Source organism: Eulemur rufifrons, chromosome 20, assembly GCF_041146395.1.
Source record: "Eulemur rufifrons isolate Redbay chromosome 20, OSU_ERuf_1, whole genome shotgun sequence".
NCBI classification, from domain to species: Eukaryota; Metazoa; Chordata; class Mammalia; order Primates; family Lemuridae; genus Eulemur; species Eulemur rufifrons.
Window position 1 is genome coordinate 35734391 of NC_091002.1, and position 144179 is coordinate 35878569.

The following is a 144179-nucleotide window of genomic DNA, read 5'->3' on the forward strand; positions in this document are numbered from 1 at the left end:
GTGATACAGTTTCCATTGCCTTTGGAACTCAGCCACTATGCTCCCAGCTGACAGCCTGTACTAACCTGCAGCCCATGTGGAGGAGGCATCTTGGAAGTACATCCTCCAGCCATCTTAAAGCTCTTCAATCCAGATGCAAAAAAAAATAAATAAAATAAAATAATGATGATGTCTGGATCCTACTGCTACAGATATGATTTAATAAGTGGGGGTACAGCCTGGCCACTGGAATTTCTAAGACACACCAAGTGATTCTAATGAACAGAAAAGGCAAATTTGGTACCTAATATTGGCCTACTTTGTAATGAATATGGAATGAGTGCAATCTTTACCGTTCTGCTCCTGTCTCTAATGTATCTCCTTCAGAGTAAGCAGCGTAGTGTATATCAAGCTGATCCTCAAGACTTTTGATGAGACTAAGAAATCAGAGCTTCATTGGTACTGAGAGTCACTTACAACCCTTTCCAGATGCTACAGTGTTGACCTACTCTCCTTGGTCCCAACAATAAAAAAATCCAAATAAATGTGACCTTAAAAGTCACAAAACTACCCTCATTTTTTTTTGCTGAAATTTGACGGTGGCCATTTTTTATCCTGAATTTCACTACCAGCAATAATCTGAGAACCCTATAGCTCTTAGTGTAGAGTATTTATTTAACACCATGTAGTACCCAATAATGCTGTTTTTTTTCCTACCTAAAAAACATCAACGCTGAGAAAAGCAGCCAGGGCTGTACATAACTTGTGTATTCTACTTTTTTTATGTGCTTGGCTAGTAACATTAGATTTTATAATTAAACACAGTGACTTAAAAACAAAAAAACAAACCAAATGGCCTAGGTTCACAGGAACCTTAAAATCAAACTCTGAGTAATCCCCACACCTATGATTAAACAGTTTAAAGAGAACAAAACTTTTTCCTTGCATACAATGAAATAGGAAACATAATAGAACTGTTTATAAACTCTACTCATAGTAAGAAACATATTAAGATTCATGACCTTTCAGTTCACAGATGTATTGATAAGAACACTGTTTTATTTGGCCAAATAACCCAACAAAGTCAGTGTTTTATGATAAAAACCACAATTCCCTGTTCAGATACTCTGCATTTTTCTCACTGTTATAATGAGCAAAATAAATACCCTCTTTTTCTCTTCCCCTTTCATAGATGGTTTATACTCCTTTATTATTTTGATATCACTTTGAGTTTTACATCCTTTTACTCTTTAATAAAAAAGATGCTACACTGGTAAGTTTGAATTTTTATAGCCAAAATTTCAAGTTTAGTTATTAACCACAAACCTGGCTTAACTCCTACTGCCTTTCAGAAGGTACCATATTTATAATTTGTTCCAAGTGAACATTTTGGTTTTATTTCCATTTACTTATATAGCACATCTAATTGTCCTGTCCAGGTGGTCAGTTAACAGTTTATAATATCTAGACCAGATGAAATTCAAGTGTGAAGGCCTTGAAGATGTGTTTTAATTTTAAAAAGAATTAAGATTTCCATAAACTTTACAGCAGCATATCCACTCTTCTAGAGCATTCCAAAAATGTGAAGGACAGACAGAAGAATTTTCTGTTGCTACCAATATTAAAGAAAAACCACTGAAGAGCTTATGAACATTTTAAATGCAATTATACAAGCAATGCAAACCTAGAACTGCCTTTTCATGAAACTGTCATCTGAAAGACTTACAAGTCAGTTTTTCAGATATTTTTCCAGAGAGTAGTTTGAGATACATAAAATGAAATAAATCAGTGCTATACAAAATAAAAAAAATATTTTGCACCTTTATTTACAAGTTAACTCATAAACCATATTAAACATGACCAGACTACAAAGAAAGTCCTTAGCTTCGATCCTTTGTGGCTAGAAAAATAAATTATTTTAATAGCTATCTAAATCTGCCTCCTGCTTCCAGAGAAATTAATGTATTCCATATACATATTTTCAAATTGTCCCTAACCTTTACAAAGACTTCAGAGTAGATACTGCTCTATTTTAACACAGAATTGTAAACAGTCTTTTAAAAAGCTAGAGTAACTTTCTACTAGTTGGAACTGAACTTCTTAAAACATAAAAATTTTATAAATCCTTCAATCCAGGAAATTTGATTTAATTACAATTAATCTGTGGGAATATACAATACACATCTGTCAGTCATCTACAATTAGGCACAACAATTATTTCTGGAAAAAAGTTTTACTGTAGTCAGAATAAGATTTTATTCATATTCTTAAAAGCTAACTTTGTTCCCAATAACTATTCCCTCTACTATTTCTGTATACTTTAGAAGAACATATTCTCAGTCCAAAAAGAAACAATATCAAGTTATTTGACTTTTTGTTTTTTTCTTGCTTGAAACTGCTCTGTTTTGTTTTTTACAGATTTAATTAGCATTGACAAGGCTGGATCAATGGACTTCTTTTGTGATTCCTTTTGAACCTCACTCTCTTTTTCCTTTATTGCTTGAGTAAATTCTTGTTCTTTTTGTTCTCTTTGCCGGGCTTTCTCCTCAAGGATTTTTTCCATAGCTTTTGTTTTCTTGAAATTAGGATCTGAGGGATCCAAGTTGAACAAGTGGGAAGTATACATTGCCTGAAACCGTGCATCGCTAACGTTTACCTGCAAATGCAAAAGGATTAATAATCAGTAAGTTAATTAAATAAAATTAGTAAGCCAAAAGGCCCAGAAATGGGGCCAAATATACAAAGTTGGTGAGTTGTTGATTATATAAAATGCAAACCTCAGTATGTGGATTGATTCAGTACAAAACTGTTTTTCCACAGATCTTCAGTAGAGTTTTAAGGCTCAGCCGTGGACCACAATGTGCGACACACTGTTCTCACCATGCAGTGACAATCTATTTGAAAGGAATTACAGTGGTCCATATATAACATGGCCTGTAACTACAATGACCACTCAGACTGACTGACTGTACGAGTGATTCCCACAGTAGAGCTTCCCCATACTAACAGCATGAACTCAATTTCTGGCCACCATAAACAAGCCAATCTGGACATCTCCTGCTGGAGTTTTATACAAAGTCTCTGCATTCTGAGTATGTTTTAAGAAATTTTAACATTGGTGGCAAAAATAAGTAGCTACTGAGGATGACTCACAGATCAAGAGATTTAAAGACCACTAACGGGAATGTATGCATCCCTGACCAAGGTCTGGTCAGACACAAGCCCTAAATTCATCTTCTATCTTTCTATAAAAATGTTGTGGCTCTACATTTAAGAGTGTACCCTTAACTCCAGCCAGCCTTTCTGAGTGTTGCCGGGCAAGAAGGGGAAACGTGGGAAGCATGGAGCCCACCTGAAGATGGATTGTAGCTTTACTTAGTTACAGTGAGGCCAACAGACGTGACACCAAGAACAACAACAAAAACACCCCAAAAAACTTATGAAAAACATTTCTGTATAGGATTATTAATGCATGAAGGCAGATCTTATAATAGAAGATATGACTACAAATCATCCTTTGCTTTTCATAAGGAAACCAGCTCACCAAAAACTTCAGTGGAACAGAAGCATATGTGAAACTGATTTATACAAACTAGAGCTACAGAGTGGCCTCAAAGTCCCTCTACATGCTCCTTAGAAGTTATCTGTACACTACCTTCCATTCTTTGAACAAATTCCAAATTTCCCCCATAGTCTTTGGGGTTTGTTCTTCCATGTTTATGGTTGAAAGTCATTAAGTAGTTCCTAATAACTGTAGGTCTTCTGTAGAGGGCTCAAACTCATGCATAGGGACTCTACAGCCATTAAGAATATATACTACGTACTCAACAAAAAGGAAAAAGAAGGAGTGATGGAAGTAAGAAACACAGCAATTAAAAAGCATGGTCTACTGTGCTAGCCACTGTAAGCAGTGAGGGTGTGACCCAATGTGACATGAACCTACTATTATTCATCAGTAGAGCTTAATTAGGCATACCTTTCCCATGTGAGGATCATACTACATGTAATTCTAACATTAAAAACTACAGATTTTTGGTGTAACATGGCTACCAAAATACAAGTCAACTACTTCACCTGCTGTTCAACAAAAGACACAGTGATTTAATCCACCCTGGGATGAACTGATTGCGCTGGACTAAAATATAGTAGCTTTGGTTCCACCACGGGCCCTTCCTAAGACATTTTCAAGGATAACTTTGACTATGCTCAATTCCTATCTGCAGAGCTTGACTTTAGATCAAACTCAGCTTTAAAAGGCTAATGACTTATGTCTCTGGTTACCTCAAAGTCATCCTCTAATAATTCCTTCTTTTTCATGAGCTGTTTTTTCTTCTTTTTGCTCAGATTCTGGTGCTCAACAATCTTGTTGTAATTGAAGTGTTTCTTGCTGTCCTCCTCCTCATCCATCACCAGCAAAGCCATTTCAGCCTGTGGAGAGAAAAAAACAAGTGTGAATGTACAACAGTGTTTTCTCCCTCCCAAAGAGGAGTGTGGGGCACAGATATCCCCTACAGGAAAGGAGAACTCAATCACTAATGCTCCAGGAGATAACATCTCTCATGTATAAACTGACTACGGATTACCAAAAACTCAAAGAAACCTAGAGATCTCTTTATAGCAATAAGGTAGAATCTCTGGAAGCAACATCACTAAGAGCAGGAGACAGGTGAAAGCCTGTATTTAAAAACCAGACCACATCTCACTTAGTGTAACTGCTAGTAGGCTGCAAGAACAAGAGTCCTCAAAAGTCCCTTCCAATAAAAATGTCTCATTCTCACTTGGCTCTTTCTAAGCAATGACACTAAATCTAGTGAACACTTACTTTGTGACACAAATTATACTTTTCAAATGTGTACTTTTGTTTCTTAAGTAGAATTTTCTAGTATTACGAATGTGTACTTCTAACAAGGAGATATTCTTTCTTCCTTTTGCTGTCTTTTGCCTTTACTTTTTCAATACTGACACATTTCTATGAAGGTAGGCTCTTAATATTTGCTTCTGAAATCTAGTATAATGTCCATTTCCATTAAATAGGTATTTTCTATAGACCATGGGATTAAATGGGAACCCTCAAGAATTAAGTAAACAACCGTGTATACTAGTGAAAATAGAAAGTATGCTCCCAGACCTTTGTGAATCTTCCTATGTTACCACTTTAGACTGCCTTAATTTCTTTTTACTTCTGTCACTGGCACTTGCAGTTGGCTTTCTTTTTAGAGCTGATTTCCATGAAAAAAGATTTTCTTTCTTGCTCTTTAAATAACTTTAGGAGCATTACTGTCTATGCAATGAAAGGAGAGCAGAGATTGCATTAAGATGCAGAGTTTAGCTGTCCCCTCAGGCTCACTCCTGGATAGCGATGTGAACATCAGCCATACGGGTGTTGTTGCCTCCAGTTCCTGCCTCGGCAAAAATACATATGACTCTGAACCTATGGGGTGACTGAAGCATAAGGTTGACTGTATTTCCAAGAAAGACTGTAATTCTGTATATTAAATTTATGTTATTCACAATAAAAAGGGAAGTGAAATTAGCATTTGACAAGCCATAATAGCAAAGTCTGTATTATAGGACAGATTCAGACAGAACTAAAACTTATGGCAATATTACTTTGAAATTTTAATAGCATTTTCTACTCATTTATAGTACATGTTTTTAATAATGTGATATTTTCCTCTTAACCATAAAGGAAATACTGCTGGGTTTGAGATAAATTTTAATTTTGTTATTAATTGGAGAAATGTTTTGTAAATAATATTTAAAAATCATGCTGCTAAAATATTTAATTATGTCTCTTATAATTTATTTATAAATTCCATTGCTAAAATAAGTTTTCTTTTTTTAAAATTAGAAATACATGTGGACTTCATTTAAACTGTACATCTCAATTATCCACTAAGCATGTAACAATGATCATGTTTTACCTTTTGTCTTTCTATCTCAGTTTCTTCTTCTGGAGATACGCCATCTTTTGCAGATTTTATTGATTTTTTCTTTGTACCTGGTGCACCAAACCAACATCAGAGGGTTAATATTGTCAGTAAAGTAAAATTTAAATTTGTTGCTGAGACAACAAAGCCCTGCAGGGGCAGTTCCTCCTATGTTTCTAGCCCGTCCTCATACCAACTCCCTCTATGACCATGCTCCAGCCACACTGGTGTCTTTCAATTCTTCCAACATGACACAGCAAGTTCTTTCTCACCTCAGGGTCTTCCTACTCACTTTTTCCTCACCTGCAATGCTCTTCCCCCAGCTCTTTATGCCTGATTCCTTCTCATTCTATAGGTCTCAGCTCAAATGTCTCCATCTCAGAGAAGCCTTTTTGCCTACCCTATGTAAACTGAATTCCCTATTCCCTGCTTCCTCCTAGTTATATCCTCTATATTGCACCTTATTTCTTTCCTTTGAAATATTTACCATACTTTCATAATACTCTCATTTGTTTATCTGTCTAGCATGTCTTCCTAAAACTAGATTCTTTGCTGGATGCAATGCTGCTTTGTATTATTGCTGCTGTAACTCTAGCCTAGGAGAATGTCCAGTAGGCAATCAAAATATTTACTGATAGAATGAATAAGCAAGCATGGGAAGACATCATTATTGTGGTCCTAAATTCTCAGCCTTTTTCTTTTTCCTTAAACAAACAAACACCTTAAGCCTAGAGAGAAACAATTACTCTCCTAGGGAGCATTCTGAAATAAAAAGTAAATTCAAAGCAAGCAAATTTTATGTAAACCTTTTTCCTTGGAACTTCTGATGCTAACTCTAGAGAAAGCTTACTCACAATTTAAATGTGCTGATTCCAAGAAACTGGCTACCCCAAGCCATCAAACCATTTAAGTTACTCTTTGAATCCTACCCTAAGTTCTGCAATCCGACCTGACTTTACATGCCAAATGAAGCACTTTGGATAGAGAACAAGGAAACTATAATGCTCCACATTTCTCCATTATAAATTTGGTTTCCTGAAACCAGAGGATAAGGCTAAAATCCATCATCTTCTAGAAATGACCGCTCAGGTATGATAAAAAGCAGAATATGCTAAGTTTCCATTTCTCTGTCCAATTCCCAAGAATCTCACATCCTATAATAGACTTTATTAATCTTGATCTCCTTTTCATCAATAAAATGTCAGCGCTAAAAAGCTATAACAACCAGGAAATAATTTTGACTTTCCTGTTGAGAACTATTCTGGCCCACTAGTCACAAGGGATAAAAAACAGGGAAACTTCATAAAATCCTTCTCTTTACAATGCCAGCTTGGAGTTGCTCCAGGAGCAAGTCTTTTGGGGTTCATGTGTGTGGTATAAAGATTAGGGAAAGGCAAAATGCATGAGAACAAATAGAAAGTGCTTCCAGTGGGCTCTGTACTAACTTAGCAAGTATGGCTTGAGCCTTACCAAACACATTCTCACACATACCAACAAGGTAAGAATGAAAGCATTCAGGAAAGAATGAATGGTGCATACAAAATGGAAACAAGGCTCCCTGGATATGGGAAGATGATTTAGGGATTCAAGGAAAAAGAGGTGCAAGAGAAGCTGGCTTTTAGCTATAATTAAGCAGAATAAATGCAAAAGGGATAAAATGAAATATACATGTGTTTTGTATATTTGAGCAGAAAAAGCTTATATAACTTCATGTACGGATTTTTAAAAATTATACATGTATCAACACAAACATATAAACAAATTCATTTCATACTTTTAATTCTTCATAGCCTTTGCAGAGAGAGACCTAGAGTAGATGTGTTGTAAAGAAAAGTAGCGAAAGCACCTAATAAAGTGATTATTCCTCTTTCTATTTCCTCTTATCCTTTTATAGAGTCAATCTGACTGGCTCTAAGGATACTTCCCAGAAAGGAATCCTCAGGAAACTTAACCACATTACCAGAAGTCTCCTATAATAAAACAGGGGGGTGCTGACCCTTCCCAATGTGATCAGTGACTGTACCCCACAAGAAAGACTTGCTTATAAGCCACTAAGGGAGCTACACAAATACTAGTAATTTTAAAAGAATAATTAGTGTAGATTGTTTCCACTCATCTCACCTTTTTCTTCAGATTCCATTGAAAACTACCAAAATGGGCTGGCTTACCTATTTTTTTAACTTCTTCTGCAAAGTATGGGTCATTCAAATCAACATCAGAGGGAAGTTCATCTTCACTGGCCTCTTCAGCAAGAGCCTTAAAGTTGAATGTAAAAATACATACAGTTTCATTATTCTAATAATGTATGTATATGAAGAAAAATCATGTGTATTTCTTTTAAATCAAGTAGTTCAGTCTAAAATTAAACTAGTTTTTTAAATGGATCAGTTTATAAAATAACTCCCACCTAACTCAATATTTTAAAACAAATAATTATGGAATATGTAATAAATGCAGGAAACTATGTAGGGCTTTTAGGAGAAATCAAGTTATACATGGTTTCTGCCCGCAAAAATTTTATAATCTATTAAAAGAAATTGGACACATAAACATATACGTAATAGTAATTCAAAATGGAAAGTGTTAGAAGAGACATAAAGCGATGCAGACATACAAAGGAAAATACTTTTAGATGGGTGATCAGTGAAGAGAGATGGCCTTATTGCTCATAAAATTGAGAAATGACAGTGACTATCAACAGCTTGACGTAGTACACTGTGTGTTACCTTTTAAATTATTACTTAGAGCAATTTATTTGCTGGTTAATTAAAGAAAATTTTTATAATGAAATTTTAAAACATATACAAAAATAATGATAATGTAATGAAACCCCTGTTCTCATAAGCCAATTTAAAAAATTATCTTATTTTATCTATACCCCACCCTTGAAAACTGCTGAGCTATTTTTAAGTAAATCTATTGGTTAAATTTTTCCTAATCAAATTTGAATAGACTGTCTACTAAATTAGTACATTCAAATTAAGAAATCAAGCCTATAAAATAAATAGAACATATATGAACTAAGATCAGACTAACCAGATTGAGTTTATCTCCAGGAATCTAAAACATTTCTAAGTCATTTTAATAAAAATGTTTAGAATGCATTATTGCTAAACATCATCATGCAGGCAAAAAGACCCACTAAGCCCTAAAGAATATTTATTTTGACATTAACATCCTTTTAAGAACAAGTGCTTCTAAGAATTTTTTCAACAAACTATTATATGGATTCAGCAGTCACATAATATTTTAATGCAGATTATTAACTACTTATCTGCTCACACATTTCTTTAACTGCTTTATAGATCTAAACAATAGTTAGGTCAAGATACTAAATACCAGGCCGGGCACGGTGGCTCACGCCTGTAATCCTAGCAGAGGCAGGAGGATCACTAGAGATCAGGAGTTCGCAACCAGCCTGAGCAAGAGTGAGACCCCTGTCTCTACTAAAAATAGAAAGAAATTAGCTGGACAACTAAAAATATATATAGAAAAAATTAGCCGGGCATGGTGGCGCATGCCTGTAGTCCCAGCTACTCGGGAGGCTGAGGCAGGAGGATTGCTTGAGTCCGGGAGTTTGAAGTTGCTGTGAGCTAGGCTGTCGCCAGGGCACTCTAGCCTGGGCAACAAAGTGAGACTCTGTCTCAAAAAAAAAAAAAAAAAAAAAAAGATACTAAATAACATGGCACATAAACATGTGTTTATTTCTTCAGTAATAATTTTTCAGTATCAAAATTGAAGTCACTGAATAAAAAGGGGGCAAAAATATTTTTAACTTTTAGAAAATTCTTGAAACTCTTCTATATAAAAAGAACCTATGGAGTTGGAGTCATCAAGTCCAGTACAAAGCACTGAGTCTAGAACATAATGGACACTCAACAATCGTATTTTGAATATTGTTGATAAAATGAGACTTAGACCAACAAAGGGAAAAAGTAAAAGCCCAAGATAAGCTCAAAGCTTCTAGCAAATGAAAATCAAACAATATAACTGCTACAAGTCTTAGAGTGACTACTTACTTTATTGACTCCATACAGACCCACTTAAAAATTTTCCAATAAACTGATAGCTTAACCACTTGTGGAGTTATTCCATTTAAAAGATATTTTACTGCCTAGTCTGAAAGGAACCTCTGGGGAAGATGAAAGGTAGCACATCAATGGGGGTAGGGATCTTACCCCATTTCTCCATTTTACTATCCATTTCCACGTACAATGATTACAGTAGAAGTACAAAAACTACTCCTTTGCATCATTCAACTTTGCAGCCCTCTACATTACTGCACTGAAAGTAATAGCTGTACCAAAAGCACCATGAGCTCACACAGTATAAACAGTACAGTACAGTAGAAAGAACACTGAACTGAGACAGCGTGGATTCTGGTCTCAGCTTGGCCAATGGCATGCTGCGTAACCTCAGACAAATCACCTAATTTTCTACAACTATAAAACAACATAGTGGGACTAGCATTAATCATTTGAGATTCCCCAAGTTGTAAAATTTTGTGATTATCAGTAATAACACTGTAAGGCAATGACACCACCACCAGAATGCTGCATTTTTCAGTGACCAGATAAGAGTATTTTTTTAGTAGGAAATACCATAAGTGGTCTCTGCTATTACTAAGGACTCTAACTCTGCAAAAGATATTATCCCCTGAACAGTGGGAATCAAATCATATTTTCCAATATTAACATATAAGAAATAACTCTTGATAAGGGATTTGATGACAATAGACGTTAAAAGAGTCATATGATAATACTGCAAAAATACAGGTTGAGAGGTGGAAATGTATAGCATAATTTCACTCATGTTAAAAAAATCTATATGCCTATATCCTCAAGTAAAAAAGTCTCTTCCTCAAAAACACAGAACAGAATCATACTGCTTTATATTTAGACATCAACTAAACTATGTATTTCATTATGTAGCACATAGATGTAAAATGTTAGGGTGCAGCAGTTAAAGTGGTTCTGGACTCCTACCAGGCTTTGTACACACCATTATGTGGTCTTGCTGAAAAGACTTAACCTATTGAATTCTTTCTTAAAACTGGGATGATAACAAGGTCTACTCCAGTGAATGGTTACATTCTGTAATAATGACGCCAAGCACCGGTACCTTCTTTTTTTTTGAGACAAGGTCTCTCTTGCTGGAGTATAGTGGTATCATCATAGATCACCGCAACCTCAAACTCCTGGGCTTAAGTAATAATCCTCCTGCCTGAGCCTCCCAAAGTGCTAGGATTACAGGCATGAGCCACTATGCCCAGACCCCTGGTACCTTCTGATACATGGTTGGTATTCAATAAATGTTTGGTCCTAATTAACACTGATACCTTTTGTTTCTTTTTCAGTCTTTTTTTCTCTTTCTTCTTCTCTAAAAATTGTTCCCAAGGGGTCAGTTTATCCTTTCCTTCCAATTTGTTTTTGACCATCTCTTCTGCACTTTCTTTAAGACCTGAGGAAAAAAATCCAAATAGTTTAGTGTAAAATGTCCTTCAATTACTTTAAAGTCTAATTTATAAAAAACAAAAGTTATTTACACATATGTAATAGAGTAACAAGATAAGTGCAATAGTGAATGTTTGTAATACCCCAATATCATAGAGTGACATGGGATCGTTAAAGCTATTTCCTAACAACAAACAATAATAAACCTAACCAAATAAAATTAAAAAAAAACAAACAAACCCAGCAACTTGATAAATAGTCAATCCACTAAGGAACAATACTTTATTTAAGCTCATCCTTTGTTTCTCTATACTTGTTTTGACCCTCTAAGAAAAATTCTGGAATAAAATCTTCTCAGGATATGATTACTAATTAATTTTTTTTTTTGGTAGCAAAAAACAAGTGGTTTCTCTTGTCTTTAACATAATTATCTCTACTGCTTCTGTCATCCAAGTGAAAGCCTGTGTTCCCTGGAAACTACAGATTTTTAACAAAAACTGTTTAATAAGGCAATCCCAGTTGAAATACCCCATGAGAAAAGAATTCTTAATCTCTCCTTAAGCACTCTGTGAGGCTACCTAGTTAAGATCAAAAGGACCACCAAGTTGAGATTCTCCTTTTTATGGTTTAGTTCTTCCAATACTGCTATTTGCTCTTATATTTCATCTCTAAAGGTCTTTGTTGCTATAGTGTGCTGCTGTTGATCCATGTTTCTAGGTGTCTTATGTGATAACTGAAGAGGGGTAAGAAGGTGGGAGTAAAAGCCCCAATGCTGATCTATCAGTCTACGAAGACCCTCACTACTGCCAAAGTGAAAGAAATGTAAATAGTGTGCCATATTGTTTGATAATAAAGACGTTTATTTTATTTTGTAGTATTTTTGGAGGACATGGTTGGGTGGGGCTTCAGATATTTAGATGACATAATAAAATCCATTTAAAAATAATAAATACAATGATTTGAGATGCTCTTTTAAAGAGAGACATGGCTAATCCAGATCATCTTCCCAGATACATTATAAATTCTAAGGAAGTGGAAACAATCCTAAAAATATTATAAATCTTTTTGTTGATGAGTAGACAGAGACTGAGAACATTTAGCAACTTATCTAGGAACATGCAGGTAGAAAGCTGCAGAGCTAGAATTTGAACTCCTATCGCCCTCTATACTATTACCAAATACATATAAAATGCTGGTTTGACCTAAACAATGAAGAAATGTATACCCCAAAATAAAATCTAAAGGTTTGGGCCTCAGGTTCCTTATCTGTAAAATGAATGGTCTAGATCAGAACAATGCAACCTTTCCCTCCCACGTGTACCCTTTTCCCCTCTCAAACAAAATATCTAGTATAATAGAAGTCCAAATATATAACCTAAAAGTAGTGCTTTTGGGCCTTGAACCTCCCAAAAAACAGTTTGAAACAGCTGGAATATATGATCTGTAAGGTACCTTCCTTGGTTTTTAACCTAAGACTTAATCTCCAAATTTCTACAACTTAGAAAAGTATTAAATTACACTCAAGGTTATATAAGATTTGTTTTTATGACATATTGCTGTTAGAGTTTCTGATCTATTAAATGCCAAATCAGAAACACAACTTTCCATTCAAAAATGTTTTTTATGAGGAAAACATAATTTATTTTACTAAACAGCTTTTAGGAAAAATGTGGATTATATAAATCCATGATTCAATAGATAAACAGCACCTAAGAAATGTAAACTGGCATCTTCATTTGGGAAAAAGCAGCAAATTCTGATAAAGCAAATTGATTTCTAATGACAAAAGAAAATAATTTATATATTATGCCTACAGATCAGCACATAATCAGTTGTCTCAAATTTTAAAAGTACAGTATTATATTATTAGGTGTTTAATACTCTTTAAAGTCTACATAAAGATTTTATTACTTCAAAATATTAAATTAATATCAGTATTTTTAACCAAAAAACTATTTTCTGATTAATTTTGATCCTTGGAACTTAAATTCTACTTCTAGCTCAGCACATGTTAATGAAGGTTCTGTGTTATTTCTTTCAAGTGACTAAAGCACTGGTTCTTTTTTATTTTCCTGGAGTGCAGTGGCACCATCATAGCAACCTTGAGGGTTCAAGCAATCCTCCGCCTCAGGCTCCGAGTAGCTGTAGACCCAGCTAAACTTTTTATTTTATTTTTGTAGCAATGGGATCTTGCTATGTTGTCTAGGCTAGTCTCAAACTCCTGGCCTCAAGTAATCCTCCTGCCTTGGCCTCCCAAAGTGCTGGGATTACAGCCATGAGACACCATGCTTGGTTTGATGTTTCTGAACTTTTTCTGGAGACATGGATACCTTGAGAATTTAATAAAAGCTATGGACTCTTTCCCTGGAATACTGTACTGGATAAACTTGCCTACAATGTTCAGGGAGTTTATGAATACCCAATGATCAACTCGGTGTAAGGATCTAAGGGCCTCAAGGAAACAAAAGCGGCTGAAGAGGCCTAGGGGAAGAAAACAGTTCATCTCCCACAACTTCAAAATTTACCAGCACTGACATTTGTAGGTTCCACATCAGGGTTCTCAATTTCAGCACTCTTGTCATTTTGGACCAGATAATTCTTTGTGAAGGGTTATCCTGTGCATTGTAAGATATTTAGCAGTATCTCTAGTCTATCCACTAGATGCCAGTATCCCTAGTCGAGACAATCAAAAATGTCTCTAGACATTGCCAAATGTTCTCTTGAAGGGTAAAATCATCTCTAGTTCAGAACCACTGGTCTAGACAATGATTAGAAGTCATTTCTGAAAAGAAGGCCTATGTCACTGTTTGTACCACATAAGTGGTATTATTTTATTTACATGTCTTCCAACTTTACAAGTTTCATCTGAGTATGCCTTTTCTTCCAACTAGATCAAAAGCAGCTTAAAGTCACCTTCTTTCATATTCCCTAATATTTAGCATAGTGCCAGACACATAGTGAGTACTTAATAAACACTTAATTGATCTGTCTTTAGGGAGGGATTCTTACTTTAAGCCAACTGTTTGATCTTTCATGTTTGGAACATATTCTCTCTAACAGAAAATGAATCAAAACTTTAAGATTTAAATAAATGGTCTTTATCCCTAAGTGGTTCAAGTGGTTAAAAAAAGGAAAAAAAAAAAAAAACTTATAGCTCCAGAATTCATTAAATATTTATTCTCAGGAATTTTTTTTGGTACTTAGTTGGTTTACAACAATAAAGAAATAGTATCTTCAATTAAATACAGTCTTAATTTTTTTTGCATGGCTCTCACTTAACACACCAAAATAGCAGAATAACAAACACACTGCAATGAATTAACACACCATCATGATAACTTAAAAAATGCTTTGTTCTCATTGTCATCATGAGGTCATTTAAATCTCTTGCCACAGATCACAGTTGTTTATGTTCCAAGTTCTTAAAAATATGCCCATCCCAGAAGCCTCTTGGCATATACACAAGAACATTCTTCAGAGACAGTTTTAGCCTCATTTGAGAGCAGCCACTATGTGACTGAAAAACAACTTCATTAAAACTTTTTTAGTTTTGCACAAATTTGTTTTAAAAAATTTTAAGTGTATAGCTAAGGACTGCCGAATTAGTTAAAAATAACATCAATAATCCTACAAATAAATAAGGGGCAAAAACCCCTTTCAAAGTCAACTATGAACACAGATGACTCAATTATGACAATAATAACTGAAGCACAATCCATTCAGAATTATTTTGGCAGTTTGCATACATATCAAAATACTTTTAAATATCCTTACAAAGTCCTTATAAAATAAGGGTATATATTCCTCCTGACCTTATTCATTTGAAATATTTGAAAAGTCTTCAAAGAGCAGGACACGAATAGCTAACTCCACTAGGTACTACAATTGGCTTTGTTCATAAAAACACAATGCATGTTTAAGATTTCTGATATAGGCTGAAACCAGCACTCTATTTAAATGAGGACTTAGGATCCATCTAGAATATTCATGAACACTTACGGCTCAATCTTTTTTTTATAGTTGTATGTTATAAATCAGACTGTGTAACACTCAATTCCAAAAGTAGCTTTTGAAATGAAACTAGCTTCCACCAGTGTCACCATAACTCCAAATTTGGAATTCACTCTGGGTACAAGGCTAACTTATAGAGGAAAACCACCAACCATGCCCCAAGGAACACTGTCACCAAAGATACCCCTTCAAACTGGCATGTTATCTCGAAGGATCTGGGGAGAAGGACACATTTACTCATAAAACAGCAGTCACAGGAATACTTAGTCCAGATGAGTAACGGGGATCTTTGCCAGTGCCATTTTTTCCTCTATGGTAAGGTAAGGTGACTATGTATGTAGGGTACATTTAAAACATACTGGATAAGCCAAATTATCAACTTTGTAATGAGAAAGATGAAGATTTGAATCGTGCCTAGCATATAGCACACTCCTTATAAATGTCTGCAGAATAAAAGATCAAATGAAAAGAAAAATGAGTCAAATTTTTCCCCAACCTATGGACAAGGAGCAACAATGCATAAAATTAAAAGGTAAAATAACTACTGGCCTTGCAAACAATAGTAAACAGCAAAAATTGCCAATCAGCCTGAGCCAACAGATGCTCTTTGGCTGCACTTAATACTGTTATATCTACCTTATGGAAACAACACATATAGCTAATAAAGATAACAAGGATAAGAGGGCATAGGCAAGCTGCTAGACTGGGAATTGTTTCTCATACAACTGTTAATTCTGTATCTCCCAAAACATTCAATGAAGTATCCACAGAAGATATGCCCAAAGTGTGCAACAAATGAGCAAAGATTAATACTTTTTGTTGTTGACTGTCTAAAACCTATTTCACTGGATAGGAACTGTTTTACATTCGTCTTGAATTTGAGCTTATCATACTCTCACCTCTTCCAAATCTCCTTTTACTCTATCTTGAAATAATGCCTTCCATTTGCAAGTATATTCAGTTTACTGTAAATCAAGCTGCTCCTGCTTCTTAGAATCAAATATTCTTAAAAAGCTGACTTCAAATATAAGACATTTGGACCTCATTAGGGAGCTATTGTTTCCTGTATTTGCCTGTACTTTATTTGTATGTTTTCTTTGCCTTTCAAGTAGTTTGTAATCACAATGTACATAATATCAAGCTGTCCTAGTACTAACAGACTAAATTCTGGCTAAGTCTGGTGAAGCCATTTAGCTAATTAGTTTATGGCAAAGAGTACTGAAGAACTACTTGTTCTATTGTTATTTTTACACATGTTTACAGGCAAGGTAGAAAATAAATGAAAACTTTTACATGAATGGCCAAGATATAAGGAAACAAGGGGAATTTCTTGGACTCGATTACAACAAGAAAGCTCAAACAGAAATAGTAAAATAGCTTAGAAGCATTTTCCTTGGGGACATTTCACTAATCTTCTATGGTCTAGTATGATCTTAGGTTTTAATGGGCTGCTGGCCAAGGAGGCAGGAGACAGAGTATGAAGCCTGATCATGGTGGGAGGTCCCATCAGAAACTACTATGCTTAAGGGTGCTCTCAGTGGGTGATGTCCCCACTCCCTCAACACATGCCTCTTAGGGCTTTGGCTATGGGCAGAACAAGGGAAGTAAAAATATACTTTTCCCGCAGAGAATTTAAAACCACAAGCCCACAAATCCATGAGTTTGTGGCTGGAATTCACACTACTTGTGTGGCCCCAAATACTCCAATCCAAAAATTTAGTTTCAATTGGTCTTGGATTGGAAGTGCTGTTAGGCACCTGGCAAATACTCTCTAAAAGGAACACTTTTGACCCAGGCTTCTAAGGATTCCCATAAGTAAACATAGATCCAAGAACAGTTGAGATCACAATCAAAATTCACTATAAAACAGAGTGTGCAGAAACAAAAAACTACAAGTAAGAACCATAAAGACTATGATTTTTAGAATTATCAGATATAGAATACAAAATCAGCACATTTAAAAACAGAAGAGGAATTTAAAAGACCAGACTATCAAAATGAGATGAACTTGGAAAAAAATCCACAGCCCACTAGACAGAGGTGAAGAAAGAATTAATGAAGTGAAAGAAAAAAAACTGAAAAAATTACCCAGCATACTACATAAATTCAAAGATACAGAAAATATGAGTTATCAGATATGAAGTGAGAAAGCACCACACATACCAAATAGGATTTTCAGAAGGAAAAAAAGGGAACATAAGGAAAATATAATACTTTAAGAGAAATAGCTGAAAAGTTTTCAGAACTGATGAAAGATATTAATCTTCAGGATTCTGGGTACCCAATTAATTCCAAATAAGATTAAAGCTAACAAACAAAAAATGACCTAGATACATCATAGTGCAACTCTAGAACACCTAAGCCAATGAAAATGTCTTAAAAGCAAGGTATCCAAGACAGCATTGGAGAGCAAGGCCATACCTGTCCTGATAGGATTCAAAGTGGGCTCTGAGGGATTAAGATAGTGTGCTCTTTAGTCACACTTGCTTCCTCACTTGCACGTCTGTCAATGGAAGTCAAGAAGCCTTCCATTTATTGCGAGCTCACAATAAATTTATCCCTTTACCATTAAGAGGGGGCACTGGTTTCGAGTATCTAAGACAATAGCAGATACCCTTCCCTCCCTAATTCTCAACATTCACAGGTTCACCACCACAATCTATCTTCAGGAATCATCCCACCAGGAATACTCTCTTCATGCTCTTTATCCCTGATCATTTTGGGTACCATAAAAAGCCCCTTATCATCAGGTTCCCCTTAATATCCCAAGTTCTAAACCCCAGAAGGTAACCACACATCCACTCTTCTGCCCCTACCCACTCCCCACCAACTCTCTACCACTAAAGTCTATGGAATTCACAGTATACTATCAGCAAAATTCATTATCCCTGAACATTTTCTCCATCTTCTTTTTCTAACTGCAACCTGGCTCTCCCCCAAGGATACTGCATGCTGCAGCCCTTTCAATGGTTGTTGTTGGTTCATGTTTTGGTTTCTTCATTGAACCCTCATACCAACTAGCCTAGAGGGAGGCCAGGTGTGGTGGTCATTAGTGTTCTTCATCCAGTTTTAGGGAGTGTGGCACTGGTCTAGAGATAGGCAAACTAACTAAATGACCAGTAAAACAGAGAGTCAAACAACAGATACACAGTTTTGAAACTCTGGTACATGACAGAGGTGACATGTCAAATTAACAGGGGAAAGGAGAGATTACTTAATAAATGGACTAGGATAAAAAAGATTTTCTATGTGCACAGGATAAAACTGGATCCCTATCTCATATTAAAAAATTAACTCGAGATGGATCAAGGACTTAAATTTCCAAAACCTTAAGTCTTTTAGTAGAAGATAAAAGGTAACATTGCTCTCATCTGTATAAAAACGGCTTTCTTCATTTGGAAGGGGTTGTTGAAAATAACAAAAAAAATTTTTTTAAAAAAGCTTTCTTAGCTAGAACACAGGAATTATTAAACATTAAAGATAAATTTGACAATATTAAAATCAAATACTCTTGTTAATTAGATGACATACAGAAGCAAAGGAAGAGAGAAGAGAGAAAGAGAGAATTACAAACTAGAAGATATTTGCTGTCCTACAAAAGATAAAAGATTAGTATCAAAGATAAAGAACTCCTAAAAGCCAACAGGAAAAGCATTAACAGAAAAATGGCCAAAAGACATCTATTAGAATTTCAACCAAGGAGGAAACATATATGGTTCAATTTCACTGGTGATAGTAATGCAAATCAAGTGCTGCTGGTGGGACTGTAAACCAATACCACCACACTTATAAAGTTGAACATTCGGAAGGGTGTGGTGGCTCACACTTGTAGTCCCAGCTACTAGAGAGGCTGAAGCAGGACTATCGCTTGAAGCCAGGAGCTGGGGGTTGCAATCAGCTATGATTGTGCTACTGCACTTCAGGCTGGGCAACAGATCAAGACCCTATCTTTAAAAAAATAAATAAATAAAGTTGAACATTTACATATCCTATAACACAGACTTCTCATTTGATGGGAGCTGAACAACAATTAAAGTGAGGAAGAAAAATACCCTCACACTCCCTTCCCCTAGTCCGTTACATGGGGCAAATGCTGTCAATATGTAAGGACTAATACAGGGCTCCTCCCATACAAAAGCAGCAAATGTAGCTTGCCTTGCTACCAGTTCAAGCTTCACCTTGGACCTCAAGGCTGAAAAGTACCATTGTATAATAATATAGTCAGTAAACAGTTGTCTGCAATGGTCTAACTGAAAAGATACTGAGAAAGGCTGGAAAATCTTTCAGAACACAGGAAATATGGTATATGGTCCCAGAGTGGGAGTAAACTTTGTACCAAACCAAAGACCTACACAAAAGTGCTTATGCCCTATCCTTTATGTGGTTTCAAAAGCCCAAACCTATCATAAAAACTAGATTTTATTTCATGTATAATTTTATCAGCATTTCTGAGCCTTTAAAAGTTAAAAAATAAATAAAAAGTTCCCCAGTCAGTACCACAAGCTAATAAAACCCTTTCAAAAAAAAACAAAAAACAAAAACTTTGACAAGAGACATGAAGATTTTCTACTCTAGGGAATTTATCTCCAAGAAAATTTAATAAAAGGTCATTACTTTATCCATAATAGCAAGACTTTATAAAGAACCTAAAGTATAGCATCAGGGGAGTAATTCATAAGTTATAAATCAGAAACACAATGGACTATGATGCAGGCATTATTACAATGAAGATTATTTAGGAACACATAAAAATAAGTATGATAAATGAAACAAAGCAGAATGCAAAATAGGAGTGTAACAGAATCAACTATGTATACTTGTAGAAGATAATATGTAAAAATGAATGTGTTAAGGTAATAAACTTGTAAGTTATATGACTTTTCAATTTCAGATTAAAAAGGACAGCAGTTATGAAACTGTTGAAAGCAAGTAGTCTGAGTGAATTCTGTCACAATCACATATGGAACATATGGCTACTTTGCTAGCAGGCAGTTAGTATATAGATAGAATGATGATGTGGGACAACCACAAATAGAATAGGGAAAAGTTTTGCTTTACAGACCAAAGAATTCACAACTTCAAACAAATCAGCACAGCTGTGGACTATGGGAAAACAATACATGCAAGAAGCTCTGTCTTCTTGGGCTGACTTCCAGTAGATTGCAAGTCTAAGGCAAAGTGAAGGGAAAAAAAAGAAAAGAAAACAAAAGAAAAAGTACTATGGTCTGGAAATAGTGGCTACAGATGCAAACAATACAACTGGTAAAAAGTGATACATGTGCAGAGAGGGAAGGACCACATTAACAGAATCAACCTAGATGCTTGCAACCAGAGGCCCTTACTGATTTACACATTTAACTGGGATCCTATGGGAGTAAAAACCCGGATCAATTAACCTGAAACTTCTCAAGATATGGGAATTTTAGCACTTTCTAAAACTACTAGCATAAAAATATTGTTAGTTTTTGCTTTAAATCTTTGTTAAAAGCTTCCTGGAAAACCTTTTATAAAAATTAAATCTTCATATTATTAAGGGAGAAAATAATCTTTCAAATATTCAGGAAACACTGAGCAATTTACTAGCAACTATATGGAGAAAATGTGCTAGCAACATTTTTAGATAACCCTAGCTGCTTCTCATTTTTATTATACATTCCACACGACTCAGATGTTTTTTGCACAGTATGAAGTGTCAGCTTATTACCTTATGAAGCCTTTACAGTCAACCTGTTAAACTGATGATTCAAGAAAGGGGCATACACTTTAAAATTCTAGCCACTTACTAGCTGTATGACTTTGTACACGCTACAACAGTGCACTGTGACCTGGTTTCCTCCCCATCACCAAAATATGAGGCAAACTGCAAATTCTTTTGGCTTATTTTTAAGTTCAGGTTTTCCATTTAATGTCCTCCCCTACACTCAACTCAAAATTTTAAACATCTGGTTATTTTAAAAGTTCTGACTGAAAAACCATTTCTGTGAATACATTTCAAATAATGAGTATATTGGCAAAAAATGGAAATGGAGATATAGCCAAAAGTAAATAGTGAACAGGTTTTGAGATGTCTAAAAATTAAAATGTTTGAAATGGGGCTGCCTAACAAAATGAATGCCCAACTGATTCAAAAACATTTTACTTCTGAATAACGAATAATACAATGGCCATATAGGCATGTCACCGATGTCTCTGTGTTTAAGCTTCTCAATGGAATACTGAACAGAAGAATAAAAATAACGGTGAAGAAAAGAAGGACAAAGGATAAAGAGCAGATAGCACAATGAAAATGGAATTACAAATGTAAAGAGCGGAGGAAAGCGAGACTTACTATGTCCAATTCCTCTCTTCCCATTTGCACTTGAACCCATACTTGTGACTTTCATCCACCACCATCCCAACAAAACCATTCAACATTACTGATGATCTCTCCACATTGCTAAATCCAATGGTCATTCTCAGTCTTAGTATTTTATTGACCAATATTCTCACTGAAATGCTTTTTTCACTTGGCTGGTTGAATACCCCACAATTCCAAATTTCCTCTTTGCTTCTCTGGTAGCCTCTCCCCAGATGCTTTGGGTGGTCCCTCCTCATTCCTCTACCTCTAAATGCTGGAGTGCTCCAATGATCAGTTTTTGAACCTCCTTTCTTTTCTACCTATATTTACTACCTTGTTTTTATTCACTTTCAGCGATCTATACAATGAAGATTTCTAAATTTTTATCTCCCATCCTGAACTTTTTTTTTTTTTTTTTTTTTTTGAGACAGAGTCTCACTCTGTCGCCCGGGCTAGAGTGAGTGCCGTGGCTTCAGCCTAGCTCACAGCAACCTCAAACTCCTGGGCTCAAGCGATCCTCCTGCCTCAGCCTCCCGAGTAGCTGGGACTACAGGCATGCACCACCATGCCCGGCTAATTTTTTGTATATATATATTTTAGTTGTCCATATAATTTCTTTCTATTTTTAGTAGAGACGGGGTCTCGCTCTTGCTCAGGCTGGTCTCGAACTCCTGACCTTGAGCGATCCACCCGCCTCGGCCTCCCAGAGTGCTAGGATTATAGGCGTGAGCCACCGCGCCCGGCCCATCCTGAACTCTTAACTGTATATCTAACTGATTCCTTGGCATGTCTATTTAAGTAACTAATAGGCATCTGAAACTTTACATGTGAAAAAGAGAGAATTCTTGATGCTCCTTTCCAAATATGTTCCACTAATGATCTTCATTATCTCAGGATTAGTGCAACAGTCTCTTGACTGACCTCGCTAATTTTGTCCTTGCCTCCCACTTTAATCTATTCATCTATAGCAGCAAGAGTGAGCCTAGTAAACATAAAAGTCAGATTTTATCACTCTTAAACCCAAAATCCTCCAATGGCTTCTAATCTCAGTCACAGAAGTTGTTCATGTCCTTATAATGGCCTACAAGACCTTCGTCTCCGGCCCCAAGCTACCTCTCTAACCTCAGTTATTATTCTCTCCTCCAGTCACTCTACTCTAGGCACCCTGCCCTCCTTGCTATTCTTCAAACACAAGAGATAAGCTACAGCTTCAAGGCCACTCCTTTGCTATTTCCTCTGCTTGTACAGTCTTCCTGAGCCTGGCCTACTCTCTGACCTCTACTGCTTTTAGTTTCTGCTCAAACATTTTTCTTACTTGTTTGTCATCTATCTCCCCCTCACCAGAATATAAAATTTGTGAGGTCAGGGATTTGTGTGTTTTGTTTACACAGTGTCTAGAATAATTCCTGGCATAGAATAGGTGTTCAATAAATATTTGATGGGTTAATAAAGGAAAGTTAGGGTGCTGAAAGATGCTGAGCAGAAAATAGACCATACATCCATTTCACTATTATCTATTAAACCAGAAAGCTAAGGAGAAGGGGACTTTTATCATATTTAATCTCTTTTAAGATTATAAACAAAAGAACATGCCATTATTTGTTTACATTCTGAATGGAATTTCATAGATACTATTTATATTCAACTTGCATTATCTGCAACAAAAAAGTATTTTTACATAAATTATACTTTATTAAAGCATAATATAGGGGAGGTTATGTAAGAGATAAAACTGATTACACTTCATTTATATGTGTATTTCAAATTCCCTTATGAAACATGTTCCTTGATGACGGCCCAACATGCTATCTTATCTACTCATCTTATCTACTCATCTCATCATCTTATCTACTGATCAGGGTGAGTCAGGTAGGATACCTTCAGCCATACATTGAGATAGGTAATATTACTCTACATACATCAAAATAGTGAAGTATAACTTTCCTTAAAAATCTTACAATTCAATATTTTTACTTATGTAGAATTCTAATAAGGTTATATTATTACATTTCCATAGTAATTAAAGTATCAATATAAAGAATACTTCATTCCATTTGTTATACTCATGAACCTGTTATCTGTCTGCCTTAATGTCTTACCCTTAAGAAATTAAACTCCTCATGTTACTATATTGTATAACCCAATGTAAAAAGTTGGGAAGTTTAAACAGTCTAAATTAGAACTCCTTTTTAAAAATCAAACCAAACTATACCCCAACAATTGTTAATGATTCAAGAGTACTTATTTTTCTAAGAGCTTAATATTTTAGAGATCTAAGCCACAGAAGAACCAATGAATGATATAGTTATAGTATAATCTCATACTGACCCTCTGTGGTTTATTTAAGTATAACATCACAAAAGTCTTGAGGTTCAGGGAAATTATTATTGAAAACCCACATTTCTTAAGACACAAACCCACCAAAATACACATGAGATGAATAGTACTTTGTACTTTATAAGGCACCTTTAAAAATATCTCAAATTAAGCAATACAGGTATTATTGTTCTCAATTTCCAAATGAGTAAACTGAGGTTCATAAAGATTAGCTCAACTATCTCATATAAGATGTTTTTCATGTAAAAGACTTTACATTTGTACACTCACATGTGCGTGCATGCACATATACAATAAGGATTCATAGGTAACAATACCTATTGAGGGCCTCAAAAAATACTAGAATTTTAAAAGCACCTTTAAAAGTGCATTACACATTAGAATATCAATTTTCCCACATTCAATTAAAAGTAAAAAACCTATATACCCAATGTTGATAAGTCCATGAAAGTGACACTCTTACCGATTATGGAAAACATTATATGCTGGTACAATACTTTTGGAAAGAATTTGGCAATAACTTCAAGACATAAAAAGTATTCATGCTCTTTCCTAGTAATTCTATTTCTGGGAAACTATCCTATGAAAATAAGTCAAAATATGGAAAAAGCTATAGATTATTTATAACATCCTAGATACTTGGCATCTGAGATTTAATATGTGAGGTTTTGACACTGGTAGTTTTATTGCTTGTGAGAGAACCACAGGTTGATCTATAGCATATGTAAAGTTGCTGTTTGAGGGAGGAAGTCATGTAACTAACTTCTGAGTGAGCCTGACTGTTAGCATCAGCTTCTTATTGTGGCTTGGTTGTTCTCTACTAGTTCTCACATGCATAGAAACATTGTAAGGAATGAAAACTACAAACCAATATTCCTCTTTAACACAGGTGCAAATATCTTTTTTCGTCTTTCTTTGAGACAGGGTACAGTGGCACAATCATAGCTCACTGCAACCTCCAACTCCTAGGCTCATGTGATGCACCCACCTCAGTCTTCCAAGTAGCTGGGACTATAGGCATGTGCCACTATGCCTAGCTAATTTTTTAAATTTTTCATAGAGACAGGGTCTCGCTATGCCCAGGCTGGTCTCAAATTCCTGGCCTCAAGCAATCCTCCTGCCTTGGCCTCCCAAAGTGCTTGGATTACAGGCATGAGCCATTACATTCATCTGGTGCAAATATCTTTAATAAAATATTACTAAATCAAGTCAGGAGTATATAAAAAATAATATATTATTACCAAGTAGGACTTACCACAGGAAACACGTACTGCTTAAATCTTCCAGTTACAAATACAGATGTAAATATCATTTGTGAGTATTTGCCCTACATAACTGTATTAATAAAGACAAAGGCACGCGGTCCATTTAGTATAGGAACCTATATCATATATCTGTACCATATATCTGGTGTGTGTTTTATATATTTCTGAAATATTTGCTATAAAACTTCAAGTTTATTTTAAATCTGCTTTATCAAATAGACAACCAAACACTTCAATTAAAAATGTTCACATGAAAGTATCTTCGTTAAGTTAATTCTAAGATTAGACTTAAACTACAACATATTTCACTTAAAAGACAGAATTCAACATTTCTTAGAATCATAAAAGCAAGGGCCTCAAGTGAAATATTTCTTCACAAACATCCCTGAGTGGCATCATGGTTATGAAGCTTTTTTGTGGAGACTCACTGACACAGGGAGCTCAACCTCTTAAAGCAGCCTTCATGCTGTCTTGCTGGGCAATTCCAATAATACAGAGAATTTCTCTTTATAGTACATTGAAATCTACCTGCCTTCAACTTTTATCCACTGGCCGTAGTGCTAACTTGTGAGGTAATAAAAGATATTAAGTCTTCATTTACACGTCCTATACTTGAAAATAATTATTAAAGTCACTTTTTAGACTTTTCCTCTCCAAGCTAAATCAATTGAGTCCTCCCAATCATTCGTCATATGGTACACTAATAAACTTCATTTTTTTTTTTTTACCACAACTTTCTGCAAGAGTCAAACATTTGAACCAAATGGGTCATAACATAGCACTATATTACTATAGGAATATACAGGAGACATATGGTTACCCTAGTATATTTACTACAATAGTCCATCAATTCTCAAATATTAATATCAAAATATGCTAGCCTTTTTTTCTCCAAATAAAAACCATGCAAACAAATGTTTTGTTCTCAGTGCAAAAGCATGCTACTTATAAAAAAAATAGAAATAATTGATGATAGAACACTTTTATGTTTTAGACAATGATATTCCTGCAAGTGGTTAGTATGCTTTCTTCTAGAGACTAATTGGGGCTAAAAGACTAAATCTTTATCAAAACATATACATGGCTTTAAAATATATACATTTATATAAACAGCAATAATGTGCAAAAACAGTATTGGTGCAAAAGTACATGCTGATTTGCCCAGCAAAGTTGAAAAACTGTGTACAGCAGTCCCCCATTAACTGCAGGGGATACATTCCAAGACCCCCAGTAGATGCCTGAAAACATAGATAGTACCAAATCCTATATATGTTATATTTTTTTTCTATACAACATAGCTATGATAAAGTTTAACTTAGTAACAGATTAAAAACGATAATAAAGTAGAACAATTATAATACACTATAATAGAAGTTATATGAATATAGAGTCTCTTTGTCTTTCAGAGTGTCTTACTGCACTAAACTGTACTCACCTATTTTTGGACCACGGTTGACCATAGGTAACTGTTATTGGAAAGTGAAACCATGGATAAGGGGGGACCACTACATACTAGAGAACAATCCCTGTTTATCACAGTATTACCTTTGTTTAGCTTTGACATTGTTATAATTAGTATTATACTACTCTAGTATCCTATATTGACTATTCATAGCATAATTGAGATGAGAAACTATGTAATATATATTTTGCCTTAGTGAAACCTCACGAATTAAGGACTAGTACAGGTTATGGAAGAAAAGGTCACTTAAGAATCATGTATCTTAAAAAGAAGTATAGTAGCTATAGAACACATGATTCCTGAATTCAAGTTTCTATATCCTGAGAACAATAGAATTAACCTAGGTCTATTTTCATAAATGGATAGAAATAATTTATAGTTAGTAAATCAAAGAAACCAATCAAGAAAAGTTGGTAAGAGTCTAAAAATCTAGTCCCTAAGTGAGTTAAATGGTGTATGCAAATACTACGTTAAGGTCCTCACCAAAATATTTCTGGAAAATAAGATTTTTATGTTTCTAAAGAGGAGTTAAGCTTCTAAACTGCACTCAACATCCTGAAATGAAGAAAAAGAGAAAACATTTAGTTAGTATCTAATTCTTACCTGGAACCCACTTAATTTCCATTTCCATATCATTTTCTTTGCCTTTCTTTTCTTTTTCTTGAATAACCTGCAAGAGCTGCCTATACTTAGCAATTTGTTCTTCATCATCCTTCTGACTTTTCTTTGTTTTCCCATCTTCTTCTACATTGACTCCATCACCACCTAACAAAACCAACCAACAAACAAATATTTCATTTAATACCCAGAAACAATTCATTTCTAGATATCATGGTAACGCCAGCACCCTTCTAAAGGATGTTGCCAGATATACCGCAACCATAAAATATCAAAATCAGTCTTAAACTTCTGAATATTAAATGAACTGAATGAAAGATAGTCTTGCATATAATAAAAATCAGCTACAAAATAAATTAGCACTGTCATAATAGTATACTTGAGAATCCCTTTTTATTAAAATTTACATTTCCAAATAATTCTGCAGTCACATAACATCCTGGCACTTCACTTCCCTACAAGCTGCAAGACAGCAAGGATGGCATTTTATCCCTTTTTATGACCTCCACCATCCAGCACAGCAGCTATAAAATGTTATGTTCAATAAAAGAAGGCTGAATATTGTTGGGATGAATTTGGTACATGGATTTAGCTATTTGGGCTAAAGAGAAGAGATAAAGGAAGTTGTTTATAATCCAACCTAAGAGTACTAAACCCTTTCCAGTTGACTGTGAGTAAGCATGCTTACTCCAAAGATCTCATTAACAAATTAAGAACAAAAATGAATAAATTAGGAGTTAATTCAATTAATTTCACTGTGTGGAAAAAATATTCACATTTCCATTTCCTAGTTTTATAAAAATAATTAGAATACAAAGGAATAGTATAAAATTCATGGGCAAAAAATACTCAAGAAAACTAATACACAAAAAGTTTGTCTGCTCTACATTTCTCTGGAATTCTCCAAATCAAGAAAATAAATTAGGAACCTGGGTTTAATGCAAAACATACTTATTGAATTGACTAAATGTCCCGAGTAAAGGAAAATTTAGAAGCCGCATAATAAAGTCTCTTCTATAACCTATGGTTAACTGATCACCAAAAATGTCTGACATTATTAAGCATTTGGCTAAGAAACATCACTGTTAACAGATTGCTGTTGTATCTTTAAAAAGGTGATATATATATATATATATATATTAAAAAACTTGGCTAGGTAAATATTTTTATACTTTTTCTTTCCCTAAATGAATAAAACACAGTTTAGGACATTCTTTCCGTCCTATCACACTTTTATATTTTTACCCAAACAGCTGAAATTCATTTTTTTCCTGTTTGTGCTTTGCGCTACAATAATAATGTTGGATGGAATTCTGTCATGTATCCCATAATTCAATGGATAAAACATCAGGAATACATTAACAAATGGCAATGTATTTCTTTCTATTAAAAGCTTACTTCTGAAAACATAATTAGAAGCAAGCTAAGCTCCTTCCAGGTTGAAATTTTAGCAGTAAGTCTCTGATGGCTTACTTTAAATTGATTTTTTCCAGTACTAAAATTTTACTTACTGAAGCTCCAAAATGTGGGATAACTCATGTAGGTCTATTTTTCCCCAATTTAAGGACACTACTTCGTGAAAGCCTTAGCACTATATAAGGAGTGAAAAAATAATAATTTTAACAATAAGCCACCCTTGCTATGCTCCTGTGTAAACAATAACTAGAAACATTTTGTAGTTCTAAGGCATTAGACTATACCACTGCATCTATCACAGGTACCAAATTACAGATTACAGTAAATTTGTAATCAATTAAAATAGTGAAGAAAAATAGATGCTTTTAAAAAGTTAATGGGTAGTATATTTCAAACAAAAAGCTATTAATCACCAAAGCTTTAAGAAATAAAAATATGCAATACAAGGTAGTATATTAAGCACTTTATGTATATCATCTCAATCTTTCTAATCATGAGCCTGGTACTATTATGATCCTCATTTCTCAGTTATGAAAAGAAAGACAAAGAGGCTTTAGGAAATTTAACCTACATAAGGTGAAGTCAGGGTTTGAAACCAGCAGAGCCCAAGATCTTAACAAGAATGTACTGACAATTTAATGCTTACTTATTCACAATATTAGTTGCCCTAATGTCAAAAATATCATTTTAAAATTCAGTTCACTTCTCTTAAACCAAAGAAACCTATTTGAAAAACTTGTATCCAATCTTCACAAATGCACATAAAATGTTATCTTTTTTCCTTTATCTTAGGGCTGATAGTGAAGAAAAACTATCCAGAATTTTTAGAAAAGTTCTAAATATCTATATGAGCATACAAATAAAAAGGAAATGTAAATAAATAAATATGTCTTTCTCCACATGTTTGTTGGAAAAAGACATAAAGGCTATTTGAAAAAAGGATTTGGCTGCTCTGTGTACACTAAGAAATAAAATGCTCACCCAATTCTTTGGAATGCCAAAAAAAATTAATAAGCAACAGCCACAGAGGCCTTAAAAAATGTGAACACTTTTATGCTCAACTTAACTATCATTGCAAATCATGTATTTTCAAAGACTATTAAATACTTAAGCTATTAAGTGGTTTTACTACTATGAGATGTCTGAACAAAGAAACTAGAATGATTAAACATAATTTTCCATTCCATGTATGGAATACCACTCAAGAGTGGTAGTTTATGAAAAGCTTAGAAAAATGAAGCACTATCTTCAGTAGTCTAAAAAAAAACCTGATAGACCAATCACAGGATCTAAGAAAGCCAAGGTTTAACAGCCTTATGGTAATAGTAAAGAAGTATTTTAGGATTATTTAATTTGCCATGTAGGCTACACAAACACGTATGCAAAAGGAAAACCAAAAAGATAGCTATAAGAAATGTTACTCTATAAATTAAAGAATATTCATTCTTACTAATCTAAAATACTTACATCTATGTTTAACATTAACATTTCTTCACTTTCTGTTAGCACTAAACCTCTTACTCATAGTTTTTCATGATTGGGATTTCTTCTATTAGGTAAGAAGAATGAAGATGTAGGCAGAGAGTAAAAACCAAAAACTGACATGAAATCAACAAAGCAAACCAATTTCCAAAGAGAGAAAGATCTAATATAAGGAAAAAAAAGGTTTTGGGGGCTTTATTTTTACAAAATGAGTTATTTTAAGCAAAGAGCACATATAATTTAATACAGTTGACCCTTGAACAACAAGGGAGTTAGGGGGACCAATCCCGAGTGGTTGAAAATCCCCACATAACTTTTTTTTTTTTTTTTTTGAGACAGAGTCTTCGCTTTGCCTGGGCTAGAGTGCCGTGGCATCAGCCTAGCTCACAGCAACCTCAAACTCCTGGGCTCAAGCGATCCTACTGCCTCAGCCTCCCGAGTAGCTGGGACTACAGGCATGCGCCACCATGCCCGGCTAATTTTTTCTATATATTTTTAGTTGGCCAGATAATTTCTTTCTATTTTTAGTAGAGACGGGGTGTCGCTCTTGCTCAGGCTGGTCTCGAACTCCTGAACTCAAACGATCCACCCACCTTGGCCTCCCAGAGTGCTAGGATTACAGGCATGAGCCACCATGCGCGGCCCCCATATAACTTTTTGACTCCCCCAAATCTAACTACTAATAGACTACTATTGACTAAAAGCCTTACTGATAACATAGTTGATCCACATATTTTGTGTATGTATTATATATTGAATTCTTACAATAAAAGAAGCTAGAGAAATGAAAATGTTAACAAAAACATAAAGAAGAAAAAATATATATGTACTAAGTGGAAGCAGATCATCATAAAGGTCTTCATCTTCACACTGAGTAGCTGAGGAGGAACAAGAAGAGGAGAGGTTGGTCTTGTTGCCTCGGGGTAGCAAAGGTGGAAGAATCTCCACATATAAGTGGACCTGGACAGTTCAAACCCATGTTGTTCAAGTCCAATTGTACACTATTAATCATTTCAATCATCAAAAAAAGAAAAAATCTTAAAGAAAAGGACAATCCAAGAACTGCTTGCATTAATGGCAAGCTAGGTCCTTCAGACCAACCCTTTCACTGAGGATAAAATTGGATGAAATATTTTAAAGATATTTTTAAAAGCTTCACAGAGATTAAAAAAGAAAAGTTTCAAAGAACTGGCAAGGTAGTGAAGAATTACTATGTCAAAATCAGGAAGAACGTAGTATCAGAGGATGACTCCAGTGTTAAATACCTATTTTGCCCTGAGATCATCTCCTATTTCCTAGAAACAGCTGTGAAACTCAATGGCAGTTTTAGCAGCGTTTCAGGGGCAAGAGGACAAAAGTTAAAGGCCCACAGAAGGAGGGAATTTCAACTAGTATCCCCTACATTAAGCGGGGATCCAGACGGATATAATTCCAGGGAAATGATCAATCTGAAGTAAACCAGCCCTCACATAGACTTGTATCACTGGCAGAAGCCAGGGAACCTGAAGCCTAAATACTTGGAGTAATGTGGTTGTAGAATGACCAAAGTAAATGAAAGTTTTCCCTGATCAAAAAAGATACCTTCATCACACAAAGTTAACAAGGTATACAAGTAAATGAGAGATAAGTATCTTGTAAAATAATAAAACAAACTGAAAATATATGAAACACTGAAACTCTCAGAGGATATTAAAAAAAACATGCTTATTCTGTTTACAGAAATAAAAGAATATGTTGAAACTATGTGCAATGAGTAGAAAACTATAAAAAGTGATACTGCTGAGTTGAAAAATAGCCAAATAAAACTTCTAGAATGAAAAATACAATAACCAAGATTAAGAAATCAATACCTAGGTCTATTAGCAGACCCAACACTGCTGAAAAGACAATTAGTGAACTGGAAAATAGGTTAGCCAGAAAGAGACAATAGATAAAAAGAGACAATAGATAAAAAATATGAGAGTAGAGACAGGTAAGATACAGTGAAAAGATCTAATATATACTTAACTGGAGTCCCAAAAGGATAGGATACAAACAGTATCTGAAATCATAATGGCTTTCATCAATTTTCATATTCCAAAACTGATGAAAGATACCACTCGTAGTTCATGAAACCCAACAACAAACTCCAAGCTCAATAAATAAAAGGAAATCTACTCTTAGACACACTGTAGTAAAATTACAGAAAGACAAGAAGAGAAAACTTTAAAAGCAGTCAAAACAATCCAGACAAACCTCAAAAAACTGAAAAAAGTTAGTCTGACAAATGACTTTTCAAAAACAACAATGAAGCCAGTAGAATACTATTATCAATGTGGGGGTAGGCAGGACTGCCAACCTAGAATTCTTTACCAGTGAAAATATCCTTTTCAAGTAAAGACATTTTCAGACAAATTAAACCTCAAGAAAGTTTGACACTAGCAGACACTGACTAAAGGAAATTCTCAAGGGTGTACTTAAGGCAGAAGAAAAACGGTTCCAGAGGTATGAGATTTAGAAAGAGCGAAGGGAGTGGGGGAAATGTGGGCAAATTCAAATGAGGGCAGTATGAAACAGCAATATTATATCCCGTAGGATTTAAAAAATTAGTTAGGATTATAACATAATGATAGCATGAAAGCTGTTTAAAGATTCTTAAATTGTCCAGGAGAGTAAAATAGTAATTATCATTAGAGTTTACTTAATAAGGGCACAAGTCATAATTTCTAGAATAATCACAGAAACTGAGAGTCTACTTTACAAACTACTTGAGGAGAAAAATGGATGAAAAATATTTAATCAATATAAAAGAAACTCTTAGTTAAAAAAAGTAGGAAGTGTTAATAGAGCATTTGTCTAGTTTACTAAAAGACTGCATACTATACGCATCAGAACAAGTCTAAAGGACTAGGCCTTTTTTGTTCTTGTAAGGGCAGGGTTTTAAACAAAATGAAAAAAAAAATTCAGGCTAAGAAAATACTTTTAAAAAAATTCAATCACTATCTACAGGTGTATACAATACTGTGCATGTGAGTATGCTTTGAAGACAGTTTGAGAATTTGTTTGATTCTCCCCTTTAAGCTACTTACAGAGACATATTTCCATTAATAAGTCACTAAAGGATTAACAAGTACCTTGTAGCTCCTCTTCTATCTCCTCTTCATCTTCACTAGAAGAAGCTAAGTAGGCTTGAAAATCCATATCCAAAAGCTCTTCCTTTTTAAACTTCCTGTTGAGTGTTGTAATTCTTTCATGATCAGTCTCATCCCAAGTGATCTCCACCTTTCATCAACACATAAGAAACAACAACCCAAAATTGTTAAAGATTATACTGTTAACTTGGCTGTTTAACAGTAAGTTAAAAAAAGTTAAGACATACTAAAACAAATACATGAATGACATAATTAATGGAGTATCCTATTTTTAAAAAGGGAACCATTTCTATTTGCTTGCACCTTCGTCTTCCTAATTCTCCGCTATATAAAGGGTATGCCATTATTGGGAGTAAAAATTAACCAGTGTGTGGGTTAATTGTGGTGAAAAAAAAAAAGAAAATGTACTGGTGAAAAAGTTGCCATTATTACTAATCAGTCAAAACATGTCTTTCACCTGGAATTCTAGTATTTCAGGAGGGTGAAAACACATTAAACTCCCACGATATATGAATTCACCTATAACATGATTGGTCTGGTGATTGATTGTGCCACATAGTGCCTACCACAGTACAACAAGTGACAGATATAGCAACTCTCTCTGCCACCAGCCCCTCCTCAGAGGAACACAGTGGTTTGTCACACAGGAAAGCCCGAGAGAAGTCATCATGGCTGCTGTAGAGTACAGCTGTGGGCAGAAGATTTACAGAGAAAAAGAAAAGAGAGAAGGCAGTCAGCTAAGTAACAAACTATTTCAACAGACAAAAACTCTTTGGCTGTTTGTTTTTAAGCATTAATGTGACTTCTATTAGTCCTGAATTATTCTACATCATTTGTTTTTATAATTTTGTATTATATCTACAGAAAAATGTGCTCCTATTTTAAATTTTCACAAGCTTTAACTGTGACTTGAGACATTTGCTAGGATATCAATAACTGATATATTACTTATTAAAGAACCTAGTTGAATAAGTGTGTGTGAAAGATAGAAGAGAAAAAAACAAACATTAGAAGGTGAGTGACTTAGGCTTAAAGGCATAAAAGGAATCTGAAAATAGGTTCAAATTGATGTGGTAGATAAAAATGCAAACACAGCTACATCTCATTTCTATTTGTACTTATGTATTTAAATTTTGAATACTTTCCATTTCTAAAGATGCTATAAGAAAACAATACACGAAATCTCTTTTTAAAGCAATAGAGGGTACACATTTTTAAAAGTTAAGAAATACCGTTGATGTTCCCATTGCAGCAGATGTGAAATATTTTGGTTTATATGCTGTCAGATCCACTTCTGAGGCTACATCCTTGGGCTCGTCATCAAAAGTAATATCATCTGGTATAAACCTAAGACACAAAGAAAAAGTAAATTTATTTAAAAATATGCTACAGTGATAAATAGTTGTAGTTTATATATACATACCATATAAAAGTTTGTATAGAACACACAAATAGAAGAGGTAAACAATGTTAGAAATAACCTTGGTATAAAATTTTTCAAATTCATAAGCTATAAATCTGTAATTCCACTAAATTTGAGCGAATGCTGTATAGACAGAAAACCTGCATTAGGAGTCAGTTAATATGAGTCAGGTGCAAGCACATGTGGGTCCCTCATGTTTCAAAAAGACTCCTGATAGCACAGTCACTGGCTATATGGTATTTTGAAGATCAAACAGAATTATCAACAGGTAAGCATTCCGAATACAAATTACCATATACATGAGATGTCACTGAAAATAAGAAAAAGCTTAAGGTTGATTCTTCAAGACTAAAAAATCTTAACCATGTTATCTTACAATTTCCATTTCACAAATAACTAGCTGTTAAATGTAAATTAGCAACTATAACTATTTGATAACTTTTAGGCATCAGGCCAGGAAATGGAAAAAAGAGTTGAGTTAAATAATCTAGGTTTTATAATTTATGTAGATTTCTGTTTAAATACACACACAAAAAGCATATACTACATATTTTATCAAAAATACTTTTGGGGCAAAATGGATAATTAAAGTTCATTAGGTTAAATAAAAGTCTTCTCCAGATACACTTACATATACACTTAGAAGAAAATATTGGCCTGAAATCAATATTCTTAAACACTATCCAATGTGCTTGCTTTAATATATATTTGGGATAGAGGGAAAAATGTTTCCTTAGATAACTGGATGGCAGCAAGAAACTCAATTTTCTTTTCTGATGTTATGTATGACAAAATAAAACAGGGAATGTAAATTTTTTTTCATGGTCATTGACCTTATTTTCTAGGCACTGTCAGAGCTTATTCTAACACTGCAAGAAAATGTCCCAAAAAGGAAACAAAGAACAAAATGATCATGAAAAGAACAAGTTAATGTGAATTCATAAAATCCAAAGAGCTTGACATTCTAACAAATGTTTGGTAACTACTAAACATTCAAAACAAGAACGTCCTATTGAAATTGTTAAAGGGAAGGAAATACCTTGCCCGTTGTGATCATCCCATTTCTGCTATATACTGTAGCATGCTAAAATCTTACCCCAAATTAACAATTCAAAAAATTTCTTTGTATTTTTCTACCAGTCTGAGTATCTTTGAAGCATGAAAGCCATAGAGACTATGAAATCATGCATCTTTTTCTGAAATATTTCATTTTGAGAACAAAGCCTCTAACAAACTTGGATCCAAAGAAGTGACTTCTATTGAAAATGTCACAGTAGAATGGTTTACTGGGTTCAAAAAGACTAGGCCAATGATAAAATGGTAGAGTAGTTCAGCTTCCTGTTTCCTTAGAACTGACATTCACAACCACCTAAGGTTTTTAGCTCTGGGTCAGCAAAGCCTGAGCACATGGTGAAAATAATGCTCAAGTCTGAAGTCAGCAATACCATTCATCCACTGAAACAGCAGTTAGAGCAGTGCTGTTCAATAAAACTTTCCATGATGAGGGCAATGTTCTGTATGTGCTGTCCAAAATGTGACCATTAATTACTTGAAATGTGTCTAATGTTAACTATGCAATTGAATTTTTAATTTTATTTAACATTAAATACATTAAAATAACGAGATGTGACTAGAGGCTACTGTATAGGGTAGCAAGGATCCAGTACAGTGGAGATACCCAGTCTATTAGCAAATTCCTCTGACCCCACCTCATGCCTTTTTAAAGGGTACTTCATCTGGTTCCTAGTGCTAACAAGAGTTGTAAGAAAATATCACTGCATATGACACAACATCTTAAGAACACAGCTGATATGTATGAAAGGACAAAAACGTGGGGATAATTCATACATCTTCTTATTCGTTTTGTTTCTTAGGAATGATGTTCCCCAGGACAGAGTTCATTGAAAAGCAAAAAATATCTTTACAATATAAAACAGAGAGCATGACCAGTTCAAATATTTTACGTCTTATAATCATGTTGTGCTATAAGATTAAACTGGTAAGATATACGCTGGATTACCTTAGATCTATGAAGGAACAACTACTTTCAAATTCCAGGCCATCACAATCCTCATAAATTTTACTGGCTGTTTCAGGAGAATCACAGTCTACTACTGCATAATAGTATTTCAGTCGTTTGAACTGATAATCTCTCAATTTTTCTCTAGAGGCCCTGAAGTGGGAAAAACTCATTAAGCTTACTTACATAGAAACACAAAAATAAACTGTTTCAAGAAAAATACGTTACAAGCTGTCCTTCATTCTAAGCCATCTTTCCTTCGTGACTTAGCCTCTATGAACATTAAGTATTTAAGTTCAGTTTATTGTTCTGACAAGGTACAGGTATTTGGATTAGATTTCAATATCTGGAAAAGTAAAGTGTGAGACTTATAGGATGTGCTTATTTATAATTTTATTTCTTAGAATAGTTATTTTGTCTGTTTTGCCACCACATATAGCCTTCTCAAGTAAAACCACTGGAGAGGATCACTGTATTATAAAATATACTGGGAAAGCATTAGTTATAATTACAAAGACATCACAAAATGTTTGCTCCAGATTCACGTGCTGTCAAGTCTAAAAGGTTTAAGTTTAATTTCACTTAACTACAACACATTTTTTAAAGGTCTTCATCTGTCCTCTTCTGTCACCAATTTGACCATTTTTATTGTGTGCAAATAGCGCCACCTAGTGGCTTAAAACTAAACTATCTTATTTTCTATACTTCACTATGATAAAGAACATTTTATCATTATTTTTCTATTTAATTCTCAAATAAGAAAATTATATAATTTGAAGGTAAAGAATGCTTCAATGCCACTTAAATGGAAAGTGACATCTCATAAAAAAAGCGAAACATTAATCCACAGCAATGATGTCGAGAACTCTAAGTCAGTTTAATCATGAAATATTTTTCAAAAACTACAATATTTATCTTCATGAATACAGAAATATAAATACACACACAAAATGTTGGAAGAATGTGCCACTTCTGAGAGACTTTAATCTGTTTTGCCCATATTCGGCACAAGGGTAAACTTTAGCCCTAACTATCAACGTGACCAGAATTCCAAATTAGTGATGTGAATTTATGAGGCTTAGTTTAATATTCTATAGTGACTCAATACCAGTCCTTTTCAGGGGCATCTTCAGGAATATTTAATAACTCTACTGGTCCTTGAACTTGTTCTTCCTTCATCCTCTCCTTTCCAAACTCCGAAGGATATATCTAAACACAAAAAATAAGATCAATGTAATTTATATATTCCTTTTCATAAATATTCTGACTTGTCAAGGTCAGGAATTCTAAGAGTCACAACTTGACTCAACAAAAACAATAGGGATGACTCACTTCCAAATTCACTATAGGAAGCTAAAGCATCCTGAGGAATTTCCTTAAGTCATTTTGGCTAGAGAGTAACAGATACAGGGCTTGGGGAAAAAAAACAGAATATCTCCTCCACACACCACCTGGGACACGATGGTTCTGGGATCTAAAGGAAGAATTAAGAAAGGCAAAACAAGATTCTAAGCTCAAGGAATTCTAAATGTTAACACATAAAAAAAATTACTGGATTAGGCCGGGCGCGGTGGCTCACGCCTGTAATCCTAGCACTCTGGGAGGCCGAGGCTGGAGGATCACTCGAGGTCAGGAGTTCGAGACCAGCCTGAGCCAGAGCGAGACCCCGTCTCTACTAAAAAATAGAAAGAAATCATCTGGACGGCTAAAAATATATAGAAAAAATTAGGCGGGCATGGTGGCGCATGCCTGTAGTCCCAGCTACTTGGGAGGCTGAGGCAGAAGGATTGCTTGAGCCCAGGAGTTTGAGGTTGCTGTGAGCTGGGCTGATACCATGGCACTCTAGCCTGGGCAACAGAGTGAGACTGTGTCTCAAAAAAAAAAAAAAAAAAAAAGACTGGATTAAATGGTTTACATGAAATACACAAAAATAAAAAAATACATAAAACACAAATAATGAAAATCAATTCTATAATAATCAACTTATCTCTAAGTCATACCATTTGTCTAATGCTTTCTGTTAAAGAAACAGAAAAAAACCAGTGACAATCTTATATAGATTAAATACATTTTTTTTTTTTTTTTTAAAAGAGATGAGGCCTCACTATGTTTCCCAGGCTGGAGTAGAGTGGTTTGATCATAGCTCACTGTAGCCTCAAACTCCTGGGCTCAGGGGATCCCCAGACTCAGCCCCCCAAGTCATTGGGCCTATAGGCACTCACTACCACATCCAGCTAATTTTTAAAAATTTTTTTAGGGACAGTGATCTTGCTATGTTGCCTAAGCTGGTCTGAAACTCCTGGCCTCAAATGATTCTCCTGTCTCAGCCTCTCAAGTTTCAGGGATTACAGGTGTGAAACACCACACTCAACTAGATACAGTCTTGGTATAACAAAAAGGATTCACTCTTACCAGGATTTGGTATTTTTTTGTCTTGGCTACTTTGAGAGTCAAGAAATATAACTGTATTAATTAACACTGTTTTGATACTACCAGGCTAAATACACATTTGTTAGCTAATACATGCTTTTTTGAGTTGTCTGAAAAATGCAACTTATCAACAAAAGGATCCAAGATTTTCTTACTAATTTGTGTGTGTATATATATAATAGCTTTAACATAGAATTTTTAAATATATATGTAGTCACATCTGTTGATTGTTTTTTCTCTTTTCTAAGTCTAGAAATTCTTACTACTCATTTCCTGAAACACAAGGGTTAACAAAACACAAATCTTTTTGCTTCCGTGGTTTGACTTTTAAAGTTTTTTCCCCCTTTGCTTCACCTGGAGTTTCTTTTGGGCAATTGTGAAATGAACATATGAACCAAGTTCTTTATCCAATGACTTGTCCATTTGTCCCAACACTCAAGCAGCTTATTTTGATCTAAATTATCATATGAACTCTTTGTCCCATTTCACCCGAACCTGTCTACTCTTATAGCGTTATAAAACGTTTAGGTATCTTAACTGGTAGGTTGAGTCCTTTTACACTGGAATGATTTCTCAAAAATTTATTAACCATTCTTGTTTATTCTTTCTGAAGATTACTGGCATTCTCTTTCTTAACTTTCATTTAAACTGAGATTTTCAATGACAACTGTAGAAGTGACATCTTTAAATATTTAAACAGAATAATATAAGTTGAACATCCCAAATCTGAAATCTGAAATGCTCCAAACTCCAAACTTTTTGAGTACTGGCACGAGGCTTGAAGGAAACACCCATTGAAGCATTTAGGATTTGGGATGAACTGCTACGTACATATAATACAAACATTCCAAAATCCAAAAAAATCAGAAATACTTCTGGTCCCAAACATTTCAGATAAAGGACACTCAATCGGTAATGACAATGGAGAGCTACTTCAGCCACTATACTAAATACTCAGTGTGAGCTGTGTTTCACTTAATCCTTCCAACTGCCAGCATTATTGTTGTATCCATTTGTCAACTGTATATTCGAGATGTAAACATATTTGAGAGATTAATAAATAAAATGTTTAAGATCCAGCACTTATGAGAATTATGATTTGAACACAGGTCTGTCACAATGCAAAGCCTGGATGCTGGCTTGAAATACAGTGTCTCAAAATTTTGTGTTTCAAATTTATCAAGTGTTATAGGTCACTTCATATAGGTCATATAGGTGTTTATTAAGGTAATTCCCAAGGACTTTATATGGTTTTGTTACTAGTCTAATTAGGATCTTTTTCTTAATTGGTTAACGCTAGTAACGAGGAATAAAATTTTTAAAAATATTTATTTATCTTATACTCTGTCCCTTTACTGAGCTTACATTTCTTTGAGTTTAACTGTTACATAAATTTCATGCCAAATTGTACTGGATAATTTCCACATTATTTTCCTTAAAAGGAAAACCATGAATTTAAAAAAACCAGATTTAACTTAAAATACCTAGAAATATTTACTTTAAAATGAAATCAATTCTTACCTTTACAGAAAATACAACACCTCCTTTAGGCTTAAATGAATTGAACAGAGCCAGCAAATCTTTTGCCTTTAGTCTATCCCAGTCCATGTTACAAACTGCTAATCGACGTGTAATCTGAGAATTAAGAATAGTTAAATATTATATAATCTGTATGATTCTCAATACTTGAAAAATAAAGTTTCTAAAAATGTAATGCCTTTTCCCCCCAAGCCCTGAAATTATCAGTATAGTAGCCATCTAAGTGGTTTCAATACGTAAAAGAAAACTTTAAATGAGTTCAAGTAGTAAAAATATAACAGATAAGTACTTTCTCTTACTTAGTTCTTAGTTCTACTGCCTAAACCAAGTATTTTCTAAAAATTTCATGTGACTTTTAATTATTTATGTAGAACTTCTTATTTGCTGGGATAGGCATCTTCTAACTTACATAAACATATTCCATATCAGGAAGTTTTAATCAAAATCATCAAGATTATTGCCAGTAAGGTTTTTCCCACTTAATTTAATGACATCAATTTTACCACTCATAAAAGCTACTTGGATTGCGTTCTTCACAAATAATCTTATTTATTCAAAAGGTTACCTCATCAGCACGAGGAGCATCTTTATCTAATTCTCTCCAAGCATGCTCAAAACCAGATTCTTCTGGAAACAAATCTGCCATATCGTCTTCATCTTCAGAACTAGTTTCTATATTTCCTTTACCCCTTGCAAGATCAGGGCCACTGTCACTTTCATCATCCTCTTCACTATCCTCATCTTCATCCTCCTCCTCATCTTCATCATCTTCATTTCCATTATCAACAACTGAAGCTTTACCAACACCTGTAATTTCACTTTCAGATTCCTCATCACTTCCTATTTCACTAACACTTTCTGAATCTTCCTCCAGAGCATCTTTGTCAAACATTTTACTGTCCATTGAGTTTTCATCACCATCACTGTCTCTTGCCATTATGTGTGGAGCAACTGTAAAATGTTAAAGGGGGAGAAATTAAGAAAATGTACATACTGAATTATATTGAATCCAAATTTTTATGACATCAAAATCCAGTAAAAATATAATTTCTATTAAACAGAGTAAAGGAAAATATAAATTCAGTAAAATTCATGCTTAACCAAGTTATTTAATGGAAATCTTAACATATACTCAGATTATGCAAGTAGATCCATACATACATTTATCCAATACTTAAGTGCCTGCTATGCACTAGGTGATCAATACACAATCATTGGCAGAAGAGAAGTAATTAATGCCTTCACTGAAACTTCCAGTTAAGTGAAGAGGACAGATGGACAGATACCTGAAGTCTGAGTAGAACCAGCATAAATTACTGCAAGCAACATGGTAGGGTAGAAAGATTCAGAAGACATGAGTTGCAGTCCTAGGTCTGTGTGTCCTTATGTAAGGATACCTTGTTTCTTGATATATCCTCATTTCTCAGGGTTATTGAGAAAATTAAATGAGGAAAAAATATGTAAAAGGATTCTGTAGAATCAATCCAAAGGATTATATGTCTATGTTATATTAATCCAGTGCACTAAGGCAAGTGGAATTTAAAAGATGCTGGACTAACAAACTCAGCATCAAAACAACTTTGCTGTTGGTCCCAGTCCAATTTTATTCTCTAATTTCAGTAATCAGATTTCTTTCCCTTCTTCCTATACCACATGAGGTTTGCTGGCTTGTTCCACTACAAATGGAATGGGATCCTACCTCTGATGCCCCAGTCCCTGCTATCTAGAATCCTGTCCACTGTCTGATACTGCCTACCTTCCCAATGTGATCTCTGCCTTTTTCTGATACCTATTTTCCTTAGATCCTGGATTCACAGGTCTGGCTCATATGATCCACCAACAATTTTCAGTTACAACACCAACTATCAATCAGCAAGAACACCACTCAAACACTCAAAATTTCCTGCTGCCACATGTGACACAGAATTTTAGTAAGTGTAGTAAACATGTAAACACAAACTAAAGCCAGACATTTCTTACCTAGTTCCAATCACTTCTACCTCTATTACTCATTTCACACCTTCAAGACCTTACTATCTAATCAAATGGGACTACTGATCTCTTCTGAACATGCCCAATCACATCTTTGCTCAAAAAGTTTCCGTGTAGAATACTCTTGGTTCTCAAACTTAATTTTCCCCAACCCCCTATCAAAATAGTACATCCCCTATGAATTTTTCTCTGATTACCATATCTTGAGTGACCCCTTTCTCCCAATTTCCATAGCCCTCTGCTAAATATCTTTTATGGCACTTATTATTATTCTATTTTACATTATTGTTCTTTCTTCCACTTTAGATCTATGCTGTCCAATATAGCAGCAAATAGACACACGGCAATTGAGCACTTGAGATCTTACAATTGGTACAAAAATAGAATGTAAAATATACTATTTATTTGTATATTAAATACTGAATATTAAATTTTTTTTTTTTTTTTTGAGACAGAGTCTCGCTCTGTTGCCCAGGCTAGAGTGTCGTGGCATCAGCCTAGCTCATAGCAACCTCAAACTCCTGGGCTTAAGCGATCCTCCTGCCTCAGCCTCCCAAGTAGCTGGGACTACAGGCATGCGCCACCATGCCCGGCTAATTTTTTCTATGTATATTTTTAGCTGTCCATATAATTTCTTTCTTTTTAGTAGAGACGCGGTCTCACTCTTGCTCAGGCTGGTCTCGAGCGATCCTGACCTCGAGCGATCCTGACCTCGAGCGATCCACCTCAGCCTCAGCCTCCCAGAGTGCTAGGATTACAGGTATGAGCCACCGCGCCCGGCCTTAAATTTTTTATATATTGGATTAAATAAAATATATTATTAAAATTAATTTCACTTGCTTGTTTTTACTTTTTAATGTTGCTCCTAGAAAATGCAAAATTATGTATTTCTACTATACAGTGTTGTTTTAGACCAGTACCATGGCATAATTTAGTAGGCTATTATCTGCACAAGCATATCTACAAAGGGGTAAGAAGTGCTAAAATCAAGGCCAATCTCCACCCACCAAGCCATGCACCCTGCAGGGCAGCAGTGTCTGATCAAGGTCAAAGAATCCATTGCTTCACCAAACTGTGAGCCCTGGGAGTCTGTGTGTCCAGAGGGCATACCTTTTTCTAATATGCACAGAGGCATCATATAAACTAGCAATAGCCCTGAGATGGGGGACCATGCCTTACTCAGATTCTATCACATACTAGTTACTAAGTACCTGAATTAATTAATGAATGAGTACCCAACTCTACTTACCTTCTTCAGACACAGCTCTTCTTATGTGATAACATACAACACTTTATTTATCTGGTTAGAAACTATAGCTCTCATTAATACCTACCACAAATCAAAATGATTATTTAACTGCAAGATTCAATTTCCACATCTATCTGCAAGCATCATATCAAAAATGAATAATCACTGCATAATATTTTTCTTTCATAACCTTATATTTCCAAAGAAGCATTTGATCATTTTCATTATACCATGAAACTACTTAATATATGTTTACTTTTTAAAAAGATTGGTATAAACATAAATCATGCAACATCAAAGAATCTCTATTTCTTTCCAACCAACCTGACTGCATTTCTCTTCTTGTCTTAGAACACTTGATCTTGGGAGATTTCACAATTTCAGAGGTGCTGGAGTCTACTGTTCTCAGTTTTCCTTTGGGAAAAGAGTCCGTATTATGTTGAACAATGTTTTTTTTCTCTGTTGTGCTTTTTTGGGTAAATTCGCTATCGTTCTTTTGACTTATACTTGAATCTATCTTAAATTTACATGAGTTTTTCATTTTCTGAATTCTTTCAGAATTATCTAAATCATTTTTATTTTCCGAATCCTTTTGGTTAACTTTCTTGGTTTCTTTCTTTTTCTCCTCAACCAGATTTTTTGAATCTGTTTCTTTTTTAATTTGGGGTTTTTTCTTCGTTATTTTCTTTTGATTAAATTCTTTGCTATCTTCATTGGAGAGATCAGAATCAGAATCTGAAAGGTCATAAAAACGTTTCAAGTCCTCTGTAGTGCTATGGTTGATGGGGCGCCCTCTTTTATCCACAGCATAGTTCAACTTGAACTTTTTGTCATGAAACATGGCTTGAAATCTCTTATCAATTTTGACTTTTCGATCCTTTTCTGGCATTTCCCAAAATCTCGGGTCCTTTGCAACGCGCCTAAACCGCTGGTCACTCATTATTTCTTGCTTGGATGACATTTTTAAATGTCTTACTGAAGAACAAATGCTCAAAGAGACCAAATACTAAAAAATAAAACAAATATTACAATAATGGTTAATAATATAATTAAATAAAATGTTTTAAAAACACATTAATTCACAATGTATTCTTAATTAAGTGTATAAAATAAGGTAACTTAAGTCTAGTTTCATCTCCCCAACTTATTCTGGATCACATGTAGAAAAGCAAAAACATATCAAAATATCCTCTTTCCATTACAGATCACTTATAGAAATAAATTTAAGGCAAACCAAGCAGAATCCCAGGGCTTTATGGAGGAAACAAACGTTTACTAGCTCACTGCACTCAGTTAGAATTTCTGTATTTCTACCTGTGTAACTGTATGTATTACAAGTTAAAAGCTAACATAATTAAAAGATTCTCAAGCTTCAGTCACATTTGTTTCTTCACATTCTGGTCCCATTCTCTCTGTAAATCCTTACCCTCTGCGACTCTCAACAGCCTTTAGTTCTACAATGATAGTCTCCTCAGTAAACCAACCAAAATCAATTCAGGTTTAGCTCACAAAGTTTCTTGTTTAAATACGATCACCCTCTAAAGGTAAAGTCAAGACTCCAGGAAAAGTCTCACTCTGGTTAATAAATACCACTTTCTATAATTTCTCATTCTAGGAGTGACTATGGCTCAAATGAGCTGATCTACCCAACACATATTAGGATATACATATATGTGTGTATATAAATTAGCATTGCACCCTTGTACACAGTCCCTAATAGTTTAGCATCTTCGGATTATAATTTTGCAAAGAGCCAAAAGTCACTGATTATTAAGAGCAAAAATGGGCTGATTAATCAGAGCAGTATTCCTTTATTTGAAAAACAAGGCCTGACTATAAAGCTGTATTTTTTCCTAAATCTGAAAACAACTTTTTATACACTAACCAGAAAAAAATCAAAGGTTTCACTAACGCATTTATTTATACACTTAAGACGTACTTAACCATTTAACGCTCGGAACAGCCATACAAGGCAGGTATATCTCATTCAATTAGCAGAGGTAAAGCATGAGTACTGTAAATGTTTAGAACGTAAGCACTCGATAAACGTCAGGGATTTATCCAGAGGAGAGAAGGCGACACGACCTCACTTCTGACACACGTTCTCATCCCCGTAACCCACCCTCTCCCACCCTCTAAGGTGGTGAATACCAGACGGGCCCGGAACGAAGGTCTTCTTCCCTCGATCCACTTCTACTCGATCCACTCCTATTCGATCCACACCTACTCACCGTCCGGAAACCCTCTCCAAGGGATTCCTCCTTACATGAAGAGGCCTACACCCATAATCCTCCGCGAGACGCGCCGCCGTAATGGCAAGCGAACTGGACCAAACTACTTGCACTTTTCCCCTCTGCGAAGATCTCTGCTTTAGCTGCCGAAACCGCGCAGGCGCAGGCGCTCGACAAAAACGCGCCGTCAATTGGCATCGCCCGTGGAAATGCTGCGGCCCGCGGGGCTCTGGCGTCTGCTGTGGCGACCTCGGGCCCCAGGAGTCCCCGCGGAGAACCTTGGCCGTAGGAAGGTCGCCTCTGGTGTCTCTATCCCCGGCGGCACCTCGCCCAGAGCCCTAAATATCTTCGACCGGGATTTGAAGAGGAAACAGAAGAACTGGGCGGCCCGGCAGCCCGAGCCGATGAAGTTTGACTACCTGAGGGAGGAGGTGAGACCGCGCGCGTTACAGCGGGGAGGAGCAGCGCCGAGGCCTTGTCTTCAGGTCCGGGAGCGCTCGCTGGGCTCCGAGCGACACCGCCTCGCTGTCTGACCTTGACCGGAGCCCTGCCTCCTCGGCCTCTGGTCACGGACGGGCTGGGCTCAGAGATTTGTAACGTGCTTTTCATTCAGGCATGCATTCACTCACGCAGCAAATATTGCTTGAGTTCCAGCTATGACCAGGGCAAAATAAGACTGCTATCCTCATGGGCTTTCATTCTTGAGGGAAGGGGGGCGAGACAGACAGTAGACAACGTAATTTCAGGTAAAGAAATAACGTGAAGCGGTATCGTGACCGCCACTGCGATGGGGAGGCCGCTCTGGCAGACAAGGTAAGGGATTAGCCAAGCTAAGATCTGGGGCGAAAAGCCTCATCGGCAAAGAGAAGGACCAGTGCAAAGCCCCTGAGGCCGAAAGGACCTCGTGGAGGTCTACAGTGACGCTCGATAGAGTGGGAGAGGAGGTTAGGAGGGCCCAGGTCATTAGGGCCTTTCAGGGTAGGACTTTGGATTTTCTTCTCCATCTGCGCTGTCCATCCAGTATGGTAAGTGCTGGCCACATGTGGCTACTGAGCACTTGAGATCTGACTAGTCCAAATGAGATGTGTTGAAAGTGTAAAAATACACACTGGATGTCAGTGACTTGGAATGTAAAAGGGAAGTAAAATATCTCATTAATATGAAAATTGATCGCATGCTGGAATGATGTTTTTGATGTATTGGCTTAAAGAAAATATATTAAGATTAATTTCTCTTATTTCTTTTTATCTTTTTTCTTATATGGCTACTAGAAAATTTTAAATTACACATGTGGCGCTCATTATTTTTAGACAGCACTGCTCTAGAAGAATGTGAGGCTCTTGTTTTAAGCAATGGAGTCGTATGATCTGATTTATGCTTTAGGAAAATCAAATTAAGATTTCTGATTTGTCTGTGCTTCTCTGAGAGACCGCTTCCTCTCAGCCCAGGTAGACTTGGGACTGAGGGTTTCTACTTTCAAGACACACAGCACCGAGCTCAGGCCTCAGTAAATGTTTTTTTTTGGAGTGGAGCAAAATTGGAGCCAAATATAACAAGCTCTTTCAAGCCAACGTAACAAACATACATTGAGCTCCTACTTTGAGCAGAGCTCTGTGCAAGCACTGGCCTGATCAGATGATTGACTGTGTTCTCAGGAAGCCGTAGATGAGACAACTGCTCGGAGGCTGGTAATGTCTATTATAGAGATAGAAAGTAAACTATCAATAAATGTTCTGTATCCTATTTGTAAGCCATGGTGTACATACTACATTGCTGGTTTCCTCATGAAGGGTTCGTGATGTCATGTACTTAGATGTGCATTCCCAGCCTCGGTTCTCCAAGAAAAGCACCTGGCTTACAACTTGACTGAGGCCTTGCCTATGTTCAGGACTAGAATAAATGAGATAAAGTGTGTGAGTTCTTTTTATAGTAAATGAAAGGTATTCATATTAGGAATGATGTACAAAGTGAACTCCTCTGGGGAAAGACATTTGTGCCTCCCTTACCCTCTTCCCCCCAAAAGTTAATATGTCTGTGTTTGGAACTTTCAAGTCCTACTAGCAATTCTGGTTTGTTCATGAGGGAATGCTTAGAATGCAGGGAGTATCAGACTCCCGTGTCTTTATTCCTGCTAGTTGAAGCTGGCCTAGCAAAAAGTGGGGGTATCTACTTTATGACCTCTTTCAAATTGGAATGCAACTGAGGCGGGGGAGGCATACTTTATTCAGTTTTGGCTATTTCTAACTTGCGAATGTTGCTCCAAAAAGTTATTTACTCATTTAGAAGTTCCACAAAATTTGTTAGTCATCAAATAATAGTTTTTATTAAATGACCACTTATATATTGATCTGTAATAAACCTCAGCTAATTTTTTCGCTTTCATATACTTCATGCTCATGTCTGTGGACAATAATGTACCTGTTGTGTTCCTGTTGCTTTTCATCCTTGTTATCTTATATCGTATGAAATGTAAAGGCCAAAGAGATGTGTGTGTGTATATTTTTCAAGAATGTTTAGTCTTGATTTCATTAAATTGACTTCTGAATTAATTTGCCTCATTTGTTTCCTGGATATATTTTAATTTATATTCCTATTCAGGTTTTGAAAAGAAAGGTGCTGTGGTGAAATAGAAAAAGAGGTAAAGGGAAGTACTTATGTTGAAATATAAGTAACCTAAGGATTGTTGCATGCTCTGTTAACCTAATCTTAACCTGTATACGCTCTTAAAATCCTTCAGGTTGGAAGTCGGATTGCGGACCGTGTATATGATATAACCAGGTAAGTGATGATTACCATAATATGATACAATCAACTTTTGAGTGGAAACGCAAAAGATTAAATGTTGAGAGCTTGATATCTATAATGACAGAACCTGGAGGAATTTATTACCAGGATTGGTGATTTGAATTACTCTGTAGGTCTGTCCTTTTTTTTGTCTGGAAGAGCAACTCTCTCTCTCTCTTTTTTTTTTTTTTTTTTTTTTACCTTAAAAAAAAAAAAGTATGGATGTGGAAGCACAAACTCATAGCTATCTCCATGCCTTGAATGACTGACTTACTGGATTTGGCCAAAAGCCAGTAATGGAAAGATTGCTCCAAAAATGGAGATAAAGAATTGCCTACATGTGAATTTTTAAGATTTACTAAACCTAGGTTTAAAAGTTTAACTAAAATTAACAAACTGTTTTACAATTAAAGTGAAGGAGAGAAGTCTGCCTAGCTTTGTTCCCCAATCAGGTTATGTGAGACTTTGGCATTGTTAATGACAATAAGGTTTCTATGGTAATTATTAACATAATTACAGGCCAACTTGAGAAAAGAACACTGTCATCAAGAATTATTGAAACCTTGATGGATTCATTACTCTATACATTAGGCATAATCAAAGCTTAATAAATGTGAGAACCATAGTCAAATAATGGTTTTGCAATAGAATTACTCTGTGATATTAGCAAATTACTCTTTATGTGCTCTTTTGTTTAAAAGATATCCATTAAATTAGACCAAGATGTGATTAATTTATTACATTTGTCTATAAAAAAGGGAATTTTGTAAAATCACAAACTCTTTTAATCATATTTTAGATGTATCTTTGCTACTTAAAAGAGTCTTGGGATGAATGAATTTTGTAAGGTAAAAAAACAGTACTTCATAGTTGCAAATAGGCATCCACATTTCATTTGTTTCATTAGTTCCATTATTTTAAAGATCTGAAAAATAGCTACTGTAATTATTCACCTGGATTATAGGTCATTTATGATTTAATAAATGAAATACTGAATTTTGCAAATTAGTTCGGATTTTACCATCTTTTTATTATATGTCATAGTACTGAGCAAAACACAGTAAAGTCTATGGAGAGATCTATGATTATAGCTAAAAGCATATCTTAACATTAACTCTTTGGAATTAAATTACTAAAATTGTAGTCTAAATATCCTTGCATTAACATTCGAAAGTGTAGTTTATATTGTCAACACTGATCATTTGTTGATTTTTAAAAATGAATCGAACACATTATCAAGTGTCTTATTTGTGGGATTTAAGGCTCACTTACTATTGGTATTATGATCAGTGATAATAATAACTAGTAACTAACTTGTTGAACATTTACACTGTGCTAAATACTTTACATGTACTATTTCATGTAGTTCTCTCACCAACCCTGAGGCAGGCATTTCCATTTTACAGATGGGGAAACTGAGATCCACCAAGATTAAGTCACTTGTCTATTATCACAGGGTCAGCAAATTGCAAGCCCAGAATTTTAACTTACGTCTTTCATATTCTAAAGTCTGTATACTTAACTGTGTCGTATTGCTGTGTTCATCATCAAGATATAGGGCATTAGATAATAAATGGTTATCTGTCACCAAAGGTTCTCCATCTATGTACTGGTATTCTATAATTTTGACACAGAATTTTAACAGAAATTGAAAAGAGACTCTTCCAGTTTTTTAGGAAAAATATTATTAGTACATAAAATTTTAAGTTTTCTTGTCATAAATTTATCTTAAAGCCATGAGCTACAGTTAGATGTCTGTACTGATTTAGAATGACTTGATATATTTAGAGGAGTCAGCATAGCATAGAGGATAATAGTTCTGGTTCAGGATTCAAACTGACTAAATTCAAGTACTGCTGCTTATTAGTTCAAGTACTTGGGTTGACTGACTTAGCTTTGGACACTTAGTGCAGTACTTTAAACCTGGTAAGTTTTCAGTAAAATGAGTTATGATTTAATTTTTGTTGTTTTTTTTTTTTTTAAGCTTAACATATTAGTACTTCATGGTGTTTCACACAATGATTTCTAAATGTTCTGCTGCTTCAACAAATTTGAGAAATAAGGATAATTATTAAGTTCCTGATAAGTATGTCAATTATTTGATGTTAATTTACATAAACTTCTTTTCAATTGTATCTGGGTATGTTATTAAATTAAAATACCCATATTAAATCTGTTCTTCACGTCCGTATCCGTATCATGGAGCTACCTTATGAAAGCTAGTTCATTATGAGGTCCCATGAATGGCCAGATCAGACAGACTTGCTCTATGCAGTGTGCTCTCTGGTAGATGTAGCTTGGAAGGTGAGACAGAAAAGGCAGATAATGTGACTGCCTGAAGTTGTTTTTACTAAAGTGTTTTTACTTAAGAAAAATTAGTTCTTAATTTGTGGACTGTATTATTATAGAAAGAGCATAATTTCTGTGTCTGTTTTTTAGAGATTTCTCCCTTGCCTTGGATCTTGGTTGTGGAAGAGGTTACATAGCACAACATTTGAATAAGGTATAGTTATTTGATTACTTTATTTACCCTGAAAAATAAAATCGGCTAATTTTAAAGAAAGACTTTCTTAATTTAATTTGTATCATATTTAGATTTTAATTATATCAGAATTGCTAATATTTTTTTAAGTGGTAGAACTAATGGTGGTTTTCTCCCTTCTTAAGTATTTTTTTCTTAAAGTGTTTTTTCATCTAAATCCATTTTATACAGTTTTTCTACTGATACATAATTTCTTTAAATCTATATGAGATATATTTCTCTTTGTTCCCACTTTGTTCAGACATTTTTGATAATTCACAATAAAAATCAGATTGAAATTCAGACAGAAAATGTGGTTAAGGCAATTTTTTTTTAGCTAGAAAAATATTAATTTCATCAGTTGGTTAGAAATCTTTGTGTGATTAAATGTAAGTAGCCTTTATTAATGCTCTTACCATTTTATTTTATACTTTCTAATTCAGACCCTAAAGACATTCATTTGTTCTTTTAGCTCCTATGTATAGGACACTGTGCTGGACATGGATATTACAGTGGGATTTCTATATAAAATCTGCTTAGATAAAAACATACATTTGGGCCAGGGTAGGGAGGGGGGTGAGGCTCTCAAAACACTCCTATTGATAAAATAATAAATGCTACAGAAATGGTATAGTGATTAAGGTGCAACATGAGTTAAGGGAAAGGAAAAATCAGTAGGGGTTCATGTGCCAAAGCTTTCTCATAGGGTCCAGAATCTGACCTGGGATTTTAAAGACTTTGGGTTGGTGGTTCATAGCAGTGAAAGTCAGGGCATGGCACGAGGAAAGGCACAGAGATAGAATGCTGTACGGTGTGATATAGTGATGTTGCAGGAAGATTAATTTGGGGATAGTATGTAAGAATGATTGAAGAAGAGAGAGGATAGAGAAATAGACCAGTTAGGAGGCTGTGTTAAAGGTGGTGGAGGCATGAGAAATAAAGGCCTGCCACCCGTGTGGAGACAGCAGATATATATGATGGGATGTATGAGAGAGACCTAGTAGAATCAATAAAGCTTTATGACCGATTGGATATGGTGGGCAGGGCAAATCCATTCTTTTTGTTGGGCAGGCCAGAAAACATATTTATTTATTCCTCTTTGAGTCCCTTCTATATCGAATCCACCAGCAAATCTTATTTGGATTTCAAAATATATCCATAACTCTACCACTTCTTACCACCTTCACCATTACCATATTGTCCAAGCTACTGTCACTTCTTGCCTAGAGTATTGCCGTAGCCTGTTAGTCTCCCTGCTTCTACCTTTGTCCCCGACAGTCAGTTTTCAGGACAAAGTAATTCTTTTAAAACACAAATCAATTTGTCAGCTCTCTGCTCAGAACTGTTGGCTTCTCATCTAACTTAGTAACAATTCAGAGTCTTACTACATAAGGCCCGCAGTGATCTGGTTCTTCATCATGTCTCTGACTTTATCTCCTTCCTCTCACTCCTACTTTTCAGCAACCCTGGCCTCCTTACTGTCTCAGATAGGCCAGGGCTTTGCATTGCACTTGCTCTCTGAGCTCTTCCCCAAGGTATCTGTGTGGTTTGCTTCCTCACCTCTCTCAGGTCTTTGCTCAAATGACCGCTCATCAAAGATCCCCTCCCTGAGTACTTTAGAAAATAGTGCCCCTACTCTTTGCTGGCTAGTTGTTTCATTTGTTAGCCCTCAATGTATGTTTATTTGGCATCTGTCTTCTCTTACTGGACTTGCTCACTTTTGTTCACTACTAAATCCTAGTACTTAGAACATATAGTGAACATTTATTAAATGACTGTTGCATGTATAACTTAATATATGTTATTAAAGGTGTTTATGTACCATTCTGATGTTATGCAGAAAAATACCCTTGTAAAGGTGAAAATGAATCTATATTAACACTTTCTCCTTTAGAAATTTCAACAATTATTGTATTTGTTACTGGGCTTATTTATTTGTTTGTTTTTGTGTCATCTGATCAGCTTTAATTATTCCATTGCAGGAAACTGTTGGAAAATTTTTCCAAACCGACATTGCAGAAAATGCTTTGGTAGGTAACTTTTTAACACTGTTGGTTTTTGATCTACTGGTATGATTTTTATTTCTTTATTTCTTTATATTTATTTCCTTCAAAATGAAAATAGCAGCCAGGTATGGTGGCTCATGCCTATAATCCCAGCATTCTGGGATGCTGAGGCAGGAGGATCACTTGAGGTCAGGAGTTCGAGACCAGCCTGTGTAACATAGTGAAACTCTGTCTCTGTAAAAAAATAAAAAATTAAATTAAATTAAAATTTTAAAAAATGAAAATAGCTTTATTTTTTATTACAAATATGACACATATGAAGAAAAATTATACAATATAGGAAATACAAAGGAGAAAGGAAAAATCACCCCTAGTTCCACCACTGAGGCAGCAACCAGTGTTGACATTTGGTCTCCACCTTTGCAGACATCTAACTATCTCCCCCTACACAATTTTATATGAACAGTATTATGCTAACGTTCCATATTTCTTAGAGAACGTCATTCTTTTATGTCAATGAATATTGTTTATGTGTGTACTGTCTTTTTAGATGGTTACATGGTATTCTAATACATGAATATTCCATGGTTTATTTAGCCAACTTTCTATTGAAGGGCAGTTGTATTTCTAATTTCTCAATAACGAACATCACAATGAACATACTTATGCAAAACAACTTTGTATCTTTGATTGATTTTTCTCCCTGGGTATCAATTCCTGGCAGTGGAATCTATGGATTCATTGATGTTCATTTTAAGTTTTTTGATATACATCTTCAGACTGCCCTTAGAAAGATTGAACAAGGACATAGGAAAGTACTGTTTTCTTCTTCTCTTTGGCAACTCTGGACCAGTCATTTTGTCTTTGTCAATTTGATGGGCAGAAAGTAGAATTTCATTGTTATTTTTACTTACATTTCTTTGCTTACTAGTACAGCCGAACAACTGTTGACACCTTTTAACTGTTGGTATTTGGCTATTGGTATTTCTTAACTTGTGAATTTTTAAATAATTTTGTGATGTGCCTGTATCTTGTACTTTATCTACTTATAGCCTTTGTGTGTTCTTATTCTAGGTGATTTGTAAGAGCTTGTTTCTTAGGAATATTAATCTTTCATCATATGTGTTGTAGATAATTTCTCTAGTTCTTTACATTGTTTATTGCTTTTTAAATGTTGTTTATTAGTTTATCATCAAATATATCAATCTTTTCCTTTACATTTTCTGGCTTTTCAGTCAGGTCTATTTAGGCTTTTTTGTCTAAGAATATAAAATGTTCACCGGTATTTTCATCTGATTCTTCAGTTATTCCACTGAAACTTTCAGCCTTGTGAGATTTGTTTGGGTGTGAGATGGGTATCCTGTTTATGTTTTTCCAACTAGCTAGTCCGTTTTTCTGGCTGATGTTACGAGTCATTTAAGAAATGTTTTTTCAGTGCCTTCTTTGTGCCACCTCTTGGGGGAGGAGTAGAAACTGCCAAGTAAATGTAACATTAACATCAATTCAACAATGACTGTTTTAGTAATTGAGATTCTGTATAAATGTGGTTTTGATCTTTTATTTTTTACCATTAGAAAAATTCCTTAGAAACAGAAATTCCTACTGTCAGTGTTTTAGCTGATGAAGAGTTCCTTCCCTTCCGAGAAAATACATTTGACCTGGTGGTTAGCAGTTTAAGGTTGGTAATCCATTTGTACTTTTAAAAAACATATATATTATAAATAGACAATTTATGCCATAAAGTTTTACTATTACATGATAAAGAAAATAGATAATGGAATAAATTCTTAATAACTTTTTTTAAAATCACAAACCAGTCATCTTGGTTTATGAACTATAAGATTTCTATGGTGAAGAATTATTCTGTGCTCCCTGGTCTAGATAATATGATTTAGTACCTCATTTTTTCTCCCCAACTTTCCACAACTTGTTAAAATTCATCTGTGATAGAAGAGTTTTCATCCCTCATGCAACTTAGTATTTTGGAATTGCTATTGATGGGGGCAAGAGTTTAAAAGAGTATACTGGCTCCTGTATTCAAATGCTAGAGTACCCTTATCATAACTCATTCTAGCAAATATGGGAAAGCTAGTATTTCCTTCAACTTTAATTTTTGTTCTGCACAGAATTATAATCCTCAAGGTTACTTTTTTCCCTGTGTGTTTTCTACCATGTTCTACATTTATTACACAAATATGTATTGTAAATATTTATTGAATAGGTTATAATATACAAGGCACTGAGCTAGATGCTTTGGGGGAATATAAAAATGAAATCAGACAGGGATCCTGTCCTCAAAGAACTCAGAGTCTAACAGAAAAAACGTATTCTCTGTGGTATCTTATTTTTCCTGTCTTCTTAAATTCAAATAGATTTTCTTTCAAAGATTGAACATGGACGTTCTCCATGTCCAATCCAATCCTTTTCACAGCTGTTTTTAGGGCAAACAGTCATCATGGTTCTTGCAAGACTTTGCCACTTTGGGCACTAAAAATCCAATGTCCTGGGAAACCCCTCCATCCCAAGCAAACTGGGAGAGCTGGTCACCCTTGATGTTTTCTTCAGTTAGTTTTTAATTTCTTTCCTGCTTTTTTAGATGTGCTGAACAAATTTAAAAAGTACTTACATTCTGTCATGAAATGAAAAACGTTCAGGGCCTTGGTCTAAGGGAAAGAGCCCTGGGTAGGGGGTGAGGACTAAAGTTTTAACATTAGCTTATCTGCTTGATATTTGCAGGTAACTAATTCCTTTGCTTTCAGTTTTCCTGTAAGTATAATAGAACTTACCTCCTTAGTTTTTAAGGTGTCTAGTAATTGTCAGAAATCATTAGGAAAGGTAAATGTGAGCTTATGGTTTGAAATGGGTAGTCAGTTCTGTCCTGGAACTCAGCATAAGAGGGTGCCAGCTCTACCAGGAAGTGTGATTGTACTCTACAGAGACTGAGGATATGATTTTTGCTGTCACTCATAACTGTAGTTTGGGAGAGAGTAAATAGAGTCAAAAGAAAATTAAAGAAGTTTATTAAGAACATAGAGCTCTGGTTTTTGGGGGGATTTTTTTGGTCACCTTAAAAATGTGGGGTATACTACACACCTGTTAGAATGGCCAAAATCCAGAGAACTGACAGCCCCAAATGGTGGCAAGGATCGGAGCAAGGAGAACTCTCATTCATTGCTGGTGAGAGTGCAAAATGGTACAGACACTTTGGAAGACAGTTTGGCAGTTTACTACAAAACCAAACATACTTTTACCATACTATCCAGCAATCGTGCACCAGAAGGAGATGGAAACGTGTTCACACAAAAACCTGCACATAAATGTTTGTAGCAGCTTTATTCATAATTGCCAAAGCCTGGAAGCAACCAAGATGTCCTTCAGTAGGTGAATGGATAAACTATGGTGTTTCTGAACAATGGAATATTATTCAGTGCTAAAAGGAAATATGCTGTCAAGGCATGAAAAGATATGGAGGAAACTTAAATGTATACCAAATAAAAGAAGCCAATATGAAAAGGCTACACATTGCATGATTTCAACAGTGTGTGACATTTTGGAAAAGGCAAAACTCTGGAGACAGTAAAGATCAGTGATTGCCAGGGTTGGGGGACATACAGAGGATTTTTAGGGCAGTGAAGCTACTCTGTATGATACTATAATGGTGGGTACGTGGTATACATTTGTCCAAACCCGTAGAATATACAGCACCAAAAGTGAACCGCTATATAATCTGTGGATTTTGGGTGATGATGGTGTGTCAGTGGTAGGTTCATCAGTTGTACAAATGTCCACTCTGGTGAGGGATGTTGATAATGGGAGAGGCTGTGCATGTGTGGGGATAGGGGTATGTGGGAAATCTCTGTACCTTTCCTTTCAATTTTGCTGTGAGCCTAAAACTGCTCTAAAAAATAATAATAATACAGTTTTTAAAATGGAAAAAAGTAAGATGTTATTTATCAGAAAACTCACAGAATTAAGCTTTTGGTGAGTAACACTATTTGCCTTGGGAGGGAAAATGTTAGCTCTGTGGATGAATTTTATCTTTTTCTAGGCAAGTATGACTAAGAATACTATATTTCTCTAGCTTAATTGTTTGATTTAATTGATGAGTTTCTTTGAACATGTTATTAGGTGCTTATTTTTACTACTTTCTACAAATAAGGTGTCATAATGGCACTGTTTAGATAAAATGCCTCAATAGAAATGACTTTTACATTATTCAGTGATGAATAATCACTGATAAAAAATAATAAAATACAGATAATTATGTCAGATATTTTTGTTTAAGCAAAGTAATATATTGACATGGGAAATTTTCTAGTGTGTCAGAAAGGTTTTCCCCCTACAAATATTTATCATTTTAAAACTTTCATGAAAACACTCAGTGAATTTTGATATGTGATTTCAGACTTTAAAATTAACTTCTTTTTTGTGGCTCATGATTACTTATTATAATACTAATTATACTCATTAAGCTAAAATAAATATGTGTTTTCATATTTTAGTTTGCACTGGGTAAATGATCTTCCTAGAGCACTTGAACAGGTAAGAAGACTTACGTTAATTTGACTGTCCTGTGGGCTTTTTTTTTATTATTAGGAACTTAAAGATGTTTCTATTTTTACAAACTGTTTTCTTATGGGTATGACAATTGGAGAATGGAATAAAATTATTTTCTGTGGGCCAGGTGTACCTGGTGCCATTTAGCATATTAAGAAGTACATTAAGTACATTCGCTGCTGACTCTCCTCTCCTCAAGAATTTAAGATATCTAATTGTAGAGATAAATTTTAAACATATGAAAAGCTTAGTAACTGTGCAAAATAATATTGATATCATAAGACATTTTCTGTGTAGATTTCTTCTTTCCTGTAATTGCCTATAAATTTTTTGTGGGTAGAAACCTACTTATTTATATTTGTATCTTCTCCATGCTATATACTCAGAGGATGCTAGGTAAATTTTTGTTGATTGACATTTATCAGTGAACACATGAGCAGTAGATAAAAAGCATGTGTTCAAAGAAGGGAAAGAGATCACTATGGCTTGGAGTGACCTAGAAAAGCTTCAAGAGGGAAGAAATACTTGAACAGGGTCTTAGAGAGTAGGTAAGATTTGGATTCGGAAGGCATTCCAGGAAGGCAGAATCACAAGATAAGTGGGGAGGTACAAGAGCCTCATTAGCTTGAAGGAACGAAGAGAAAACCTGTTGGGAGGATTAATATAGTGCTGGAAGATGAGGTATACTGTATTGGAAACAGATTTAGGAGGATAGCTCATGATTTTGTGGGCTGGCAGTTTGGACTGGATTTGGTCAGGAAATCTTCTGGGGCTGTCTTGGCTCACAAGTGTGTCTGATCAGCTGCCAGACTGTCTGGGAGCTGGCTAGCCTAGGACGGGCTCAGTGGGCACAGCTGGCTTGTCTCTGCTCCACGTCTCTCATCCTCCCCCAGACTAGCTCAGGCTTGTCTGCAACGTGGTGGCCAGGCAGGGTTCCAAGAGAGCAGGTGAAAGCATGCAAAGCCATTTGAGACCTAGACTTGAAAGTTGCACAGTGTCACTTTCACTACGTTCTTTTGGCCAAAGCAAGCCACAAGGCCATTCCAGATTCAAGGAGAGAGGAAATAGACTTTATCTCTTAATGGAAGTTGTTAGAAAATGCCATTTCAAAAGCCACAGATACAGGGAGGATTGTGATTTATTTATTTATTTATTTATTTTGTGTGCAATCTACCATGCTTAAAAGTTTTTTTTTCCTTTCAGTGTTTTTCTGATTATAAAAGTGCCCAGGTACAGTGGCTCACACCTATAATCCCAGCACTTTGGGAGACCAAAGTGGGAGGATCACTTGAGGCCAGGAGTTCGACACCAGCCTGGGCAACATAGTGAGACCCTGTCTCTCTAAAAAAAAAAAAGAAAAATTAGCCATGCCTGGTGACACACGCCTGTAATCCAGCTACTTGGGAGGCTAAGGGAGGAGGATCCCTTGAGGCTAGGAGTTTGAGGCTGCTATGAGCTATGATTGTGCCACTGCACTCCAGTCTGGGCGACAGAGTGAGACCTTGTCTCTTAAAAAAAAAACAAAAAAACTAAGTTGTGTCTATTAGAAAATTTGAAAACATACAACATATTTTATAGATATTAATATTATTAATGAATATGTAGTTCTATCTTTATAACTACATTATGCAGCAATGACTTTCTGACAGTTAGTTGCCTTAGGTGTTATTTACTAAATCATCTGATTATTAATTTGGCAAAATAAGAATGTAGTCATAAAATGTTAATTTAGACACGATGTATTTATTCTTTTTAACATTTATATGTATCATTTTTGAATGGTTTTGTTGTCTTGTATTTATTACAGATTCATTATGTTTTAAAACCAGATGGAGTATTTATTGGTGCAATGTTTGGAGGCGACACACTCTATGAACTTCGGTGTTCCTTACAGTTAGCAGAAACAGAAAGGGAAGGAGGATTTTCTCCACACATTTCTCCTTTCACTGCCATCAATGACTTAGGACATCTGCTTGGGAGAGCTGGCTTTAATACTCTGACGGTGGTAACTATCAAGAGAATCAAGTAACCCATTAATTACACAGTTCAGAAACAACTTCTTTTCATTGTAAAGATAGAAAACTGTACATATTCATGGTTTTGTGGAAAGATTTTGGCACTTTCTCTCTTTTTTCTTTTTTAAGGGAAAAGCTATTATTTAACATGTTTAGTTTATATGAATACATCTTAATTGACACAAGGTAGGAATGTAGAAATTTTTAGTATTTGTTACCTGAAAAAGTAGCTCAAAAAAATATACCATAGTTAACAAGGAGACAGTTTTCTAAACATACTACTCCATCGAAATTCTCCAATCCAGAGTTAGGTGTAATATGGGAGTTAGAACATTCCAGATGATAGAATAAAAGGGGATATGCAGGGGCTTTTATAGTGTTACTACCACCACTGGCCCTCATTTGAAACAATGCCATATGAAGCAGAAATGAGAGAATGCGCATTCTCAAGGCCTAGGGTTAGATCAAGGTTAGAGAAGGTAGAACCAGGTGAAACACTCCGTTGGGCTTGAAAGAAGACCCATCAGCAGTCAGTGGAGAAGAACCATGAAGTCAGCATGGCACAGTGATGGGATAGGGCATTGGTGTCCAACAGGGGTAACTTGTGTCCTTACCCTACCCCTTTACTAGCTACAGCAATTTGGGTAATTTACTTCACCTTTTTGAGCATTTATTTCTTTTGGAAATGAACGTGTGTTACTTACCTCAGGTGAGTAGTAAATAAGATAAAGGGTTTGCAGTGCCTGTACCATGGTGGATGCTCAGGGTCTCTTTAAAAATACTGTAGCTTGTTAATGTAGAAAAGTATATAGATGAAATGGTCATGATCTCACTAGTCAGAGATAGTCTTATTAAAAAGCTTACACATACCATGATCCATGCGTGTGTTAAAAAAAAAAAAAAAAGAGAAAGAATAAAGTATAGTAAAATGTACATAGAGAAAGAATGAGATACAGAGCAAAATGTAAAGTTATAAGTCTCCTCCTCCTGACTTGACATCCCATCCCTCTCCCCAGAGATTTGTTAACTATCCTCTATGTGCATCCTTCCCAAACAATTTTTTTCTCATAGACCAGAATATAGTTACATTATTTAAACCCACACATGCAATAATATATACGCTCTTTTGCTTTTTTTTCCAGTCAATAACGTATCTTGGAGATTTTCTCCTGTAGACATACATCTACCTGATTCTTTTTTAGCAGCTATATAGTATTTTATTGAATAGATAATCTTTATTTAAGCAGTCCTCTGTTAATGACATTTAGATTTATTTAGGGCTAGTTTCCAATACAAACTTCTACATTTAGTGTTTAACACAATACAATTTTATCACATTACAACCACATGCCAGTTGGACAGCCCATCTCCATCTTGTAATTTTGCTGTCTGGCCATGTGTCGTTTAAGGACACCACAGCCAAAGATGGCATGGAAAAGGCTCACTAGCTCTTTACTACCTTGCCCCTCTTTTTTTGGCCAGAAGAAATGTCTGAGATATGTCTGGATATTTGGAGAGCACCAGTGTTCTCTGCCACTGTACCAGAAATAACTCCTGCATCAAGCTTCAGAAAGCAGGGGCAGTCATTACCCAGTAGTTCGTTTGAGAAATAAACTCTGCATGGGCCAGTGGTGTGTTCATTTCCTAAACAAGCCAGTGCAGTATTGGCTGTATTACCAGAAGTAGAATGAAAATATCTTGGGAGATGGCCATATTTGGCTTGATTCTGGGTGCCACATTTTAAGAAAGATTCATATTAACTGTGTCCAGGGAAGTGTAGCCAGAACATGTAAGGATCTATAAATTTTGTCTAGAAGACTAGCTCCCCCCTCCAAAAATCTATGGTGTCCTGGAAGAGTTTTCAAAGACTTGGAGAAGAGGTTAATGGCTTGTAGAGTATAGCGTAGGCTTATGCTGTGTTGTTCCCAAGGAGAGAACTAGAACCAGTTGATAAGAGTTTTAGGGAGATTTCTCTCACAATGGAGAATGTTTAATCCGCAATTTGAGATCTTCATAAATCAAGCATAAACCAGATGACATCTGTGAAGAATATTGTAAGGAAGATTTCCTGTTTACCATGAGAGATTTGGTCTGGATAATCTTTTATGATGCCTTTTCAAATCTGGTTTTTTTATGATGAATGTCAAGTGAATATTCTATTTTCTTTTTAAATAGGACACCGATGAAATTCAGGTTAACTATCCTGGAATGTTCGAGTTGATGGAAGACTTACAAGGTAAGGCATTTTAAAGAATTTTTAGACTCCATTGGAGAGACATATTTTGAGAGCCAACTTTATGGCAGGCAGTGGGGCTAAGCTCTAAAAATCCATTGGTGAGGAGAAAACAGACTGTCTTCATGGAGCTCATGATATAAAATGGAGGAGACACACCAGGCAGCTGTCACAAAGATAAGTGTTAAATCCAAATTGTGATTAGTGCTATGAAGTAGAGGTATATAGTGCAATGAATGGTCATAAAAGGATGGCAGGACTTTCGTAAAGAGTGTGTTTGAGGATGGTAGAACATATTGGTGACTTCCTCCAGCCACAGTTGGCAGCTGAGGTCCAGGCACAAGAAAACGGAGAGCTGGGTTAGTTTAGGAGTGGGCTTTTGTCAGGGGGATAGGTCCTGCTCTGACAGAGTCAAAGAAGTCTTGTCTAAGGAAGTGGCAATTGAGCTGTGCTCTAAAAAAATAAAGATGAGTTAATTAGGTGGAAAGGGCAGGGAAGTGAGTCCCAGGCAAGGAGAACAGTATATGCAAAAGCCTATGGCAAGAACTGAAAGAAGGGCATTTTGGCTGGAGTACCGAGAGTAAGAAAGAAAGTTAAGTGATGACGTTGGTGGGTCAGTGAGGGTCAGAGATCACACAGCAGGCCTCTTTTGGCCTTGTTACAATTGTTTGTCCGTCCTTATCTTAAAATGCCCCTTGAGGGTGTATGGACTAAGGCAATGGAGATGAGGAGAAGTGAGTGCATTCCAGAGATATTTAGGAGGTAAATTTGACAGTTCTTACTGGTGGATTAGATGTCGGCAGATGAAGGAGAGAGACATTGCAAACGTAACTGCTGAGTTTCTAGCTCACATAACCAGATATATGGTGCCCTTTATTGATAGAGGAAACAGTAGAAGACAACCAAGTTTGGGCAGGGACAGTTCTTGAGTTCACACTTTGATACATTGGGTTTGAAGTGCTTTTGGAATATCTAAGAGGAGATGTGAAGTAGACATTTGAGTATAGGGAGATGTAGCTCAGAGGAGGCTGCTGGCCTGCTTAAAAAGCTGTGAGTCATTTGTGAATAGGTGGTGTTTCAAACAGTTACCTATGGCAAGAGCAGGGAGTGAGCAAAGAAAGTAGCTTGGTACTGAGCCTTTAGGAACCTTCTGTATTAGTGACTGGTTAGAAGAAGGATGAGCCTGCAAGGAGACTGAGAAGGAATAGCCAGCCAGGTGTTTGGAAGAAACATCAGAAAAGTGTAGAATTGCCCGAACCAAGGGAACGGTGTTTCAGAACAAAGGGAGCACCCAGCAGCATCAAAAGCAAAATACAAACTGAGCAGAAAGTCCATTAGATCTAGGAACAGAAGATTATTGGCGACCTTGGGTAGAGTTCTTTTATTGGAGTGAGGGAAGGAGAATATTAGGAGTAAGTTAAAGAGTACGTGGGAGGTGAGACAGCAAATGTATGTTTTTCTCTCTAGAAGTTTGGCTGTGAAGAAGAGGTGAGAGATGGAAAGGTTACAGGTGTCAGAGGAGAGGAGAGGAATAAGAGATGGGATCAGATTTTGTATTTTGTTTTGTCTTAAGACTTGAATTTATGTAACTGCTGACTGGGAGAATCCAAGTGCTTCCATAGAAGGGTGACTCTAGAAGAAAGAGAAGCAATAATTGATGATTCAGGTACCTGAGAAGGTAGAGGCCAGCAGAGGGGTTGACCTTGGATAAGAGAAGAAGCAGATTTATAGAAGTAAGGGAGGAGAACAGAGCCAATGGAGCAGATATTTGTGTTTGATAGCAGGAAGTTCCCATCCCATGGGTCTGTTTTCTTTGTCAAACAGGAAGCAATTTCATATGCTGAGCATGATATGGTCAGAGGTTTGAGAATTGAGTGGAGATGATTTGAAGTAGTCATTGTAGAGAATGGGAAAGTGAATTGACCAGGGAAAAGTTAAAGAATTTGAATGGTGCATTTGAGTTGATAAGATACATCAAGAGTAGTTCACAGCTCAAAGCCAGGCACAAAAAAGCAGACAATTGGGTTAGTTTGATTGGAGTTTGCTAGATAAAATTGACAAAAAGACTCTAAGAGTGTAATTGGAAGAATCTATGCTGGAATAAAAGGGAAGTGGGGGCAAAAAGAGTGAGCTGATGAAGTGGGAGAAAGTAGAGCAGCCATGCACAGGCGATCCCAAGGTGGTCAGAGAATAGTCACGGTTGAAGTACCTGAACGTACTGGAAGGACGGGAGGATATGAGCAGAAAATGAATGGGATGTTTGATGGTTTTGAAAGTAAAGCAATTACAAGTGATAACTCGGTCTGGAACTTGTCACAGAGGCAGAGGTGGAGTGATGGAGAAGTTCATTAGAGATGAGATTAAAAAATCTTAGCTTGATGGTTACTAACATCAAAGTCACCCAGGGTGGTGGCAGAACTGAGGATATAGGGTAAACCCGGCCAGGTGCCAAACCCTTCAGTGAAGTAGAGGAGTGACTAGCCTGATGTCTGACAGCAAAGAGGAGCAGGGGAAGGTAACAGCCAAGTGGTCTGGGCCTCATCAGGGTGAGGGTGCTAGATAGGCTGGGAAGTAACAGCCTGTAAGAGGCTCTGAGGAGTACCAAGGACACAGATCCAACTCTGAATGCAAAAGTAAGCATCTGTTCCTTGAAAGGGATGCTGGAGAGGTGATTTTTCTCAAAAGAGAGCTTCAGCTTGCCTCCTTTGTGAGAATTTGTGAGTTTCGTTTGTTTTTTTACACAGATGTCATAGTTTTGATGAATGGGGGAAGCTGGAGAGGTTAAAGGTATGTTATGTGAAGCTAGGGGATCTTTAATCTGGCCCGTGAAAAATTGTAAGATGATTTAAAATAAGAGGATTATAAAAGTAAATGTCTGGTCTTTATTTACAGATTTATGAGTTTTTTTTTTTTTTTTTTTTTTTTTTGCAAGCGTTGCTGCACTTACTTTCCTGTATTACATGTGAGAAAGATTAAGCCCAAAGAGAACTACTTGCTTGTTTGTGGCAGAATTAGGTGCCCAACTCTTGCCTTGGTGCTCTCTTAACTGACCCTATTGCTTCTTGGAATTGCCCATTTGTAACAAAGTTCGTCTTGCCCATTGTCCAGTGTCCTCTGAGTATGTATGAAACTTCTGTCAACTTTACAGGGGAAAGATGTGTAGCTGAAATGTATCGTTGTAGTCACTTTTCATTCATTATAATGTAATAGATTAGCAGCCTGTAGCATGCATGCCCAAGATGACAGAGGATCAATAATATGACTCCCTTCCCAAGCACCGCCCCCAGCACCTTTATCCAAAGGCCTGAGAGATAGTGGTGGGCTGATTTCTCTCCATTCAGGCTCTAATGATAAAAATATGTTTCAAATACAGCATTTATTTTTGTTCTGCTGTATAATAAATGCTGTGCTCATGATTCAAGAGAGAAATGAGAAAGAGACCTATGAAATGAGAAAGTAGACCTATTAACTACCATCCTGACCAAGTTATAAGACATTTCCAGGCCCCTAAAAGGTTGCCTCATGCCCCATCCCAGTTAATAACCCCTCTTCCTCTAAGGGTCACATATTTTGGGGCACTATTGCCTAATTTTTACCTTTGAGAAGCTTTCCCAGTGCTTTTCGTTTTCACTGTAAAGTCATTTACAGCAATGCATTTTAGTCTTTGATATCTCTTACTCTTAGGAGAATTAAGAGGAATTATTTAAAGATAACATATCAAAGGAATATTTTACAAAGTAGATATAAACATTAACTGACTGATTTTATATTCATCCACTTACTATTTATTGGGCATCTACCATGTGCCAACCACTGAGTCAGTGGTGTAAATACATAGTTCTGGTCTCAGAGAGCTTCTAGTCTAGTAGAGAGGAAGAGATACACAAAGATAGATAGATATTTGCATTCAACTGTAGAATGAGATCATTGTTTTTTTAAGTACAAGAAGAAACACAAGAGAAAAAGCCCTTAAATCTGCTTAGGGAGTCAGAGATGTTTTTGCAGAAGAGGCAGCACGTAAGCTAAAATGAGTTTGCCAGGAGAATGAAGGCGGGTGGGTTCAGGTTTATGGGGGTGGGCATTACATTCCACACTGAGGAAATGGCCAGTGTAAAATTGTAGAGGTGTAAGCAGATATGCACATTCTTCACTCTCCTGATGAGGGAACTGTACCATAATTCAGTATCACATGAGTATGTAGAATGGGGAGATATGGGAAATGACAGAATCAGAGGCTTCTGGATTTTTTCAGGTGAGCTTTGTAGTGTCGTGGAAGAATTTTGCAGAGGGGAGACAATCAGATAGATTAGAGTCTTAGAAATCTCACCTTCCAGCATTGTTTATGAGGCATAGTTTATAAGGAAGGTAAGACTAGAGCTAGCATGGCTAATTTGTCTTGTTACGTAGAAGGAAACTGAGGCACAGAGCGAAGTTAAGTAAATTGTCCAAGATGATGTAATTAGTAAGTGGTAGAGCCAGGATTTAAATTTAGTCAAGAAGCCTGATTTGTGTCCTGAAATCTCAACCACTCTACCACGGGAAAAGTCAGAGGCAGGTGGGATGGGAAGAAGAGTGGTCGTGGGATGAGCGGAGGAGGGAGAAGAACTTGGGAGACTTCCAGGTGTGCTGCTTTGCCAACTAGAAGACTGTTACTTTCAAATTTGTTTTTGGTATTTTACATTTGTAGTATACTTTTTCTTCATGGTTGTGGTGTGGTCTCATTTAAGCTGCTATTATTAATTCACAGGAAAAAAGTCCAGAATGTTGACCTAGTTTTACAAAACAAGTTGCATATCAGCTGACGAATGCATGAGAAATTTTCAAGGCTTTCACAGTGGTTTTAAGGTAAGTTCAGTTATTTTTTTTAGACAATACTCAGTATTGTTCCTAGTAATCTGTAATATTAATAAACTAGGAGTTTATTTTAATAAGCTGTTGAACTTAACCTTAAAAACACTGTGAGAGTCTTAAACAGTTACCTGCTGGCCAGATTTTTTTTGTTATCCCAAAGCCCAGAGCCAGTCAGAAGTCCTGAAGTCCCAGACTTTTCTAGGTGATCTTCAGTAAATGTCTACCATAATGTATTAGGAAGTATCATCATTCCATTTTGAAGATGATAAAATTGGAGTTTAATAGAAGTTGAATGAGTTTGCCCCAGGTCACGTAAGAGTTAAAACTGGGATTATGATCTCAGAGTCCAGACTCTTTCAACCACGTCACACTGCTTCCTCGGGAGAAGGGAAGTTCTGTTTGGGTGGGGGCACTTCTCTGTGAGGGAACGGTGGCCCGTTGCCCAGTTACCGCCTAGGCATGCAGTAGTGCTCTTACATTTCTGTATGGCTGACCTAGGTCAGCCCTTCAGACAGTGTTATGCCTACTAATCTTAATTAATATATCCTAATATTGTTTGTTTAGCAGACATTTTAGAATTCTAGTACATCATATATTTACATTAAAAAAAAATTAAATTTGTTTTCCACTGGTGTAGTCTGTGTCTAATGCATAAGTAAGCCATAGCAGCAGGAAGTTGAGCACAAATAAAAGCACCACACCTGTTATCAGCAACAGTCTCTTCTAGTGTGAGTCCCAGTTTACCTCTGATCACTTGATGTGGTTGCTACTTGCTATGTAGGAGAATGTTTTTAAATTAGATTATGTAGTCGGTCTAAAACATTAGCACTAGAAACTTTTAGAGACCATCTAGTCTGGCTACCTTGGAGACCCAGGGTGTTTGGTTTGAGGTTGTCCAGCCACTTCCTGACAGAAAAGTATGATCCAACTTTTTCTTGTTGATTAATCTACTAGTTTGAGTCTATTCCTCATGAATTGGGGCTGTTATACTCACAGGATAGGGTACATTGATTGTAGTGTCAGAGAGTCATTATTTTAGGGAATAATAGGAACCTTTGGGATTGAAGAGAAGGAAAAGATTTTGTTATTGCTGCTAATTGGTTATTTTTAATAAGGCCTTTGAAAACTTGGTAGATTATTATATTTAAACTGTTGAAGAGTACTGATATTGGAGAGTTGATATTTGTTTTTTAATTTGTGGAAGTAGAAAAAGAAAACTAAGAAACTGACACTTGATCACGTAGTACACTTTAATATAGAGAATACATATAAAGAATTTTTATTTTTGAAATTCTTTTAATTTAACAGACTAGAATGTGCCTTTTCAAAGTAATTTTAAGCATTTGCATAAAGAAACATCAAATATACATTAATTTTTATTGAACAGTAGAATAATATTTATCCTAACTTTTAACCATCAACTCGAAGGAAAGAAGTCTAAAAATGAATTTTAAAACATTAAAAGAAGTGCCTCTGAAAATAATACACATAATTCTTTCCTAATCTGGGAGTAGTAAAATATTGTAAAATCTGAGAACATACAGTAGCTTTGGTACTATCTAATGAGTCTCCAAGCCCTCTTCCAAGTTTCACAATCACACTTACATGTATGGCTAAGGAGAAGTGAGGCATTGTGGCACTGGCCTGTCCTTCAGAGAGCAGCTAAAGGGGCATAAGATGTGGCATCCTTAGAAAGGCACTTGCCAACTACTGACAACTCACCTGGGGGAGCCAGTCACCTTGATTTTGCCCAGCTGGCTTACTTTAGACCATTGCTGGCAAGTAAAGCATTGTGGGCCTTGCATTCTGAAATTCGACTTCACCCGTCTTAGTATCCAAGAAGCTTCAAGTTATTTTGCTTCAGAATTACTAAGAAGCCTAGCTATAATCTGAAAGTGAAGCAAGATTTAGGTTAGTTTACATGACTATTAAAGAATGGGAACAGGTGAACTGTTGGATGGGATGGGGTTAAATCTGTGATACTGAGCTGCTGAGGGTGTTTGCTGTATTATCTCAAACTGTAGTGTTGTATTTTTAGGTATGGGTGAGAGTAACTGCTCTTGGAACAGAAAAGCCCTGCTGCACCGAGACACGATGCTGGCGGCTGCAGCAGTGTACAGAGGTAAGGGAGCTGTGGCCCCTCCTTTCCACCGGAGCCTCACTGAGGAATCTGTGCTGTGTCATGTTGATTCCCTTAACATTCCCCTTAACGAGAGTCCTTTCCCATTAAGGCTCCATCAGACTTCATGTCGTTTCCTCTCAAAACACAGATCCTGTAGCTCTTTTTCCAGACAGCATTTCTTCTGTCCTTACTATTCAGCCTCTTATCATTAAGAATTTTTCGTGTAAAGGGTTGTCAGATTCCTGCAAGTATCCTCGTACCTATTTCTCTTTGGAGGACATGAATGTTATTGAGCAGATTTTTTTTCCTACTTGCATTTTTTCAGACTTTAATTTTATCATTGATCTTTACAGAAATGTACAGAAATGAAGATGGTTCAGTTCCCGCCACATATCAGATTTATTACATGATAGGATGGAAATATCATGATTCACAGGTAACATTATTAAGACAGATCATTTTTCTTAGTGGGTTCATGTTTCTGTGGGTTTTTTTTAATTATTGTTTATTAACAGGGTGAGTTTTTTTTTTTAATTTTTAAATTTTTTTTAGAGACAGGCTGGAGTGGGTTGGTGTAATCAGAACTCACTGCAACTTTGAATGCCTGGGCTCAAGCAATCCTCCCGCCTCAGCCTCCCAAGTAGCTCGGACTACAGGAGCATCATCATGCCCAGACAATTTTTTTATATTTTTTGTAGAGATGGGATCTTGCTATGTTGCTCAGGCTGGTCTTGAACTATTAACCTCAAGCAGTCTTCCCACCCTGACCCCTTAAAGTGCTAGGTTTACAGGCATGAACCACTGCACGTACCCAGTTTTTTTAGTCAGGGCTGTCTGTATCTATCTATTTCTAATATCTTTAATCTTTATCATTATTTTCAGGCAAGACCAGCTGAAAGAGGTTCTGCAACTGTGTCATTTGGAGAGCTGGGAAAAATAAACAATCTTATGACACAGGAGAAAAAATCACAATAAATATTTTATTCAATGTTAATGTCCAGAATTTTCATCAGAAATAGATAGCTTTCACATCTAAAATTACTGCATTTTGAAGCAAGAAGCACTCTGTAAGCTACTTACTAATAGACTTTTCAAATAATTGGAATAACCTAATACCACATCTATATTTAGTGATCATTTCAGTTTCACATTGTTTCTGTTTTCATAAGGATGCTGTTAGCTAGTAATTTGGGTGTCTTGTTTACAGATTCAGCCTAAAAGCAAAGAAAATATTTCCCTGAAAAATTCACAAATATGCTCACATATAAACATCTAACTTGATGAGAAAACGTTATTCATGTTGACATTTTGTACCTTTTTCTCTTTCTAGTCCTTTGTTATTTCTGTAAGAGGACCATAGCCAGAGGTCCTCTTGCTCTGGAGGAGATGAAGGGAAGAACAGTTGGTAGGTTCTTTATAGTTCTGGCTCATTTAGAGTGAAAACATAGACTTTATATAATTACTGCTATAAGGCACAAAAGTCAAATTTTATTTATCAAATATACTTAAGCCAGAATTTTATTTGTCATGGTGTCATCTTTGCCTCAAAGAGAAATAGATGATTCGGTACTTTCTGCAGAGATACTGTGTAGTTTTGGACTTTAGAAGACCATATATCTTTATTGAATTCTTCCCTACCTCTTTTTTTAAATCATGTGAATTCTGATCTTATTTATTTTTTACCTCCATGGTCTGAGTGGGACCACCATGGTTTTTATGCCCCACCTTATACCTTAGGGAAGAAGAAAACATTTTAAAGAATTACAGAGGCAAAATCACGTATAAAAGTTTCTGCACAGTGATCAAATGTGCAGTTAATTTTAGGCTTTCCTTTGTAATTTCAGGCCTTACGCACTATTATCTTAATCCAATTTCACTGTCCCACTGTCATCTGGTAAGGTTCAAAATTATTTGGAAATAATCAAGCTCAGACAGAATAGGTGGGAAGAATATAGATGGTGATAAGATGGAAGTGGGGAGGAGGCCAGGAAACAAACAGGAGTGAATGCCCAGACTGATTTTTCCAGTCCGTCGTGAGCTGTTTGCTGTCCTTTCCATTTAACCTGAGCATGGCCCCAGCCTCCTCTCCAGTAATTTATGATAGTCTTTGCTTCTCTCTCCTCTTAGTCTCTTTCTCCTCTATTTTCTTTCCCTCTCTCTACTCTATGAGCACCAAGTTCTTCATGGGTATAGGCTTTGTCTTACCCTGTACATAGCATCATCCTTTACGCATAGTAATAGATACTCAGTTACATTCTGAGTTGAATTAAATTGTGTAAAAAATATGCCCTTTAAAAGACTAAGTTAAAAGTTAAAAACCGCAGGAGAAAATTACTATTCTTGCTCTCTTCAGTTGGGAAAATCTTTGATATTTGAAATTAGGGTAGTCTTGGTAGCTTTTTTGTTTTGTTTTTAACACAGTGAAAGAAAGAACCTGTGAAGAGAATTTGGGGAATATTTTTTAGCTTAATTTTCAGAATTTGAAAAGACAGAACAAACGACAAAAATCCCTGTGTATTAAAGTGCAAACTGATGATGAACATAAATTCCAGGGTGTCTATGTTCCCAAAAAGACATGTGTTTATGTGCATTAATATTTATTTTTGAAGAGTGCACATAAAAGTGTAAGTGGCTATTGCTGAGAAAGGGATCTAAGGAACTTGGTGAGTCTGTGTCATTTGTTTGTCTGGGATGCAGAAACTAGGAGGGAAACTTGTCATTTTTTTTTTAACTCTCTGTAAATTTTGAAAATTTTCCTACCAAAGATGCTACTTTCATTTATTTAATGCCTACAGGGTATATGTAGGTGGTAGGGGTGGGGCTGGGGAGGAATCTACCCTGGGCTATCTCAAAAATAAACTCTATTAGTTTATAAAAATAAAGGAAAGAAAAATTAACACATTGAGGACTCTTGTTTAATCTGAGTGACAGTAGTGAAATTATTTATTTTAGTGTGAATGACAGTAGTAAAAATTTTTTTTTCGTTAATATCTGCTTGAAGTATGCTATCAAGCTTTAATTGTTCAGAACCCTCAGGAAATTTATATTTATGAATAGCCAAATTTTCCACATGATTAAGAGCTCATTGCTTTAAGCAACAAAACTTTAAAAAAAGTCTTATCAGAAATTTTTTCAAAATATGTTACATTCTTAAAGGTGTATGGAAAATAACCATTTCTTGATAACCCCACAGGTATTATCATAAACTCAAGTTGTATTGTATCGCTTGTTCCCGGACTGACCGGCCCTGAGAATGGTGTGGTTGGCTTTGTGTCTTTTTTCCAACAATTTTCTTATTTGCTGTCAGTTGTGAGTCTTGACAGCTTGACCAAAATGAACTTTCCTGAGTCAGTTCTTGTTTCTTCTGATCTGCTATAAGATTAGCATTCAGATTGGAAGGTTTCTAGGACTAGTGTATAAGGTAGGAAAGAGGATCTAGGTACTGGGAGAAAGACTTTCCTTTGGAGTCAAATACATGAGCTATATTGGTTCCTTTAACAGATCTTCATTGAATTTCATGTGCTAGGCACCAGCTGTTCTCTACCCTTTTAGTTGTCAGTCGGACAGAGCTTCAGCGTGTGGACATTGTGACACCAATTGGCTGCTAGGAGACTGGATGGTTTCCTCATTGTTAGCAGTATTCCAGGTTGTTGGCCTGAAGAATTCCAGAAGTGGCAGTAAATATGATAATTTATATGATTGCTTGCTTTATAGAAAGAATTTCTGTAGGATTTGCTGACAAGTATTATAAAAAGTTACAGAAGTGTGTAACTCATGAAGTATATCTATGAAGGAAGTTTTGTTATTTTTCAAATCCTTTTAGTACCATTTTCATCCACTAGGTGGAAACAGTTACAGTATGGCCTATACTAAAGATGTGCAACTTTATGCCGATTATATATCCCTTAAGTAGAAATGGAATAAAAGTATTTTACTGTGGATTGGCTTCCGTCTAGGAAAGAAATTAATATTAACAGATCTTTGAAAAAAAGAAAGATACTTTGTGATTTGTTTTTTTTTTTTCTTTTTTTTTTGAAACAGTCTCACTCTGTTATCCGGGCTAGAGTGCCGTAGTGTCAGCCTAGCTCACAGCAACCTCAGCCTGGGCTCAAGCGATCCTCCTGCCTCAGCCTCCCAAGTAGCTGGGACTACAGGTGCACACCACCACACCTAGCCTGGCACAGTGATTATTATTCTATTCCTTCCTAAGTTACCATTATCCTCTCTTGCTTAAGAAGAAATATTTTGAATTTCTTCCTTTTATTGGAGGGGTCAGTTGTTAATAATGTGAAGTTAATCTTCAGAAAACTTACAAGTAGACCTGCCTTTCCAGATATTGGTATATTTTAATTCTCTGCCTGGTTATTTGACAGATAATTTATCTTATTGGTTTAAAAAAACATTAATTTGAAAATACTAGAAAGTGCATTGAGCACTGGCAAGTTGTTAACAAATAAGGAAATCAAGCTTTGCCATCTGTGGTGGTTTTAAAACCTATCCACAAATTCTTTGATATGTTTCTCCTTGGAGGGTACTTCATTTCCCTCCCCTTAAGTATGGGCTGAATTAGTGATTTCCTTTTCAGTGAACAGAATGTGGAAGTGATAATGTGTCACTTCTGAAAGCAGGTTATAAAAGGCATTGCCTCCCCCTTGCCCTTTGTGAATCACTCACTCTGGGGAAAGCCAGCATCTGTATAGTGAGGCCACTCAAACAGCTCTGTGGAGAGGACCTAGAGGTGACGAGCAGAGGCCTCCTGCCAAAAGCCACATGAGGGAGCCATGTTGGAAGCAGATCCTCCAGGCCCAGTCAAACTTCAAGATGACTGCAGTCCCAGCCGAGATTTGACCAAAACTTCGAGAGAGACCTTGAGCAAGAACTACCCCAGCTAAGCCACTCTCCAATTTCTTACCTACAGAAACTAAGATAATAAATGTTTGTTGTTTAAGCAATTGTGTTTTAGAGTAATTTGTTACACAACTGTAGATAACTAATACACTGTCTTTGGGAACTGTATTAGGGTAACAGGAAATTCTGAGTTTTTACTTTAAATAGAAAACGTACCCTGTTTATTTAAAATTAGGTAAAGTTAACATAAACTATCATAGCACGTTTGTTCTCAGAGAACACCAGGCCGAGATACTCTGGAATCCTGGAGGTTTGATCCATGGTATCTTGAAATCCAACTAACCTCCCGAGGTAAGTTTAGTAGGCCTCAAATTTCATTTCCTAGAAATACTAGGATCAAGTTTTTGGAAGCCTAACTGGAGCTAATTCCATAATGAAACCAGAGAATTTGGGAAGACTTTGACCTTGAGAATTCAGTGAGCTACACAACTACACACAGATTCCTCAGTCAGTTCCCTTCTGCCTTAGCTGTTGGGTTGCCAACGGCTCATTATCGGGAGGGACTATTGACAGTGCATGCTTGTTACCAAGCTCTCCAATGAGCACAATGCTATGGAATTGGGCTTTTTAAAAGCCTGACTTGATCCTGTGTTGATAGCCATTGCTAATACCAGGCAAAGGTAAACTCCCTATTCTTTAAGTGGCCAGTATAAACCAGCTGGTCTTCAGACCCCTCGGACAGGAATCTTGTGCATGTGTCCAAGATGCCCCTTGCTAGTTCTGTCAGAGCCAGCGTGGCAGAAGGATAGTCAGGAGCAATGACCAGGTCTAAGTGTTAGGAGTCTTGGTACTTAGATTGTGTGTGGGAGACTGGGGAGAGGACAGTTCCAAAGGAAGACTTGCCAGCCTTTGCCACAAAAGACTATGGAAGTAGTGGTAAGGGCAGGGGTTGGGAGTCAGCTGATCTGGGATAGTCCTGGCTCTGTTCCTGATGTTGGGGCAAACTCCATCTCTCTGACCTCAGGATCTTTGTAAAATTACAGGTTTGGTATCTGATGAGTCTCAAAGGAGGCTACAGGCCTACCTTCCAAGTTGCTGAGGGGCTTTTTCAAAAAAAAACAAAAAACTTCCACCTTCCTCAGCTTGGTTAAGAATCATGGCCACAGGGAGCCCCTGTCACGGAGGTAAAAAATGGGAGACATTGGACAGGGTGACCTCAGAGGAGCTTTGAGCCTGACCCCAGGACCTGGGTCCCAAGACAAAGTGGACAAGATTGCCCTCCTATCTTTACAATTTCTCATACCTTCTGTTGACCCTTGAGGACTTCTTTGCCCTTCAAAGTTAACTTTGATATCATGGAGGATAAGACTTATAAGAAGGATGCACAGTGATTTGCCTCGGGTCTCCTAATCTTAGAAGTGGGCCCGAAGGCATTTTTAAGTTTCTGGGCCACAAAGGAGGGCTCAGACCCTTATATTTTCAGCGCGAACAGCCTTCTATTAATACGTTTTCCAGGGGAGATTAACTTTTCTCATAGTCATCAAGCATTTAGCAATTGGAAAGTGTCCCTGAATTTAACAGAAAGTTCCCAGTTATTTGTCCAGTGACAAGGTCCTGGCTATAATCACACCGGAACAGGAAATGCTCGGGCTTCAGGTGGCATCACTCTGGAGGACCAAGTGAAGGAACAGGTAAGAAAGTACTGCAGTCTCTAACCAAGTCAGGTTGTCTGTCATTTCTTGAGAAGCCAGCGAAACACTCATCGTTCTCAACAAGTGCAGCTTCATTTAACCTGACCAACCTGTGTCATGGGTTGGTGAAGCCCTCTTTTTAAAGCTCTGTGTAGCTTGCCTTTGGAAAGTTACTCAACTGCTGTGAAATGAAAGCCATTCTTAGAAGCATTAGTATTATACGATGCTTAGCAGAAAACAAGCATCACACTTACTATTTCTTAGGCTTAGAAAGCCAAGCTCATTATGCCTTACATGGCTGACACGGTAACTCGTACAGAACATTAATAGGTGTTTCAAAAGAAGGTGGGAGTGGAGCGGAGAGAGAGGGAGAGTTTCCAGAGGTAAATGTGGTTGAAAAAGCCAAGTTAAACAAAACTAAATGGGTATCTTTCCTGTAAGACTTCTCAGAACCTTTGATACAATTGTAAATCTCCCAAAGAAGGCTAGTTTTATGACATCCTCCAGACTTAATAATCCTTTTATCAAGGAGCAGCTTGCAAGACCTTGAACCTGTTTTGGGAAACATTAACCTAGCACAATGCTCGGCATTGTAGGGACTTGTTAAATCATTTAAATAGTTCTGGAAAAATCTACATTCAGTTATCAGAATCTACTCACCTGCCAAATTGTTAATGAACTTTCTCAAGGCAGTCGGTGTAGTGATTAAGTCCTGGATCTGTGTCCTTGGACAAGTTACTTGCCATCAGTTTCACCTTCGGTAAAAGAGGGATGATAATACAGCATTCTCCCAGGAAGGTGGTTGTGAAGATCAAATGAGTTAATAACATATTCAGTTAGAACAATGGCTGGCACATAATAAGCATGTTATGTTAGCTCTTACTATTCCAGACAGAATGAATATAAGGGAAGCTTTGAAGAATAAATTATTGACTGCTGTTGCGATGCTAGCTTACATTTGTCCTACAGTAAATTGCCTCTTGCTCACACGAAATGATTGATTTGATTTATTAATAAACAAGTACTACTTCCAGTCACTGTCCCTTTTTAAAAAAGGATAAATCATGTGACAGCTATTTTGATTCTATGGCAAAATCCAAATAGAACTCAAATATAAGAGATTTGAGTTCAATCTTCACCTAATACAAACAGATTTGTATTAGGTGAAGATTGAACATTTTTTTAGAGGTACTTTACCTAGAATTATTTTCTGATTAAGGAAATACAAGTTAGGATAACTCATTTCACACAAGCACACACCTCAAAACATAGAAAGTAAATGTTTCCATCTCAAAGCATCCAAATGCTGGACGAAATTAATTAGGTGACCAAAAAAAAAAAAAGGGAGGGGCTAAGAATTCAAACAAATCTCACAGCCTGAAAAATAATTCTGTTGTTGCCACACATGAGAAGATTTAAAAACAGGTTTCTGTCATAGACCTTAACTTCTCACCTGAGAGGCTAGATTGAACTATAAAACTTTTGAACTATAAGACGTTAGAGCAATCTTGTTTTGCAAATGAGGAAGCTTGAATCCCACAGAGAGGAACCAATTTGCCTGAGGTTACTAGCTGGTAGAGAGAGGGCACAGCCACAGCAGGGCTACGGGCCCAGCTGGTACCTGCCCCTCATACCTGCCCCTCAGGAGGTAGAGGCGAGAAAGGGGTGAACGTTATCCAGGTCCATAGGGGAGTTCTCCATTCCAAGGGCCTCCAGCATTAGATCCTTCACAAAATCTAGAGTCACCCCTCACGCTGAATTTGTTTAGAGCAAATTTCCATGTTGCAGGTTATAATAGACTTCAACCTGGGCTGCACGTTGAGAACTGAAAACAAGAGACTGCTGCCTGGCCCTCACTCCCAGACATTCTGGTTAAATTTGGCACCAGGAGTATTAAAAACTATAGATTCTGCTCCAGAGCAAGAGCTTTCTGAAGAGAGAAAACTTCCATGTGAATCACAGATAGAACCCATTTTATCCTCCCTTGTGTTGTAGTCGGGAATTTTGAAGAACCGCTGCCGCTGTGTTGGTTGAGAAAACACATATGTGTCATTGTGCACTTCGTGATGGGCTTATGTTGAGGAGTGTGTCAGACTGCGTTGGGAGTGAAGCAAAGTGGATGTGGGCAAGTTTGTCATTTGGTACTTATTGAGCACCTACTATATACGAGGCACTGGCCACCTTGAGAAGGACCTAATTGCCACCTTCACAGAGCTCACAGCCGGCTGACTAGAGACCACGGGGAAGCTGACATTGTGCATGTTCTTGTCACCAAAAGTACTTTGATGCAGGCACCTATGTGGAAGGCACTGTGCAAAATAGTGCATGACGATCCTCGGATACTAAGTCAGGGTCCCTACCTTCATTCCAGTGGTGTAAGGTAACACGACACTCAACTATAGTTCAAGACAGAATATGAGAAATGCCAAAAAAGAGGTGTGACCAACCAAGCACCTGAGGAGTTCAGAGGAGAGAGATTGCATGTAGTCTGTGTGGTGGAGGGGTGGTAGCAGGGAAAGATTCATCTATTTTTTCATCCATTCTACCCAATCCACACCATGCCGGGTGCTGGGGGGTAATGAGGTAGGAAGCCCAGCCATTAAGGGGCCTCCAGTCAAGTGGAGCAGAACAATAATAAATAATACAGCAATTCTTCAGTTATAAGTTTTATCCTGATTTTGGAGATGTTAAAATTTGGAAAAAGATGTATTTTAGAATTAGTGAAATAAAGTGGCAATAGACAACCCGGAGTGCTTACTATGGAGCAGGCCCTGTCCTAAGTGCTTACACGCATCTGTTTTTGCTTATCTAATAAAAAGCAATTACATTCAGTGACGAGAGGCTTACACTGAGTGGGCTCTTGGGAAACGTGTGGTGAATAAATGAGCAAATGAATGAATAAATACTAGAAGGATATACCCTTTGTCCTCCACCCTTAGACCATCTGGAGAAGACAGTTCCTTGGGTAAGAACATAGATCCTTACAAATGGTAATTTCAAAACTTTAGTGTTGTCAAGGAAACCACTAAGAGATAGATATAGATAGCTCAGTAATGATCCTATTTCTTATTTCTAACAAGTCCAAAGAAGCAGGATTTAAAGGGGCAGGGGGTAGGGGAGAGAAGAGATACAAAGAACCAAAAAAGCTATTACCCTTTTACATTATTGCCCAGATGCTAATTTCATTTGGAAGGCGGGTGATATTGCAAATTGTTGAGTGCCTTAGGAAAAAAGGATCCATTCATTGCATTTAGAGTTTGGCTATTGGGTCTGCAGATAATTGGAATTTTTGTGGTGGGACCAGAAAACCTTTTTTAAAAAACAGCTCTCTGGGTGATTCTTATGTACACTAACTTTTGAGAATCACTTGCTTAGACCTGGTCTCTGAAAATAAAGAGGCATATTTGCTACACACACTAGTGAGGAGACCTAAATAGGATACCTAAATGGGGTTTGAGGGCCAGAAACAGACCCAAACTGCTTTATTAGTCTTTCTCCCTTCCCTCTCTCACTGTGCTTACTAGTTAGGATCACCTCTCACGTAAATCACCTGCACCCAAGTTCTTATCTCAGGGTCTGCTTTGGGGGGAACACAAACAAATACAGGGAGTTTGACCTTTATCCTGAAGGCAAGGTACAGTCCCGGAAGAGCTTTAATTAAAGGAGTGACATGTAATTTCTTTTTAAAAAGGTCATTCTGGATACAGTGTGAAGAATGGCTTTTGCCATGTCCCATGAATTTGGTATGTTGGATTCCATTTTCATTTATTGCAAGAAATTTTTAAATTTCCTTCTTAATTTCAGCATATTACGGGGGTACATGTGTTTAGGTTTTTTATTTAATTTCTTCATTGATCCATTGGTTCTTCAGGAGCATGTGTTCAATTTCCATGTGTTTGTGTATTTTCCAAGGTTCTTCTTGTTATTGATTTCTGGTTTTATTCCACTGTGGTCAGAGAAGATACTTGATATGATTTCTATTCTTGTAATTTGTACAGACTTGTTTAATGGCCTAAGATATGGCCTATTCTGGAGAATGTTCCATGTGCTAAGGAAAGGAATGTGTATTCTGGAACAGCTGTGTGAAATGTTCTGTAAATGTCAGTTAGGCCTATTAGATCTAGTGTATAATTTAACTCTGCTGTTTTTTTTGTTGCTTTTCTGTCTGGATGATCTGTCCATTACTGAGAGTGAGGCGTTAAAGTCCCCTGATATTATTGTATTGCAGTCTAGTTCTCTCTTTAGGTCTACTAACGTTTGCTTTATATATTTGGGAGCTCCACTGTTGGGTGTATAGATATTTATAATTGTTATATCCACTTGCTGAATTGATCCCTTTATCATTAGTGATCTCCCTCATTTTTTTATACTCTTTGATTTGTAGTCTATTTTATCTGATATTGAGTATATCTATTCCTGCTCTTTTTTGGTTTCTAGCTGTATGGAATATATTTTTCCACCCCTTAACTTTCAGTCTCTGTGTGGCTTTATAGGTGAAATGAGTTTCTTGATGGCAGCATATATTAATAGTTGGGTCTTGTTTCTTTACCTATTCAGCTACTCTATGCCTTTTAATTGGAGAATTGATACAATTTACGTTCAATATTATTATTGATAAGCATGGACTTACTACTGCTATTTTTTGCTTGTTTTCTGACTCCTCTCTTCCTTTATTCTTTTCTGACTGTCTTTTTTTGTAGTTAAGTGAATATGCTTTAATTTGGTAGTATGTTTTACTACCAAATTTATTGTCTTGTAGTTTTAGTGAATCTATTATAGATTTTTGTGCTGTGATTACTATGAGGCTTACAAAAACCATTTTATAGATATAACAAGTTATTTTAAAGAGATGACAACTTATCTTAGAACACAAATAAAAGAAGAGAAACAAAGGCAAAAAAAAAACCTCACACAAAAAGAATCCTACACCTTAACCCTCTCCTCCCCATGTTTTTACTCTTAGTTGTCTCAATTTACATATTTTTAAATTAGTTATCTCTTAATAGGTTGCAGTAGCTATTATTGTTTTTGGTAGATTTGTCTTTTGGGCTTCATACTAGAATTATGGATGGATTGCACACCACCAATACGATAAGAGTATTCTGGTTTTATCTGTGTGTTTAATTTTACCAGTGGATTTTATATCTTGAAAAGTTTTCTTTTGCAGATTAGTGGCTTTTTTTTCCTCCTTCAGATTGAAGTATTCCCATATATTAGTTAGACTAACGTAGGTTAGGCAGCAGCTAAAAATAAACTCTGAAATACCAGTGGCTTTTAACACAACAAAAGTTTATTTCTCATTCGGGCCTAATCTATGTCAATTGGGAAGGGGGCCACTATCTAGTGGCTAAGGGATCCACACTCCCTCCACATTGTGCTACAGCCATCTCATTCTGTGATTTCGAAGGTCTTCTTAGCAGGAAAAAGAGGGATAGAGGAAGCACACCAGCTTTTGATTGCTTTGGCTTTCTAGAAATGACAAATATCACTTTTACTCCCAGTTCATTGGCCAGAACTAGGCACCTGGGCCCAACACAGTCACCAGGGAGGCTGGAAAATTTAGGGGAGCATGTGGAACAATGATTGATGAGCACCCACTGTCTGTGCTAGAGGGATAAGGAAATAACCTATTTTTCCCCCTAAATTGTCCCAACATCCTTTTTATTTTAATTTAGAGATTGTTAAAAGTTACAGTAAAGTTTAAAGAATAGGCCAGGCGTGGTGGCTAACACTTGTAATCCCAGAGCTTTGGGAGGCCGAGGCAGGAGGATCACTTGAGGCCAGAGAGACCAGCCTGGGCAATGTAGCAAGACCTTGTCTCGACAAAAAATTTAAAAAATAGCTGGGCATGGTGATTCACAGCTGTAGTTCCAGCTACTCAAGAGGCCGAGGTGGGAGGACTGCTTGAGCCCAGGAGTTGGAGGCTGCAGTAAGCTATGATATCACCACTGCACTCCAGTCTAGGCAACAGAGCCAGACTCCATCTCTTAAAAAAAATATCCCCCCAATCCTAATTTAACATCTGTTAAGATAGTGTCATATTTGTCTCCATTTATTTATTACTTTATAACAGCTTATACTGAGATATAATTCACATACCATAAAATTTGCCCCTTTAAAGTGAACAATGCAGTAGTTTTTAGTATATTCACAGAGTCGTGAAACCATTACCAATATTTAATGATAGAACATTTTCATCACCTCCAAAAGAAACATCACACCCATTAGTGATCACTCTCCACTCCCCACTGACTCCCAGGCTCTGGCAACAAATAATGTACTGTCTCTGTGAATTTGCCTATTCAAAATATTTCATATAAATGGAATCATACAAAATGTGGCCATCTGTGACTGGCTCCTTTCTGTGGCATAATGTTTTTAAGGTTTACCCATGTTGTTACAAGTATCAGTACTTTGTTTCTTTTTATTGCTGAATAATGTTGCATTGTATGGATATACTACACTTAGTGTATCCATTCATCTGTTGATGGACATTTGGGTTGTTGCCACTTTTTGGTACTATGTATAATCACATTGTGAACATTTGTGTACATATTTTTGTGTAAACATGTTTTCAATTTTCTTAGGTAATATACTAAGCAGTAATTGCTGGGTCACATGGTAACTCTGTTTAGATTTTTGAGAAACTGCCAGACTGTTTTCCATACAGTATATTCTGCTTTTGTTGAGTGGAGTGTTCTGTAGATATCTCTTAGGTCTAGTTGGTTTGCAGTGGTGTTGAAGTCCTCTATTTCCTTATGAGCTTCTGCCTAGTTATTCTATCCACTATTAAAAGTGGGATATGAACCACTATTATTGCTGAATTTTCTGTTTTTCCCTTCAATTCTGTCAGTTTTTGCTTCATGGATTTTGGTGTTGTGTTGTTATGTGCATACACTATATATTTATAATTGTTATGTCTTACTGATAAATTGCCCCTTTTTAAATTATAAAATGTCCTTTTCTTTCTCTCTAATAACACTTTTTGTCTTAAAGTTTATTTTGTCTGATACTAGCATGGCCACTTCTGCTCTTTTGGTTACTGTTTGTCTGGCGTATCTTTTTCCAGCCTTTTACTTTAAGCCTATTTGGGTCTTTGAATCTAAAGTGTGTTTTTTATAGACAGCATATGGTTGGATCATATCTTTTTAAAAATCAGTTCTGCCAATCCCATCACAGAGATAATCACTGTGATGAAACATCCATTTTCATGTGTGCGTTTGCAGAATTTTCTAATGTAGTACATACATAGATACAACTCATTTTTTATAACTTGTGATCAGACTTTACAAACTGTTTGGAAATATGCTTTTTTCCACATCACAACAGAACATGATATTTCTGTGTCAGTAAATATTCCTATATGGCATCATTTTAAATCACTCTAGATTGGCAGAATTGATTTTTCTTTGACTTAGATGTATGACAATTTATTTAACTAGTTCATTATTTAGGTGGTTTCCAATTTTTTGTCATTATAAGTAACACTGTGGAAACAGCATTCTTATAGCTAATTTTATGCATATATTTAGTATAAATTTCAAGAGGTGGAATTAATATAAATTCCCAAACCACCCACTCTAACCTTAGCAGTCCGGAGTGCTAGTTTTTCCACACATTGGTCTTTTTAAAATAACACAGATCATTTTAAAATAATACAGTGGTACTAATAAAATGCAGCCTGGACTGGGGGAATGTTTGTCATGAGGGCTAGTACCTAGTAGCTCAATAATTTAGTCTCCTCCTTTCTTAGTCAAATTAATAAAGTTTCAATTTAATGGCATCCTGTTATGGACTAAAATCACGAACAGGCCAGTGCAGAGAGAAGCTAGAAGCAGAACTAGAAGGTTATAACTGCTCTTTTGATAAACTTCTGGAAGATCTTATATTAATAACTCTCCCAGAAAACATCACCCCTGGGCTAATTACCATTTTATAGGCCTAAGTGCAGACAATCTTTTGTTTTTGCTTCTTTCATTCTTTGAGGACTCAGCTACCTAACAAGTGCTGAAATTCTCAGCATGCTGCCTGTTTCCTCCCTGTGTCCTGATACCCAGCATATCAGGAAGATGGCTTGGCCACAGGCTGCTCCTTCCTAAAACTACAAAATCTGTGCCTAGAGGAGTTATGAGTACTTGTCCAACCACGTCAAAAAAAGGCATGACTATCCTAGATTGTAAAAGCAAATAAGCTGAAAGTCCACGTTTCTTTTATACTTTCGTAGTTTCATTTATTACATTTAAATCTTTGTCTGGGATTTATTTTAATATAACTTGTGAGGACCACACCTCATTACCATATGCTTATAAAAACCCAACCCAGCCCCCAGTTCAGGGAGACAGATTTGAGCATTTCCTCCTGTCTCCTTGGCAGTCGATTTGCAATAAAGCTTTTCTTTTCTTTTCTCAAATGCTGGAGCCATGATATTGGTTTTTATGTGCACCAGGAAGCAAGCCCATTGATTGCTCAGTAACAAAACCACACTCTGAGACAAGGATTTGAGTGTAGGTAGTTTATCTGGAGAGGAGTGGGAAGGCGAGGGAGTGGAAAAGAGGAAGGGAAGAAAGCCAACTGCAATGTGTCAGTGAGCAGATTTCTGCAGTGGACAACTGGGGCTCAGTCCTGCTGGGCACCTTCTGAGAAACTCTACAGAACACATGCTGTGCAACAGGCCACCAAGGGGCAAAGAAACTGAAGAATTTCTGTCCTTACAGAAATTCTTGGTGGAGGATAGCTCCTGGGAGCATTAACTCCTTGGCACTTCTGGTCTGCCTTTCTTGTGGCCAACAATGCTCCTGTAGCCAGAGAACCTCCTCGGGCAGCGGAATGCAGGTATTTGAGGTAGGAAGCTAAAGATGGCAGGGGGTCTGCCCGTGGAAGATGTGGGTGGTCTCAGAACTGGGCCGAGGGCACATGGCTAAGGCACTGTCTCTCTACTAGAGACACCGTTCATCTGGAAAAGGGGGCTATCTTTGGAAAGCACATTTACACAGGGGCGGGAGGGGGAAGATAAGGGGAGAGGAAATCAGAGTGTGTAAAGTTGGTGTAGCTCAGAAAACAATCACAATAAAAATGATCAATATATTGATTGATTGCCGTCAAGATTTCACATTCCATTCTGAGCTGTTAGTGAATCACATGTCAAAATTAATAATGCCTTTTGGATTTTTGTATGTTGGTCAGGTTTTCTCTGGGGTGCTTTGAATCATGGTTAAGAAAAGATTGTCCAGAAGAAAATTTTAATTTTTGTCCACTTCTACTATTTTTAATGGGAAAATTGAAAAATAATAGATATTATAGTAAAATCTATATTTGACAATAAGATAATAAGATAATGGAGGGAGGATGGAATGGAAGAAAGAACACTGGCTTTGGCGTTGGTCCTGAGTTTGAATCCTAAGCCTCTCCACTAACTGGCGGTGTGACTGTAGGCAAGTTGCTGATCGGCTCTCTGAGCCAGGGTGTCCTTTTTTGGAAAATGTGTGAGTGTGCTCTGCATCAGGTCACTTTAGTTCTGCTTTCCTCAGGAGCAGATCCTGCGAAGAAAAGCTGTTTGGGCTCCAGAGCTCGGAAACTTTAAATCTCCGAGTATATTGTGTGTCTGGAAATGCATATTCAGCACATGACTATTTTCCCTCCAGTTACCTCTGGTGGAACCACTATTTTTAATTTCATGATTTTTCTTGTTAATAACAAGCTACTGTTAGAATGGCACATTTATTTTTGCTATGGGTTGGCACCTTTTCTTATAAAAAGAATGTGTCTTAGAGGAGGCGAATCATTTTTCTATACTAATCATATACAAGCAAAATAGTCTGTGGGAGAAAGAATTCATTCTGGCAGAGTAAGGAATGGAGGGAAGACAGAAGTGGTGGGAAAACCTACAGCCCCACATGGAGCAGAATTTAATGTGAAATCCTAGGCATGTGTCTTCACCAACCCCCATCTTTCTTTCTTTCTTTTTTTTTTTGGAAATGGTTACTTCTAAATTTAAAAAAAAAATTAAGTTCCCTTTCTGATGCCTCAGGTGTTTTTTTGTGAGTTTGGCATAGAGTGAGCAAACACTATTTTTATAAACCCATTACAAACTATATTAGAGGCCCTTAGCCAAGGCACAAATATCAGTTTTTGGCTTCAGGAAACTTTTCTCTCTAACTTATCTACCACAGGTCAGGAGTCTCATCTTAGTACAAAAGTTGCACATGTGCGCATCACTGACAGTTTTGCAGTTTTGTGGCTTTGAAATTGTAGACTCACCCAACCCTCTCACTTTCATGAGAAGGACACTGGGGAAGCTGGAGAGAAGTGACTGAGGCCACAGCATTATATCTGGTACATTCAGGGCTGGATCCATTTGCTGCTTCCCAGCCCAGAGCATGTATCTCAATAATGAAATTGTTAGGAATTTCCAGGTGATAAAACAGGACTTCTTGAGCCTTGGTTTGGGTTGAGGCCCAAAGGCTGAGCATTAACAAAAGAAGCCAGGTGACCCCAATTTTATAAACTGAGGGGCTGGGACTTGCAAATGGGTGGAGGGTTCAGGGTACGGTATTTAAAGGTTGAAGTAGGAGGGCACAGGCAAAACGTTCCCGGAGTTTTCTGATGGCTGTTGCATTTCCCACGGGGGAGGGGAAGACAGAGCTCTTTCCCCAACTTCAGCCAAAGGAGAGGGGCTAGAAAGGAGCCACTTGGAGAACTTCATCTGTGGTTTTTGGAGTTTGGGGGACATAGTGGACTGGGGTGTGACACATGCCTAATGGGGAGAGTCTGAGACCACCCGCCTGAAGAGAGAGTGAGAATGGGAGTAAGAGAGAGCAAGAGAAACTGGGCTGCCCTTGGAGCTAACTGCCCTTCTGCCACCAGCAGGGGCAAGAATGTTTGTTTCTCAGGGACCAGAGAGAGGGCATAAGGAAAGGAGCCAGCCTAGTGCCACCTAGAGAGGAGAGAGTGTATTGGTTTCCTATTGCTGCTATAAAAAAATCACCACAAAACCGGTGGCTTGAAACAACAGGTCTTTATTCCCTCATAGTTTTGGAGACCAGAAGTCTGAAATTGAGATGTTGGCAGAGCCACGCTCCCTCCAGAGCTCTAGAGAATCCATCCCTTGCCTCTTCCAGCTTCTGGTGGCTGCTGGCATTCCTTGGCTGTGGCCACATCCCCCCTCTCTCTGCCTTGCTAGTCACGCAGCCTCCTCCTTGTCTATGTCAAATCTCTCTCTGCCTCTCTCTTACAAGAACACCTGTGATTGCACTTAAGCCCTGCCTGTAGAATCCAGGACAATCTCCCCATCATAACGTCCTTAACTTAATCACTCCTGCTAAGCCCTTTTTTGGCATGCAACGTTCACATGTTCCAGGGATTAACACGTAGCTTTTCAAGGCTATTATTCAGCCTTTCACAGGGAGAGAGTCCCAGCCAAGAGAGTCTGTTTGATGGACCGATGAGTGACCAGGGCCTGGGGGCCTAGGGCACTCATTCATGTGGCAGAAGCTTTTCCTGCCTACTGATTTCAGCCTGTAGCTGCAGAGGACCCATCTCTGCAAGCTCAGACTCCTGCTATCTGTGCCTGACACTAAGGGAAGGCACAGGTCTTTTTTCTGCCTCAGAGACTCTCCCATAGCCTCTGGGAAGCAGCCCAGAGCGGGTAAAGGGGGAGTTAATGCACCCCAGGAGCAATCACCAAATCATGGAGAAGGGGGCTGGTGGGTAAATGGCCCAGCTCCTGTCTTTCAGGCAGACAATTCTGGGAGGTATTCTGTAAACTTTCCAGATTCTGGTAGAACAGAACCCTCATTGCCTATAGCAGTGACCTCAATAACTACCCTTTTTTCATGGCCTTTTATCCTTCCCACTCCCTCAATTCTGAGTCCTGGGATCACCTCTCAAATGAGCTACCTATACCCTAATCCTTGTCTTAGGCTCTGCTTTGGGGAAATCCCAAACAAAGACAGAAGGATCCCAGCAGGGAATCCCAAGAAAGTGCTCCGTAGGAGTTGATATGAACTCCCATGCTCAGCAGGCACTTTGTTGGATTACTTCTGTGCCAGCTTAGTAAAATCTTTCCTATTCCTTAAACTATCTTCTTGCCACGCCCACTCCCTTCATCCTTGGAGGAGCCAGAGGCAGGCAGGGTGGGAAGAGAGGAAGAAACAGAGCAGAACTGACCATTCCCCACACTCCTGTCCCCCTCACTTGGGGTTCCAGGCTGAAGCGGGCCGGCCGCAGCCCATTTGCTGTGTTCAGTTCTGCCAACACGCTGCTTACATTCGCCAATCCGTTTCCTCTGCTAGCGTCTGCATTTCTTCTGGAGGCAGAAACTGTTCACCAGCCAGCATCACAATACTACGATTCTGCTTCTATCTTCTGCTGGAGAAGTAGAGAGATCACTGCACGGCATGTCTGTAAAACTGGAAGGAGACTCTCACCTCCCAGAATGTCTGGGACCATGAACTGAGCTACCTCTAGGAAAATGCCTGGCCCATGGTGGGTTCCCTAATAGTGGGGTCTTCTCTCTTCTATGCCACACACTGCAAGCTTCCCGAAGGCAGTTTTATTTCCCAGGCTCTTGGCAGAGTGCTTGGGACACTGTTAGTGCGCAGTGCATTGTTTATTGAAGGAAAGAAAGGGTGGAAGGGCCCAGAAAGCAGCTCTTAATCACCACCCCACGTGCTGTCAATTCCTGCCCCGTCCCATCAGGCCTTCGTGGTGTTGTTGGGCAAAGCTGCTAACTGCAAGCACCTGTGTCTCTTGCACGAGGGCTTTCACTGTGGGCTCCACCTGCCTACATGGGGGCTGGAAGTGCAGAAAATTAATGCTCCGTTAAAGCACCCCTCAACCATTGACTGCTGGAAGTTGTGAATAAATGTCCTGCTCCTTTGTCCCTTGGATGGGATAACTACAAGGTACGTGCTCTACACAGGCTATCAGAGTTCTCTGGTGACCCATTATGGTAACTTTCTTGATAACTACTCCGGAACGGGCTTCCTTCCATACTTATATTTCTTGCACATCCTTGTCTCACAGTAAGCTTCTGGGGGAACCTAAACTAAGACCATCACAGCACTTAAATTTGAAATGAATGTGAAGCTTTCTTAAGGGCGGCCCTTTTCTTCCTGGGGCATCCATCCCTCTTCCTTGTTGGTTTCAGATTTTTGCGTAATGTGCTGAAGGGGGAAAAATATATTAATCTTTTCTCAACCCTCGTAAATTCATAGTTGAGACACTCTCCTGAAACAAAAGACAGATTAGCAAGAGAGAAGCAAGTTTAATAAGGCATGCCATGTTCATCACAGGGGGAGGAAAATAACTCTCTCAAAGCATTGGCTGGAGACTTGAGGCTTGAGCCTTGCTTAAGTAGTATTTTAACAAAGAGCAATAAATTTTAGAGCAGTGACAAGACAAAGAAGAGAGCAGTTCCAGTCTCTCAAAGGTGGGAAAAATGTGGGAAGAAAGGAATGAAGTAAGGTCTGCTAGCAGATTTCTCTGGCGTCTGCTAGCGCCGTCTCTAAGCTGGTAAGTGGCTCTCTCCAGTAAGGGAGGATTTACGTCCTGCCTTTAGGCAAACAGAGGAAAGGCAGAAAGTCCCCTTACGTTTCAGCTGTTTTTAGCTCAACAATCCTCAATATTTCAGGGAGAAATATTTTGCTTACTGTCTGTGTAAATTACTTGGCCTACCTCAAATTCATTCCAGGCCTGTACTGTTGCCAGTTGACAGCTCCCTATGCTCTGGCTGGGACAGATATCTACTTTAGTTGGCCAGTTTGCTGGAGCCGGGCCCCACAGTGGCCTCACAGCTATCGTAAGAACACAAGTCTTCCTGTTTTCTTGACACGAAGACAACCCTATAGTCATTGTTCTGGTCTGATTTCCCTGCTATTGTGAAGACAGCGGCTGAATATTACCTTTCTGTTTGGTTTTATTAGGAGTGAATCTTTTTGGAGACTCTCAGAGCATTTGCTGTGGGTCATGTTGTTTTTGTTGCTAAATTATATGGGGAACAGTACAATATGGTGGGAGAACCTGGAAGACCTTTGAGGAATTTTCAGGTATAGCTCATTGAGGTTGTTGAGAATTGAACAAAGTCAAGGTAATATTCATGGCCAGATAACTTGTGAAGGTTTCTGGGAAGATGGGAGTTCTGGGTTTCCTAATCATATATTTTTAAATAGGATAAAATATAATGCAAAATTAAATTTTAAAAATTAAAAACCTTTAATTTTCTAGACCATGAGTCTCCAATCAGTAACGTTTAGAGACTCATCTGAATAGTAGGGTGGTTTGGAAGGGTTTTCCTCACACTTTAATACGAACCTGGCACCTCCTAGTACCAAAGTAGTAGGAGGGCAACTTTGCTATTAAAACTCAAAGGTGGCTTATACCTGTAGTCCTAACTAAAACCAAAACTGGGAAGGAGGAACGGTCAGATGTTCTTTTTGCATAATAAGGTTTAGGAGCTACATGAGCATAAGATTGACCATCACAGCGCAAGAGAAGTCTGATTTACTTATATCTTCCAATCCAGAGGCTGGCCCATAGTTAGGGCTGCTTTCCTCACTTTCCAATCCAAAGATATACAGTTTCCTGCTCCCTCCCATCTGGCAGCAGAACTGTAGTGCAGAAGATGGCCACATCCCAGCAGGAGGACCTTAGCCAGGGGATGAGGCAGAAGAGGTGGGCTCATGGGGACCGTAGGTTTGGGAAGGGAAAATGAATGAGGACGGGAGGGAGGGGAGGGAATGTGGGTTATGTCTCCCACCCACTGAATGTCAATATGTGTCCTGAGACACAGGAGTGGAGCCCGCACCTGGGGTACTCCAAGGGAGAGTCCTCATCAACCCAGAACTCTGCATCTCTGGGCTCATGTCACTGGAGCCAAAGCAGAGAAAGAATTGAGCATCATTCAATGGTGTGTGTGGAGGGGTGGGTGTGGAGGTATGTGTGTGTCTGACTGAGGAAGACAGGAGGACATCTTTTCCTTTCTCTGGTTACCATCACACAGCTGGATTTTTTCAGTCTGAAAGGTGGGAAGACAAGGAGAGCCAGGCATGGATCTCACTAGTCTGTTCAAATCCTTGTCTTCCAAGGTAAGCAGCTCAGTGCCTGGGCTGCATTTTTCTTCTGCCAGTTTTTGTACTGGAATTTATGTAACACTTGGTAGATTTTTAAGCAGTTTATTTGTAGTAGGTTAAATATGGCTGCAAATTCTTTGTTACTCCTCCCATTGAGAGGTGAAGTCTAATGCTTGACCAATAAAGTATGGCAGAAGTGATGTTCTAGAATTTCTGAGGCTTGGTCTTAGGAAACCTGTGGCTTCTGCCTGGGTCTCTGTGAACACTCTCTGTAGAAGTCCTGAGCTCCTGTGTAAAAAGTCCAACTACTTTGCCTGCCACACTAAGAGGTCACATGTGCCATGTGGACATTCTGGTCAACAGTCACAGCTGAGACCAGCCTTCCAGCCATCAAGGAGCCAGGGATATGAGTAAAGCTGTCTTGGACTCTCAGAACAACCCATCCACCAAGCAGCTTCTGTGGATGCCACATGGAACAGAAGAATCAACTGCCCCAAAAGCATGAGATAAAATGAAATGATTGTTATTTCAAGCAACTAACTTTTGGAGTAGTTTGCTAAGAAGCAATAACTGGAACAGTAACACAGAGGCAAAAACATATTTTGACATCAGAGCTGGACTCAGATTCTAGCTCCATTATTTATTAGCTATGTGATATTTTCTAGCCTTTCCTAGCCTCAGTTTCCTCCTGGCAAAATAGAGGTTGTTATATCTACCTCCTGGCCTCATCATGAAGATTCGTTGAGAAAACAGGGAGTAAACAGAGCCTGGCTCATAGCAGGTGCTCTGTGATGTTCCTTTCTCTGCCTCTGGGTCTCACCACACTGTCTTCTCCATGGCTCTCTGGGGGTCCCAGAGAGGGGAGTACAGCAAGCAGCAGCCTCTCCACCATTCAAGACTTTAGGGAAAAGCAGAGAATTCCAAAAGCATGTTCCTCAGAAAATGACTCTGGACCCCTGCTCTAGAAAAAAAAAAAATTAATTATCTGACTTGACTTTTAAAAATTGTATTGACTTGAATAGCTACTCCAACTGAATGAAGAGTCAGAGAGGAAATAAAGGGAGGAAAGGGAGTTACAAAAAAGAATTAGATTTAAAAACAAAAAAACAGCTGCCTTGTAGTCCACAGCCTATCAGTTTTTATTTAAAAGCATCAGAAGCAGGAAAATGAACAAGGGCTCTCTGTGGGCCCATGGAGGGGGTGGGATTTTGCCATGACCGGGGAGTGTCTGTGGCTTACAGGCAGAGGCTCCTTGTCCCTGGGTCTGTCCCCTCGAAACTGCGCAGGTGCTGGCAGGTGCCCAACCATGCACCGCGGTGGCGGAAACCGCTACAGTGACGGCTCCGGGAAGAGGCCCAGAAAGGGACATTGTAATGATTTGAACCCCCTAAATCATTCCTGTTGACAAAGCCTGCTCCATTTCTCACATTTGCATGGAACAATCAGCTGAAATGGGAAATTTATGGACTCAGGCTGCCCTCCCAACTCTGTTTTAGGCAGTGCTCTACTCTACACAGCAAGTCACAAAACCAGTCTCCCCTTCATCCCCGCCTGCAGTGATTTTCACAAGTGTTACCTCGAAGGAGCTCATCCTTCATCCAGACTTTGAGCCAGGACTCACCTTCCACACTCCCCTCTTTGCCAGTACTCTCATTACTATGCTCAGTTTCTAGACACCTGTGAGATATAATTGCATGGCTGGCCTGTTCGTTAGGCCTCATCTGAGACTTGGATGCCTGCCTCTTCCTGTATGTTTGCACAAAGTATGCTGAGTCCTTTGGAACTGGAACTCCCTAATAAAGTAGAGACCATGTCCAGAAAAGTCTAAACACTTGGATGTTAGACAGGCCTGGATTAGTTCATGGCCAAATAAATGAGCGTGGTAAGTATGTATATGTGCTGTGTTTATAAAGCACTTTTGACATGAGGTGTATTTAAGACTTACAATTCTCCAGCAAGATAGGAAATAATCCCATTTTATGGAGGAAAAATTGAGGTTTGGAAAAATTATGCCCAAAGTCACAGCTACTGAAGGACAGAGCTGGACTTCAAATCCACGTGGTTTGATTCCAAACTCTGTGCGTGCCCACCATTTCACTCTACTTTCTGATTATGATTGATACTAATTAACTCTTCTTTTCCCTAAGTTGAATTTTTAAGTAGGGAAACAGGATCTTTTCCTACCTATGCACCAACATTTTAGCTGGAGAACTAGCTGCAAAGGATTGAAGACACACATTGATGTCAACTCAGCTGTTACCCCATTTCAACTGATTTGCCATGTGTTTTTAAAGGGCATTAAAAGGTACAATTTATGGAGCTTGTTCTAGGTGCCAGGCCCTGTGTTACTCCCTTTACGTACATTATCCCCTTTAATCTTCGTATCAGATCTCTAAGGCAGTATTCTTCCCATTTTGCAGATGAAGAAACTGAGGCTTGAGAGGTCAAACAGCTAGAGCGTTGTGGACCTGGGATTCAAGCCTGGCCCTTGACATAAGTCATGGCCTTGCACTCTCCTTGCCCACCCCGCCCCCAGTGCTGGGCCCCTGATTTGCCTGTTAGGGAAGCCAGAAAATCTTGGACCTCTTTTCAGCTTGTGTCCTGGGAGGCTGGTATCATCTCCTTTTTATGAGGTGCCCTAACGGGGATTCCCAGTGTCTTGGTCTGTTTTGCGTTGCTATAAAGGAACACCCGAGGCTGGGTAATTCATAAAGAAAGAAGTTTAATTTGCTCATGGTTCTGCAGGCTGTACAAGAAGCATGGTGCCAGCATGCTTCAGGAAGCTTCCACTCATGGTGGAAAGTGAAGGGGAGCTGGCGTGTCACATGGTGAGTACAAGGAAGGGAGAGAGACAGGGGGAGGAGGCAGGTGCCAGGCTCATTTTAACACTCAGTTCTCGCAGGGACTGATAGAGAACTCACTTATTACTGCAAGGATGGCACCAAGCTATTCATCAGGGATCTGCCCCGGTGGCCAGCACCCCTCCCACCAGGCCCCCCTTCCAACACTGGAGATGAAATTTCAACATGTGATTTGGAGGGGACAAATATCCAAACTGTATCACCTAGGAAGAACAGGGTTCCGATGAGGATTCGAGGAGAGGGCCATGATGCTGTACTGGCCCCAGATTTGTTTGTTCGCTACACAGCTGCTAAGGGAGCTTTTCTAGAAGGCCCCTCGGTGAGGAGTCCGGGTTAGCCCCCACTCCCCACTTCCAGGCTCGGCATATCACGGGGAGCTGTTGTTCATTAGGGCTAGAGTCACTCACAGGGTCATTCCTACAAGATCTATTTGTACGAGGTCTAGCTGTAGATTTTTGTCTCTATCATGTTCTGAGGGGTCTGTATTCCTGCATTCCCCAAACTCTCCCTTTTCACCCCAGTATGTCTGTAGGAGCAAGAAACCCAGCTTGTCCTCTTGAAAGGGGGAGGTTGTTATTACAACATGAAAATGGGTGGTCTTTATTCCTAATGCAGGACTAGATCACCAGAATGACAAAGTCTTAGGTGACCAGTCCCCAGTGTCCCCCAGAGGGTCCCCTCAACTAAGCAGGAAGTCTGACAGTTGTTTCTCTAGGACAGGCCCCAAGTTTTGTCCGTTTCCCAACACAGGCCTGAGTGGGAAATCTGCGGCAGACTCTTGATTTGGGTGAGGGAATTCTTTATTTATTGAGGATACCTTGGAGTGAACTGGTTCCCATGAGCAGGTTTTCCTACGCTCTAGATCTACTCGCGGCGATTTCTAAGCAGGAAAATCAGCACGGCAACAATTAGGCCAATCACAAATAAATCCCAGTATGGTCCAAGGATGTTGTCCAATTTCATCCATTTCCATCTCATTGTAAACTGTTGGCAAGAGACATCCTCTCAAAAAAAAAAAAAAAAAACCCAAGCCTCTCACTCCACTCAGAACCATCATCTCCCAAACCCACCACCGCCGATCCTCCCCCATTCATTCCCTGTCTGTCTCAGAAGACACAATCTTTGCTTGCTTACAGCTCTCACAGGAGGCTTAACTAGCACCTTTAGAATAACCTCAAAGATTTAAAAAATTTAACTTCTACTTTTTTCAAACTATAGCTCTTTGTGATACTGCTTGCCACCTGCCATCTGCCTACCAGTCTCAGATCTTGATGGCAAGAACTATGTTGTGAACAAGTATATATAGCACATGTCACTTTGCTTAAGGCGTTGAACATAGTACGTGCTGAAAAGAATATCTGCCGAATGAATTCATTGGTTGTACTACGAAATACAACACACACTCATAACAAGCAGAATTGCTCTGCGTGGTAAGTGTAAGACTTTGAATTCTACTTCTCAAAGGAAAACCAGTCCCCAAAAGACTCCACTGGTGGGTCTCATCACTTTGTCCCTAAGAGTTGCTCATTGGAGTTTTCAGAGATTCCAGACCTATTTGAGACAAACTTACATTAAAAAGCAGAATATCTCGGAGCATATGCACAGTTTCCAGTTTCATGAGGGCAAAGAACACAGGTATGTGAGCATCTGGACTTGTTTGAGCAGCCATGTCATATAATCTCCTGGCCAAGTGAATGTCCTGGAAATAGAATAGCCCATACTCATTAGGTGCAGATTCTTTAGGGGTAAGGAGAGAGAAACCATTGTTTGAAATATCATAGTTTATATTTTGTAGGCAAAGTCCCCCCACCCCAAAAGGTGTTCATGCCCTCTTATCTCTGGGAGCTTGAATATGTTATGTTATAAGGCAAAGGGGACTTTGAAAATGAAATTAAGGTTACAGACCTTAACATGGGGAGATTACCCCGGATTATCCAGGTGGACCCCATGTAATCATATGAACAGAGTTATCTCAGGGCTAAGGGCAGAAGAGAGAGAGATGAGGCAGGAGAAGTCGGAGAGATGCTAAGCATGAGAGGGACTCAAATTGCCATTGTTGGAGGGGATCACAAGGAAAGAATGAGAAGGAATTCGGACAACCAGCAAGGAAATGGGGACCTGGGTTCTACAACCTCAAGAAACTGAATTCAGCCAATGACCTGAATAAGTTTGGAAGTGGACTCTTCCCCAGAGCCTCTAGGAAAGAACACAACCTTGATTTTAGCCTTGGGAGACCCTACACAGGAGATGCGGTCAAGCCACCTGGGCTTTTGACCTACAGAAACTGTGAGATAATAAATTTGTGTTGATTTAAGCCACTCAATTTGTGGTAATTTGTTACGGCAGCCATCAAAAACTAACACAATCTCCACAAAGCTTTCTTGGATACCCCTGGTCCAGTTCCTAGTTGTGATTTCTACGAAAGGGGCAGAGAATACTAGACACGAATAGAACAGTTCCCTAAAATGAGTTAAAAAACCAATGGTGGCCGGGCGCGGTGGCTCACGCCTGTAATCCTAGCACTCTGGGAGGCCGAGGCGGGTGGATCGCTCAAGGTCAGGAGTTCAAGACCAGCCTGAGCAAGAGCGAGATCCCGTCTCTACTAAAAATAGAAAGAAATTATATGGACAACTAAAATATACATAGAAAAAATTAGCCGGGCATGGTGGCGCGTGCCTGTAGTCCCAGCTACTCGGGAGGCTGAGGCAGTAGGATCGCTTGAGCCCAGGAGTTTGAGGTTGCTGTGAGCTAAGGCTGACGCCATGGCACTCACTCTAGCCTGGGCAACAAAGTGAGACTCTGCCTCAAAAAAAAAAAAAAAAAAAAAACCAATGGTAAGAATCATTTAAAATTTCTAATTATCATCATAGTACATATCATATCTGAAGTTATAGAATTTGTTTATGCAATTTTCTGTCTCCAGGTTCTTGAAAACAAAGGATGTGGCCTATCTGTTCACCCTTGAATTCCCAGTGCTTAATAAAGTGCCTACTACATAGTAGGCCTTTGATATTACTTACAGGATAAATGAATAAGCTATGTTGGCTCTCATGCTGGAATTTGATTCCTCAAATGGCATTCTACTACATTTTCAGGAAATTTTTTTATTGTTAAATTATGCCCTGGCAAATAAAAATTTGTTTCTTTATATTTCACCTACTTATGCCTTGTTTTATTTGTTTGCTTTATTTTTTTCTTTGTGTGCCCAAACAGTAATGAAAAGGCAAAGTAGCATTGCTTTTAAAGGAAAATTGTCCGGGCCTGATTCCAGAACTGTATTTTGCTTGGGTGCCCACGGATAATTTTCAAAAGAAAGGGAAGAAGAGATTTTTCACAAACTGTGGTTCTCTAAATATCTCTTTGTCTTTCCTGCTCTGTCACCCAGGCTTTGATAGTTACGAGGTCTTCGCTTAAGGCCTTTGCTAAACCTATTTTTTGGTTCTTCTCTCTCAGGTGTCTCTGCTTATCATTCCTTAAATTTTTCCGAAGCTTTGTGGCCCGATAAATTGATTTGTTGGAGAAAGAGTAATGCTCTTGCTTAAAATACTCAAAATTCAGGAGATTGTATGGAACGAGTCTTCCTGGCAACAGAGAAAATAGATGTTGTAAAAACTCTATTTGTGTCTCTAATTCCAACAAATTCGGTGGGTGTTCATTGGAAAACACTCTGCGGATTATAATGGCTGTGTCAGCCACACCCGTGAAAGGCATATTGACTTGAACCCGAGATGCAGGAAAAGGCAGACTTCGTCAATATCTCAGGCATCCATTCTTATTTGAGGCAGCCAATATTTATTAGTTTATCTCTTGAAGTACAAGCACTACAATTCAGTCACTTAGTTTATAATAAAAAAATAGCAAGAAGTGGGATGAGCTCACCCCTTGCCCGGGAGACCTCACAATTTGCAGTGGGAAGGAGTGGGACATGAAAGTCTTTCTTTAAAATTCCCAGAGAAAGAAATCGCTGAATGTTCTGGCTATTAGGGCAACTCATATAAAAGCAACTAATAGATGAAAAAAGACTCCTCATTCTTTGACCCTATTTAGTAAAAAATCCAAATCAGGCAAACAAAAAATTCCTCCCCACAGTGTTTTGATGAAGGCCAGGATTCATTAAATGAGAAGTCCATTGCATACCTAATCCACTTAGATTTAAATTCTCTGTGGTACATTTGAGTTTATTTTGTTTTAAATTTAGTGACTTAGGAGGTTATATAAACCTATCTGCAGACTCTTGTTAAATAATATGTTTTTAACTAAATGTCAGGTGAATACTGCCTAGTATTCAGATGTTCAAAATAGCTTCTTTTAATTCAAAGGTACAAAATTCTCCTGTAATAAAGTAGCTGGTTTGTGAAAATTGTTCCATTTCCCTACACAGGAGTTTTCCAGTTCCGAATCTTTGGGTGTCATCAAAAATTTCTTATCCTGAGACAGAACATGGGAATGGGAAGGTAGTTTTTGAATAATTTGTTCTTGTTTTCTTATTATAAATATACCATATGTTAATTAGAGGAAATTTTGGAAATATAGAACTGAATAAATTTTTAAGAAGCCACCCACAATCCCACTGAATGAGGATAGTTACTGATAATATTTTATACACATTTCCCAGTATTTTTATATATATTCATATGTAGGTACTTTTAATTTAGGAATTTTTTACTCTGCATAATATTTTGTCTTCTGCTTTCTCAACCTAACAATATATTTCAAACAATATATGTCATGTCCTAATGTATTCCTCTAGTCTTTAATGTTTTGTAATGGTTGGGTAGTATATTATAATAATGGCTAATACTTACTAAATACTTACCAAGTACCAGTCACCACTGTCATTTAATGATCAGGACAATTCTATAGGACAAGTGATATTATTAACTCCATTTTTAAAAGGAAAATACTGAGACATAGAGTGTCACCCAAATTTATATGAACTTATAAGTGACAGAACTGGGATTCAAATCCAAATTGTCTGTTTCTAGTATGCTCATGTAATTACCAGGCCATAAGATACATGGTGGAACACCATACCACTGCACAATAATACAAATAACATGTCTTCTATTTTGGAGCATTTTGGCTGTGTGTAGAGTTGCTTTTTTTTTTTTTCAGTAACAAAACTATGCACACACAAAATATTGTTTTGTATATCTCTGATTATTTCTCTAGGTGATAGATGTTTATTTCCTGAAATGTTATGACCATTTCTAAGTAGTGTCTGGAAGTTCTGTCATGCCATATTTCTAAGAGGGCCATTTTAAATATTAAATATATAACTTTAACTTATCCTTTCTAGAAAATAATTCTATTCTGTGTTTAAAGCTTCAGCTATAACACTCCATAGGTGGTCAGACCAGACAAATTGGAAAAGAAACATCATTGCACCATAATTACTTTTACTTTTGACAGGTCTATTTATAATTTATTTGGTGGATGTGGTTTTGTTTTCTCTGCAGGATCCAAAAATATGTGTTATCTCATAGGTCTAAATATATACGTTTGAAACTCTTCTCCAAAGGATAATTTCCCCCTACTGTTTGCCTTACTTTAGGATAGCTTTCTTTTTCTTCCATTTGAAAAGGTTATCATATGTTTCTCATACTCCGCTCTACAAAAACATTTTGAACAAAATCTGAAAGCCCTGATTTCCCCACCTGAACTAATTGTTCCTTCTTTAACATGATTATAGTACTTTATCTTTAATTCTTTTTAGGGGTGTGTTTCCATGTATTTGCACGCCATTTTGGGCTTTAACTACAGCTATGAACATGTCTCTTTCGTGGTGGACTGTGAGCTCCTTGAAGGCTGTCTTGTTCTTCTCGTATCCTCAGAGCCAAGTACAGGGCTTCCTGACACAGAACAGGCACTTTATAAATATTCAAATGAATAAGTCAATGAATGAAAAGCAGAGTACAGTACCACTGTAGTTGAGAAGTAGGTATCTTTTACATCTGGATGTTCCTTAAAGGATTCATAGAGGAGATGGCATTGAAGCTGTTCTTTGAAAAATGGGCTGGTCTTTAATGGGCAAAAATGTAGGAGAAGATCATTCTAGCAAAAAGGCAGGAAGGTTCAGTTCAAGGTCTTTGAGGGGAAGGAGTATGTAGCCTACACTATACATGGGGGGAAAGTAGTATATAAAACCATTGTTATCAAGATAGCTTAGGTCAAGGAGGGTTTTGAATGCAAAGTAAAAGTCTGGACTTCATTAGGTAATAAAAAGTAAATAAGATTCTTGATACTTATTTGCTTGTTTGTGTTTTTGGTGGTTTTTTTTTTTTAGAGAGGAGAGTAGGATGGAGTGGGTAACAACATCAGAGTTATATTTTATCAAAAATAAACTGGTAGTGCCTTTTAAATGGATTATGTATTAATTAAGATAATGCTAACATCTGTAACCCCCAAATTTCAATGGGTTAACATAATAGAAGTTTATTTCTCCCTTATTCAACATTCCAATGTGGGTGTTACTGGTTGGTGGTGAATTTTCTTCATGTGGTAATTGCTGGACCGAAGCTTTTACAGTCTCCTCCAGCCTCTGCTGCATTCGATCAATGGAAGGGAAAGAGACTAGGGAGCAGTTCCATCCACTTCTTAGCTGCCTCAGCCCAGAGATAGATGAAGCACTTCACTTTTCCCGCCAAGCCAAGAGCTATCACATGGATGCAAAGGGAGCTGGGAAGTGTAGTCTCTGACTAGGCAGGCACATCCCCCAAAACCCCTCACTGTGGACTGAAGATTGCAAATCTTTGGTGGACAGAGCCACCTCTGCCACAGGTTTGAAGGAAGAACACTAGAATAGAAGATGCCTTTACAACATGCCAAGTGAGCAGAAATTCAGACCTGAACCAGGTATGGACAGAAGGAATGGCCAGGAGGGGATGGGCAACAGGCTTTGTTCATGGTTAAATTTCTGAAGTATTTACAAATCAAGTGCAAATTGAAAAAGTTTCATAACAACTTGTGGGATGAGTGCTTATACTTTTAAACTAATTCCAGTCCTCTCCCAATGCTTCCCCAGGTGTTAGTTGGTGTTCCCAGACAGTGCTGCAGTCCGTCCTGGCCCCACAGTTTAATCCAAGGAGCTCATTGGCTAAGACGCTTCCCAGAGAAGCTATTAGGATAACTCACCTACATCACCCTAGCCCCAACTTCCTTTCTTAAAAACAGATGATAACAATGACCCATATTTTTACATTGATTTACCAAGAATTGATTTATAACTCACTTTCTTCCTCAGAGATCTTAAATGCAGAGTTTATAAAACATGATTTCCCCCCAACCTTCTTTGATTCCCAGAGAAACCCTGATAATGATATTATAACTCATCTTTCTCACCAGTTTCCATGAAAATTAACTAAGAAAGAGGATTGTGAAGTGCCTTGCTGAAGAAATGCTTAATTACTTGATATTTCAAGCGCTGGCGAGGCTTAGTCTCCTAACTGCTCTGCTTTTATTGGAACAAGCTTTGAGCTTTTAATTATCAGGATATTCATTTTAAGAATTAGAAAAAGTGATATCTCCTTGTTAATTTGATTATGAGATGGCAAGATTAGTAAACTTTGCCACTGAATACTAGGTTATTATTTTCCTAATTGCTAAACAAAAGAAACTAATAAAAACAAAGAGCAATGATCCCTCATTAACTAAATCTAAAATTCTCATATCCAGGTCTGAGGCTAAAAGCAGCCCCCGTTTCTTTTTAAACGTAGAGAATTTCTGTAGGAAAAAAATACACCTGTGACTGAGAGAGACTGATCAAATGAACTACCCATGATACAACAGAAACCCTAGCAGAAAAGAACAGAAAAGTGGGCAAAGAGAAACTTCAGAGTGTTTTTCTAAACGTACGTAATGTATGTCTTGACAGCTACTATTTGACTTTATAAAGAAAGTGCTGACAGTGGTGACTCCAAAGCGGAAATCGAAGGCCAGCTGGGCACTGACAGCCTGTGTCCTGAGAGGATGCTCCTTCCCGCCCTCAGGGACTCAAGGCAAAAATGGCCTCATTGTGGTGAGGATATGCGGTCAGAGGGACCAAGTCCTTCTGGAATCACACAGAGTGGGAGAGCTAACTTGAATTTAACACATGGAGTGGGGTCACTTTTATCCTTTCCATAGACAATGCTCTCTCTCCATGTTATGTTTTGCGCAGGGAATGAATAAAAGCTTTAATCTTATTGAAGCCTTACTTAGCAGTGGCTCAAATTCCCTTCTGATCTAAATGACAGTCATTCCACACACTGTTTGACTACAAAGCCCTTTCACAAAGGCGCATTCATTTTATCCTCAAAGGCTGGGGCAGGGCAGGTATTATTAGTTCTGTTTTACTGACTTGAATGATGGGTGGGGAGCTGGGGGTGGTCAAATAACAGCCCAAGAACCATCTAATTTAGCTATTCAATCCAGCCCCATTCTCCCCCAAATTTCACAAACACGGGCAGCTTGCACTTGGTAGGAATGGGGAAAACGGACTGGATTCGGATTTGACATTCTTTCCACTGCTTAGGCTGCCTTGGCTAATGAAAAATGATCAGCCAAAAGGCAGGCTGCAGGAGAGGACAGGACAGCAGGGATCTGCACGCTGAATAAGGAGCCCTTAGCTGCCGTGTGCACCATTAGCAGTTCTCAAATAGGAAATTCCCCACCAATGATTCTCAATTACTAGCACAACTGGAAGAAAGAAGAGAGCATAAAAGCCGATAATTTCCACATTATTTGGCTTTAGAAATGCAGCCAGGAATATAAACAGATAAACACTGAGGAGAAACACATGCTTGAGCACTAAGAATGACTTCTTGTAGGGAATACTCTTGCACCCCAAAACAGGGGGTCAGACAGGCGTGGATTCAAATTCTGACTCCACCACTGATGAGCTCTGCAAGCTGGGCCAAATGACTTAAATTCTCTGCGCTGCAGCCCCCTGATGCCTACACTGAGGACAATTATAGGGACTATCTCATTGAGTGGTTGTGTGATTTCAATGACAGAGTACACATAACACACTCAGCCTGGCCGTTACTATCATTATTGATATTGAATGCACTATATCACTCTGTCAGACCCTGATGCCATCTTCTGCCTTAATGACACTCACTGTCTAAGAGATTTACTCGATACTGCCGTGTGGTGCTAGCTCTCTTTCCAAGTGAATATGCCTCATTCCTCAAATCAAGTGCAGTCTCGGGAGGATGGAGATACATACTCTTGGGCCTTTCCGAAGTGCCCAGCACTGTGTCATGTACACAGTGGGTGCTCCATAAGACATTTCTGGATTAATGCCACCTTGGTATCCAGCTGTGGTCTCACTCCACTTTCTCCTCCTTTCTCTGCTGAGAGCTTGAAAGCCAGTGGAAATTTTAATGGAAAAAGTACTAAAGGTGGAGGAGAAAGGAGGTAGGGCCCCCAAGAAAAAGTATGTGCTGGAAACAGCAGGAACTTATGAATCAAATTGGCCTAGACCAGATATCTTCTACTCATTAGTTATGTCCTTGGCATAAATGGAGAAAATAATATCTGTCTTACAGGGTAAGTAATATGTGTTGGCACAGGGGAGAGACTCAGTAAATGTTAAGTATTTTCCTTTCTTCTTCTACATTGATAACATCAATGAAATTCAAAACATTTATAAATTTTCTCTTCTCACCCAGCTGTCATTCTTAAGTTTGAATTATTACCAATGCAATTACCTTTGCAATACCCAAGCCGTGCTCATACATGTAGGCCAGATTGAACATGGCTTGTGCACTGTGGTATTTGTCGGCTGCGATGCTGTAATGTGTGGCTGCTGTTTGATAGTCTTTCTTGGTCCCGTAGCCGTAGTAGTGGTAATCTCCAATTTTTACTCTAGCAAACGCATTGCCTGATAGAAACATTAGAAAAAGAAGAATCGTAACTCAAACGATTCATGTGTACCTCCCAGGAAGTCAACCTAATGATCTTGTTTCAGTCCTTTAAAAATACATATACATATAAATATATATACCTGAATACCCGAATATCAAAAAAGAAAAAAGACACTCAAATCATGATTAGATATACTTTATGAAATACAAAATATAATGCTCAATGCTAGCTGTTTTCCTTATAGGGTAACACCCAGGGTATTGTCCAAGTGTTCTTAAAGAACAAAAAATTATAAATTTTCCCCTTTAAATTCAATTTCTTGAAAGTAGGTCAACTCTTGGGAAACTGGAGCCTGTCCCTCCTGTCCTCAGACTTCACTCCTGAAGCTCTACTCTCCTGCATCACCAGTTTTGTCCTCTTTCCCAGATCAATCCCATCAGCCAAACACGCTCTGGTATTGTCTATGAACAAAAATAAACCCTCTCTTTATCCTGCGGTGTCTCCTTCTAGCTCATGCCCCATTTCTCTGTTCCGCTTTACACTCACCCTTTTCAAAAGTGTGTTCTACACTCGCTGTCTCCAAAGCTTCACCTCCCACAGACTCTTCGACCTACTCCAACCTGGATTCTGCCCCTCCTCCTTGGAACTGATGCTTTGAAGGTGGTGGGTGACCTCCAGATCCACTGGCCATATCTCTGCTCTCACCTTCTCCAGCCTCTGAGCAGCACTGGAGTCATGGCACCCATCTGCCCAAGCACTTTCCTCTCTCGGCATTGATGGTGCTGCATTCTCTTGATTTCCCTCCTACCTCACAGCCTCTTGTTTTCAAACTCTTGCCTGACCTCTCATCTACCCACTTTCTAAATGTTGGAATGTCAAGGGCTTGTTTCGAACTCCTTTTTTATCTTTCTTCTTTCCCTTCTTTTCTCTCCTCTCCTCCACACCTCTCTCCATCACTCTGCTCTATCTCAACTCTTTCTCCAGGTGACCTCGTCTAGTTCCACGGTTATCTTTGTGTTAACTACATCTGAATTTATATCTTCAGTCCTGTCTCTCCCTGAGGCCCGGATCCTCATAATTGCCTTCTTTATTTCTCTACTTGAATTGCAAACTTCAAATATCCAATAGAGATTTCCTAACACCTTACACTCCTCCCTCCAAACTAAATAATCAGTTTCTTCCCTTGTCTCAGTACTAGAGCCACCATTGTCCAGGCCGTAAAGCTAGGGGAAGTATATCTAGGTCTTCTTTTTCCCTCACCTTCATTATCAAGTTCATCAGCAAGTCCTGTTGATTTTATAATACCTCTTAAACATGCTTATCTCTTGATATCTCCTCCACTACCTATTCAAGCCAAGAAACTACAGTAGCCTTCGAACTGTTCTTTTCACTTTTCAATCCATTCTCTGCATAACAGCCAGGGTGGTCTTTTTAAAACATGAAATCAAATCATGTTATTCCCCTGTGTCAAATCCCCGCATGGCTTTACTTTGCGTTTGGGGTAACATCCAGACTCCTTGCCGGACCTACAGGTCACGCCTAACCTGCCTTCTGCCTTCCTGACTAACCCTATCACATATCACTTTCTCACTCTGCTCTGGACGCCTGGCCTTATTACTCTTTCAACAAGCCAAGCTCATTCCTGCCTCAGGATCCCCTCACAAGGTCCATGAATTAGGATCCTCAAGTCCCTTTGCCTGGAGGGTTCGGAATTCCTCCAACACTTCACATGGCTGGTTTCTATCATTCGGGTCCGAGCACAAATGCCCCTTCCCTCCTAGAGGCCTTTCTCTGAGCACCTTGTCTAAAGAACCCCACAACCCCTACCTCAGTGGTTAACTATCTCATCTCCATGTTTTATTTCCTTACAGCATACATCACTGTTATCTTATTTGCTTACAAGTTTATTTCCTCACTAGTTTATTTCCTCTCTTCCCCATGAGGGCAGGGACTCCATGAGGACAAGTATTAATACTTCGACGTTCTTTTTATTTAATTTATTTTTATTTCAGGATATTATGAGGGTACAAACATTTTGGTTCCATTTTATGTCTTTGCCTCACTCAAGCGAGGATTAGAGGCATGCCCTTCCCCTCTACAATGCTCACTGCGTCCATTAGTTGTGAGTTTACCCCTGACCCCCTAATCCCTGGAGAATATTACTACCGTGTGAGCACCATAGTGTTGGTCAGTTAGTGCCAGTTTGATGGCGAGCACCTGTGGAGCCTATTCTTCCATTCTTGTGATACCTCACTACTTTGAAGCTCTTAATTACTGATATAGTCCCAGAACCTAGAATGGTGCTTGATAAATAATTATGAAATGAATGGATAAACATGACAGAAAACTTTTTAGAAAATGCTTTCCCCAGATATTAAGTAATTTCAGTTATTACTTTCTAACAAACATGGATATGTCAAGTAGAAAAAAGTCATGTGATTTTTTGAGATATGAGTTTTTTAAAGGCCACATACGGATGAACTGTAAGGATCTCCTTGGGGTCCTTGTTTCCATTCCTTGGGAGAATGTTGATTGAAAAGACAAGGGAACACTCATCTAGGACATCCATCACACTGAGGCCAGCCCTTTCAGCATAGTTTGGCTTACTTGGAAATACCCCATGTGGTATGATCTGAGGTGTATCATTTTTTTTTTTTTTTTTGAGACAGAGTCTCACTCTGTTGCCCAGGCTAGAGTGAGTGCCGTGGCGTCAGCCTAGCTCACAGCAACCTCAAACTCCTGAGCTCAAGCGATCCTCCTGTCTCAGCCTCCCGAGTAGCTGGGACTATAGGCATGCACCACCATGCCCGGCTAATTTTTTCTATATATATTTTTAGCTGTCCATATAATTTCTTTCTATTTTTAGTAGAGATGGGGTCTCGCTCTTGCTCAGGCTGGTCTCGAACTCCTGAGCTCAAACAATCCGCCCACCTCGGCCTCCCAGAGTGCTAGGATTACAGGCGCGAGCCACCGCGCCCGGCCTGAGGTGTATCATTAAGTGATACAGAACTCCCTCCAAAATTTCCTCCCCATTTGGCCTAGAGCAGTGCCTAACATCCTTTGGCATTTATTACTTTGAGTACTGAAGTTCTTTTAGTCTTCTAGAATGTTCTATTAAAATATAGACACTTCTAAGAGATGTGATACCATGAGCCATCGTTAGCTCAGTAGAATTAACATTATAAAATTCTCAAGCTGACAAAAGACATTAGTTATCAAGGTTTGCTTCCCAGATGCCTCAAAATGGACAGGTAACTGGGAGCAAAGCCTTTTGAGAATGGTGCCCACAAAAGAACCCTGAAGCGAAACTTACTTCATCTCTAATTTTGCCCAAAGCTGCCCTCCTTTGACCCCTGAGGTTCCTTCTGGGCCATAACCCAGAGGAATACGACAATTCTGTGCCCTTTCAAGCTTTACAGGTTGTAAGCAGGGTCCCCGAAGTCTCTGGGAGTGGAAGGCTGGTTCTCGGGAGGATGCAGCTCCACTCTAATGAGGGGACTGACTGGGACATGTGGCGATTCTGACAGCCTCCTGTGGGGATCGCCTGACAGTGGAGGGATTTCCACATCAATTTCACAGTCACAGGGTGGTGACTGAGTCCAGATGGCCCAGCACTGCATGGTTCGTCACACGCAGTGACTGCTAAAAGAAGCATGGCCAGTGACTAATTGGAAAATTTCATTATTAGATTTCCTCACCCCAAGTGAGCCACTCAGCAGCCTTATCTTCAGGGACACTTATGCCTGACCTCTCTTGTGACACATAATTATTTTTAGCCACCTGACTTTTTTTTTAAATTGGGGGATTCAGTTTAATATTAATGTATCCTTGTTTGCAATGTTTCCTTTCCTTGGTGCAACTTCCATACCATTGCCTGGCTCGGAATAAACTTGTATTTGTTGCAATTAAGCTGATTTGCTGTGGCTGAGAGATTGCTGCTGTTGTTTCCCGCTCTAAATATGGTCTTTATTGTTTTGTTGCATTTTAGAAAACACAGACTTTTATAGGGAATTTCTCACTAAAGCAGCATTGATGGCTTGCTGCTGTGTTACCAGCTCAGCTGGATCCGAGCAGGCACCGCTGTGACTTTTTTCTCTGCCTCATTTTAGTGTCAGCTGAGAATCATTTACTATCCTGTTCACTTCCTGTGAAAAGGGATGATTTGGCTTTAGCATAAGATGATTTTAAGAAACCTAATTGGAAGCAAAATTGCTCATATTGCAAGAGAGTTCCTCACACATCCAAATGCCAATTGTGACAGCTTTGCAGTATCTCTTTGCTTTTAATAATGTAATTTTAGTGGGAAAAATAGGAAGAGACATAGCAATGCAAATGCCACTTGCCAATGCTTTTCCCACCACTGATATTTTATGTTCTTTATTCATGCGATACTGTTAAGCAGGACATGGGAACTCCAGGAAAGGGGAGAGGATCCTGCCATTTATCTCTGGTTTTTGTTTTGTTTTGATTCTTACATGCTAATGGTTATAGTAAAGGTCTGAAGTTTGTGGTAGTCACTAATGTAATATCTTAAAAAAAGAAATCAGAGGAGTCTGAGATACATAAGTAATTTTGCCTATAAGCTCATTGAGACATAAGTCACATCTCTGATTAGTTCAGTCAGTAACTCAGCAAACAAGTGACTGAAGCCAGACGGAGAAAACCGGTTTCTTGAGTAAAATTGTCATGTTTCAAAGAACTGTTCTGATGCCATGGAGACAGAGCTATAAAAAAATTCCTATGGTTCACTGAACTACAGGGACCTTGATAGTAATGAAGAAAATAAATTCCTGGAAATGACCTCTAACCGTAGACTGACCCTCACATCAGTATAGTTCGAAATGCCACCTACCTGATATTCTGTACCTTTCTGCCTACGTACCCAAGAACACAGCTGAAGCAAATCAGATGAGTAATAGCAGACAGGGACCAGATACGTGCTTATTTTTAATCTAGGTTCTATACCTTGAATGGCAGCCCGATTCCATAGGAGAAGTGCCATTGGATACATCTTCTCTTTTTCAAGAATTTTAGCCTTTTCTAAAAAAAGGAGACATTCCATTAGGAAGGCTTAAAATGCCTCCGTAGTAAAGTCTTATATGCATATGTATGATTGGGGAATTGCAGAGAATTTTAACGTATCTTACTAGATTCCAAAATGAATGCTGAATTGCTTTGAGCTACTTCATACCCCATTTCTGCAAGCAGTGCATACTGAATAAGAGAAGAATCTATATCACCGTCCTTATAGGCAAAGTAAGCTGTCAGGAATTTCTCAGCCCAGTGGCCTAGTTCACAGACACCTTTATATAGCTGTAGATGGAAGAGAAATCAAGCAGACTAGTTAGCCGATATACTTCATCCCAAGCAAATGATAACTGAAATTAGTCTTCAGCTTCTGGCAAGGATTTTAGGTCTAAAGAATGGCTTTTACAAATTATTTAAGGTGAAGGGTTAATACCTCTTATAGGCACAAAAATTACAAATATATATATATAGTCTTGAGCAAAACTTCCTCAGGCTTATCTTAAATTTGTATAATAAACTTTCCTAACTTGGAGACTATTTGGCAGACCAAGAATGTATTCACTTTGGTTTTTTTGTTTTTTTTGTTTTTTTTTTTTTTGGTGGTGGTGGTTTATTAAAGGGCCTTTCCGGGCACTGCTGCTTAATGAGGTAAGTTGTAAGGCCACTACTGATGTGGAAAGAAGAGAAAGAAGGGAAGGCGGTGCCGGAGGGTGTAGGTGACATAACCACGAGGGAGGTGTGCAGAGCTCTAGGGGGACAAATGTCAACTTAGCTGAATAGCCCTTATGTAACCAAAAGAGGTTGGCCATACATAATTCATTAGGAAGTTGGCAAAGGAGCAAATCTAAAGATAGATTATTAGCTGGCAGCTTTTGAAATGAGTTTCAGAGGGACCAGATTGCAACATGGAGGTATTTATACTGGTGCAGCGGATGTGTTTAATAAATCAATGAAGGGCATTAAGGTCCTAAAAGCATTCTTTTGAAAAGTACATCACTGGCTCAGGCTGAAAGAATCCACTTTCTCAGTTGTCATCCAAATCATCAAAAACCTAAGGACTCTGCTTTCTGGGAAGAAGTGGGCCACATTTTCTAGGCTAAATCAAGCCTTTCATTTCCCAAGTAGCAACTCCCAATCCCAGTGCCAAATTGCCCTGGTGATTTGATTGAAGGCTGCAACGGAGCTCCTTAACTGAATTTTGAGATGAGCTCTGAACTTCATAAAAAGCCAAATGTAAGAGAGGGGAGGGATCATTTCTCTTTCTCTCTTTCCCAACCTGAGTTACATCACCGCTTTTCCTCTCTGACAAATGTCAGCGTTCACATTGTCAACTGAAAGAAAAGAGGTAATAGCTATAAAATCAAAGGCACCAACAACTTAAGGACAGTGTCATCTCTTCTGTGTGATAAATGAAAAAAGTACTTTAAAAACAGCCCAGTCCTTACCTCCACGGCAGTTCTGCATGATCTTAACACACCTGTTCCTGTCGCATACATCTCGGCCAGATAATAAATGGCGAGGGGCTGCCCGCTCTGAGATGCCAAGTAAAAATATTTGAAGGCAAGTTTATAATCCTTCCATACTCCAGAGCCAGCTGAAAATTAAAATTGTTTTGAGGCACCCCTTATTTATTTATTTTTTTACCTTATAATCTATGGATATATTGGTGATGCCTCTTATTTTAAATAGGATGGGAAAAGCCAACCAAAAGTCAAGCTGCTCTATTTGGGGGCAGGGAGAACATTCAGTTTGCTTGTAAGAATGAATATAGAAATTTATGTTCTTTACCAATTCAGAAATAACCGAGGAAGAAGGGCTGTTCAGTCTCACGAAAATATCTCCTCAATATGGCACAACTAGAGTTAATGAAAAGGAGATCAAGTGGTGATCTCTGAGGACAAGAAGCTCCACCATGGTGCATCTTGCCATCTTTGTCATCCTTCTGCACGAGAATACAGGTATAGTTTCTCCCAGACACAACTATGGAGTATGGTGCAGCCAAATCCCAGCTCCAGGAATCCCAGGTCTCATCCAACTCATGCTTGGAGCAAGGAGAGGGCAGAGAACCAGCAGACTCCCACAGCTGGGATTCTTGTCCTGGTTCTCCCATTACTTCTTTTGTGAGTTGGACACATCTAGGTTCTTCATTTGCAGGAGGAGAAGGCTTTCCCTAGATGGTCCTTACTTTCCCTTCCAGCTCTAACACTGCATGGCCTTTAGAGGCAGTGCCATGTAGCTAGCAAATAAGAGCAAAAGCTCTGGAGGCAGAGCAATTGAGTTTGAATTCCAGCTCCACTGACTGTGTTCAGATTTCCCAGTATTTTTCTTGGCTACTCCCTCTCTCAGTCCCAACAGAGGTTATTATAAACCTTTTTGGCTTTCCGAGACCTCCTGCCCCAGCTACTCTACCTTTGCTCTCATAAGGCAACTTTGTACCTACTAGATCATGGAGGAAAACTTCACATTGTCTTTCCTCACTTGCCTCTCTCCTCATCCCCCCCATATTTACATCTTTACCATCCTTTCTTCCCTTCCTCCAGTTCTTTGAGAGGAAGAAATCTTGCCTGTCTATCAAGGCTAACAATGCCTCCACCTCCCTGGGCTCAACCACATCTTAATACCACCAACTTTTTCCAGAATCTCTTTTCATCAATTATAACTATGTTCATGTCTGTCACCATGTTAAAAACGACTCCCTCTTGGTTCTTGGTCCCTCTCATACTGCAATTCCATCTTTGAAGAGCACACTGCTTGCAAGAATATTTTTACTTATCTGCTTCCTCACTTTCATTCATGCCCTAACCCATTGTCACCTGGCTTCCAGCCCAACCAGTCCAATGACTTCCCCAACATTCTCCATATTGTTAAGTCTCCCAGGTACTCAGTTCTTTCTTACTTTTTTTTTTTAACCAGGCTTTTCACTGCATTTCACAGGAATGCTCATTCATTTACTCTTTCTTGAGCGTTCTAGTGTATGGGCTCCCTTAAGATCTTTTTTTTTTTTTCCTATTTCTCTGACCATGGCTTTTCATTCTTCTTGGTGACCAGTATTCCCCTGCCTATTCTTTCAATACAGCATGGAGAATCACCAGATTTCTGATCACAGCCCACTGCTCCTTCCTCTTACACTCTCTCATTTCCCTTTGCAACCTCAACTACTCTGAACTAACACCTGTATGTTGATGCCTCTCAAATCTTTCTCACCAAGTTTGAGTTTTCTTGTGAGTTTCATACTTCCTTCTGGGTATGTGCATTGGACATCACAAGCACCTCAAACTTAACCTTGTCAAAGGTGAGCTTGCTGACTCTGTGCCTCCCTGACCCTGCCCCCAAATGGTGTCCTTTTTAGGTCTTTTTCAAATTCTTCAAACTGCTGCCTGAATGTTCTGTCTAAACCACTCGCATTCACCCTTTGATTTTTGTTATAAAATGAGCAGACTTAATAATATGCATGTCATTCTAAATAAAGCAGCCATATTCATAGCACTTACAGTAGTACATGAAGCCTAACTGGAACTGTGCATTGGGCCACCCTTTCTCTGCAGCTTTCTGAAAGTATTTAAGTGCTTCAGAATAATTCTGCAAGATAATTACATGCTATTACTCAAAGGTATATGTATAACTCCATGGTAACAATTGCCTTGCCCTTTTTAAAAAGAGTATAGACAGTGCCTTATGTGATTTAAGCTAATTAAAATAGTATCAGAAATGTTATACATTTTTATTTCATTATTAGATCCTATCAGGAAATAATTATCTCACTTTCACCATAATTATGTCTTTTTCTACATTAACAGTAGGTTTTGTTAGATATTGGGGGAAGGTCACTCAAAAGACAGAGGTTAAAATTAGAAGATAAATTTCTCTATCAATAAAATCCTCAGAGGATAGATAATTTCTAAGGTTATTTAGAATCTGCGATTCTGAGATATAATTAGGAATGCTATTCTTGTCACAAGCTTGTTCTTCTGTGTCTCTTTGGCAAAGGTTTCACTAGATTATTTTATTCTCTATTATCTGATATAATAGTTTGGCAAACCAGATAATAGAGATTATTCCTTTCAATTAATGAATGACCATGAATTTTACCCTATAAATTGCTGGAAACATGGAAAAGATAATGAAATTATTTAACTTACCATGGGAACTCCTTTTCCATAAAAGTAAAGAAGACCAAGCCCATGAAGACCAATTGCATTGCCCTAAAAGAGTTTTAAGAATCCAAGTAAAGTCCCAGAAAAATTCATGATAAGGAAAATTACTACAAAATCATTCAAGATATTTGAAATGCACCCAGTAAGAGATTAATTGAGGCAGGTTAACCAGGCAGATGGCAGGTTATTTTGACCCTCTCTAGTCTCTTCTTTTACACCTTCATAATCCCCTTTGACTACAAAAGAGAAGAGGGAAATGAAGTTAAATCTTTCCCCCATTCTTTCATTCAGCACTTTAGGACTTGCTTTGTGTATGATTCCATAAGTGGTACCAGGCAGAGACAGAAGGTAAGAGGTAAAAGGTGACTAAACCATGAGCCCTGCCTTGGAGAGTTCGCAGGCTAGTGGGCTATAAGCCCTATCAAAGGGCCAGGTCAACCTCTTAAAGTCATGTCAAATGTGCTAAGTCCTAAAGTAGAAATAGATTCAGAGTGTTGTGGACACTGAGAAGAGGGACACTCTACTGCCTGGTTGAGGCTAGGAACTGAAGGGGATTGAGTTGTTGGGGGTGGTGACATTTGGTTTTGAAGGATGTGTAGGAGTTTTCTAGAAGAGGGAAGTTTACTCAGACACTTGTTACCTACTTTGGTCAAAGGAGGTTGACACAAATGGCCAAATAACATTTTAGAGACTCTGTGTATTTCAATCCAGCCACTAAAGACAGTGAAGTATTATTGGCATATGTTTCTTTAGTCCAATTCCACTGCTTATAACATCACCCATGTTTTCTTTTCTACTTGATGCTAAATTAATTACCATTTATTTTTCTGATTAATATTCTGAATACTCCAAGGAAGGGAGTATTTAGCACATTTAGTATTCAGCACATGTTCAAATATATTGATATTTAGCAGATCAAGCCTGGATGAAAGGTAAATCTTAAAAGTACCTCCCCCAGCTAGAAAACTGCTTTTTCTTTCCATCTCCCATCATGCTTTTCACCCTCTAGCGACTAAGTAAGGATCCACGGTTGACCACTTGGCTTGTGTTCAGCAGATCTGTAGGTTTGCTTTACAGGTTTATAGTATTTCCTCAGGAACTTAAGTTCTGATAGATCTCTAGATTTCTTCTTACTACCTGGATTTAGTTATTGGGGATGCAGCCAGAGAGCCCCTGAGTGACACAGGAGCAGCTCAGAGTCCAGAGTGCTCACCATTACACAGGGAACCATCATAGCTCGTAAATAGAGAAGGCATACTTCAAAAACTGTTTCAGGACTCCAATCTTGAGCCTATGCCTATCAAAGGACCCGCTATTGTAAGAGTTCTTAAGGACAGTCCACCCGTATGTAAAACCAGTGGCATAACTCTGCTTTCTTCTTCCGTCTTCTCTCCTGACCACATCTACCTTTGGTTCTAGGCTCCTTGGGTTACTCTGCTCTCTGGGAGCGGTAGTAAGGCTCAGTGTGATGATGTGGCAAAGTCTAGTGAGTGTCTTCTTGTTTACATGTTGAGAAACGTGGAAGGGAATGAAAATGAGAGGAGACAAGGAAGAAGGAAGACAGGAAGGAGAAAAGTTAGAATAGTGGGGAGAAATTACTTCCTTCCTCTAAGGGAGTCCCACCAACTGTTTAAGGCCCAGAGTGTCTATTTAGAACTTTCAGGTCAGGAGTGGCCAACTCAGATGCTTCCAGGAGCTACGCAGGTGATGTGAGAAGTGCAACGAGCCAGGTGATGGAGAGAGCTGTGGGGATGGAGGCAAACGGAGAGTGCCTGCCCTGTCTGAAGGCAGCAGCAGCTCCTCCGCTACTCCAGCCTGCGGTTGCCCTGTGGAGTGGTAGCTCCATATGGTCAGCTCGTGCCATTTTCCAGGAAAAGCTGGATGTCCAGAGTTTGATGAAGTTTACTGATATTTAAAACACTTTCTGGGCTCCCCAAAACATACGTGTAGCCAGTACTCCAGAGTATACAACTTCTACTTTGGGTTTATTGCTCTTGCTTAGGTTAAATAATGTGAACCTAGGGAACAGATGGCCATTTATTTGACAAATATTTAATAAACCTGTGCTATGGACGAGAACACTTGTCCTCCTCTAGTTGAGGATGTGGCCTTCAGACAGTAGGGAGAAGCCACAAGGTAGAACGCAGTAAAATCCCAGCAGTGAGAGTGAATTCCGGGCAAGGTCAGAAGAGGGAAGAGATTATATGAGCCAAGGGGTGTGGGCGGCTTTGTGGAGGGAGAGAGGCTTGGACTCTGCTCTGGGGGATGAGTGGGACTTAGAATGGGGGATTCTGGGGTGGAGGGTGCGTATGACAAAAGTATGGGGATGGGGATGGGCCTGATGTCCTCAGAGGTGTGAGAGAACCAGAGGAACGTGGCCCAATATGGGCTCAATGTCACTCAGGGTAACTGTCCTTGGTTCTAAGTAAATAAGACAAAAGAGGTTGTAAAAGCTGTGGCTCTGTGTCCTGCCATTGATATAACTTAAAAACAAATTTAAAAAGCAATGTTTACAAAAAAGTAGTAAGAGTATGAGTGAGAAATCTAACAAATTGCTCAGGCAACGATCAAGAAGTATGTGGCCATGTCCACCTAATGCCATTTAGAATAATCGCCTTAAATACCATTTCAGATTTCCTTTGTAAAGGAAGCTACCTCAGATTTAGAACACAAGAGGCCCAGATCACTGCTGGTTCCACAGCCCTGAATAGCCTGGGAGCTGAGTTAATTTATAAACCCATCTTCTTGGCACTATTCCTCTGGGCTGACAAATCAGCGTTATTTGCCAGATTATAAGAGATCTCCCTTGTCGCCTCTTTTTCAGCCTGCTCTTCTTTGTCATCCTAATCTAATGGTACTCCAGATAACTGCCTTGCTGAGCAACAATTTCATACAAATTACAAGGCAGAGGAGTACTAGCCTTCTCAGTAATTTACACCACAATAGCAACAGCTCGAGGTGCTAGTCATTTATAAATAGGCTCCTAAAGCAGCATGTGGGCTTTAAAAAACTGAGAGCAGTTGAAAATATTCCCCGATTTGAGCACATCTTTATTGCCAGTGTTGCAGTATGAAATTGTAAGACAACAAAATGCTTCCTACTGTGCAGGCAGAGAAAGTTTATCAAGGCCATTTGCCAACATTGGGCCGATGGGTGTTAGGATGAGGACGGTCTTCATGCATTAAAAGGATTCCGAGGAATCTATTAAGTCTTATCTGACAGATATTAACCTCACTAAGCCAAGGAACAAAGGCAAAGACTTCGACAGCACGAAGCATATTAAACCATATCTGTATTCCTGCATGGATCCAATCCATTCTGTCTGGGATATGCTTTGGAGTTCATTCTATATAATACACTTACTATGGGGCAGGCCCTGCTTTAGGTACTTTACAATATGAGGCACAAATGTATTAACTCCTTAAATCTTGACAACAACAATACCAGGCAAATATTCTTATATTCCCATTTTATAGACAGGGAAATTGAGGCTCAGAGTGTTTAAGTAAATTGCCCATGGTCACACAGATAGCAAGTTGCAGGGCTGGCATTTAAGCCAGGCATTCTGTCTCTAGAACCATGTTCTCAGTCACCTTGTCCTGGCTGCCTCCCTGCCAACCTCCTGCTTGGGTCAGGGGGAGCCCTGGCCTTTGGGTAAGATCTGACTGGAGAAAAGTGAACATTTCTTGGATGTCTTTGCCTTGAACTTGCTGCTGTTATCGATTGAGTTTTTCCTTCCTCTGTCCTTATCTCTTTCATTTCCTGTTCCTAAGCTAGATAGCCTCATCTATTGCACAGAAGCAGGGAAAGCTGAGCTTCTGTCTGGCCTCCTGCTGGCCCCTGCTAGGGTAGCACACGTTACTGCCGTTTTCATTTACCAAGAAGATGAGCTGTATCTTCCCCCAGTCCCACCCCATATTTTATTTTCAACCACATTGTACTTCTCCAGGACACAGAAGTCCTTGCAGGCTCCTTGTCTGGGCTTGGGACTTCAGCGCCAGTCTACATGCGATTGTTTTTATGTGTTTACAGCGATGGGTTGAGGACATACCTTATTGGCTGCCATGGAAAAGTATTTGAAGGCAGTAGTGTTATTTTGCGGTGCGGCAGCATTCCCCTCTAAATACATCTAGGGGAAAAACATGAAGAGGGGATGTAAAAAAACAAAGGCATTTGAAGGTGATGCAAATGTTTTAAAACTAAATAGAGGTAGTGGTCGTAAACATTGTGAATGTAGTAAATGCCACCGAATTGTACACTTACAGTTAATTTTATGTTATTTGAATTTTACCTCGATTTAAAACAAAAGGAAAAACCAAGAATATAATCTACTACATACATTCTGGAGGGACGCTGCAAAGGTCCTGGCAAAGGAATGGAGCCTACTTGTGTTTCCTCGTGTCTCTTGCATCTACATTTACTGTATGTAGCACTTCCGGAAGCAGGGCACTTGTCCCCATGGTTACTAATGCAAATAGGCTGCGGGGAGCCTAGGGCAGCACTCAGGGGAGTGAGTGGCCTTTGAAGGAGAGAGAAGAACATGCCTCTCTGGGGGAACCCTCACAAGGCTGCTCGGCAGGCTTTGGAAAGCTCCTGGCAGAGGTGGCATGAGCAGGACTCTGGTCAGCCTGGAGCTGATTCTCATTCCAGGGGTGGAGGAAAGAAGCACCTGATTGGGCCGAGGCCAGTACCGGTGTCAGATGCCCAACCAGCCCGGATCTCCTGTTACATGTTGGGGGGATGCTCACAGGCTCATAGATACACTCAGGGGAGGACCTCTGGGCCAGGTGTACTTCTTTTTTTTTTTTTTTTTAGACTGAGTCTCGCTCTGTCGCCCTGGCTAAAGTGCTGTGAAGTCATCATAGCTCACAGCAACTTCAAACTCCTGGGCTCAAGCAATTCTCCTGCCTCAGCCTCCTGAGTAGCTGGTACCATAGGCACGTGCCACCGCTCCTGGCTAATTTTTCTATTTTTTTGTAGAGACTGGGCCTCACTCTTGCTCAGGCTGATCTCGAACTCCTGACCTTAAGTGATCCTCCCGCCTTGGCCTCCCAGAGTGCTAGGACTACTGGTGTGAGCCACCGCACCTGGCCCCAGGTGTACTTCTGAGGCTGTTTCTGATGTCCCAGATAAAGGCTGCTATTGAATGGGGCTTCTTCCCAAACTGTCACCTCAAGAACACTACCCTCAGGTTGCAGCCGAATGCCCCCCTCAGCTGCTTCCATGAAAGAGGCCTGAGTCCTGTCCCCCTACAATTAGCTGGCACCACCAATTTATTAAGTTTTTAAGAAATGAAAAATTCTGATGGACATGAAGCATGTACCTTTCCTATAAATGCCATGGCATTTGCACTCCCGGCCTTTGCTGCCTTTAAGAAGTAGTATAATGCTTTCTGGAGAGAAAAGAGAACGGTATTATTGCCAGTCACAAATAAATCCTACAAAATGGCTTTTTGAACTAAACTTTATTTCATTCAATATGCATCAAAAATATCTACAAAATGCCTACTTTGTTCAAGGCACTATTCCAAGTGCTATTTTAAACATAAACCTGAAGAGTGGGAGGATGTCTCTCTCTCTCTCTCACTCTCTCTCTCTATATATGTACAGATATAAAACATAATTTTAGAATGTGAGGACTTGCTTCTCACATTTGGAAAGACACGGGCATGTGGCCTTGTGGGGAGAGCCAAATACCAGCTATAGAGCTAAATAGTCCATTATTTTGAAAAAGTAGGCTTCTGTGTTGACACTGTGTGCTTATTTTAAAAGACAGTTTGTACTATGGTTGGCAGAATCGGATACGCAGCATCCTAATGTTTATAGGCAGAGTAAGACCAGACACACCTGGCTGCCTGCTGCGACCATGTCTTCATGCAGAGGTGAGCTTCAAGGCAATTCCTTCTAAATCAAATCTAAGGAGTCTGGCAAAGCCTCTGATCTCGTCTGGGTCATAACATTAAATGAAGCACTCCGTCTAGAACACACAAGGACTGACTTTGTCCCTTGCTGCCACATTCCCTAGGCCTCCTCCTGACCTTTTAAAAAGTCTCCTCAGAAACCACATGGAGTCATAAAAGAAATCAGCCCCAGGGGGGAGTGAGACATGAAGGCACTCTTCAAAGTGTCTCATTAGGATACAACACTTCTGCTCTTTAAAAAGTCTCGACTGGGTTGATATTCAAGGATCTGCTCCTTCCCAAAGAGAAGAGAATGTTTAGGGAGGAAATATGGGTAGTTATTTTATATGGAAATTTGCGCTATGAATATTGCCAACTTATTTGAGAACCACACTCTCATTACTGAAGTTGATCTGCTTTGTGGACAGAAGTACAAATGCCACCATTGCTGGCCATCATCGCATCATGCATCCAGCCAGCCATCAGTTTCTTCCAATCTTCACTTACCCTTTCAGTAACTCAAGTGAAGCCTGCTGTATATTTAATGTATTATAGGTGATTCATAAATGAAAAAAACACGGTCCCTATATTTGCTCCCCAAAAATGGTGCTGAGAAGGAATATGTGTAAAGAGCAATAAGATAGTAGGTGACAGGTGGGGTAAAAGGAACACCAAAAAGAATTAGAAGGGTATAGAATAAAAGACATTATGCCCAGTTCTCTAATAAGGGTCTTACAAACTTTTTCTTACCTAATCTTCACAATAGCACCATAAGGTATTATTAACATCTGGCCCTATTTAGTGGTACTCAGAGTCATGCAGCCAAGACTGGACTCTTCCTATAAGCAGCCTGAAGCCAGTTCCCATGCACTTGGCACTCTGCCTCCACGGGGTAAAGAGGACAGAATGATAGAGGCCTCATGGAATGTGGCGATGAGTCACCAGTACACAGGTGAGGGGAATAACACGAGCAAGGGGATGGGCATGGGAATGTCCAAGGTGTGTTCAGAAAGTAGTAATTCCTTCAGTATGGCTGAAATCGAATATCCAGAAGCTAAGACTTGCAAAAATGAGATGGGCCCATTATTATAAACAGTCTTGAATACCAGGCTGAAGACTGATTTTCCTTGGTAGAAATAGAAGCCATTGGAGATTTATGAGCCTTAGGGAGGCCTGAAGATAAAATGTCGGGAATAAAGTGTCAGTTGGATAGGAGAAAGTTATAGCAATGTGTGATTTACCAAATCAGAAAACATTAATATCAAAAATAAAAGTATTTCTCTACTGAGAAAAAGTGTATCTCTACTGAGCCAAGACCCAAATATGTCCCTAGGTAACTGTAATTTATGCAAATCACGTCGTTTCCCGGCTTTGGTTTCCTCATTCAGATTCTCCTCCTCTGTGTTCTCAGGGCACCCCGTCCCCTGCTTTTTGTGACATTCATCCCTTGATCTCATTATCTGCTTATTTTGTCTCCTCCAATAGTGAATCCTCTGAACTTAGCATAGTGTCTGCCGCATGTTAGGCACTCAGGAAACATTTCAGGAATGAATGAGTGAATAAACCTCTAAAACAAGGGGGGTGGACTTTAATCTTTATGGACCCTTCTGGCTCCAGAATTATGATTTTATGAAATCATTTTCAATGTCCAGTTTAGTCATTTGGCCCTTAAATATCTCACAATAGAGAGTTCTGAAAAAAGTTTCATTCTGGGAAAATAGATTGAACTTTTAAAAGAAAATCATCTATTCCCCAGAAGCAAATAAAACTCCTGGAGTTTTACTCATCCTTCAATATAATGATCCCATAAGGACCAAAAGGAACTGAGACTCTCTGTCACACACCACTCCCCTGTCATGGCTTACTTGACATTTCAATTCTCTTTTTTTTTTCTTTTTAAATTTACCTTAATGCTATTGCTTCCATTGCATAAACATTTATTAAGCACCATGCTAAATACCTTGATGGATGCATATGAGCTAATCTGAGTTCTTGCTCTCAGAGTTAAGACCAAGTATCCATCCATCCATCCATCTTTCAAGTATATACTAAGCACCTGTCATCATATTTCACTGATTCTAAGATGTACATACCCCCCTACCCCATTTTAATCAGGACAATTCTTACCATAAATGGCATTATTATAATTTATATTGGCAGTTTTTTCTTTCTCAGTAGAACATAAAATAATGCTACATCTTATAACTGATGGTGTCTTAGGATGAAATATAGTATGTCTCAGGCACTATCCTAGGTGAAGTTTTATTATTTGAGCCCATATCTCTCTTTTTTAAAAAAATGAGCATGATTTTTCACTAGCTATAAGAAAATCTTTAGTTTAATCAGTTTGTAACATTTCCCCTAAAATGAAATGCCAAGAAAATGTATTATTCTAAAAACATTATGAACACTTCTCTTATCCCAGGCTCTGTAGATCATCCTGAGAAAAGATGATATTAGCTCTTTTCTTTCTAATGGGTGGCAGTGTAGACAAAGCAGTTGCCCTTACAAATTTGATATTAGTCCTCTGCCAGGTCTAATTTAATTATGCTTTATCCACTTTAATAATATGCACCCAAATACCTCCCTTTCCTAATCCAATTCATTCTGAGCCCGTATATATTTAGAAGTGCAAATGACATTTAAATCTGTGCATGTAAAATTTAAGATAATGTAATCAAGAATTGCATATACGATATTTTTCAATAATTAAGAATTTGGTCAGTGGGAGGGTGAAACTGTTATCTGTGATGGCAACTCATGAGAGAGATTAGTTCAACCAAACGGGAGGGGAAAAAAGGCAAGCTAGTTATTTCTAGGTATTTTGAAATTTAATTTGCTGAGCAGTAAAGTGGGGCATCACATTTAAAAAGAGGCTTATACTAATAATTTTCTTTGGTGAACTGAAACATTAGCATACTGGTTCAGATGGCAGTTTTCAGGCTGAGGAGCAACATGGAATGTTTAGGATGCTATTATGGCATTCTCTTATTTAAAAAGTATTTACTGAGTAATTCATGTGTACCAGGTACTATTCTGAGTACAGGATACATAGTAATAAGCAAGACAAAGAACTTTTATTCCGTTATGCAGAGACAGACAGTAAACAAATACAGATCAATATGATTTAGGGAGTTATGTGGGATATGAGAAAGACGAACACAGTGTGATAGGATAAGTGATGGAAGAGCTGAGTTAAGAAAATCATCTCTGAACAGAACTACTATATGATCCAGCCATCCTACTACTGAGTAAAATCCAAAGGAAATGAAATCACTATGTGGAAGAGAGAGCTGCACTCCCATGTTTATTGCAGCTCTATCCGCAATAGCCAAGATGTGGAACCAACTTAAGTGTCAATCAGCAGATGAATGGATTAAGAAAATGTGGTATATATACACAATGGAATATTATTCAGCCACAAAAAATAAAACGCTGTCATTTGTGACAACATAGATAAACCCAGAGGATATTACGTCACATGAAATAAACCAGACACAGAAAAACAAATACTGCATGATCTCACTCCTGTGTGGAATCTAAAGAAGCTGATCTCATAGAAGCAGAGAGTAGAATAGTGGTTACCAGAGGCTGGGGAGAGGAGGAGGGCGGATAGGGAGAGGATAGTCAATGGGTACAAAGTTACAATTAGAAAGGAAGACCAGTTCTGGTGTTCTATTGCACAATAGGGTGACGCTAGTTAACAATAATGTATATTTCAAAATAGCTAGAGGATAAGATTTTGAATGTTCTTACCACAAAGAAATGCTAAATGTTCAAGGTGATGGATTTGCTAATTACCCTGATTTGATCATTACTCAATGTAGACATGTATCGAAACATGATATTGTACCCCATACATATGTGCAATTATTATGTGTCAATTAAAAATAAAATAAAACTTTAAAAAATAAAATAAAACTTAAAAAAAAGAAAATTCTCACTGAGGAGGTAAGACTTGGAAGGATAAGAAGCCAGCAACAGCCTTTCAGAAATCAGGTTTGTCCCTTTATTTTCCCTCTCCTCTATGTGTCTCCCTTGCCATTCCAAGTTGATTCTGTGAAAATAAGAATCAACTATTTAACCTATTGGTGCATTCCAAGTTAATTCTTGCAACTAAATGGTAAGTAACCACAACACTTTGCAGCTCTTCCCATAATAAGGAGAAGCCCATTTCCCTACCCCTTTAATCTTGCTGGCCTTGTGTCTTGCTTTGGCCAAAAGAATGTGGCAGAAGTGATTTGTCAGTTCTGAAGCAGACCTCGAGGGACTTCTGCTCTTGTGTTCTTAGAGCTTTAGACTGCCATGTGGAAGGCTTGGGCCCGTTGGCTGGAGGATGAGACCACATGGAGAGAGGCTCCAGTCATTCCACCTGTCACAGATGAAGCCATCATAAACCAGCCAGTTCTGGCCAATACTCCAGCTAACTGCAGATGCATGAGCAAGCCCAACTAAGATTAGTTGAGCCTGGCCCGCATGAGCAAGCCCAACTAAGATTAGTTGAGCCTGGCCCAAACTGGAATGGCTCAGCTGAGCCTGGCCAAAACTGTTGACCCACCAAAATCATGAATTAAATAGATCATTGTTGTTTTAAGCCACCTACCGTTGGGAGTGCTTTGTTATACACACTAAGCTAACTGATACATAAGCCAATCAGTCTTCCATTTTGAGATTTTGATTGGAGCCCTCCTGTAAGTTCAAGGTCATTAGGCTGAGGGAAGCAGAAAGGACCGAACTGTGCTTGCACTGGAGAGTGCCTGAACCACTGGGATGGTTCTGGCATTAAACTTGCCTCCTTAGGATATCTGGATGGGAAGCAGGGGGCCCAACCCACTATCAGAAAGTTACAGCTGAAGGAACTTGAGAGATCATGTCATTCCTTCTTCTTCATAAATGCAGAAACAGATTTTAGAGGCCTTTTTTTTTTTTTTTTTTTTTTTTGCCTGAGTCAAAAGGAAAGTTTAATGGAAAGAGCCCAGTATTTGAATTCTGCGGGCCTGAGTTCAAATTCTGCTTCTTAAACAACCCCAGCTGTGAGCCTTGAAGCAATTTACTTTCTCTGGCCAGCCTCAGCTCCTCAACTGCAAGACAGATACGATAAAACCTCCGTGAATAAGCCCAATGGAGAGGCTGCCTGGCTGTTGCACCACAGCCCCGGAATCCTTCAGTGCCAGCCCCGGGGGTTGCACTTCATCTTCACCCGGAGGCAGCTGCAGCTCCATCTGGTGGTCACGGTGGCTGGAGCTGCCTGGAGGTACTTGGTGGGGTTTTACTGTACTATGCAAAGATTGGTGTGTCTTTCCTACTGCTGAGATTTGGGTTCCTTCCCACCCAATCAAATTTCATGTTTACAGAAAAAGAGGAACTCTTTTCCTAGTTATGCATCCTATAATTAACATGAGAAACACACTACAGGCTGAAATCTGACACTGGAGTAATATTATGAATCTAAAACTTCCCACCTACACCTTGATTATGATTAGGATACAAAAATCTGAAGATCTTCAACGGAGCTGTCTTGGGATGCATATGCTTAAATTGCTACCTATTTTATCACATTTTATGAAATTAACTTTGACATTTACCTGATGTTTACTGTATCTCATATAAAATAAGAATTATAGTACCAAAGACACATTCATAAAATAACAATATAAAGTGAAATGGAAAGTAATTACAGATCACTTTTTTATGCAACAGCCTTATAAAATAGTTGTTTTTATCACTTATGCAGGGGGACTATGTTGAAATAGCACATGTTCCATTGAGACAATGAACACGTGGCTCCTATAAATGACAAGAGCTGCAAAATCATCTTTTAATAGGACTCTCAGTTACTTCCCAGGTTTGTAATGATCTAGGGCCTTGGAATCACTATCAGAATCTAGGCAAGAACTCATTCCATGGCCCTGGCATCTTAGAAGAATCCTGTGTAGGTCAAGTATTTCTCCACTATAAATTTGAATGGTTAATTAACCTTCTAACCTCACAGGGGTAAGGTAAGGTTAAGAAAAATGAATAAAAAGAGCTTTGAAAATTTGTAAAGATACTTAATATATTTTTAATTATGTTAAATGCAGCCAGTCCTCTGCTCTAGCCAAATGGGAATTAAGTTGGTCTTTAGACCCCGTAGCAGGAAACTCAAAGGTGAACTTTCTGCAGCTGGCCTTTGGGGAAGGGGAATATTCAAGACCCGCAGGTGGAGGTATTCTCCTCACCTAATCCCAGCCCAACAGTTTGTGTGGGTGGGAAAAGGCTAGATTTTGTGAGAACATGGATACTTCCCTGCCCAGCTGCTCCTCAGAAGTCGCAGGGTAGGCCCTTTGTACCTGAAGGTAGGTAGGAAAGTGCTCCCTTTGGTGAACTTTCTTCCTCCTAAGAAGCTGGGAAGCAGATTTGACCAAGGAGGCCGCAGTGGGCTCTCCTTAACCATTTTTCCACTTCTCCCTCTGTCCCCCTTCAATACTCCTTTAGCCTCCCTCCTCACTGTCTTCCCCAACCCGTATGACTGAGTCTTGAGATTGACTTACGTAGTAATCTTGATCTAGACCTTTCCTCCCAATTAGATGTAATTGTCCAAGAGATACCTAGGAGCAATGATTTTGAAATTGGTTTTAGCAGCAGTATTACTTTAAATAAAGAAAAGAAAACATTTACATGGTGATTTTTACTTTAGTATCTAAATTCAATTTGATGCTGTTGACATGTCTTGAAAGAATCAGGGAAACCTTCCAGACTGTATTTTTTATTGGGTAATTGGTTGCTGCTGGGCATATGGCTTCCTTGGTGGCGGGAAGCCGGCCTGCTGGTGTACAGCAACACCCAGGCACATAAACCTAGGGGCCTTAACTCTTGGCTATCAAAAGCCACACAAATGCTGTCCTTGTAAGAGTTCATTCATATTAAAATTAACATTGGATGGTGCTTTTTTCCTATAATTAAAATCTAGGTTTTTTTTAAAAATGAATTTTTTCAGGAAGAAATGCAAAAATATTGCTATTACTATGGCAACTAGCTCTCTAGTAGGATGCAGGAACTGTAAGCACCAGGGGACAAAACAGGAGTGGGGCCAGGTGTCTCTTCCCCTTCCCATTCAGGATGGGGCACTGTTAATCCCTCCAGGACTCAGAGAAGGAAGACCCTTGTAATTTTCACATTCTAAAAATTCAGTCTCATCGGTATACATTACTTGTATCTGAACATCTCCTCTTTCTGCCAAAAATTTATAGTATTGGTATATGTCCCAATCCAAAATCTCACTGTTAGAACTCAGGTTTTCAGGTCTCTCAGTTAGTCTCACTTTTTCCACTGGAATACCTTCACTTTTTTCCAATTTGTCAGCAACTGTGAATACAAACAAGCCAGAGAATATCTAGAAAATACAGGCTGCAAGAGATAACCGTCAACTTAGAGAAAACACTGTTAGGCTTATTTTCTTAAACTGGGCAGAAATCTGGTTTACAAACACAGAGGGAAGATCCATGGGAAATAGAAATTTATTTGCTGATTTCTTTTTTTGTTTACTGGCTTCTGAGAAAAGTGCAAGAAATCTAGTTACTCTTTGCAACCCTTAGGAATACTGTATCAACATATATCAGACTCTACTGAAGATCTTGTCCAAGCAGGCTCAAGGAAGGACGAGATATTTTAGAAACCCCCTCTACCATTAACTTTTTCTAGCACTGAAACTACAATATAAGAGTAATAACTACCGATTAATTATTTCCTATGGATAGTCTGAAAATAAATAGAAGGATAAATATGCTTGAATATGCCTAACAAAGTATGTAGTTTAAAATATGTACAGAGTAATTCCAGTTTTATTAAGCATATGAAATGATCTTGTTATATATAGCATCTTAAATTTAAAAGTAGTTTTTTCCTCCTCCTTTTTCTTCTTAGATCCTAATAGTGCCAAAGATGTATGTTTAGATGTTATTCTGATTACAAAAATTAATCAAATGGACTTTACCTTATTCACTTTTTGGAAGACTTTTTATTTAAAACTCTATTATGTTCTTTGATTTGCAGTTGGTAAAAACAAAAACAAAACAACTCTATCGTGTAGTCTGGTTCAGTGATGTTCCAAGATGAAATGTTGCATGTAACTTTGAAAATGATTCTAGAAACATATATTAGCCTCGCACTCTATTTTTGTAGCAAAGGATGGGGTAATAGAGTAATGACTGCTTGACTTGTTCTCTAATGTGGTGATCGGTATCCCCAATAAATGTGCCTTACATTCATTTCTTTAGGAACTTTTAGCAAGTCATTCCATATTCTAACTGTTAAATTTAGAGGAACTGCTTAATATTTTTTTGTTGTTGTTTTGTTTTTTTTGCTGTATATTTGTTGGTGCTACATTCAAATTCTCAGTTAAGGAAAAGAAAGGAAAGGAAAGAACATTACAAGAACAAGTAAAACAGAATTGTTTGAGGATATATACTAACAAGAATAAAAGATGAGTACAGTCATTTAAAACTATTGGCAAAGTAGCTATTAAGGAAATAGAAATTCTACATTACATTAAAAGAATTGTATTATAACAGATGTTAAAAAGCATAGACTTCAAATATTTGCATAAATGTATGTCAACTGGTAGTCATTTATTTTTTTGATTGCTTGGCAAGTCTATGTTAAATTATGAGGATTACTCACTATAATCTGCCACCTTCTTGTAGTGAATTAGGGCAACTTCACAATTCTGTAGAACATTGATTCCTGACAAATATCTGTACCCCTAAAACACAGGCATATATATTCTTAATATTCAGATGACTCTGTATTTATAGTATACCAATTTGGTCCCAAGAATATTTAATTTACAAACCAAAATCATCTGGGACATCATGCTTCCTCCAGCACTTCCAAAGGTGTAATATATCAGTGCCTAAAGTAAAAAAAAAAAAAAAAAATTAGTCATCTAAATTTGAAACTCATACCATCAATTGCTTTTTTTATTCCTAGCCCAGTAATGACCCTTGAGCTACTCCAAAATAAATTTCAAATTTCACTCTCTTCCTCTGTAAAGATGGTTGCCATTTATTGGGGGTTTACGAAGCTGTGGAATCTGTGATAAGGGCATTGTATATGATATTCCATTAAATCCCTATGAAACAGATATTATCAACCTTCAATAAAGAAACTGAAATATGAGACTTTAGGAGACTTGTGGTATAAGAATGCTAAATGTCTCTGACTATTGAGGTGGTGCTTTCAACCACCACACTAGAGTGGGCCCCTTTACTTGAAGAGTAGACTCTCTATTTAATGTTGTTTTCAAAGAAATCAGTTTTGTTCCAGAAAAAAAAAAAGTGACCTTACCTTGGCTTGATCATATTCCATTCCTATTCCATAAGAAGACAAAAACCCTAATGCCTAAAGCAGAAAAGAAAAAACAAAACTCAGATCAATTTATTTCACAGTTATTTTTATTGATATGGATAAGGGATATTGTAAATGTCTGTCCCATTATATTTATAATTTGTATCATTTATTTCTTATACCATGACCAAGTATCTTTTTTATGCTTTTGTTAAGCCTGCAAGAATTTGGGAAAGATCACAATTGTGGGAGGTTTGTATAATACATAGGAACATAGCATAATTCTTACTCTACTTAGTATTAATATAAATTATATAATAAAACAAATGTCCTTTATGTACTTTCCTTTCTTAGAAATGAAACTTTCTTCTTTCAAATTTTAAAATTTGAATTTGGATATTTTGCTTCATATTTTTAAAATATAATGGGATGTAAAATATTCAAACAGTAAGAAATATATTGAATAAAGAATGAAAGTCTGATCATAGAGCAAGATGATAGAATAGGAAGGCTCAGACTGTGTTTCCCACAGGGACACCGACTTAACAATATATGCTCCAAAGATCCTTCATGAGAACTCCAGAAACCAGTTAAGAAGTCACAGTATACTAGTCAGGCTTAAAGCTAAGAACAGTCCATTGAAACAGGTAAGAAAAACCATTTCATTTCATCCATGATCACCCCTCCCTCGAGCCAGCACGGCTTGGTGCTAGTAGGGGAAAAAGCCCAACTGACAGCTTCTACTTTGGCAGGGAAAGAGAAGAGTGACACGTATGTCCAATGTTTTGGCTTTTCAGGGGGCTGCCCCGGTGATTGGGTTTTGTCTCACTTGACTCAGAATGCTGATGGAACCAGCATACTTTCAATCCCTGATGGCTGCAGAAAACAAAAGAGTTTAGTATCTTATTTCAGTGTCAGAGAACCTGTACCACAGACAGATACCAGGGGAGCAAGAGATATAAACTCTTGAAAAATGAACTTGCATACCTCTCTAATTGAGAAATTACACTCACAAACCCAGAGAAGACACATCCCCAGCAAAGATCGGAGAGGCTCTCAGAATTTCTAACTGTGCTGATTGGTGAAGGTCTTACCCTGTATGAAGCTAGTGTGTAAAGACTAGGAGAGGTAGCTGTTTTTTTCAAATGCACAAATCACAGCAATAAATAAATAAATAAATAAATAATAAATTAAAAATAACAAGGTACCCAAAGAAATAGGAAAACATCACCCAATGAAAGTATCAAAATAAATCTCTCCAAACAACCTTAAAGAAATGGCAATCAATAAATTACCTAACAGAGAATTCAGAATAATCTTGGAGAAGCTGAATGTACTACAAGAGAACACAGAAAACAAATGAAATCAAGAAAATAATGTATGAACAAAATGAAAATATCAACAAAGAGAAACATTAAAAACTCAGACATTTTGGAGCTGAAGAATACAATATTTGAATTTAAAAAACTCACTAGAGGGGTCAACAGTAGACTTGATGAAACAGGAGAAAGAATCAGTAAATTTGAACACAGGTAGAAATTATTGAGTTAGAGGAACAAAAAGAAAAAGGAATGAAGAAAAGTAAAGAAAGCCTAAGGGACTATGGGACACCATCAAGTGGACCAATATACATATTATGGGAATCTCAGAAAAAGAAGAGAGAGAAAGGGAAGAGAGGTTATCTGAAGAAATAATGATTGAAAACTCACAAATCTAAGAAAGGAAATAGACGTCTAAATTCAAAAGATCAAATAATCCCAACTCAGATGAACCCACAGAGGCCTAAACTGAGACACGTTGTAATCAAACTATCAAAAGCTAATGACAAAGAATGTTGAAAACAGCAAGAGAAAAGCCTGCTCACATACAAGGAAGCTCCCATCAGACTATCTGCAGTTTTCTCAGCAGGAACATTACAGACCAGAAAAGCATGGGATGATACATTTTAAATGCTGAAAGGAAAAAGCTATCAACCTAGAATACTGCATCTGGCAAAACTGTCCTTCAAAAATGAGAAAAAGATAAAGATCTTCCCAGTTAAACAGAAGCTGAGGCAGTTTATCACCACTAGCCTTAAAAGAATTGCTTTACATACACAGGTATATATAATTTTAATGGGTACTGCCAAATTGCCCACCTAAAATATTACTTGAATTTATGCTCCTACCAGCCAAAAAAGTCCTCAGAGGGTAGAGACAAAATTTAGCTTCCCTTACATATGTTAACATGCAATGTTCTTCTTATTTTTAATGCAATAAATACATATATTTAGAACTTTTGTTTTAATTTTAATATGGAAAATGCTGATAGGTATCAACAAATTAAAAATCTTTGGAGTCCTAGATAACTTTTAAGAGTGTAAACGGGTCCTAAGACCAAAAAGTTTGAGAACCTCTTCCTTGACTAATACAAAGACCTAGAATTAGGTTTCCCATATCCGTAGATATATGTTAGCAAAAGTATTGCCTGGTAGAAATGTGCCATTTTAAGTCCCACCCCCGCATGGTGTTGTATGCTGTAAGTTATCTCAGACCTAGGGAGAATGAAAGAGCCGATGCAGATGGAACACTGACAGGGCGGAGCCCTCGGAGGCCTTGTTGGTGGAGGCTCAGATGCCCAAAGGTGCCAAGTAAGGTGGAGCTGACACACAAGTATCGATTGGGAGTTGTATTCTTTTTATGACTTATCCTTGGAAGTAGTATAGCATTACCTCTCCTAATCGTTATTGGTCGAAGTAGTCAGAAGCCTACCCAAGTACAAGGGAGGGGAAATGGACTCCAGTTTGTCATGAGATGGGTTAATGTTCTGAAATAGCATGTGACACTAGAAAAATTACTGTGGCCATTTGGGGGAAAAATTTCCACAATTCTCAAACAAAAGCCAGAAGAGTATGGAAATATCCCAATTCCTCTCAGTTGTTAATCTACAGGTCTAACCCTTATTCTATCTATTTTTTCTTTTTGTAACAGAATATTTCAAACATATAAAAGTAAAGGGAGCAATATAACGAACCCCATGGTATCTATCACCCAATTTCATTGTCCATTATCAACTCATAGCTAAGTTCATTTATACTCACATTCATTTCCCCCCTGCCATCCAGTTTATTTTTAAGTATATATTAGACGATACATATTTCAGCTATGAATATTTCAATATGTACCTCTAAAAGAAGCAGTCTTTTGGAAACATAACCATAATACCATTATCCACCTAAAAACATCAATAGTAATTCCTTAATATAATCAGTCAGTAACTATATTTGCTCCATTGCCTTATAGATTTTCTTTTTCTTTTTACTTTTCCTTCTTTTTTAAACAGTTTTTTTTTGTTTGAATTGGTATCCAAATATGATCAATACATTGCAACTGGGTGGCATGTTTCTTAAGTCTTTTTTAATCAATACATTTCTTATTCATCTCTTTTCTTCTTGTCTGTCTGTCTTTCTTTCTTTCTTTCTTTCTTTTTTTTTTTGCTGTTATTTTGTTGTTGAAAAAATCAGATCATTTTTCCTGTGGAGTTACTCTTAGTCTGGATTTTGCCAATTGCAACATTGTCTTTTCTGTAAGTCGGAAGGTAGACTTAGTGTAATTTACTTAACAAGATTATCTCATAGAAAGTGTCAGGTTTTTTATCAAGAGGTGCGTAATTTCTCATCTCTGCTTTGTGATGTCAGCAGCCACTGATGACCATTGCTTATGTCCATTGATTCATTTGGGGATGTCAGCAGCCACTGATGACCATTGCTTATGTCCATTGATTCATTTGGGGTGGAAAATTGATGACATTTGAATTATGTCTTTCCTTCTTCATTTATTAGCTGAAATAATTCTATACAAAAAAATTTCCTTCATCACCTGATCTCTGAGGTATACTTTGTATAGAATAGCCAAGATAAATGCTGGATTCTTTTCCTTTATCAGTTTTCAAAATAATAGGAGTTGGTTCTCTAATATCCCCCAAGGTGATTAATGAGTGTTGTTTCTAAGCATCATTATGAACAAATGGATTTAAATATATTTTAGTTGTTTCAGTCCATTATGATCATCATTCATTTTGGTGCTTGATTGTTCCATCTTTGGCCAGTGGGGAGCCTATTGGATTGGGCTCCTCAGCCCCTTGGTCATGACCCTAGCACTTCCTGAAAGCTTCCTTCTTATCCAGTTAAAATAATGTTTCAAAATCATCTTGTACATTTATGCCCTACACCTGGAATTTGACATTTTCCAAAGATACTGGTTCATTTTTAGTGGAAAGGACTTCAGTTTTTCACTTGAAACATAATTCTTTTGATGAGAGAGGGTTAATATCTAAATTAACTTTTAAAATATTTCTGTCAAAATAATGGATGCACATGTATTAAAAATTAAAATTTGAGTGGGTCTGAAGAGCTTCTAATATAAGAATCGACGCCCTGCTCCTTTCTGGGCCACTCCTTATTCTTCTCTTCATAGACAACCACTTTTAATTATCTTAGTGTTTTCTTCTGATAATTACCATCCGTATGACTCTAGATAAGTCATTGCTACTACTTGCTGTTACTTAATTTATACATTGCACACATTATCTGTAAATTTGCTATGATAGATGATGATTTGGGTCATCTACAGCACTTTATCACCTTTCCTCCACCCGTTCCTCCTTTAATAGAGTTATAACAATATTTTTTGTCAGGACTTAATTGTAAAAGTCTGTTTTGGGGTTTCTACCATTTTCAAGATTCTACTCATTTGGAGCCTTATCATTTCTGCCACGATTCTTAGAAGTTCATCCCACACTCTTGTGTATGTCATTGGTCATAGGCCTGCCTTTCTATCCTTCACATGGATAACAATCTGGCCTTAGCTATTCAACGCACTAGTGGATGAAGTTATTTGAGGAGCACAGGGTCACAAGCACCGTGGAGCACTGCCAGAGACCTGCTCTCCCCTTGACACCAGTCCATTGCCATTACCACTCTCCGTCTACCACTATCAAGCCCACATTGGTATCTTTTTCATCGAGTTCATGAGAACAACACGTGAGACTTTGTAAAACATCTCCCTAAAATCGAAATACACCAAGGTCTGACAATCCAATTAAAACAGAAAAGGAATAATTTCTTAAACTTTTTCATTACGATTTCAAGTACAAAGAACTGTGTTACTTTTTAAACTAGGATATTAACTACAGAGTTCATTTCTCCAAAGCATAGTAGCTCTAACATGTGGCTTATAAGTATAATTTTTGTCATTTACCTAATAGACGCACTGAAAATTTTTTTAAAAATATCTTCTATGATTCTGCCAATTCCTCTAGTCTCAAAGTTTCCCTTTTTAGAAAAGTTGACCATAAAGGATATTACTACAAATGGACAGCATCTGAAATCCTGGTACTCCTCTAACCCTTGTAATATATATTTCAAATGGCTAAATTAGCTCTTTTTAAAGATATCTTTAGGCTGGGCATGGTGGCTCACGCCTGTAATCCTAGCACTCTGGAAGGCAAAGGTGGGTGGATCGTTTGAGCTCAGGAGTTTAAGACCAGCCTGAGCTAGAGTGAGACCTCGTCTCTACTGAAAATAGAAAGAAATTATATGGACAGCTAAAATTATATGTAGAAAAAATTAGCCAGGCATGGTGTCACATGCCTGTAGTCCCAGCTACTCAGGAGGCTGAGGCAGAAGGATTGCTTGAGCCCAGGAGTTTGAGGTTGCTATGAGCTAGGCTGACGCTACGGCACTCTAGCCCGGGCAACAGAGTGAGACTCTGTCTCAAAAAAAAAAAAAAGATATCTTTAGCCAATATTCGATTTTTATTTTTCTTACAACTCTTGGAAGGTTTTGATTCTGCTCAATTTAGAATATGGTTTAGTTATGCAGAAACTTTGACAGTAAACAAACATACTGACCTTTATATAAGAAAATGAAGAGACTTTCTATTCAGTTGGGGCTGTATTTTAAGAGGCTTTCACCAACAGTATATCATTTTGTGCAGAGCCTAGAACATTTTTTGTCCTGATCCTCCTGGAGAAATCTGTGAGCTCATGAAGTTGTGAAGTGGGTTGTGTGGGAGTTAATTTCCATTCTATGGGGAGAGGAGTGTCCCTCTGTGTAAAGCTCTCTAAAAAGTACAGACTAAAACCATGATTTTACCAGCTGCAAATAACGGACCCAAGGCTACGCTTCCTCTCTCTTTAGCAGAAAAATAACAATGGGTGATTTTGAATTAATTCTCTGGAGTGCTCAACTTTCTAACTTTCTTTCTTTCTTTCCTTTCTTTCTTGTCCCTCCTTTCTCTTCCCTCTTCCCTCTTCCGTCTTCTGTCTTCCCCTCCTCCCCTTTATTCTCTTCTCTTCTCTTCCTCTTCTCTTCTCTCTAAAAAACACTACTTAAAGCATGCCAGGGCACTAGAAGAAGTCAAAAGATGTTATGGGCTGTCACTTAGTATATATGCTGATTTAGTCAGCACTGTCCTATTCCTTTACACTTGGGCATTGTCCCCTAACAACTTGACAATAATCAGTTTTTTGTATTTGGTCTTTTTCTGAGATAAGGGTGAGATGAAATGACATGGATTACAGAATGATTAAATCTTAATCCAGGAAAGGGAAATGTTGTGGGTTAAGAGAAACTACGTAATAGTTATGACATCCATAACAGTTCCAGTGGTTTTCAAAGGTCAAGCTCTGCCAATTAGATTGCTTATAAGACTTGATTCCTCAGCTCTACCACTGTGCTGTTTTTTAAGGATGTGTTATAGAAGCTGCAATTTGAATGAAAAGAGTTAAGTATAAATGATCTTTATTGAACTTTGCAGTAAATTACTCAAGTTCCATAATACCAATTTAAAAATTAAATATTCCTCCTTTTACTTTTTATATGAGAAACTGTTATTAAAGGAGAAAAAAGATTAAGCAATTTCCATTTAATTATGGTATGAGGCTTGAAAGCACCTATGATCATTATTTTTAGCTCAAATTGCATACCAAACAAAAGTGTGAATCCACCGTAATGAACAACTCAGATTCTGTCTGTACTCTTAATATAGAAAGAAAAGTAACATCAAGAAGAAATGCTCTACACAGGTAAGTCTAGAATTATCAAACTGATCATTAAGTTGACACTAAAAATGATTTTGTTAAGTAGTAGTACAGTGTGAATAGCTATATTCCCTCTATGAAACACTTCTATAATCCACATCTGAAATAAATGAAGAAAATGTGGATTGTGGAGATAGAATAATTCAAGAATCACAAAGTATAGTAAAATAGGCAGTCACTTATGTCTATCTCCTTTACATACCAGTTATGGTTATTTTTACATAATATTAATATTATAGAATGGATTTTCTTACAATTCATAGTAAAACTATTTTAAACCAAGGAAGTGCATGAGTCTAAGTTCAATAATTTTTTTCTGATATCAAAGGTAATACATACCCAGGAATAGAAAATGTAGAGAAAAAAACCCCCAGGAAAGTATTTTTAAAAAGAAAATTGTAGCCACAAATAGTACCAGCACTTAGAAATCACTACCATTAAATTAAGTTTTTAGGGTAATACAATGCAAATGATCCATTTCTTGAGTCTTAAAGCAAATGAGGTTTAATCCTACCTTCTTGTTTGGCAAATTAACAGACAAATTTCCTATTAAGAATGGCTCATCAGTATCAAGAAAAGAGTGAATCTTTCTAATTCTAAATTTCTACCTCCTGAATGAAAATCAGAGACATAAAAAATATATAACATATCTACCTCTAGCATGGGAAAGTACAAAATCTTACAGTACATCTTCTAGGGCATAACTGTTTGAAATTTCCTCAATTTCTACCATTTTCATGGAGACATTTCCATTAATTAATAGTTCTCATTATTCAGAAGATTCTTTGAAACCGACTTTGTTCATAACTTTAGTTGCTTTTGTTGCCCTTATTGGTATTTCCTTCGGTTTATTTGGATTCTTGCTAGGTAAACCATTCAAGGTGCATAAAAAGAAATAGTCATGCTTCCTTTCCTCCATCCAGCTTCGAAAGGGTCTTCTGTAGCCCAAAATTGCATTTCTTTACCCCCAACCCCTTTTATAATATGAATTCTTATCTTTTTTGTTTTTCTTTGTTAATTCAGGTCTGTACTTAGACGTCTGGCACGCCAGCCTCCTCCCATCTATTCTATTTCAGTATCTCTGGTTGTTCTTCCCTTTCCTCCCAAGAGATAGTGGGTGTCCTCATTTTCTCTCTCTCTTTCTCTATTTCTCTAATATCTTTCATTATCATTATCAGTCCACATTTCCAGCTTCTGTAGCCACATTTCTGCTATTACACTGTCCTCACAGTTCCCAACAATATTTCCTGCAATACAGGTGGGACTCCTATATCAGGCTGGCACAAACAGCTTGAGAAGAAAAGTGGTCACCTGGCCAGCTCTATTTAGAGAGTTGTGATCAATATGGCCTGTGGCCAGCCTGGTCCCAGCCACCAGCCATTGAATTAGGCATTGTTTGTGGCATAAAATCTCTTTAATAGTTGTTCTTTGTACAAGGAAATAAATCAACGGTAAGAGGATTTGCAATTGCAAACAGGTTTTCCTATAGTGATGAGAGAAATGATAGTTAAAATGTAGAATTGAATACAGTAAAGCATTGGAATTTAATCCAGCTATAGTGCAGGGTTCTCGAGGCTCCCTGCCCATCTATAAGTTAACACTGTGGTTATTAGATCATTGGGGTTCAGGAGGAAGGGAATCTGAGTGAGGAATACGAGTGTCCAGAATGTCAGGGAGGGCGTAAGAGGGGCTTGGGCAGAGACTTTCTGCCAGCCAATATTGTAGCATTTCAGTACTTCAGTAAATAGTATGGTTGAATTTTGCATTATTAGGTCAATGTCAATCTTTTGGGTCTGAGATATAAAGCCAGAACTGACTAATCTCAAAGACAAAGTTGTTGGGACTAAATTGTTATACAACACTATTTATTAATGTTGTTTAACATTCACTAAGGGATACTGCTGATATTATTTAGTTTCTACAGCAACCTTGTGAAGTAGTGTGGACTTTAGTATCAATCCCTTTTTCAGATTTGGGAAACCCAAAGTATAGAGAATCTTTGGTATTCTTCAAGGATGCAAAAAAAAAAAAAAAAAAAAAAAGAAAAGAACAAAAGATGGAGGAGCTATAATGTTGTAGTGTCTGAACTCAGATATGGTCAAAATTTCTGATTTGGGAACCCCTGCTCTGCTAATCACACCATGCTACCCTTAAAGTCTGTAGCTAGACATTTTCTATAACACTGTTCTAACAATGCCTGCTTTTATCTACAAAGATGGTATGATAATCCCTGGCCAGTGACCATGCATTGAATTGTTCCTCCCTGGCATTGAGTTAGCACTCAGCCAGTTACATTCTCCCCCATTATTTTCCTTAAAACCAATGGCAAGAAATAGATAGTTAACTGGGATTAGAGGGTGGTGTGTGGCCATGCAACAACCACACTAACTAGAGTAACACTAACTAGATACAACTGACTAGATAGAACCATAGTAACTAAAGTAACACAAACTAGATGCAATAACCACATGAACCAGAGTGAAACTCCAACTTTACCTCTAAAATCCATGTGTTTTTGGTACCATTCATGTTAATTTGGAATTTCTGTTCTGGGAGTAACATTTTGATCTTGCCCCAAATGCTTTATTTAAATATAGACAGGTAAAATCTTTGTTACTGCCTTTATACAATATTCTATACTCAGTGCAAATGTCACTTCATCCTTAAAGCATCCTTTACCTGCCCTAGGCAGAACTAGTCAGGCCCTCTTCTGTGCCTAAGCATTTTATACATACCTTAACTGTAGTCTACCTAAACTGTACTGCAATTATTTGTTTATAATTCAGATTGATCTAGAAGAATTTTGACCTATTAATCTTTTCCTCCCCATCAGTTAGATTATGTTTGGCACATAGTAGGTATCCAAGAAACAATTGTTGACTTAATTAATTTATATACCCACTAAAAATAAAATTCATATTCACTAGTTTGGAAAGGAATTAGGTGATATTGTTTTTAATGGTGGGAGTGATGATAATATTCGGTCTTTAGTAATACCATTCTTAATTATGAAGTGATGGTAACATTTGGTCTGTCTTGGAACTTTACATTTTTGATTAACCAAATAAGGTAAATGAAGGTTTAACAACTTTCATGTTTTATAATAACATTTAAAAATCTGTTTCTTGCATTATTTCTTGAAATACGTAATTTCAAGAAAAATCCCCTGAGGTAAAAGCAGTACTGAACAACTTTAATTAAAATTATATGGATCTTTAAAGTGATGATGTTGATCTGTATATATTAACATGGAAAGACATCTATGATATATTGCTAAGTGAATAAGGAGCAAGTTAGGAAGTAGCAACTAAAGTATTATCTATGTGAAAAAAATTCTATGTAGTCATAGAAAAAATTCTAGAAAAATAATAGTGGGGAGTAATAATATTATTTATACCTTCCTCTTGTCTAACTGAAACTTTGTATCCTTTGACCAGTATCTCCGCAATCCTTGACCTTCCCACATATCCTTTCTTTATAATGAATTATCACAATGTTCGAGGTACAAAACTAAGTGCCTTCACACATTATTTTAATCCTCACAATAACTCCATAAATGCATTCATCACTAATTAATTTATTCCTCCTTCAACTTATATTTCTTATCCCAGGCACTGTGCTAAATGTTAGAGCATTGAACCAGACAGACACAATACCAATGTTTTCTCATTATCCTAACTTTACAGATGAAAATTAGGGAGGTTGCCGCACCTATGAGGGGTCTTCTGGTCCAACTTCTTCTGGTCCAACTAAACATACAGATTCACACTCCTATAACCGATATCTGCCCTGAGTCTACTCACATGGATATGGCACAGGAACCAGTGTGCCAGCAGGGCAGCATGGGGCTTTCTTTCTGTAGGAGTCCTTACAGCAATTCATACAGTCCTCCAGGAGCTATTGTCTTTGGTTCCTCAGAAGATGGCTCAGACGCAAGGAGATAAGACCCACATTGGGCAGATGCAGGAGCCACCCTGACGTAATAGCCTCATTCCTCATGGAACAAGCCACAGGAACAGTATCCAGGGCACCCATAATATAGTACTATCACCATCAGGTATTTATAGTTCATTATAGTTTCCCCCAGGAAATTAGAGGTCATTTCTATCATAAGCAATCTTAGCTAAAAACAGTTAGTATTTTACTTGTACCAAATTACCAGAGAAACAGAACTCGAGAGTAAAACAAAGGTCAAATTCTCATGCATAGGAAGGGGAAAAGGTCTTATTAAGTAGCTTATTCAGTAAGCAGTGCAGAGTAGATTCAAACTTAGGTCTGTTCCACTCCAGAGTCTAGCTTCTGAACTTTACTAGATGGTAACAAAAATGATTTTTTTTGGGGGGGAAAAGCTTTTAGATTACTTTTTTTTTTACACTTTTTGAATTCCCAGATTTTTTTGGTTAATGGGCATGAATTTCTTTTGTAATCAGAAAAGTTTTCATTAAAAAAAACTATAGCAACATGAAAGCATGCTTTTGCTATAGCATTAAGTGGAAATAGCCAGAAACAAAATGATACGTGCATTTGCAATGTGATTAGGATGATGTGAAAAGAGAGATGCACAAAGGAAGAAGCTAAGCAAAAATACAAAGCAGTCCCAACAGTAGTAGAGTCAGGATGGTTGGCTTGCAAGGGGCTTTTTTCTCCCCTAGATTTCCTATGAAATGGTTATGTTATTCTTAGAATATGATGGAATACATTCATTCAATAAAAAAGGAATTACATTTAGCTTATAAAATATTTGAAATATAAAAATCAGGCAAACATATCACCCAAAGATAATAGATTTAGTTCCATATTTCTTCATATAAGTGAATACATTTTATATAAAATTTAACTATGTTAGGGGTTTGGAGGTCCTAAATTATCTCCACACACACACACACACACACACACACATGGATGTGGAAGACAGGAAGGTGGATTAGAGAGCAGATCTGTTCCCTTTCTAAAAGTCACCCATGGAGCTAGAACAATTTGCCCAGGGCCCCTGCTGCGCTCCTGCCCTGACCCCATTGCTCCAGTGTGTTCAGGTAACCTCCCTGTACCTGGGTCCATGCAGTGGAGTGGGAATACTATTGCTCGACTCCTTTCACATGGTATTTGTCTATGGTTATTTCAGGATGCAGCTATTTAAGGTTTCATTTTTTTTTTTTCAAAACTCACGTTTTGGGCTTTATATGATCCTTCTTTAGCCAAGGACTCGTATAATTGGATGGCTGCTGTTATGTTTTGTGTGCCAAAATTTCCGAATAGCAAAGCGTCAGCCATTTTCTCCATAGCTTTCAAGTTTCCCATGTCAGCTGCTTTGGCAAAGAGTAGGTAGGCTCTGTTTCAAGAATATGAAGCCAAACGTGTGATTTTCAAAACTGAAGTTTTCTGCTCCCTTCTTTATACTATTCAGACTACTTCTCTCTAACAAGGAGGACCCAGTTGTTATTGCTACTAATAATACAGTTTAGCTGAAGTCCGTTGTATCTCTATACCAATAGATTTTTTCATGATTTCAGATATATCTGACAAATAAATGAAGCTATTAAAAAGGAGAAATATATAAGATACACCATTCTTCAAGCTTACATACCGAGTGAAGTAAAAAATTGAGGCACTTGTGCTAAAATAGTAAACTCTTCCATGGCCACCCCCATTATTCATGAATATTTGTTCTATAAAATGAATTCAAAAAACGTAAGAATAATCAAAATTGGAATGTCACATCTAGGAAGTTACTATCAGGAGAATAACAATCCCTTCATATCCCAAAATAATACACTAAAACAGAATATATTCTTTAACACAGCAAAGCCAGACTCTTTGGAAAAACAGTTACTAAACCAAACTTTAGTGGCCCTAGAGTGTGACTGCCTGGTTCAAATTCTGGCTCCACCACTTGCTACTTGGAGAACTTCAGCCAAATCACATAACTTCTCTGTGCCTCTCTCGTCTATGAAAGGGGGATAATAATAGCACCTACTTCATAGGGTTGCTGTGAAGATTAAATGAGATAATCCATATGAATTGCTTGGCCTAGTGCCTGGTACAGAGTAAGCGCTCAATAAATTTAGCTATTACTACTGGGACTGTTGCATGGATTCTAAAGTTTTATAACATGGTAATTGTTCACCTGTAATCAGGTGGTAAATGGTGGGAAAGTTTAGTGGTTAAAATTATAGGTGTCACAGGATTATTTCACACTGCGTTTTCTGAGTCCCAGTCAGAACTTGGACCTGATCTGTATAACAAGTAGTGATGGAGAGTCCTGCAAGGTCAAAACATGTGTCAGAGACAGATGGTATTTTGGGATTTAGTTTTCCTTTTATAACTTCCTTTTTGGTAGCAGCAAGACCAGAAGGCATTAACCTCTACCTGTGACCTTTACTCAAATGCAGGGGGAAAAAAACCACACAAATCTACCATTGCTTCCAACTCAGAAGGATCAGGAGACTCAACTTTATGTACAGGCTGTCCATATTGATGCTAAAATAAGATGCTATTGGGCAAAGGCTGGAGAGGAATAGCCTGGGCAAGAGGGACCTCAGACAGAGAAACATCTGGGTAGGCATTACAGTCCTGGATGTCAAAATAGAGGGTAAGCACTCCAGTGGAACAAGAAGAAATTGAAAACTGGAAACCAGGAGGTCAGGAAAGAAATTAATCATGGTCAAAACAAGCTGAGATTTTGGAGGCTAGAAGGCAAACAAGGTAGAAGATCTCAAAGGTCAATAAAGGCAAATGTCTGGGACCTAGGGATAGGCATCAGAAAGAGAGCCTCACATTGGAATACAGACTCCCTTGGGCCCTTCCATCACATGCTTCCTGCTGCAGTATCTACATAGCCTACTGGGACAAGCAGGGCATCAAGATGGGCTGCAGGGGCATTCCATGGTGTATCTGGTGTATTCAGCAGTAGTATATGCAGTCTCTGGTCCCAGGGAGCAGCAACAGGCCACAAAACAAATCTCCCTTGTCTGTAATCCCAGGGTCAGGGTGGGCACATGGGTTGCCTGTCAGGAAACTCCAAGGTGATACAAGGAATACTAGAACCAAGATCCAGGGCTGGAGAACGTTGCTGGTAGGTAAGATATGATTAAGATCTGGGCTACAATCTTCACCAGGAAAAAGGTGGGAGGAGCTGGGCAGCAGGGACAGATCCCACAGACAATTTAATTAGGTATCTGGATCATCTCTACAAGATCTGGCATTGGATGCTCAGGTGGGCGCTGGAGGAGGAGGGCTGAATGCTTCTCCAGGGCATGTCAGAAACTTGGTGTAGAACAATGGCTCATCTGCAAAACTTCTCTGCTGATGGGGAGTGATTCTCAATGAAGGACCTACCCTGGCTGTCACTGAGGCTTCCTGACTCGCTCAGAAAAATTTACTCCCTCTGACATGGGCTTGTATAACATCTGTACTTTTAACAGCAATGACTTGTTGAATGATTTTTTCCACTCATACGTAAGAAGTAGTGAATGAAACAATGAATTGGTCCAGGAAATGGATGTGTATAAGCCAAAATAAATAGTATTTCTATCATATGCTTCCACCCCCTGGAAATGGCAAACAAGGTGCCCTTCTGTCACCCTTGGGCAGGACATTCTGGTCAAAAATAGCCTGGGATTGAATGACACCCAGGTAGGCATAAATGTTCCCACACTGATGGATGCTCTGCTGTTAGAACTGGGTTTTCTCCCTGTTCTTTAGACCAAAGAGGAAGGCTCCCTTCAAGGTTAAGTGGGTAGTTACTTTAGGACCTTCTAAAAGTGATTTTGTCCCATCAGGCTGAATCCAGAGTTTTCCTGGATTTGATGGAACACATCTAGGGGGCCCCTTATCTCCTTGGGCTTCCTCGCTATAGGCAGAGTTCATCTGAAATCTCAGGACCAGCCCCTGCTCAGAACGCCATTGTTCTTTCATCTAGACTGGATGGAGAATTCTCTATTCTTACTTAACCACTCAGTGGGCATCTCAGTGAGATGACTGCCCTATTGGGGTGGATTGTCTTTTTGGGGTCTGATTTTGTTCCATCGTCATCATGACAGCTACCAGGGACATGCAGTGTGAGGCCCAGGTTTTGCTGGGGGTGGTTTCCTTTGCTCTTACAAAAAGCTTCTAATTCAACTTTTCCTAGAGAGAAGAACAACTCGCTCAGTTCCTTCTTCTTGTCTCTCGGGAAGAATTACAGAATCTTTTTGACTCCTCGTTTCCTCCTCTATATTTTGTTGGGATGATAATCTATGTCTCACAGTATTATTGTAAACGGTGAATAATATTACACATGTGAAGTACCTAGAATAATAACTAGCACAAAATAGGAGCTTGAGAAATGAAAGTTGTTAATGTCATTATGACCAGGATTATAGTTGAGTGCTTCTTATCCTCTGTTTTTACACTCTTCTTAGAGGCTTCAGGTTTAAAGAACTCGCAGACACTGCTGTTGCTCTGTCTGGGGCTGGTGACTGCAGCTCTGGGACGCCTCCCCAGGGCTGGAGTGCCTAGTCTACATGAAAACAAGAGATGTATCCTTCTTGGGACATTAGGGCCCATTCCTATTATTGGTTTAAGAAACCCTTTCTTTCTTCAGCCCCATACCTTCCACTTACCAATTAGGAAGCTAGAGATAAAAATAGCAAACTCTCGTCTCCTGGTTACTAGGTATCAGGCACTGTTCTAAGAGCTTGGTTGTATTATCCAGGCCACAAAGAGCATTAGTCACTTACTCAAGGAGACACAGCCATAAATGATAGAGCTAGGATTTGATCCCAAGGTTTCAACTACAGCCTTGAGAGGTGACCTCAAGTTGTACCCCTCCACTGGGGAGCACAGGCAGAAGATATTTCTGCCTCCCCTTTAGACAAGGTAAATGAGTAAAAAGAAAACAATGGACGCAGAGTAAGATCATGTGGCCCAACTTGGTCACTTCCCAGTTGTGTATCTGTGGTCAACTTACTTTAAGATATTTGAATCTCTGTTCCCAACATTTTAA

General features: G+C 38.0%; 3 protein-coding genes across 7 annotated transcripts in view; 1 reads left to right on the forward strand and 2 right to left on the reverse strand.

Moving 5' to 3' along the window:
- Nucleotides 1-1785: 1785 nt before the first annotated feature.
- ESF1 (ESF1 nucleolar pre-rRNA processing protein homolog) lies at nucleotides 1786-46372 on the reverse strand. 2 transcript variants are annotated; one of them, XM_069495570.1, is made up of 14 exons: nucleotides 46226-46372; nucleotides 44399-45080; nucleotides 41399-41784; nucleotides 40816-40929; nucleotides 37973-38073; nucleotides 36865-37017; nucleotides 34654-34768; nucleotides 33404-33551; nucleotides 27378-27539; nucleotides 11248-11369; nucleotides 8078-8165; nucleotides 5904-5980; nucleotides 4261-4407; nucleotides 1786-2635 (listed from the first exon to the last, which is right to left on the reverse strand). In XM_069495570.1, exons 2-14 carry the CDS (start codon nucleotides 45033-45035, stop codon nucleotides 2342-2344), a joined length of 2544 nt encoding a protein of 847 aa, XP_069351671.1. In that variant the 5' UTR covers nucleotides 45036-45080; nucleotides 46226-46372; the 3' UTR covers nucleotides 1786-2341. The 2 variants fall into 2 exon arrangements, with proteins under 2 accessions (XP_069351671.1, XP_069351670.1); XM_069495569.1 differs by having other exon boundaries at nucleotides 46197-46372.
- Nucleotides 46373-46452: 80 nt separating this feature from the next.
- NDUFAF5 (NADH:ubiquinone oxidoreductase complex assembly factor 5) lies at nucleotides 46453-70369 on the forward strand. 3 transcript variants are annotated; one of them, XM_069495974.1, is made up of 12 exons: nucleotides 46453-46736; nucleotides 49043-49083; nucleotides 51529-51592; nucleotides 53593-53640; nucleotides 55191-55294; nucleotides 58119-58158; nucleotides 59377-59403; nucleotides 59981-60178; nucleotides 62364-62424; nucleotides 69311-69394; nucleotides 69748-69830; nucleotides 70277-70369. In XM_069495974.1, the coding sequence occupies exons 1-12, from the start codon at nucleotides 46515-46517 to the stop codon at nucleotides 70367-70369; spliced, it is 1065 nt and encodes a 354-aa protein (XP_069352075.1). In that variant the 5' UTR covers nucleotides 46453-46514. The 3 variants fall into 3 exon arrangements, with proteins under 3 accessions (XP_069352075.1, XP_069352077.1, XP_069352078.1); XM_069495976.1 differs by lacking the exon at nucleotides 59377-59403; XM_069495977.1 differs by lacking the exons at nucleotides 59377-59403; nucleotides 62364-62424; nucleotides 69311-69394; nucleotides 69748-69830; nucleotides 70277-70369 and adding an exon at nucleotides 60318-60335.
- Nucleotides 70370-94489: 24120 nt separating this feature from the next.
- Nucleotides 94490-144179, reverse strand: part of SEL1L2 (SEL1L2 adaptor subunit of SYVN1 ubiquitin ligase) — a 99568-nt gene continuing 49878 nt past the window's right edge. Inside the window, exons 5-20 of one of the 2 annotated variants that reach the window (XM_069496117.1) lie at nucleotides 140363-140525; nucleotides 128117-128170; nucleotides 127623-127682; nucleotides 127451-127532; nucleotides 125982-126136; nucleotides 125323-125379; nucleotides 118217-118285; nucleotides 116945-117022; nucleotides 112879-112941; nucleotides 112231-112318; nucleotides 110185-110333; nucleotides 108859-109024; nucleotides 108677-108751; nucleotides 103555-103727; nucleotides 95433-95561; nucleotides 94490-94846 (exon numbers count right to left, since the gene is read on the reverse strand). In XM_069496117.1, the coding sequence (XP_069352218.1) occupies nucleotides 94727-94846; nucleotides 95433-95561; nucleotides 103555-103727; nucleotides 108677-108751; nucleotides 108859-109024; nucleotides 110185-110333; nucleotides 112231-112318; nucleotides 112879-112941; nucleotides 116945-117022; nucleotides 118217-118285; nucleotides 125323-125379; nucleotides 125982-126136; nucleotides 127451-127532; nucleotides 127623-127682; nucleotides 128117-128170; nucleotides 140363-140525 (1681 nt within the window). In that variant the 3' untranslated portion in view covers nucleotides 94490-94726. The remainder of the gene's footprint in view (nucleotides 94847-95432; nucleotides 95562-103554; nucleotides 103728-108676; nucleotides 108752-108858; nucleotides 109025-110184; nucleotides 110334-112230; nucleotides 112319-112878; nucleotides 112942-116944; nucleotides 117023-118216; nucleotides 118286-125322; nucleotides 125380-125981; nucleotides 126137-127450; nucleotides 127533-127622; nucleotides 127683-128116; nucleotides 128171-140362; nucleotides 140526-144179) is intronic. The other variant, XM_069496118.1, reaches the window with a different exon arrangement.

Excerpts from the sequence above, each read along its gene's own strand:
- NDUFAF5 (XM_069495974.1), top strand. The coding sequence starts at position 46,515 with ATGCTGCGGCCCGCGGGGCTCTGGCGTCTGCTGTGGCGACCTCGGGCC. Across the intron at positions 60,179-62,363 it reads GCTTTAATACTCTGACGGTG|GACACCGATGAAATTCAGGT; the intron begins GTAACTATCAAG and ends CTTTTTAAATAG. Across the intron at positions 69,395-69,747 it reads GGCTGCAGCAGTGTACAGAG|AAATGTACAGAAATGAAGAT; the intron begins GTAAGGGAGCTG and ends TGATCTTTACAG.
- ESF1 (XM_069495570.1), bottom strand. The coding sequence starts at position 45,035 with ATGTCATCCAAGCAAGAAATAATGAGTGACCAGCGGTTTAGGCGCGTT. Across the intron at positions 27,540-33,403 it reads GATAGAAGAGGAGCTACAAG|GTGGTGATGGAGTCAATGTA; the intron begins GTACTTGTTAAT and ends TGGTTTTGTTAG. Across the intron at positions 4,408-5,903 it reads CTGAGATAGAAAGACAAAAG|GCTGAAATGGCTTTGCTGGT; the intron begins GTAAAACATGAT and ends TTCTCTCCACAG.